General features: G+C 40.3%; 1 protein-coding gene across 1 annotated transcript; it reads right to left on the reverse strand.

The window, feature by feature from the left end:
* Positions 1-7,774: 7,774 nt before the first annotated feature.
* SYT16 (synaptotagmin 16) lies at positions 7,775-93,716 on the reverse strand. Its single transcript, XM_058655308.1, has 6 exons — positions 93,103-93,716; positions 41,239-41,448; positions 35,928-36,166; positions 28,991-29,434; positions 25,753-25,942; positions 7,775-8,275 (listed from the first exon to the last, which is right to left on the reverse strand). The coding sequence occupies exons 1-6, from the start codon at positions 93,620-93,622 to the stop codon at positions 7,962-7,964; spliced, it is 1,917 nt and encodes a 638-aa protein (XP_058511291.1). The 5' UTR covers positions 93,623-93,716; the 3' UTR covers positions 7,775-7,961.
* Between the last annotated feature and the right edge of the window lie 50,463 nt (positions 93,717-144,179).

Consider the following 144,179-nt stretch of genomic DNA (forward strand, 5'->3'; position numbering starts at 1 on the left):
TAAGTACTATCAGTTCCATCTGAAAGAGGCAAAAATGAACAAACAATTTTCTGGGCCACTGGCAAATGTAGCAAAAATTAGTAAGCCTGTTCAATATGTCAACTATAAAGAACTTGCTAAAGAGACTGTTCAGAAATGTGGCTCCAGAATGTGAGTAGGTTACACAGAATAGCTGCCACAAAGGTCGTTCTTCCATTGTACATGTTCTTCATGTAATTGGAGTGTTTTCTGGCAACCTTTTGTTATCTTTTCTCAAAAGTCAAGGTCTTTCTCATATCAAAAATGTGGACTTTTTAAATTACCAGGGCATCCATAAGATTGACTTCAGTAAGATTTTTTGGGGGCCACTAAAGTTGAACTTAACCTGTGTGGTTTAAGACATATTTAGTAGCAGATGACCTTTCATGATGTTAAGAGCCACATGCAATCATTCTCTTGCAGAAACTATTATATCTCTTGTTATAAAATCAAAGACATCAGGACTTAGACTCAGTTAAATTTTGAGAATCCAGAGCAATGACTGGTCCCACTGTCATAGGAATGCTCTTAAGGTGGCCTTATTGCTTCCTAATGCTGCCGCAACTGTGCCTGGTTTTCAGGAACTATAACTAGTTTTAATCCAAAACAAAGAGGTAAGCCGAGAATTTTGCTCACCTTTATCTGACAGTTGCAGAGGCTAGTTCATTCTTCCAAAAAGTAATGATGGCTATGTCTTTTACAGAGCACGTAAAAACTGTGTCATGCTTGTACAAAATTACCATTCCAGGGTCCAACTTGCTGCCTTGCAAAGGGCATTCAGTACTCAATCATGAAAATCAAATCCATAAATAAAGCACAAAAATACTAACCACCTAACTTCTATTTCATATTATGAGTGAATGTTGCATTTCCTCCCATTTATTTTGAAGGGAAGCACAGAATAACAAAACAAGTATATTTGTTTCTGAATTAGAGACAGAATAATAACTTTTACCTTCCATAAATCTCCTTTCCAGAAGGGGAAAGAAACCATTATAGAAATGCATGAAGCCAAAATGAAAGGATAATAAAGGGTTTTATTGTTTGCATGGAGTTTTTATCAGAACTAGGGAAAAGTGGCACATTTGGACATATTATACTTGGACATCTTTTGAATGAATATTATATAAAGAAAACAAAGTTGCAGAAGAAACTTCAAGAGGAAAATGAAGTAAATGTAATGAAACAAAATAAAGTAAAATAATGAATAAACAGGACCATACCAGTGGGAAATCATTCTTGTTTTTGTTTCATAGAATTTGTAACACTACCACTCAAAGGCATGAGGTAAAAACTCCGATGGCGATGCCATGGGGGCACCGTCAGTGAATGGTGGGAACAGTGAGCAGTTCTATCCTAAGAACATCCACAGGACATCATGACTGCCTGTGAACTTGTTCTGTAAAGCCCCAAGCTGCTCCATAGCTTCCACTGGAGCTATAAATACAGGTGACCATTGTCTGTGTCTAGGATACTACTTTGTGACCCAAGCGACACAAACCAGTGAAAGCATCACAGGAAAAGAAACTTACCGGGAGCCTGCAGATCTCCCCTGAGCCACCTGAACAAAACCCAGGCAGGAACTCCCCAGGGAAACCTTGTGTGGTTCACAGAAAAAAATCGATGTGGACCAAAATACCCACAGAGGAGGAAGACAGGCCTGGGGTGATGCTATTGTGGATTCTGCTTTGAGGTTAGCCATACTCTGCCTGACTTAGAAGGTGCTTGATAAAAGCTATCATCCTGGGTTTCTACCCATTCTTTTTGGACAGAACCAGCATTTCAAGCAGAGTTTTCCGTTTTCAAAGACTTCTAAAGATTGTGACCCTGTGACCCTCATTCCTTCTGTAAGATAACCAAGGTCCACTACTAAGTCTGAAACTCCTTAGGAGGACTCCCAATTATCCAGCTGCTTCGTTTCACCTTTTTTTTCCCCAGCAACCCATAGCAAGAACTCTGTAGTTTACAGCATGTAATTAGACCAATTTAACAACTGCATGTTGGTAAGCATTGCTGTTTTTATTGTGATGACTAATTGCTTCCATGTGTAATCCAAATAGAGTTTAAGTTCTGAGCCATCCCAAACGGCACAGTGACAGGCAAAAACAAATCCGATGAATACATTTTTAATAAGAAACAATATTTAGATAATTCTCCTTTGATCTCAGTTAAATTCCTTTGACTCAATTTAAGTAAATTCTATGGCCATATCTATGTGGTCAGGAAGAGAAAATGCATACCATCCTTTAACATTATGGAAAATGTCACTAGAAACCAATGCACAGCCTTCTCGCTTTTTGTTTGGCTCCTTTAACACACCTTGAATTATGAAAGCACTTTATACAATTCACAGGCAAATAAAATTAAGTGGATATTGACCCCAGTAGCCAAGACACCATGTTCTCAATTCCAAGTTTCAGTTTCTGATTTCAGCTTCCTGCTAAGGTCGACCCTAGAATTCAGCAGCGATGGTCCAATAACTGGCTTTCTGATACTCTCCAGGAAGAACAGGACTGAACTCCCAACTCGTGGCTTCAGCCTTAGCCCAAGCTCCATTTGTGTGGACATCTAGGCAGATCTTCCATCTGCTGATTCACTCTTCAAATGGCAGTAATGATGCTGCTCCAGAAGGAAGGCAGGATCCAGGAGCTTCCTTTGGGTCTCCCATGTGGGGGCAGGAGCCCAAACACTTGGTCCATCCTCTCTTGCTTTCCCAGGAAGATTAGTAGGGAGCTAGGTCAGGAATGTCTGAGACTCAACACTGGCATTCATATGGGACACCAGCACTGCAGACAGCAGCTTAACCCACATACTATAGTGCTGGCCCCCACTGTCATCTCTTCAGGAAATAGTGATAACTGGTTCTGAACAAAACTTTACAAACTGATACATTTTGTTACTAAACCATATACAAACTTCATTATTAGGATGTAAATAGGTACTTTAGGTTAAAAATGCATTACAAAAAAAAAAAAACTTCAGCAAAGAATAATAACATTTGCCTTACTTTCGAGATGAGAGTTGAAATAGGTAGTCAGGTTGCTCTTTTATCAACACTTTTGAAGGGGTACAAAGTGCCCTGTCCATTTGTCAATGGTAAAGTTGAGCTGGGAGTGAAGAACAATCTTATGCATGATATGTCAAGATACATACACAGACACCAAGGTTTGGCATCCTCTTCAAACTGAGGAGATAAAAATCAAAGGTTTTATCTCAATTCCAATCTGGCAACACTCACTTTCCTCCATGTGCCAGGGCTATCTCTGAATGAACTGTCCCTTTGAGTCTGACTTCTTTAACCTACTTTAAAATATCTGAAAATTATGTTTAATTTTCTGTGTACTGTTATAACCACTTTTTTTTCTGCAGAGAAATTCATCCTCAGTGTTTTTTTTAATTTTTAAAATATAATTGTGAAGAGTTAATGCTGATTATTAACTATACATCCAGCTCAATGCAAGACACATAATGTCTGTAATCTCATTAATTTCCACTAAAAACCTTTATGAGGTAGGCATGATTTTCATTTTTCCAGTTGAAGTGACTGGCAGATAGGCTGGCTAAATAACCTTCTCAAGGCTGTACAATTAGCAGTGCTCCACCGAAACCCAGTCTGAAACCACAGCCTATTCCAGCTCACTTGGTTGTGCCAACTTCACTGCAGAAGACACATTTCTCCCATCCTCAAGTAGTTTCCAGACTTTAACAAATTATGAGAAAAAGCTAATCTACAATATCTTCTACTCTGGAATATTACTCTTGAAAACGTGCCTGCGAATGTAAAACATTTCTGACACACTGATTTCTTATCGTCCAGATATATGCAATATGATCCTGTAATCTTTTAGCATTTTCTTAGAATTTTGTCTAAACAACTTTTTCTTCAGACAATAGAAACACTTTTTCCACTTCAGTATCATTTACTATTGATTTGCATTGGCTCAAACAGAACATTCTTTGACCAATTTCTTCAAACGCAAGGAGGGGGCCCAGTGCCACGGCACAGTAATTAAATCCTCGCCTTGTACATGCCTGGATACCATAATGGCACTGGTTCATGTCCCAGCTGCTCCATTTGCCAACCAGCTCCATATTTATGGCCAAGGAACACAACAGAGGACTGTCCAAAGCCTTGGGATCCCTACACCCATGTGGGAGACCCGGAAGAAGCTCCTGACCCTACGTTTCAGATCAGCTCAGCTCTGGTCGCTGTGGACACTTGGGGTATTAACTACCAGAAGGAAGATCTTTCTGTCTGTATCTCCTTCTCTCTGTAAATCTGCCTTTCAAAAAAAAATCCTGAAAAAAATAAGGATACTATATGCACTGTATGGTTCAGTTGTTTTCCCAGAAGGAACATGATTTTATACTACTTACAAATAATCTTTCCCATTCATCTCTCACATCTTATCTAAGCCCTCTGATGCAAAATGACAGCCCATGGCTGGATGTTCACATGAAATAATCAATAAAATAACATTTCATGGGCACTTGGAGAAATGCTGTCCCCTAATCTTCTTGTAGTTCCTGCTTCAATTGTGCTTTATGTGAAAAGAAGAAACTTTGGATTCTCACATAAGGCCACCATGGACTTGAAACCTAGTGATTGGCTGAGAGGAGTAAAAAAAAAAAAAAGAAAAAGAAAAAGAAACAAAACAGCATGAAATCCCCATGATGAAAAGGCAGTTGCTGTGCCCTAAGTTCACGGTGGCACCCAGTACTAGGGAGAAAAGCAAAGTCTAAGATCAGCTCACTACCATCATGCTAAGATGAACAACAAGGCAATATCATACTCTTTTTCTCTTGCAAACATGGCGTGTTTAGACTCTGTCCAGGTGGGATGCAAAGTATCACATGAGGGTAATTAACAAAATGCTCATGAAAAAACTGGAATTAAATTGTAAAAATGTCGGCATGATTTCCTTTTACATGCAGGCATCAATTTTCCCAAATTGGCATATTTCCATGAACTTGTTGAAGATTCCTTATCCATCCAAAAGAATTACATTTTCTTCAGATGTTAGAGAAGGCAGAAGCCTCTTACTGTTAGACAGCATCAGCCCAACCAGGGTCCTAAACAACTGCACATCACACTGGGAACCAGTGGAGGGAGAGAAGACGAGAGCAGGTGTTCCGCTGCCTGAATGGTCCATTCAAAAATCCAACAACAGTCAGAGGAGAGCAGAGAGCACAACAGCCACCACCGTCATTGGTAACATCAGCGTTTCTCAGTCCAGTGAAAACTCACGATCCGAAAGCAGATTTCCATAAACTTAGTGCATCACTTACTCTCAGTAATGTTATTTAAGAAGTATACCCTGGAGGAAAAATCATTGACAGAGCTACTCATGTGACAAAAACTTGGTGCTGCTTCAATGTCAAACCTCCCTCTGGGAAACTAATCATTTGCCAAGGGAAATAGGCAGAAGCAGCTGTTTTTCACTGCAGAATCAACTAGTTATCTTTCATAACTCTTTTTGAAAAGCAAATGGAGATTTAAGAACCAAGTGAAAAACATGTAAAATACATTTTGTGGCTAGGATTTGCCAGGAAAACAGCGTAAGTGCACAAAATCCAAAGATCTTACTTAAATAGAATCTGAAAGAAAAAAAAAAGCAAGCTCATATTTTAACCTATGTATCTTGTGCGTGAATGTTTGTTTCTGTCCAGTGAAGAGGTACATACATCCTTTATACTGAGTTGCACCAAAACAGGAAAATGAATTTCTCCTGAAGTGCTGCATATTCCTGTAAACAGTATCATTAGCAGCAGCATTTTGGAAGCAAATCAAGCACTCGAGGACCTCTTTACCACACCAGCAGAAAATTTTAAACATGAGTGGGTCAAGGAAGCAGGAATGAAGTGTTGGTGAATATTGGGCACTGTGAAGCCAGGAATCCAGCCACATGGAGAATAGGAAAACATAGGAGAAACACTCAAAGGCATTGCATACAATATATGCAGATTTTTATTCAAATGTAAATTTGAAAGTGAATGTTGCTATTCTGTTACTGCATAAAGAAAAGCATAACCAGGCTGCTCTACTTCCCTTTAAACACTAGGCATACAGAGAGTAGGGATGTGAAAAGCCAATTCTTTCTGCCACTATTTAATCAATTGCTCTCAGTTCTACTCAATGACATAGTCAAACTGCAAAGACCACTCAGCAGTTAATGGAGATGATGCTGGAAAAGCACTTTGAGGTCTGTCTAAGAAAGGTAGTGTAAAACCCAAGGGTGTATGGTTTTATTTCTTAATCCGAATGACTGCGCAGCCATGCTCATAAGACTCTCAGGACCTGATTAAAGGAGAATATTAATTTATTTTACAAATCCTGCCTTTTTCTGTATGGAATCATTTCTTTGCAATATTGAATCCTGAAATCATAGTAGTGTTATCCTGTGACCTCGTCTGGTCTTGTCAGGATAACCATTATACACTGTAAGGGATAAATATGTTCCTCCAGTGTTACAGCCTACACTTACAATCTGTCAAAATGTGGAGCTGAGGAGGTGTTGTGTGTTTTTTACTGTACACATCCATCACTAGCTATCACTCTTCCCACAGACAGGAAAAAGTCAACAGTGATACATGAAAGCTAAAAATAAGTGACTGAGACATTGCTCACAAGAGTTGCATGGTGGGCACAGATTTAAATGGAGGCACATTCTTCCCCTTTGTTTAGCAGCAATTTAAAGTAATTGAAATTAAGGGCTCATATCTAAAAATAAGCAAAAAGAAGCATGCATTGAATAAATACAGGAAAGTCAATTTTAACTAAAAATGTCAAGCCCATAGCCACACAACATCAATATTGTCAATGGTATGTAACCAGAATATAAGTCGTAATGCATGTTGCTACAATGGCAATGACAAAACACAGGCACTTCAAAGTTTCAACTAAAAATTTAGGGCTATTCCACATAAGATGAAAGCAATTCTTCATTCACAGGCATTCTCATGTTTATTTCCAAGAGTCCATAAAATAGACACTTACAAAGGACAATCACATACAACTTAGCAGATTCTGATCATGGAAAATAGTGCATTTTAAAAACATGGCTCTGAGAGGACATTCAAAATACACGTCTGAGTATACATAACTAAATATGGAAAAAGTGTAATCCAAAGGAACCCTCAATTGAGAAAAATAAGTCAACCCATTACTTAAATAGTTTTGTTTTGGTTTTGGTATTCTTTTCATTCTGTAAGAACTTAATATGTGGTAAATATAGCATACAAAATTTGATAGTTAAAAACTGTAAGTGCATTTATCCTAAAGGAGACAAATTGCTCAAAAACGTCAACTTCTGAACACCATTCTAGCTTCAAAATGATAAATCTAATATTATGGAAATCATAGTATAGAAATGAGATATAAAAGGTATCAATGAAATTTTTATTATATAAATGCAATTACTAAACATTTGCTTATTAGGTAAACCTTTGTTCTGATAGAGAAGATGTGAAATAAGGGGTTATGCATGACAGTGGATTTTCCTGTGACCATCAGCATTTGATTCATTTGTATCTTGGCGTTACTTGGATCACAGTAAGAAAATCCTGGTCCATACACCAAAGTGGGTGCAAATACTAACATTCAATAACTCTCTTGTGATTTCAGGCAACACAGAGGGTAAGAGAAGCTCCATTCCACAATGTGAACTAAAACTCAATAATTTTTCAGTACAAGTTAACTCATGACCAGTTGGTTCAACTAGAGTAAGTTTCCATACGGGACTCTTGGCTGTGGATGTAGATGTTTTAAATCATAATACTTAAATCTAAATCGAACCTTTGAGAAACCCAAAACCCCCACTCAGAATATTTTAGGGTGAGCAGGATTTCCATGTGAAAGCCTGAAAACCTTGCCAAGTCGCACTGACTCTGTGTCAGCAGTAAGCAAGCAGGCGGACACAGCACTCAAACACCAGTTGGCAGATCTAGGATTCCAGCAAAGTGTGCCATCTGCAGATCTGCTGGCCTTTGCTTTTCTTCATTTCCTCCCAATGGTCTTGTTCCTCCTCGCCACTGCTGTTTTGGCCCAGGGCAATCCAGCCAACCATCTCTTTACGCTTCATACTACGCCGGTTATAAATGGAAACCATCAATGTGACATCAGAGAGCTGAAAGAGGGCCACCTGGAAAACAAAGGTCTCCTTGTAGACAGGATTGGGCTGACCACGGCGAAGGGATGTCTTGCAGCGGGACATCTCTTGACCCACGGAATTGAGAAGAAAGAGTTTTCCATAGGTATCTAAGACAAAACAGAGGGAAGTGGGGTGTGAAAAAACAGTAGTGCTTTCTGCTTTGCTGCTTCTGTTCTGCTGTTTTTACAGACTGCAACTTCCTCCTTCCAAAAGATTGATTAGTATTCTTAGGCCTAGTTCTTGCTGTTGAACTAACACACCTTATATGAATGATTAAATAAGGGAGTTAGCACCTTGCAGGTCTCAAATACCATGCAGGTCATCTTCCTGCCCATTGTTGCTGTTCTAGAACCCCTACCTGTGCAGGCTGTACACAAGGGCACATCTGGGGCTGGCACTGTGGCACAGCAATTTAAATTGCCATGTGAAATGCCAGCATATTATATTGGAGTGCCTATTGGAATCCCAGTTACTCTGCCTCTGAATCAGCTCCCTGCTAATGCACCTGGAACAGCAGCAGATGATCCAACAGCTTGGGCACATTCAACTCATGTGGGAGACTCAAATGGAGTTTTGGCATCCCAGCTTTGGTCTGAACCAGTCCTGGCTATTGCCAAGATTTAGGAAGTGAACTAATGGATCATACCTCTCTCTTTCTTGCACTCTCTCTCTCTCTCACTTGCTCTTTGTGTGTTTCCATCTCTCTGTAATTCTGCATTCCAAATAAATCTTTTTTTTTAATACAAGTTCATGGAAACTGTGTGTTATGAAACTGATCACACACAGAGAAACAGAGAGGAAGATATTCCATCTGCTGGTTCACTCCCCAGATGGCTGCAATGGCCAGATTGAACTTTTCCAAAGCCAGGAACCAGGAGCTTCTTCTGGGTCTCACATGTGGGTGCAGGGTCCCAAGGCTTTGGGCAATCCTCTACTGTTTTCCCAGGCAACAAGCAGAACACTGGAAGGTAAGTGGAACAGCCAGGACATGAACCGGTGCCATTATGGGATCCCAGTGCATGAAGGGCAAGGAGTTAGTCACTAGGCCATCACGCCAGCCCAGCCAAAATCTTTAAATTCTATTTTCTACACACTTTTTCAAGTCACCTAATATATACAAGATTGGCATACATACACAATTCTTCATCTGCAGTTTATTGAATAACAATATAATACACAAAGTTTCCTGGTTTTTTTTTTCCCATAGTCAAATGGCACTTTTATGTCTGAGTTAAAGAGTCTCTTCTCATTCTCTACCTAGTCTGGATTATCTCATCCACTCCCATGGCTTCAGTAACAGATAATCCCGTATCCGTGGTCCAGACTAACTCCAAAACTCCCAAACATAGCTGAAAACAATATTTCTTTTCTTGGGCTTTCCACATAACATCTTACGCTCAAAATATTCCCAACTAGGTAAGAGCATTCACTCTTTGAATTATTCAACTCTGAAATCAGGACTTCGTCTTGGTCAAAATTGGCTTCTTTATCCAAAGTGCAACTGACCAATCCCCAAATTCTATTGACTCTTCCTCTTAAATAGCATCTAAATATTTCCACTTCTTTCCATCTCCATTGTCTCCTTAACTCATGAACCCCTTAAACTCAGTTCAGAAGTAATTTCTTGCCTATAACTACCTCCCTGGTCTCCAAGTATGATCTTTGTAAATTGCAGATATGTTCATGTCATGCTTAACATGAAAGCTAAATTTCTTGGGGTAGACCCCATTCTTTGGCCATACTTCCTTTGCACTCATGTTGCTTACTCTGTATCTATTCTATTTATTTTTATTTTTATTTGAAATGTGGAGGGACTGGAAGACACAGAGAAAGAGAAATCTTTCATCTGATGGTTCACTTTCTAAATGCCAGTTTCAGCCATAGCTAGAGCAGTAATCAGGGTGTCCACCTGGTTTCCCACAGAATGGCAAGAACCCAAGCACTTGGGCCATCATCTGTTGTTCCCAGACACATTACTAGGAAGTGGGAGTGGGCAGTGCAGGGTATGGGTGCAGGTGTCCCGAGCAGTGGCATACTTCCGTCTCGCCTATCCACCTGCTCCTTTCTCCTTCGCTCCTACACTTCTTCTTCATGTCCTCATATCTTGATTTCCACCTTCATATTACTTTATCCAGAAGTCTTTCAAGACCTGTGTTCCCCACACCCACCAACTTTTGTCCAGTTTAGCACTTACCATCTGTCAACCTCGTGGTCTGTCTAATGGAAGCGAAGACTCTCAGTTCCTCAATGGTACTGAGAATTTTTTTCATTATCCACTGTAGCTGCCCTCTTCCCAAATCCAGACCTAGAAACTACTATGATGCAGACATGCACCAAATGTATTCTGTAATGCAACTTTATGGTTAGTGAAGGAATTTAAGTTTTGCTTTTCTTTTGATCTCAAGTTCTTGAATTTATAAAATGAAGCTTAACTCTCATTTTCAACCCCTGAATATTATATGAGAATGATTAACACCACATATTATTTATATTAAATAAAGGAGGGAAACATCCAAATGTTACCAACAGAGTTCACGCTGGCAAAACTCCTGAATGGATTGTTACAAAGCACTGTTTACTAAACTGTATTTTCAGTAAAGTCACTCAATTGAGCAATTCCTTCACTTTCAATGACAACCTTTACTCCTAACTTATGTTCAGATAAATCCTTGAAACATCAAATGGTTAGGATGCTGCCCAAATTGTGTCATCCTGACCACTGTGTTCAAGGCAGGCACGGGCTTGTTAGTATTTACTGCTCACTTCCCTATGTAAGGACCAAACTTTTTAAGCTGTAAATGTGGATCTCTGTAATTTACCGTTCTCTCCAAGGGCATTGTAAGATGGGAAACAAATTACAACCTGCAGTTCTCTTTGTAATGTTGATCTTTTTTTCTATTCCAGTTTGATGTGTTATTTTATGCACTTATCTGCTGAGAAACACAAGGTGTGAAATTACACTTCAGGTGTGAAAACATCTCTCTGTCTCAGACACAGGGCTCTATCCTCTTCAAACTGTTTGATGGGAAAAGCTGTCAGAAAACCAACCACGGGGGAGTGCAATTGCGTTTCCACAGCTTTGTGGCTACACGATTCAATCCAGTCACCAAACGGCTTTGGCAATTCTGCTTCCAGTTAGCAATGGGAATTGAGTTAATCTCACAAAGACATGCTCATTTCACAAAGAAACCGTTTCAAGCTTTATCCGTGACAGGATCCCTTTCTAAATTATGAGAACTGACATGGACTACCTGTCACTAGCGAAGTGGGATTGGCTGTGTCTGACACAGCAGGAAATTATGATATAAACAACCCATGTCTGAGGACACCTAACCAAAGGAAGGCAAATGTGAGTGATTATCCCGTAATCAAAGGAGAGCTTTCATCCACAGTCATACTGTGTCTACTTTTTAATATCCAGAACAGAGCATGTGCCCAGGAAATTCTGCTCATGGGGAACAGCTGGGGATCCTGTTGTGGTGAGCTCATTTTTGTAAATATCTAATTTAAATAAACGTTGTTTTAGTTGTTTAGAAATTGAGGATAATGGCTATGGAATGACACCAAACATTGTTTTTTTCTGATGATGATTAGGAAAACTTCATGTAACTCGTAATTAGGAGACATTACCAAAAGACCAAAGGAGTCTTCGTTCCTTGGAAGGCTTGTCAGCTCCATTACTGGGCACTTTTGTCTTTCTTGCTAAAGGAAGATGCTACATGTACCAAAACGTGTGCAAGAACACAGAAAATGTTCTTCCAGAGGTACAGCATAGTATGCAGAGGTTTGTTACGCAGCCCACACAAAATGCCAGCCCATGTTTTACCAACTGGGCTACAGATTGAGGTCGGGCAGGGATTCAAAAATTCTCTGGAATGATTTTCTTTGCCCATTTAATAGTTCCTTTGCTTTGAGTTGATCAACTTATAAAATATTCTTAACATATATAACAGTAATATCACACACATCGACCTAGGATACTTAGCATTTGTCACATTTGCTCAGGATTTTTTTTATGTTTTTACTTTATCTATCCATCCATCCATCTCTTTAAGGTTTATTTATTTATTTTTATTTTAAAGACCGGTAGGGTGCGGGGCAGCACATAAACAAGAACGTCACTGGAGGTTCTCCATGCATGACGGGCAACAAATACTTGGGCCACTAACTGCTCCTCCTAGGTACACATTAACAAGATTTTGGATTTGAAGTGAATGTAGGAAACGGACCCAGACACTCTGAGATGCGATGAGAGTGTTCAAGCACTGGATTAGACATTGTGTTTGTGTTTAAGTTTCAAGCAATACATAAAACATTACAATTGCCAATTGTCCTTCACTGATCAGATCCAATTTCGCCCAAGAAAGACAATTACTACGTTGTATTTGGAGTTCATCACTTAAGTTTTTAGATTTTTACTACATAACTGAATGCAAATACATCTAAATATATTTAACAGTACTTTGCATATTAAAATAACATTTAAATGTGTACAGTTGAAATGTTTTATATCAGCACCAAAGTTTTTATATTATTTCAGTCTATATAGGCCTGTGATGCATTTATTTTATCTGCTGTGCATAAAGCTATAGTGTACTAATAATCCACAGTTCATTTATTTTCTTAATTATTGCTTAATTATTTATAATACCTAATATTTAGAAAGTTGTCAGGAAACATTTTCCTCTATTTTATATTGTGCTAATATCCAACAGTTCCTCCTAGTACATACCTAGGAGTGGATTTCTATGCTCAAACTTCAGATCCCAAATCTTTGTTTATTGCTAAAATCCCGCCCCATCCCAACCATATATGGCTTGTCACTCTGCTTTTTTACAGTAACTTTTGCAGTATATACATTTAAAATTTTCTTTAAAATTTAAAATGTGTGGAATTCCAGTGTGTGGAATCAACTTTATTAGCATGTTTCCTTACAGTTTGTGTTTTTTAAAATAAATCTTAACCGAACTCAGCAGCCTGCCACATTTCCCTTATTTTCTATGAGAGATCCTCCATCCACTGGCTCACTTCCCAAATGGCTGAAATGGCTGGAGCTGATTCAGTCTGAGACCAAAAGTCAGGAGCTTTCTCTGTGTCTGCCTATTTGGGTCTAGGGGCCCAAATTCTTGAGCCTTCCTCTGCTGCCTTCCCAGGAGACAGCATGGGGCTAGTCTGGAAGTGGAGCAGTCAAGACTCCAATAGGCATGTCCATCACCACAGCAGGAAGTTTAGTATACTGGGTCATAACACTAGGCTCTTTCTATGAATTTTAAGAATTTGTCTTTCATAATCCATCTTTAAATCAGCTAAAATTGGTATTTGTATATGGTGCAAGGTGAGAACCTCATTCTTTTTTCTATATGGAAAACATTAAATTAAGCATGGTGAATTAAGCATAATTCACTAAATTCATCAAATAAGCAATTATCTCCAGCGGTAGACACATATAACATCACATCTTTCAGACATTAAGTTTCCAGGATTACATGCCTTTCCTTCAGGGTGGTATTTATCACCACTTCATGTTTTCACATTTGCTGGCAACAATCTTTGCACTATATTTTTAAAAACTATATTTTAAGGTCTTTCTTGTTTAAGTTAATAGGGATCTGTATTTTCTCCCTGACTTTAAAGGGATTTCAGGATGAAGAATGGTTGTTAGTATAGATTTTCTTAAAAGGTCCATCACCAATTTAAGCATGTTTCCTTCTGTGTCACATATCAATTGCTGGATTTCAGCGCCATTTCTACCCTTTTAAGATCTTACCTGTGTTGAAAGAATATGAAGCCTTAAGACTACACTCTGATAAATCCCTTGCCAGTTTAGGTTCTGTTTAGTTTCCACTAATGAAAACTTCTATAGGAAAGTAGAAAGCAAGGGGGACCACAATTCTGCAAGATAGGAAACAAGCAGAAATTGAATCCTTTATCTATTGCTGCTGGGAATGGTATAATGTTGTACTTACTGCTGCAAAAAGTATAGCAAACAGTATAGCTGTTTCTTCAAAAAAAAAAAAAGCTTTTTTTTTTTAATGGGATGACCATCTGAACCAACAATTCCACTTGTGAGAATTTGCTCCCAAAGAATTAGAGGCAGGATTGAGAGAAGTATTTACAGACTTGCGTTCACAGCCTCATCATTCACAATAGGTAATACATAGAAGCAACTTACAAATTTATCCCTGGATGCCCACAGGTAAGCAAAAGGTATACACATACATAATGGGATTCCTGAAGAAGCAAAAAAATTCAAATAATTGCTACAATAGAGATAAACCCGGAGGATACTATGCTAAGTAAAATAAACCAGTCACAAAAGACACGTACTACATGAGTCCACCTACATGAGGTACTGAGAGTAGTAGAAAGTATGAAAACAGAGACAGAAGGAGGGTGGTTTCCAGGAAATGAGGGAATAGGGGTTGTTGACAATGCTGGAACTTTGCTTACAGTGTGTCAAGGATCCTTGAAACTACCCCTTCCGTGTGCTATTGGCTTAGATCATGTGGGTTTCTTTCTGGCAATGCCTGTACTTCTGGATTTCCATGAAACAGTTTTTGTGATCTTTATTTCCTAGCTTTCCAGTAGTTAAACTCCATGTTAAACAACCTCTACTCAGAATAGTTTTTATTTTCCTGACAAAATCTGACTTCCACAGAAATTGGTCACCCCAATTGCAATGTTACCATCACAAGCAAAAAGAAGAGGAGGAGGCAGCTACAATGTTGGACCCGAGATTGTTTGCCAGGTTATGATGCAACCAATATCAGAGAGCAGAGCAGTGGAGAGCCATAACCCACATTACATGATGATGAAACAGCCACCTGCTTCAACTGCAAGAAAGAACATATGCCTAATGAGTTTGTTACTCCAGGAAAACAGGCTGAAAAACAGAATGTTGTAAGTGTGTATTCAGTACCATTGCCTTTATTTGGGACAACAGGGGAGAAGATAAATATGGATTGAGACTGACCATTGTGTAAGAAAAACAAAGAAATCATGGTCCTCTTTGTGGCTGGAACAGCTGGCAGCTTCCAGGTCTCCAAAGAATGAGATGAGTTTTGCAACCAAGACCCAGGAAACTTTCTAAGTAGTGGGGTGTCTAATGCAGGTTGAGTATCAGCTTAAAGGCGTGGCTTTCCCACCAAATTGGAACTGGCTATGCCACATAATACAGTTGTGAACACTGATATACGAAAAGTGATAAATATCGCACACAATCATGGCTACAGCTGAACAGCCCCATTCAAGCAAGAAATCTCCTCTGCTGCTTCTACCTTTGTAATGGTGGTGAAGGATGCTACTTTCCACATACAATCATGTCAGGAAATGCAAAGAGCTCATCTGCTTTACTGAGAGCTTGAGGAAGAGTCACATAACTTGGACTGAGAGTCAAAGAATAAATTTCTGCTGCATTGAGCCGCTGAGATAGAAGTGTTTGTCTGCTATGGCACCACAAACTAGCCCCCCTTAACACCTCTTCTACTGCACATCTGTTAAGTTATTACTGTCACTAATTAATACTGCATTTTACTTAAAACTGCTATTTGCAACTAGTGAAATAACATTTTTTTCAAACTTAATGATCAAAAGTTTATATTTGCACCTATCACGATAATCATCTTTTCTTATAGATCAGTTAATGTGGTGAATGATACGGGCAGGTTTTCTTGATTAATATGAAATCATTCTTGCAATCGAACTGAGGACAATTTGTTGGTAATTATTACATATATTTTTTCTGATGTCTTATGATGCGAGGAGGGCCCAAACTAAGTTGCCATATCTGTATGAGAAGATGCTTGTATAATGGGGGGAAGGAAGAGACTGGGAAGCAAGAGAGATGCAAATCTAATTTGGCTTTTTTTCACAGATTCATTTTATTGGTTCATTTGATTGAGAGTGACAAAAAGATCTTATATCCACTGGTTCACTCCCAAAATGTCTGCAGCCACCAGGACTGGACCAGGCTAAAGCCAGGAGCCATGAACTCCCTGGCTTTCCAATGTTATTGTCAGGCACTCAATCACTTGGGCTATAAACCACTGCCTTTCCAGGAACATTAGCAAGAACCAGGACAGGAAGTGGAACTGCAAGGACTCAGACGAACACACCTCTATGGGGAGTGGGTGTTTCAAATGGCAACTTAATCTGCGCCACAATGCACACCCCTTTGTGGAAAGTTTTATTCTTTGTATCTACTATGACTACTGATACACTTTATTCATATTTACTGTTTTGGTTTGCATTTTCTAATTATTCTGCATTTATATTTTTTTAAAAAATTCTCTGCTTTCTACTATATTCATTGTATTCTCATTGTCATTTCCTCTAGTGATTTGAAAGTTAGGTTAAAATTGAACATATACACTGGCCTAATGTCTAAAATTAATCGGTAACTTCACCATTTTCTTTTTGTATCTCTAAATTTTTAATAGAATTCATGTTTTTGGCAAAACTGAGCAGAAGGTATAGCATTCTTCCATATCCTTCCTCCACCAACATGCAAAAGGTCTTGTATTCCCTTGATGTTAATATTTTTTGCCCCTTGAAGCATGCTATAAAACAAATCCTGCATGAGTTATTCCCATTACAATTTAACAGCATCTTCTGATGTCTCTGATATATTTTTTTTCCAATATTCAAAATCTGCGTGAAGAAACAAGTAACATAAAATTACTGTCATAACCATTTTTACATGCACAGGTCAGGGATATTAAATACATTCATAGCGTTATGTAACTGTAACCACCATCCATCTGCACAAATGTTTTTTATCTTGTAAAATCTGAAACTCTACACCCATGAAATAGTAATTCTTCATTTCCTGGAAACCACCCTCCTTCTGTCTCTGTTTTTATACTTTCTACTACTTTCAGTACCTCATGTAGGTGGACTCATGCAGTATGTGTCTTTTGTGACTGGTTTATTTTACTTAGCATAATCTCTGGGTTTATTCTAGCAATTATTTGAATTTTCTTGCTTTTTAAGGAATCCCATTATGCATGTATACCACCTTTTGCTTGTCCACCAGTAATGCATAAGGGCTCCAATGTTTCATCTTAATACTGAAAACTTGTTATTTTCTGGTTTTTGTTTTGTTTTGTTTTTTGATAGCAGCCACTGGTATATTGTGAGGTAGCATCTCCCTGCAGTTTTCATGTGTATTTCATCAATTATTAGTGGTGGTCAGAAACTTGTCATGGTCCTACTGGGAACAGTCCTTGTCCACCCTCTTGAGGAATAGTGGTTTTCCAAATTCCACTTGAAATTTTTATTCTGTAGAGGGTTAAGATTGTGATTATAAAGTAGATGGAAGGTATGTCATTGTAAAAATTAAAAATAAGAAAAGAAAGAGGGAGGCAGGAGTAAAGGTGTGAGGGTAGGATGGAGTGCATCACAATAGTATTAAAATTATGCATATGAAAAACAAAAATTGTTCCTATTGTAAATTGTAAATAGGTAAATTTTAAAAACAGAAATATGTAAGTCCTTGCCTCAGTTTAAAATCAAAATTTTTGTTTTTGAGTTTCAGTAGTTCTGTATACATATTGGATATTGATCTCTTATTAAATAAGTTATCTGTAAATATTTTCCCCTTTCTGTGAGCTATTTATACTGTTGTCTCTTGATTCAAAAAAATTTAAGTTTCATGTATGTGCCTACTTTCTTATATTGTTGCCTGTAACTCTGATGTCACTGTCAATAAATCATTACCAAATCCAACATCAAAAAGCTTTTGCCCCACGTTTTCACCAAAGGGTTTTATAGTTTTAAAGCCTTACATTTAATTTTGATCCACTGGGACTTAACTTTTCTACACAGTATTGAATATGTGTCCAATCTCATTATTTTGCCCGTGGATATCCAGCTTCTCCATGAACATTTGTTGGAAGGACTGTCTTTTTTCTCATTGAATGTACTTGGCATCTTTGTCTAAAATAATTTGCCAATATATGAGACTTTTCTTCGGCAATTTTAAGCATCTAAAATTATTTGATTTCATATCATTTCCCCATCTTTCGTATTTTTTCTGCTAGAATTTTATTCCCATTTTGATGTTGTACTTCCAGGATTATACATTTTTACTATTATCTGTTTTTGCTGTATGCAGTCCTTGTAGACACATTTATTTACATGCATATCAAATTTGTGGGTCATTATTCGTTCACACAGTTCATTACTTCCTAATTTTTTTTTTATTTCTGATATACATCATTTACTCGGTCTTTCAGTGATAATCCCTTCCCAACCTTGTGAGAAAATGTCTTTATCTTCCCTTCACTCAGAGAACAAAATATTAAATTGAATGTTTTTCTCCTAAAATTTTGATATTATCACACAATTTTGCCTCTGGCTTCTGCATTGCCATTGAAATGTCTGCTCTCCTTGTAGCTTTGTTTTGTTTTGTTTTCACACATGTTGACCGTGTTTCATGCTCTGCTTCTGTCAACTCTTCCGTTCAAATGTAATCAATATTTAAAAACATTTGTTTAGATATAACTCACATGCCATGATGCTTTTAACACTTTTTCACTTCGACCTGTTATGAGAATTCAACAAGCTAACGCAGCATTGCACCATCACATTCCTACTCAACAAGTGAGTGTTACATGTTCTTGTCAGTTGGCCACAACTAAGCAGATAGTTGCTGTAAATACACAACCATTCACTGACAAATGCACCAGGGTTTACAGAAAAGGCTGTGCAATCTGTATGTGACCATATTCATTGAGTTCTTTGCTTGCTGTATTCACTCTGTAGAACGTGTCTTCTGTGTCTCACTTATTTACACTAAGCGTGAGGTAGTTTGGTTTCTGGATTTTTTTTTCCTTTTTTTTTTGGTTTTCTTTCCTCTAGTGTCTGTTATGGTGAGTGCCTAACAAAGCTAAACGCTGCTGCTACCACGCGTTATCATTTGGGATATAAGTACCACGTGTGGCTAATCAGGCCCGTGCTGAGAAGCTGGAGAACTTGTTGTTTTTAACTACAGGTGGCATCTTCATGATAGTTTTTGACAAGACCCATTATGCATGTACGCTACGTGTACACATCGATACACAGGGCAGGAACACATCACGTAAGGAGACACAGCAAAGATAAAAATGGAGCAAAAGAACCTACAAAGAATAGCTCTTTTCTCCACGATACAGTGTGTATGTCCATAACATGAGCTTGTTAATCTCATTTAATAGGAAGGAAATGAAATTCAGAGAAGTTAAATCCAATGTTAAGGCCATGTAATAATTGGATCACAGGCCTATGATAAGAACAGAATAGAGCTGTTAAATTGCTATTGAACTGCTTTCCCATGAATCCAAATTCAAAAGATGATCACATTTTCTGATTCTTCATTCTAACTTTCCCAAGAGCACTTTAAATGCACATCAGGATTTCAGAAGTCTCACACACTGTCCATCATCTCTGCACTTGAACCCAATCAGGCACAGACCTGGAGCTGATCTGCCACCACAGATTTGTAGACTCATCTATACCGTTTTGTAAAGATCGACAGTACTACATATTTGGGCACCTCCAATTTCATAGAATATGGAACTAATAAAATATATTTTGGTGCAAAAGTATTGAAATTCATACACAATGTATACATAATGCATACTTCATTGTTTTGAAGTATGCTCTTCCTATGCATGGATTTCAAATTTTTTTCTCACTAAAATGAACATTTTTAAAATTTTACCTTCTACAAACTTTTTGAAGTATCCTTACACGTTACAGAAGGGTTAAATCTAGCTAAAGAACAAATGCATTATCTCACTTGGTAAATGTTTTCTGGTGATAGCATATAACATCCACTCTCTACTATTTTCAAGAATACAATGTATTATTAAATATAGTCACCTTGCTGTACCATAGATCTCTTAGAATTTATTTCTTCTAACTGTAATTATGTATCTTCTCATCACTCTTTTCCTTGTACCATCCCAGCTTCTGATGACTATCATTATGCTCTCCAATTCCATGAGACCAACTGTTTTTAGATCGGCATGAGTGAGACTGTGCAAAATTCATGTGTCTGTGTCTGGCTTATTTCTCTTTACATAATGTCCTCTAGTCTGTGTCATTATATTAGGCAGATTCTCATTACTGTAACAAATGACTGAGAGGAGCTACTTATAAAGAAAGGTTTATGGCGGTTCATTGTTTTAAAAGTACATAGTCCAGGCCCCAGTACAATGACTTAGCAGTTAAATCCTTGCCTTGTGTGTGCCAGGATCCATATGGGTGTCTGTTCATGTTCCACTTCCCATCCAGCTCCCAGCCTGTGGCCTGAGAAAGCAGTGGCAGATGGCCTACGGCCTTGTAATCCTGTACCCACTTTGCAGACCCAGAAGAAGCTCCTGGTTCCTGGCTATGGATGGGCTCAACTCCAGCTGTGGTGGCAGCTTGGGGAGGGAACCAGCAGACAGAAGATCTTTCTCTCTGCTTTTCTTTCTGTAAATACATCTTTCCAATAAAAATTAAAAAAAAAATCTTTAAAAAGGAACATAGTCCAATGCTGGTGGTTCATCTGTGCATGGTGAGGATGGTGGAAGGTAGAGTGTGAGCAGAGGATGGTGCGAGCAAGCAGAGAGAAGCAGCACACACACCTGGTCCAAGTGGGCTCTGTTTAGAGAGCTCTCATGGCTGCATCACCAGGTTTCACACCAGCAACCTCACGGAATCAAATCCCCTCCCAAAGCCCTCACCTTCAGATACCAGAACTGGATTCAATTCCCACTCTTTCTTCATTAACCAATTAACAAGATTTTGGGGACCTTTAGCATAATGACCTGCCAGGGAATGCACAAACTAATATCAAACCATTTTAACAAGTGCTGAGGTATATCGTTTATATAGTGTTTCTAATTATAATATTTACAATAAAAACAAACTGCAACTGTGTATGTCAGATGATTAGAAAAATAGTCACAGTTTGAAATGAAACTGTCCAGACAATATCTTCGCCCAGAGTGAATGCAGTTGATGAAGAACAATATAGAAAAATACAGGTCCAGCTGTCTGGTATCTGTCCTATGTATTCTGTCTAAAATAGGGCCAGGAAAACATGAATGGTTATTTACAAAAATTGTATTGCCAATCACAGATGTTAAAGATTGTTTTTTTTTAATTACTCATTTCACCCAGATGACCTACTACAAACTAGATTACCTTGCTTCCCTGTTTTATAATTAAAAGACTGAAATAAAGGCCCATAGAGTGACCAGCTCAATTCTTAAATTGTTTTTATTTTGCTCTATTCACTTGTTCACCTATCCATGCTATTCATCCATCTTTACTCTTCACTCCTATACATGTCAGCACGCATTTTGCCAACTAGAGTTAATTATTTTATGGCTTTTTAAAAGGTAGAATTTGCATGCAGTAAGTGTTCAATATTTAGTACCATTTAGTTATATTTGATAAACACATACATCCATTTAACCCACATTCCTTTCAACACAAACAACATTTCCACCACAGGCAGAGCAGTCCCTCCTTCCTCACCCAGTATATTTTGGCACCAATACCACTTATGGAACAATCACCCCTCTGCTTTTTTTCTTATATAGCTGAGTTATGCTAACTGCAGAACTTTCTATCATTAGAATAACGCAGTAGGTAATCAGTTTTTTAGTTTCCTTTGTATGGTTGAATGCCTGCATTTATTATTTTTGCTGAATAATATTATATTACATAAATATATCTTATTTATTCATTCTGTTACAGATGAACAGTTTTTACCCAGTTTTTACCATTATGAGTTAAGCTGATATAAATATTTTCCTGTAGGTTCAGTTTTTCTTTTAACTACGCTTAATGCCAAAGAGCAGAACAGCTGGATTCCCAGTGCATGTAGCTGTAAAAGAAGCGTTCCGGTCTTTTTCCAAAGTGGGTGCTACACTTTACACTTCCGCCAAGAATGCCTTCTCTGTATCATCACCAGCATGCAGCACAGTTTTTGAGATGGTCATGCCAGGGTTGTGCAATGGAGATGCCAGTTGGTGCCGGAGAACATTCTCATCTCTACAATTGCTCCCACTAGATCCTGTTCACCAAATTAGCCTTGCCTCGTGGACCCTATCTCCCAACAATTTCAGCACAGAATTAATTTGGGGCAGTGGGCAATTTTGGAGTAGTCCAATAAGTCTTATTGGATTACTTCATGTAAGAGCCCAAAAGAAAGGACCTCCATCTAGTATTTGTACAATTCTACATTCCTGCCTAGTAAGAAAATCTTAAGTATGAGAACCAAACACTTCTATGTCAAGTAGATGAATCCAAAATTTTATTTTATTCCACTATGAACCTGGAAGCAAAAGATTCTCACTAGTAAGATATCAAACTTTAACAATATTCTAGGGGAAACAAGTTTCCAAGATAGAGGCCCAAGGACTTGGCGTTCTGGACTTCCCAAGAACCATTCTTTGCAGGAGCACAACCACACCATAAGGCAGGAATGATATTCCCATTTTCCCAAGGAAGTTACTGCACCTGAGCTAAGAGTCTCAAGCACAGGTTATGTGACCCTTGCTTAGATAAGGGAATTCAAATTGCTTGTGAAAAATGGAATTAAAAAGATAGGCAGGTACTTGACATATTGGTTAAGATGCCAGCTTGAATGCCCACATCCTATATTAAGAGAACATGGGTTTCAGTTCGGATTTTACTTCCAATCTCAGCTTCCTGGTACTGCACACCCATGGAAGCAGCAGTTGATAGATCAAGTATTTGGGTTCCTGACACCCAGACTGAGAAATGTAGAATTAGTTTCATATTCCTGGCTTCAGCTTGGCTTAAGCTTCATGGCTGGGCATTTGGGGAGTCCAATGGACATGGAAGATAGCCCTTGTCCTAACTGTGTTTCTGTTTCTCTCTCTACCTTTCAAACACATAAAGCTAAATTTTAAAAACAGGTTATTTTTACTGAAAAACATTTTGAAATCGATGTGAATTTTTTTTTTTTTACATTGTGCATTTTCCATGAACTTTTTGACTTCTTGTGTTCAAAGTTTTCAAGCCTCTTTTTTACCAAAATAAGCTTATCCTTTACTTCTACCTTTTGTGATCCTTTGAAATACCTTCAAATTCCTTACACATGGCTTTGCCCTCACAGGCAGTTCTCCCTGGAAACTCTGATGCAGAGAGCTGCATCAACAGCTTCCATTATAAGTGTCCAATAGCGCCCTTGGCACGCTTCCACACCATAACCGACTCACAGCTCCATTCATAGCCTTCCTTCGTCCTCTCATTCTTCCACCTTGTCCAATTAATTAATAAAACTCTTGCTTTCTCGTCCCACTTCTCTTTGACTCTTCCACATGGGAACTTAAAACTGTATCTTACACTTATCAGCCAACAGTCAGAGCACTACTATTGCCATAATGAAGTAAGACATTATGAAGAATTGAAGCTGATAACATTTTAAGCCCTGAAAGTACCAAGAAGTCCCTTTCAGAATCCCCACAAAAGATCCTTCGACTTCCTTACCCCTGCTAATTAAACTGGCTTTTCCTCAAGCACCACCACAAAAAAACTTTCTGTCATCACTATTGGGCTTCTATTATAATTAAGAGCTTCACGACAGCATTGTTTTCTCCTACTTTGGTGGCAAAAATACAGTATGCAAGCTACATTTATGCTACATGCAATGCTATGTTGATGGCAAATCCTATCCTAAATGCCACACTATCAAATCTCTGGAAAAAATCATTTTGCAAATTAGCACTTGCCTTTTGCTTCCTCTTCAATTTTAAGTATTCATTATAAGAATTTCCTTTCGGGCACCTTAGATTAACAGGCAGGTATTTATGAATCTCATCCCATCCTCCCCATCATAGCTCTGTATGTATTATTTCCAACTGTGAAGTAGTTGTTGCCATGACTCCCCTCTTACACATGAGGAAATCAAAGCTTCAGAACAGTTTAGTAACTCACACCTACTAAGTAGTAGAGCCTGAATTCACACCTGGGTTTTTATGGCTGACAACATATTCTTCCCAACTATCCTGCTATACTGCTCTCTACACTGGCTGACTCCACCTAACATTCAGTGGAAAACTCCCCAGCATGAACTAGAATAGGCCATGCCTGTGTGAGTTGCATCCCCACAACTCTGATTCTTCACCACCTTTCTAAAAGTTCTTAGCTATCACCTAGTCTCAGGAAAGTAGGAAAAGAGACTAGCAGAAGCTCTGAAGAAGAAATACATTCCTACCTCTAGGAAATTCAGATCTATTTTGGAAAACAAAGCCATATGCAGCAAAGAGAATATAGTTGTGCAATTAATAATCAGTATCTATTTTGTATTCTGAATTGCTGTCACCTGGATCTTATTATTGACAGGAAATTGTTTATGCACCTGCTCCACCAGCTTTAACAAAATGTGAATAATGAGTGATGAGATAGCTCTACACAATGAAGGCTTTGTGGTATGCAGCACAATTAAGGACAAGAAAGAGAGGGGGAGGGAGAGAGAGGGAGAGAGAAATAGAGAGAAGAGAGAGATAAACCTAGATTTGATATTAATTGCAGAACCTGGCTGTTCACAGGCTGTTGAAACATGAGGCCAGATTCCATGGACTCTTTCATCTGTTACACTTGCATTGACTTTGCCTTTCTTTCCACAAGACTTTGGCGCCATGATAGACAAGATCATTTGCCCTCCATTCAACATTGTTCTGACTCTCTTGCAGCTAGATTTCCAGATACAAACAAGGTTTCTCAGATTAGATGCATATTTATGAGGTTCAGGAGTGAAAATTGAGGTACAAATCATCTTCCTGCCCCTTTTAAAGTTTTTGTGCAGGCAAGCAGAATCATTTAAGCCATGGTGAGCTAACTTTGATGGTATTATTCTAATGTTCAACCCAAGGCATGATTTTGACAATGTGTCTTGAATCCAATCTGCAGAATGTTGGGGTGCTTATTGAGTTCCTTCTCCCAGCAGTGATGGTAGAAGTGCTGACTTCTCTGGTGAGTTGGCCATTGCCTCAGATCTGCCTAGAAACAACTTCCCTATCCATATAGTAGTCACTAGCATTGCTTGTGAGTTCACCATGTGTTAGACACTAACATCATTTTGGTTAAGCCCAAAAAACAACACCATGAAGGCAGGTAATATTATCTATTGTTCTTCAGATGAGTTAATTGGGATTTAGAAAAGCTGAAAAAACTGTACAAAATCAGTTAATGGGTAAGAAACACAGCCACACTTAAATCCCACTACTGCCTCATTCCAAAGTGGAACTCTGGCCCTTTATAGTTGAGAGCCTGAGATATATTAACAGATCTTAATTGTCCATACACATTATGTTGGACAGAAGATGCCTTAATTTTTCCTTAAACAATACAGGCACATTGGCCAGTCTATTTTGTGTCAAGATGCAGCTAGATATCAAAGCAGTGTTCAATTTAATTAAACTGGAAACCATTAAGGAACCCAGAGGTGTAACTTTGTAAGCATTTGCCTAAGGCATACCAAGATCATTTTTACAGTAAGAAGTGAATAAGTAAGGTGAAAGCAGTCACAGCTTCTACTGGCTTCTGCAAGGACTTGGAGAGGGAGGGGGAAGACACTTACCAGGCGCTCGGTGAACAGCAAGGTTTCGGAAATGGCTGCCTTTGATCATTTCCACAGATAATCGCCCCGTTGTGGCACTGTAGGACAGCCCCAGTAGTAGCTCTGGCGCCCCTCCATGAGCCAGCAACTGCGTGGATGAAGCGCTATCACTGTGAGAAACAGCAGATGGGCTGAGCAGAGACGCTCGACCCTGGGAGGGAAGAACAACAAAGACCTCATTGGCCACACTGCACTACTTGATTTTAGAGAAAGCCGATATTATGTTTGTTGAAATTGTGACCCAACTTCACTGACTGCCAAGCATGACTGTGGGCGCACTCAGTGTGAATTACAATGGGCCCAGGGAGTACCGTCAGATGAGATCCCCATTTTTCCTCCTAGAGCTATCTCCAATCAGTATTTCCTCTATACAGACAAAACGCACAGAAATGTTATTACTGGTGTAAATCAAACCTTTTAAGATACATGGAGAGCTAATAATACCTTTAATAGAGACCAAGATTCCCTCCTGTGTAATTTGGGCTGGCGCATTTCTAGGAACCCAGATCACAGACTTGCCTGTTTTCTTGTTTTTGTTTTCTTCCTGATGAATGTGGCTACACAGGGGCATTTTGTTGTAACTATCAAAAGGGTGAACCACTAGGCACCCACCACCACATGGAATATTTGGCTCCTAATTTGCTGTTTAAGGTTATTTTGTCAGATCATATATTTTACCTACCCCCTGCAAAAAAAAAAAAAAAAAAAAAAGGACTGACTGAACATGAACACTTTCCACTTTTTTTTCAGCTCTTTAATAAAGAGATCAACATGGATTTTTAATCTTAGTGACTAACAGGAACCAGGTGAGAGCCCAAGCTGTCATGGGGATTCACGTGCATGCTTCCCCTAAGCACTCATCTTTATACACCAAGCAAATGGAAGGAAAATAAACGCATGGGGGACCCTGATTCTCCCTGAGAAGCCAGAGCGGGGATCAGACTACAGCAGGCCAGCCTTTGTCCCTGTAACACCATCTCCCCCATCAGCAACAACTGCACTGAACTTTGCTTAAATCTTTCTGCTTAACATCTGAAACCATTTCCTCGGATCTCTTATGAGGAACCCAATAAATCAAACCAAGGAAGGGAAGTGGATGTCCTACACTTGTGGGAAAAGGTGTTCTTTTATAAAATCCTGTGCGTCTTTAGAGAACCCTGGGATTTTATGGAATATAACTGGTAAACAGGTCTAGGAGGTTCTGAGAGGTGCCTTACAACCCCTGCAACCCAGAAGATAGAAACCCAGCAATGAGATGTTTGCTCACATCAGGGGAGGGCCACACCCAGCCCTGCACTTCCGCAGAGGTGCCTGCCACTGCATTGCCTGCCTCTCCCGTCAAGTCCACAGGTCCATCCGAGTCCACAAGAATCTCCCAGTCCCCAGGGACTGTGGTTTATAGGACCCTCCATCCATGATGCATAGCCTGATCCCTGGCATGCAGTCATGGTGAAAAAGTAACGGATGAATGAAAGCATCTTGACCTTCAAAGCTTTTTTACACTGGCTTGTTTTCCCAATTCAGTTCTTTGTATTGAGTACGTGGTAAAGGGCTTGGTGCAGAGAAATATCATTTTGATCATATGAGAGAACTTTAAAGAGTTGATGAAAAACACAAGTAAAGTTTTTTCAGAGGAAAAAATGTTGAGACCCATACAGTCTTTTTCATGATACATATTTTCATTGAACTTTTAGAAAAGCCCTCATGTGTGGTTTTCAAAACTTTTTGCACTAAAACAGATTCTTAATTACATTTTTATGATCTTTCTGAAGCAGCTTAAGCCTATTCTTGTGCTGTGTTGAGCAGGGCCCCTTATGACTTGAATTTTCTGTATTTCATGATTTCAGATTACTTGACTTAAAGTTCCAGGAAAAGATGAGTATTTGGACAGAGGTAGGGCATCATCTGGCTGATGCTTCACAGGGCTTGTTCAGGAATCCACGCTAGAAATAATATGCAAGGAGCAAACACAGAAGCAGGGAGACCACAAGCAGAAGTCACTTTAAGAAGAAATCAAGGTTCTGGTTATACCTGAAAACATAGCTAAAATGATTAAAGGTGTACAGAAGAGACGCCACCAGTGATGACTGGAAGGATGATGCTCCTTTAGACAAGACGGGAAAGTTGTAGCCAGGATGGATGAAAGCAGGCAAAACTAGGGATTTCAAGTTTGGAGAGGATAATTTTGGGAAAAGATTAGAAATTCAAGTCAATGGATCTACTGTCCTCCAACCTTTCTGGCTCCCTTGTCTTCCTCAAACGTACCCAGCCTCTTCTCACCTCCAAATACCTGTAGGTGCCAGTCCCTCTCCTGGAATCCTTGTCCATTGCTTACCACCTATCCTGTGTCCCGGCTTTCTTGGATTCTTTCACCGCCTCAAAGAAACCTTGTTTGAACCTCTACACAGACAGCAGTCTACAGCTCTCTTTTTTTTGCTGACATCGCACTGAGCTCCTCTAGTTGAATGTAAACTCCCCGTGGGCTATGAGATCACCTACTTAGTTCTTTCATTTATGTGCATCACCCACACAGTACTTGACAGTAAGTCTCTTGGATAAAATAAACAAACAAAAATACTGGCCCAATAGCTCCAGACAGATAACCTGGTTCTTGTATGGTTTCTAAAAAGGAGACTCTCACACTATGACATATAACCCACAGAACATAGTACACAGATCATCTTGCAGATGTAAAAGCTTAGTGTCTTTCTTTGAAACTGGAGCAGCCAAAAGAATGAGGTATTTGGTAAAAGTGGGAAGTTGCAGTCATATTAAAGTCTCAGAAGTGGCTGGGGTTCATGGCTGCTCTTGGAGCCTACTTTGGCCTGCTCTTAGGGACCTTGCCATGAGAATCCAATCTCAGGGATTCATCAGAATGCATAACAGGGGTGAAAGGAGTAGCACCACTTGGCAATTGAGCAGTTGTGCAGCAACCTGTCCTGGAGTTGCATGCCATCAACCAACTGCTGTCATTTTCTATAATGTACAGGGAATCCATCTATTACATTACCAGAGAGATAGGTGCGAAATACCCATTGACCATGAAGCACAAAGCATGACTTATCAAGATGAGGAGAGCCAAATGGAAAACTAAATTAAGGTCTCTGAATTCACAGGCTGAAAGTACTAAATCAAGGGTTTGACAATCTCAGGTCTTTGAACACACAGTTTCATTAGCAGTACCATTTAACATACTCACACTTATATTACTTCTTGGCTCCAGAGCCAGAGTCACTTTCATTTCCCCTTCGGCGAGGTGCAGGTGGCTGAGATGGAATAATTTCTCTCCCATCATTCTCTCTTGGGTCATCTTGCGGGCAGCGTACAGGCGGAAGCGCACAGCACAGCCAGCCACATCTTGGGGTTCTAGCTTGGAGAAAATGATCTTCTCCTCGAAGATGGGGTTGGGCCCTCGTTGTACTCGTGTCCTGCTCCTCTGTTTCTTACCAGGCAGTAGTACTACATGAACTTGCCAGGAGTTTACACCACTTCGTTCCTTACCTGGCAGACCCTGTGCTCTCACAATTGTCACTCTGAGCTTCTGTGTCACAGACCTGTACTCAAAGAGGACATCCAGGTCACCACACTTTGAGATGGGCTCTGAGATTCCAGATGGCACCTGCAGACTGATTCCATCGTGTTCCTGCTGCCAGCAAAGGAAAACGTTAGGTATGGAAATGAAGTTAATGTCCCTCCATGCTACAAGAACTACCAGGCCTTCTTTAACTTCCAGCACATTCCTTTCTTCATTGGAAAGCATTGCCTACTGGCCTATACCTGTGTTAGACTGTAAATTCTTTGTGGGCATACTGAACCCTTATGAATATATTTGCAATGAAAAAACAAAGCTTTTCAAAGTGTTTTCACGTACCATTGCCTCTCAAAAAGCACAATTGCCCACTCTCATGGAAGCCAACTGAGATGCTGTGCCTAAAACTAAGTCAACCATGAATTCATCAATAGATGCCTTTTCCAGGAGTTTCTTGGAAAAATCAGTGAGCCTGGGCCTGTTTTTCGATCAGAACCTTGTAAAGACCAGAAGCCTAATGTGGGGTTGGGAGGTTTTTCAATGTGATTGGGACAAAAGGTTTAGAAATGAGCTTCCCAAATGTGGCTCCAAATCAGCTAAGGATTGATCAGTGGGTATAGCATAAGACATGAAAGTCAGAATTTAGAGGAAGTTTGCATGGGATACAGAAGTCACTGGCCTAAGATCAGCCTTGGAGGAGCAAGGGCTTATAACAGCTTCCCAAGCAGCAGCTAACTACTAGCTGGAGCTCCTGTATTAAATTACTAACTCCACCACTGAGCACATTTTAGCTCTGGCAAAAGTGTCCAGCATATCTCACTGTGGCTGAAAAATGGGCATTCATATCCTTATGCGATAGGATAGTGTTGTGAAGTTTTGACAGATATGCAAAGACTAGGCTCAGATAAGACTCTAAAAACACCTACAAGTTCTCCCACCAGGAGTTGGTGCTACCTATGAATATTTTCAAGAACACCCGTGCCTTTGCAAAATATAGCCCATATCTGATAATTTCACTGCAAAAACTGAGCTGAACTGCATTTACTATGATGATCTGTCCCATCAAGTAACAATGGCTACATAATTTCATTTTTCCTCTGAAGGTAAGACTGACACCTATAATGCCACTACACAAATTCATGTTGTAAATCAATTCTTGTTCACATAGCTGAACTCCAGACTTTGTACATTTGTGGATCTCTTCAGATGTTTTAACAAAATGCTTCAGAACATGCATTCATCAGCAAAACTTTCCCACAGTTCCAGGTGAAAGTACATAGTTGGAAATACACATCTTAAGGTAGCTCTAGACCATGGAAAAGGTATTTTTTAAAATCCTTTCCACTTTGTTTTTCTTAGCAATAAAACAGGAATGATACCTACTGTACAGGGTTGCTATGAAAAGTAGGGAACTTGACATATAGTAGATATCTAGCAAATGCCCTTTGCTTTTGAGGTTTAAATTAGCCTGCCAAGAAAATCTAGAATTCTCATAAAGTAAGACAAGCCTCTGGTACCCCTTTTTCTGAGCATGCAATCGTGTGTATGTTTCTATTCAGATACTTAGCTTCAAGTGACAAAAGTGGTTGCTATAGAGATTTATGAATACAACGAAGTAGTGTATATGTAATATTAGAAGCAAGTCTCCAAGGAGTTAGGCCAAGTGAAAAAAAAAAAAAAACTCCCTTCTCTTTCCTTAAAATTCTATTTAAGTCTATTCTTGATCATCTCTACTGTTTGCCTGGTCATAAGTAATGACAGCTAACATTCATTAAACCATTCCATATGCCAAGTATTATACCACATTCTGTATAGATTATAAAAAACAGCACTTCTTGTTTCATCTTTCCCTGGCAGGCATAACATATCTGAGTTCTAAGTGGTTTCATCTTGGCATAACCTAATATAGTTTTACCTCCCACCCTTATGACATAATTCGCAGCTCGATTGGCCTCTGTTGATGCCAAGCAATACAAAGCTACAGAACTCTGCCTGGCATTATGTATGCAAAGTCCAGCATGTGTAGGGGTTAATGCCCCATTAAGTAAGCTTTGTCTCCTTGGACAGATTCCTGAGATTACTTTCTATAGCTTCCTGAAGTGCAGCCCCAGGAGCTCTAGCAATTAGTCATACAAATGGCGGCCAACTCGGTCACACATTTTCATATTAAATCTTCCATTCTCTCTGCTTCACTCCCCTTGTCTCTCAATCTTGTACCTTGGAATTGCCCTCGCTTTCACAGTATGGTGCAACAAGTTTGCATTGGGCTCTGCTCCTTTGGGGAACCTAAGAAACATGATCTTTTTTTTTTTTTAAGTGGACATTGTATCTTCATTTTGTAGGGGAGGAGACTAAAGCTTGGTAGAGCTGAATAATCCAACACTCTCTTTTCTGCATGTCAAGATTATATTCTCAGCCAGAATCCATAATCTGACGTCTGAGTCCACCGCCTGCCTTAAGCAGTATTAAATACTCAACATCCAAACCTTATGCTGAGCCATGGGGTCCCCTTTCTTCTCCCATAAACACTTTTACTATTGTTATGTAATATGTATATACAGTAAGTAAGATGAAGGCAGAACACAGAAATCGAGAATGGAAAACACACACTACTACTTTGAGTTTCATACCCTTTAGACTCTTGCTCTTACTAGTAGTTGATCACCCGTTTGTTATCAAGTTCAATATCCTAGAGAATGAGGAACTCTCTATTCATCTACTGAATAAATGTGCACTCCACTGGCAGGGTTCTAGGGGGAGTCGGCAGAGTTCTTCAGTAACTGCCCCAAGTACTTTAAAGGAGGTGTGGCTCCAGGCAACAGCTACACTCTGGATATGTCCATCTAAGCTGTAGCTCACGAGCACCAAGCTTTTTTATCCCTTCCTGGGGTTGATATGAGACAAAGATTTGGGAAGGCTGGTATTTTCATAGCAATTAATTATTTCAACACACATTACCTATTACCAGGCAACCAAAGGAGCTCCTCGTGTGGGTACTGTTAATCCTGTTGACCTTCCTGTGAGGTAGAAATCTCTTCATTCTTATCCCCATTTGGCAGATTTTAATTAACTTCTCAAGGCCAACCAATTAATCAGTGGAAAGTAGAGTTGAAAAGTGGGACACCTGCCTCCCAGAGTGCTCAGACTCTCTCCCCACCCTCCCATCCTCTCCCCTGCCAAGCCCTGTGCCTGCAGCCTTGAAAAACCTGTCAGCCTAACAAGTGTCTGCACTGTGCGGCCAGCTTCCTTCTGAGGCTAGGATATCCTGAGCTTCAATATCCTGGGTCTGTCTTGAAGACAGGAACACTTGCATGAAATTGTCAAAACTCACGTAGGTTTAAAGATTTTCTGTCAAATTGAAAGGCTGTTTCAGTGAGATAGTGTTGATGTCATTTGTGTGGCCCAAAGGAAACAGACCCACAATATGTACTCAGTTCCAGATAGTCAGGGGAAGACAAGGTTCTTAATACAGCCAAGAGGCAGATAAATCAATTCTTAAAAGGCAAGCTTAGCCTGCAAAGCAGGCAGTTACGGGAAATGCCTCCGAGTTGGAGCTCAAGATCTTGTGTAGGAGCACCAAATTACAGTTTTCATCTCAAAATAGATAGGAGGTTGAATGGAGCACCCGGAGATGTCTGGGTATTTTTGGAGTCTGGGAACATTCAGTACCCTCTGCAGCAAGTACTCTGTTCGAGCTCCAGGAGGCAGGTAAGTGGGAGGTTACAAAGAGATGGCAGTTCTCAGCCTCATGGCGCGATCATCAGAGAGACAGCATCAACAGGCAGGTAAATAGTGCCATTCAGTTTTTATGGTGAGGGAGCCAAAAATATTGCTTTTAAAAATGTTATGGGGAGGAATTTGATGGATGAGTGGGGAAGTCGATTATGTTTTTTTAACAAAGCTGATAAGGCTTGGTGTCTATATGAACAGCTGCTTTTCACAGACCCAGGTTTCCACTTCTGGTTCTCAACAGAAACACCCACAGAGGAACATAGATGCCCACTCATACACTGCCTTACTGACCCCAGACACAGCCAAGGGCATTAGCAGTATAGCTTTACAGTGTGACACTTTTTTTCTGATATATATTCCTTGTCCCTGAACATTTCATGTGTGTTGCAGTCCAGCCAATAAAAGAACAGTCCTCTATGGTCTTCTTTGCAGACTGATTATAACAAAGCCCATTCACTGTTCTTCCTGCATCCTTGCAATGGATTATGTAAATCCATGATTATATCCATCCATGATTTATTTCCTCAAATTTAACTTCAAGTTGAATTTTCGTCACAACAAAATCATAAAAGGTAGGATAATTTTAATGTAGAATTACCATAAATGCCTGTGAGTGAAAGCAATGTTATTATAGTGCCTGCCACACAGTCACTGCTCAACAAATGGTAAGATCTGGCATCATTATCACAAGGCCTATCTCTGGATGATTAGGAATATGGTGGGCTATGTTTTCACTGGAAAAGCAATTTAGAAAAAATTTATCAGAGTTATTCCAAAAAATCCATTATCAGTGGCCAGGGACTGATGATACATTCATGTCATCTCCATTTCAACCCAACTCAAAGGTAACAAATGTACTCACAGTACAAAATACTCATCATAACATGTTGTAAAACTTCATGTATGTGGTGGGGGCATTTGCTTTAGTTATTTCAAACTGTTGTTTTCAAAAAATTATACATATGCTCTCTGACCTAGCTGTGAAGGTACCAGTTAAGATACCTGTGACCTATATTAGAATACCTGGGTTCAATTCCTACCTTCCTACTAAATCACACTGGGAAGCGCTAATGGCTCGAATGTTTGGGTCCCTGCCACCCAGAAAGAAGAAGAAGACTGACTTCCCAGCTTCCAGTTTCAGCCAGGCTCAGGTGTGGCTGTTGTGGACATTTGAGGAGTAAATCAACGAATGGGCTTACTTTCTCCTTCTCTCTGCCTTCCTTTCCCAACCTTCTACCCCACCCTGCTTCTTCTATTCCCTTTTCTCCATTCTGTCTAGGTATACGTGCTTCTATGTATAGGTCTCTGTCTATATTTCTCAAATAACATGTTAAAAATGATTTGTAATTCATAACTCAAGATTTGTGTCAAATACAAATAAACACTTGCATGAAACTTGGAAGAAAATACATTAATTTCCCTAAAGAACCAAAGATCAATCCCTTTTTATAAAATATACCAAGTGAAAAGACTTTATATGGGGCTGGGGAATGCGGGCTCCCCTGCTGGCCAACCACTCCCACTGGAAAGCATGATTTGGGATGGGGACAGACCAGACCAGGCAGGGATATAACACCTGTGGGCCTCATGTGAGCTAGACAAGAGAAGGGCCAGGTTGGGCTGACTGTTTCGACTGGTACGAGCAAAACTTAGAATGGGTGAGGGTTGGTTGGACTTTGCCACAGCATCAGATGGCAAAAGCTGGCACTGGGGGCTAATTCTGTCAAGTTAAATGCCAGAACCACCTGGAGAGTGCATAATCCGGAAGTTGGAGTGGCCGAGTAGGGAGATAGTGGGCACCTCCCTCGTGGGTTACCATCCCACTGGAAAGCATGAAACCCAGGACAGGGGCAGGGGTGGCTAGACAGAAAGGCACCTGTTAGTATGTGTGGGCTGGATAGTAGGTTGGTTGGGTTGAACTAGGCTTCAATGCCCATTGACAAGTATGAGAGCTAAATGGGATGTCACCCCAACTAGGCTGCAGCTCCCACTGGTTTGCGTGAGTACCGAGTATGGAGTGGGTAGGATCGAGCTGGACTCCAACACCCATTTGTTCAAGTGAAAAACAGGGTTGGAAACAGAACTGACCCAGCAATTGCAACCACCAGCATGTGCATAAGCTGATTGGGACGACGGACGGTGACAGACTCTGTACTGGCAAACTCACACAAGAATCAGGTTTGGGATCATTTCAGATGAAGTTTCTTCGGAGATGCCTCAAACTGAACTGCTGATCTCAGAACCCTAACCATGAAGAGACTGTCAGCCAGTGGATTCTGACTAGGTTTCATCACGATTGGAATGGCAAGTTGGCAGCAATTCAGAACTGTTGAACTATCAAGACTGCTTTAGCAGGACCCCTGGAGCGTGCCTCATATCGGGGACCTGGGATGGGTGGGAGGCTGGGTGGGGCTTTTCCCTTTGTTTCTCCCCTGACCCCAGATACAGGGGGAAAAGGATGATATTAGTGTGGAAACAATGGTATTACCCACTTTCCAGTAGCCCTTGACTCTTTGTATCCTAATCAACTAAGTAAGATTATTAAAAAAAATTCAAATATAGAGACACACACAAAAAAAAGACTTTATATGGGAGAGAAGCCTGAGAGTTGCCGAGTCTATCCTGTCAGTATTCTTGTTTTTCTTTACCTTTTCACTTACCCATCTTTCTTTCATTCTTTCCATTTTGAGGGAACTTATCTATTTATGATTCTTTTATAGACACACAAGGGACTTTTGAACAACAACAACAAAACAACAAAAAGTATTTTAAGTAAAGTAATTTTAGGTCTTTGGTTTCCAAGGCAAAGCTTCCTTTCCAGAGGAACTGAAGGGAGAAAGAGATAAGCAGCAGAAGTGAGTGTGAGGACACTTGCCTCCGGACTCCACATGGAAGAGCTATCAGTGGCGTAAGGATCTTCCAGACCCCGGCTATTGAAGGCTGTCTCCGTCTCCAAGCTCTCCTCCGTGGAGTGGTGACTGGGGCTTTCGTTAGATGCACCATCAAGCCTGTTTTCCCCTCTTTCACAAGGGAACTGTACATTGGTAGTGATGGAGAGATCTTCACCATATGACAGGTCCTCATGATAACTTACTTGACTGGCTCCATCCAAATCTAAATTTTCAATAAGAAAACGATTTCAAGTGTGTTATTTCTTATACTTTTTAGCTGGAGAAACTGAGAAATTACAATGATTAACACCACAAAATAAAACTCTAATAACACCTGCAGAAGTAAGACTCCATCTATACGGTTTATACATTTGGTCCATATAATCAAAACGAACATTAGCTCTGTATGTGGGGTATAAGAAGATTTAATACTTTCTGATAATATGAGCACAAAGAAAGGATATTTATGTGAGAAGGAGGAAACAAAAATCTTACTATTATGCTTTAGTTAATGACCCTTAGACTTCAGGGATGGATACAGAAAGAAAAAAGCTAGTAATATAGAGATGACATAGTCTCCTGTCTTCTCCTTTTCTTTTCCTTGTCTGTTTTACCCTCTGCTCACAAGTCTTCAGTGGTTTATCCCAATTAAACAGTTCTATACATGGCCATGCATTTGACCTAATGATTAAGAGATACCTATATCCCATATTGAAGTGTTTGGGTTTGATTCATAGCTCTGCTTCTGATTGCACACCCTAGGAGGCAGCAGTGATGGTTCAAGTGAGTTGGTTCCCAGGCACCCATGTGGGAGAACTGGATTGAGTTCCCAGCTTCCCATTTCAGTACAGCACAACTCATTCTGCACTGTAGTGGGCTGGTTTGGAGTAAACCGGTGGATGCAAAGTGCTTACTTGCTTTCTACCTCTGAAATGAAAGCAAATGATCTTTACTTGGTGTCTGGGGAGAACACTGAACTTGGATTAAGATGATCTGAATTTAAATCTTACCTCTGCTTTTAATATTAACCAAGTTCTTGGAACTTTTTAGTTCTTACCTCAAATATGATAAAAGAGGGTCATTGTGTTTGCATAAATTAATACCACCTGTCTCCCAGTAAACATCCATTATTATTAGACTTGTTTGTGTCTCCAGTTTGAAATGTCCTCTTCTAACATCACATCCCATTCTCCACTGTTTCTTGTCACCTGTGGTTTCGCTTGTGTCTGAATTTTTGTTCACGGTGTACCTCTGCATTGCTGTTCAAAGTAGTATTAAACCCTCCTCCACCCCATCCATCAAAGCTTCTACAATTCTGAGCCCTTCCTGTCTCTAAACAACATTTTCTCTGACTTTCATGTTGTCTACCCCTCCTCCCTCTTCACCTTCTCCTCCTTTCCCTCCTCCTCCTCTCCCTCCTCCTCCCCCTTCACCTTTCTTTCTCTTTCTCTCTCTCTCTCTCTCCATCCCTCCCTCTCTTTTCTCCCCACCACACACACACAGTTTGTCAGTCTCCTCCTTTCCTCTCAATGTCTAAGTACTCACAAGGTAACAAAAGTTAATGGGGTCTTCCTAATCAATAACCTTCCCCTTGCTTTGGTCCCTACACTGCAAGATCAGGTAAGGGTGCCTTATCTCTCTGGCTTCCAATAGCTGATACCCCAAGATGTGAGAAAATTGGAGATACAGCCAAGATGAGTAGGATGATAAAGTCTGTCATGAGTTCAGTTTTCATGTGCATATGGTACAAAGCAATCATTTCCACTGTTAGCCTTTTATAACCTGAGCTAGAAAATAATCTCTACACACATCCACTGCCTCATCTGAGTCTGCTGATGACTTTTCACTAAGCCTGCAGGTAACTTTAACCTCTAGGCAAGTAACAAAATCGTTGAAGCAACCAGTTGTGCAGCAGCATAGAGGGATGGTGACAATGGTTCACTAGAGAATATACAACTCATCTATAACCAGCAGTCAGACTCAAAAAATGCATTATCACCCTAAGTAAGCCACATAAAAATATCTTCAGGGTGAATTGGTTCTTAGGACTCAACTACAGACTCCTGAACTGGGACTGCACAGCAGTCACTAAGAAGTCCCCATATCTGAATTGTTACAAATTGAGATGCGTTCCCTTGGAAACACTTTCATACAACACCACAACATTTTCACATTCACATTTCGAGCTATTTGGAAAACATACTACATAAAAAGGCCACAGAAAATGACAGATTAAAGGAAACTCCACATGCAGAAATCTACAACAAAAAGAAAAATTTTCTTCCAAGTCTCTAATTAGCACAGTAAAATGTCCTATTAAGCAGTGGGCCATCCATCAACATGTGTAGCACCCAGCAGGATTTCAACACAAAATCTAACTTTGCCAAGAAATTACTCCCATAAAATTGTCTCATGGCTTTAACTCCTACAGTGATAATACCTAGATCAGTAATAAGGGAATTTTCAACAGCTACATTAAGCCTTGAAAAGCTATTCATAACTGAAAAACATAAGAACTATATTAATATAACAAAGCATTTTTCGTGACAGACACACAGGGAATGAGGCAGAAATGCAGATTAAAATCCAAATCAACTTGCAAGGAGGAGAAAAAGTGATCCACCTTGACATAAAACAGTCTTCACAAGCCTTGATGTTAGAGAAGATCATGCCATCTCAAACATAAGCATAAAAGTAACTGCTTATTATCAGAGAAGTGTACTCTGAATTCTTAAGCATAGTGTGTCTTATAGACAATATTTGTGTTAGTAAAGAAATTTACCGGACTTTGATGTAACAAATCCTTTCACCCAGTGACTTCTTTTCATATTCCCAACTCTTCTTCCTCATCACCAGCAATACATTCAAAGACTTTGGCTTGTCATCTGTGATGGTTTTATACATCTTCTAGGCTAGGAGTAGGTGTCAGTCAGTCACACATTAATACAGGTATTATTGTGAAAGTACCTTATGGCTATTGGCATTGGCCACAAGCTGCTTGGGATACTCATGTCCCACACTGGAGTGCCTGAGTGGAATCACAATGTCACATCCAGTTCTGAATTCTTGCTAACATGAACCCTGGGAGGCAGTAGGTGGTGACTCACATGGTTGAGTTCCCGATACCCTTGTAAGAGACTCAAATTGAGTTCTGGCTTTGGGCTGGCCTTAGCCTGAGCCACTGCAGTAAGGCTCTTGGGAACTGAAGCAACGGATGGGGAGCTCTGTGTTTGCCAGCCCCAATCCTTGTCAATTTCAAGTAAGATTTTTTTTAAAAAAAAAAAAAGGTATTTCTGGAATTGTGATTAAAACACATAATCAGCTGACTTAAAGTAAAGCAGATCACCCATATATAATCAGTAAGTTGAAAGATCTTTAGAGAACTGAGATTTCCCTGGAGAAGGAAATCTACTGAAGAGAAGTTTCTGCTGAGACCTGAGACTCGCAGCCAGTCTAATAGCCTTCCCTATATATTATAAGCTATTCACCATCACATAAACTGGTTTTTTTGCAATAAGCCTTTTGAGACACCTATGCCTCTGCCCATATACACATACATAAATAGCCATATTTATATTCCTACTGGTTCCATTTCACTGAACGATGATTAATGCACCATTCCAAATCAAACTGACTACAGATTCTGGGGAAACTGGCTGTTTTGATATGACACCAGGGAAGTAGCATCTACCTTTTTTGGATTATTTTAGGAATAAAATCTTCTAAAGCCCAAATTAAGGCTACTGCTCAAGAAAAAATCAACCCCAGAAATGGACTGGTATTTTGCAGCTCACCTTTTACACCTATAAACCTTCTACACACCATTTAGACCACTGTTGAGACTGCTCTGACAAATATATATGCAATAACGTTAAATGTAAAATACTGGGTGGAAGAAAACCTGCTTGGACTATGCTTCTGAATTAACTATCTCACCACTGTGTCCAGAATTACGGGTCTCACCTAAGATGAAACATGACAACTTGCCAATAGTTCATTCATAGTTCACATTTTAATTAGATTTGGACACTAAATTCACTAAGACTTTTAAATGCAATGTTGAAAGGGGAATAATAGTCTATAATTATGTGATATTAAAAGGCCATGTTTACAGCACATGAAGTAACTAAATCAATAGAGGACAGGCCGAGAAAAAAAGGCCCTCTGTAGTATATGATTAATCTTTCCATTATTCTTTAATCATTAAATCAGGCCCATTGATTTAAAAATGAACAAAAAGAAGTGACACAGAAAGGAAAAATATGCAATAAAAACTCCATCAATATCACCAATGCATTTGGTAACCAAAACTTTGGAAAACACATAATCCTAAGAAAATTTTGACCTTCTAAATCTACCAGTAATTTCTGCAGCGTAATAGACATGCTCCCTCCCTTCATAGAGAAAAATTAAGCTGTTCTATCACTATCTGTCAGAAATTAAGAATTACCAGTCATGACAAGGGGTAAGTTATTGATAATTCCAGGAAGGTAGGGGTTAGCATAGTTGTCAGAACTCTCAGAACATTGGCCATTTGTGTAAATCAGAAAGTAGACATTTGGTCTTCTGGGAAATGGGGCCATTAGCTCTAGAATTAAACAAGTGGCTCCTACAGAATCAACCATTATTAACTTTCATTAGCTAACATTTGCCCTCTCAATGGAGGAAGGAATGCTGTGATGTAACAGCAGAGAAAGAAAAACCAAGAGAATTGCAGAGGAAATGACAGCGGCTCAGCAGCCATAGGCATTGTGGTTGTAGCCCAATGTGGCAATAAACATGTTAATGTTGGCCCATGTCAGTAAGTCAAACTACAGAACCAGATAGCAAGATATTCCTCATAATAAATATTGGTCCTTGTTTTTTTCTTTATCAAATTGAAATTTTCTCTCTTGTCTGTTTCTGCAACCTATTTTTTTTTCTCTGTACTATGTTGAAAACAAAGATCTATGATCAAGCCCTTATTGGTTGGGCTGACAACACGCCCATGAGGAAAGAAGGAAACTAGTGAACTTAGGTCACCGACGCCAACCCATAGAGGCAGATGGCTGATAGCCTTTACCCAAGCACGTTGCATAACTTCCCTGTTCCAATACCTGTGTCTCTTCATGCCTCTGGGCAGACACCAAGAAATATCATGCCATTATTTTTACATCCTTTCTCCAAGATAGCTTGTCTCATGTTATTCTCCTTTCTCGATGATCCAGTGCAGAGTGCTGTGGTTAAGGGACTTAAAACATTCTTAGCATTGGTTACCCCTGATTTAGATAGAAGGATATGACACACAAAAAATACCTTGAGAAGCAGACTCTCGGATGCTACCTTCTTCATGGGTAGAAAGAAAATTGCTGGATGTTGGCCTCTGCTCCAATCTTGTTTCCTTTCTTTTCTCAGAGGCCACTGCACAGAAACTCTGGGACTGGGATACAGAAATCTCAAATTGCTTGATGATCTCCTCATCACTGCCAGATGTGGACAGCTCTTCATCCTCCCCAAAGCTGTTATCTGAGACGAACAGAAAGAACGAGGAGTCTCCTGTGAGCCACATGAGTTATAACACAGAGACAATGTGGGAATATCAAAGAAAAGAACATATACGATTAGTCTGACTCAAAGCAGGCTTGAAACACAGAGAAAGAATTTAAAGTACTTTGGAACACACACTGAAATCCATAGGGATGACACGGGAAAATAAGACTCATGAAGGTAATTAGAGCTAAATGGCCAGAGTCCAGGAGAAACCACAGGGACACCCAGCATCAACATAACGAGCCCCACTGATGTGTAATGTGGCTTAAATATGCTCATAAGTGGGAACGGGAAACCCATCAGTTCAGTTGCCTCACGCGCAGAAATGTGCTTCTAGCCTCACCTCATGTGTTAAAACATACAGAGCCAAGTGCTACTTCAGAGAAGAGATGCTTACAACTACACTTTTCAGAAAGCTTCCTCCTTTTGAGGAGACTCACTGAGTGTGTGTTTTAAGTTGCTTATACCAGAAATATTCTCAATCTTCCTCTGCATGAAACAACCCAACTCAGATGTTCCTTTCCTTGTTGCTTTAATATATTTGTGTGCATTTGAGGTAGGCAAGATATGGGATACATATAAATTGTAAAATGCTTACCATCATAAAATGACACACTTATCATCTTGCCTAGTCTTTTTTTTGGTGGTAACTGCTAAAATATGCTCATCTACCAAAAACTCTAATATGATTTTATTGCCCATAGTCTTCATTCAGATGGCCAGATTTGTTCATCTCACATGTCTACTATTTTGTACTGATGGACTCTACATCTTCTTACATCCCGTCATTCTCCTCCACTTCATCTCACTGCTGGAAACCCCTGATTCATTCTTTATTTTTGTATATTTAACATTTTTTGCAGATCCAAGTATAAGTGAGATCATATAAAGCATTTCTTTCTGAGTCTGGCTTATCTCATTTAGCATAATGTTCTCCAACTCTATACAGATTAAAGCAAAGTTCAGGATTCTCTTTTTTTAAAGTATTACTGTCTGTTTCTTCGTCAGCCATTATAACTTCCACGAAAATGAACATACTCTATTTGGTGAACTTCTGTTTCCCCACTGTGCAAATTCAAGCCTATTGCACACCAAGGGTGCTCAATAAAATTCATTAAATATTGAAGGGATTGGTGAAGACAACGTTCTCCAAATCCTGAGCACTTACACCAACACTTAGACACATTTTCCTGAGCCTGAAATATTTTTCTCCAGTCCCCATTTAAACAGTCAAAGCTCCGGCTCATTACTGAAGTCTCACACTACATTACACATCTTTTTAAAATTTATTTTGTTTATTGAAAAGGCAGAGTTACAAAGAGAGAGAAGGAGGGACAGAAAGAAAGAAGAGATAGATGGGTGTATGGAGAGAGATCTTCTAAGCACTAGCTCACTTCCTAAATGTTCACAATGGCCAAGGCTGGGACAGGCTGAAGCCACAAACCAAGAGCTTCTTCCTTGGGAGCAGGGACCCAAGGACTTGAATCATCCTCCTCTGCTACTGCAGGCACATTAGAAAAGAGTTGTATTGGAATTGATGCATCCAGGATGCAAATGGGCACTCACATACGATGCCCACTTTCCTTTATCCCTTACACCACAATGCTGGTCCCCACATCATTTTCAAAGTCATTCCTTGACTCCATACATTACCCAACGCACTTCATCCATATACTGCTAGAGCATTCTGTTTCCCATGGCCAGTGTTGCCTCCTGCTCTTATCATGACATCACCGACATCAACTAACTACCAATCATTGCAGCTGCCCACCAGAGTAGACCATGAGGGAAAGGGACACATCAGAATGCTTTCTTTGGCATCCAAGCCTTCTCTATGTCACCTCACAGAGTAGGCCATAGTAACTGTTGAACATGAACTGGAAACTAAAAATAAAAGGATCCTAATTATTTTAATCATTTCTTCCTTCTATTCAGACAGTAATTCCAGAGATAAATACGACTGTTAATTCACAGGTGGGTCCTGAAGATTGTTTCTGAACCAGAAATTAAGGGGGAAATAAAAAGCCACATTTCACAAAATACTTTTAAATGCCATCTGGACAAAGTATTCACTGCCTGGCTTGGTTAATGGTTGACATTCCTATGGTTCTTTGGAAGACTAGCGATAACAAATACTCAGTGCATATGTGCTGGGCACAAGGTACTATTCTAAGTGCCTTGTGCACCATTTAATCCACACCAAATCACTATTATTATTTTCATTTTCCAAGTAGGAAATTAAAGCAGACAGAAGTATAGAACTGACTGATGATCACACCTGCAAAAATAGGGTGAGTGAAGAATGAATCAAAGCAGCTTGTCTCTGGCACTCACATTTTTACTCATAATATTACAGAACCAGACAGAGAAGACTGGAAAGGCTCTTCCTCTGAAAACTCACATTGGCCAGCTGATATAGCCAAGCCCCAGATCCTCTCTGGCTCTGTTTTCTCATTTTTAGATTACTTCTAAAACCAGGCTCACTTCCCAGGTCTTTTCTAGCACTAAAATGTTCCAACTCCAATGTTCCTGTCTGTCAGGCTTCAATACTCCATGTGTTTCTCCCTAATCTTCTCATTTATAAAGCAGTTGTCCAAGAACATGAAATCAACTTTGACATGACAATTTTCCTGGAGGGTGTCCAGCAACGCAGTAGGACCTGGAAACCTTTACACTAGAGGAAAGTAGATTTGCCACTTTCACACCAGCAAGCCACACAAATACCATCCTATGAGAAAAACATCTCAGTGAACAGCCTCTGCAATCCTCCATGTGCTGTGCATAGCTACCTGGAATGGAATGGATCACCACATATGGGACAGATCCAAAATCCAGCTGCCCTAAAAGGAAATTTTCTCCATTTTTAGAGCATTGAAACTAGCTAAGCACCTGGGAAGCAGCCAGACAGACACATGTAAGAGAGGTCTGGTTGGGTTAGAAATCTACTGGAGCTGTTTCCGACTCTGAGATTGCATTTTATTTGTATTAAGACAGTGTGTGAAACATATGTAGTCATGAGCCAACTATTTCAATGGGTGAGTCACTGCACGGTTATTTGTACATCCACAAAAATAGTGATTCAAACAATTAGTTTACTACTACAGGGCCCTTCAAAAATTTTGTGTAAAAGCAATTAAATGATGTTTACTTTGTGAGAACTTTTGAGATAACTGAATATCAGGAGGTATTTAAAAAGTTCATTAGAAAATGTTATTATAAAAGTTTCAATGTTTTACACCAAAATTAAATTCAATTTTCCATTAATGTTATGAATTGTCCTTGTGTATGGTCAATGATTTTTTCCCCATGCATCATTGATCACACAGCAAAGTTCCTTTCTACTTGATACAGTCATATAGTAATTACAACATTTGCCATATAGTGAACATATATGCAGACCTTCCTGGGACTTTGCATATATTATCCTATTTAATCATCACAGCAGCATCAGGGAGCAGGAACTATTATTATTCTCATTGTGTAGATAAAAGATAGAGACACAGAAAGGGCAAATAAGTTTCCATAAAGTCACAAAGTTAGGAAAGAAAGCTGGGAGTGGAAGGAACATATGCCAGTATGCACATCATCAGATATTACTTGTATCAGGAAATCCAAAGCATGTCAACTTACTCTTTAGAGGGAGGGAAGAGGGGGCTCTGCCACTTCCACCTTGAAATCTGTCAGGAGGCTGTTCCCTTTGTGGTGGACAGAAGAAAAGCAGTGGGAGTGGGAATACATTCTGATAGGCTGATATGCTGTAGCCTCACCGCCTTATTGTTCCCCTGGGATTGTAAATACAACTGCACCAGCTATTCTAAGTCTCCCTCCCCCAGAACCTCAGATAATTAGTTTAAATAGAAAATCTGTGATCACTCCCAAATGCCACTGAGTAGCAATGAAAGTCAACTGTAGCACTCTTGCAGAATAAACACAACCCATTCCAGGCATTTCTTTCGTGTCAGCTATGGTTTTAGAACTTAATGTGTGCAAACTTATTTCACCTTTCACTTTAACTCAACATAGTATGTGCTATTATGCCCATTCTAAGGGCACAGAAACTAAGGCATAGTGAGGTTAGTAACTTCCACAGCCCTAATGTAGTACAAGTAGTGCACTAAGATTCGAGCCCACGTTGTCTTGCTTCAAAGTTCATGTTATAAATAATCCAATAAACTTACCAAAAGAAAAAGCTGCTTGAATCCTGGCCAAAACTCAACCAAAGTGTAGACTGGGATAAGTAGGATTTCATGGATGCATATTTTTTCATACTCACATAGACAAACTTAAATCTATGAGGCAGCGTGATTTCTCTATGTATATTCATGCCAGGGTCCCAGAGTTCCAGGTTTAGTCACATAACTTTCTAGCCTCTTTCCAAATATTTTTAAAATCAAAATTTGCTCATTATCTGAAATATTTCAGCTACTTACTTTGCAGTGCATCTATGCAACAAACTAAATAGCTTATCTGGATTTTATTTTTGAAAAGCATAGAACCTCTTCCAAATTGTGATACTTATTTCAGAGTTAACAGTATTTTTTGAAGTGTCACATAAGAGCATACTTTTATTTGCAGAAAAGTAGAATCAAAGATATGGGTTTATTTTTGTGCAAATGTTGTTCTAAATTGATACACAGACTTTTTTACAAAAAGCATTTTTCCAAAAACTTTTTGAATACCTCTCTTAAATATCAAGTTCAAATGATTTATAAACTAACCTAGCTTGGAAGCATCTCTCATTCATCCAATTAATTTGCTAATATGCCCAAAAAATACAACCAAAAAATGCAAAATTGTTATAGATATGAATGCATCTTTAAGATTTATTTATTTTACTTGAAACTCACAATTACAGAGATAGAGAGGAAGGAAGCAACAGAGAGAGAGAGAGAGAGAGAGAGAGAGAGAGAGAGAGAGAGAGATTGATTGAGACTTCTTTTCTCTGGTACACTGTCCAAACGGCCATAATGGCCAGAGTTACGCTGATCCAAATCTGAGAACCAGGAGTTTCTTCTTGGCCACCCACTTGAGTGCAGGGGCTCAAGGCTTTGGACCATTCTCTGCTGCCTTCCAGGGCCACAAGGTAGCTGGATTGGAACTGGAGCAGCAAGGACTAAAACCAGTGTGCTGGTGGGATGCTGGTGCTGCAGATGAAGGGTTAGCCTGCCTGGCACTATACCAACCCCATGAACATCTTGAAGTTGAGATTTTGTTCATTTGCCTTAGTCACAGAGCTCAAATAAGTCTTATGTGCCTTCTCAGTATCCACCACAATGGAATACTCAGACTCTTCTGCAATCTTGTTGCCCATGGTCACCTAGTTTTATCCCTTAATTCATACACTATTGCCTTATTGCTCTAGCAGGAATTTCATAACTTTGGAAGTCACATAGTCTTCCAATAATGACCCATTAATATTGAGACCCTATTATATTACGCAGGTTTTGATTACTGTAACAGATACATGAGAGAACCTGCTTAGGAAAGTAGGAGGTTATTTCAGTTCACTGTCCTGGAGGTGCATGGTCCAATACCAGACAGATACATTGATCGGTTGTCTGATGAGGGCTGTGAATGATGGAATGTGTGATATGTGTAGGAGATGGATTACATTGTGGGCAAAGAAGCAAGGAGAAAGAGACTGGCAGGACACTAATCATTTATGCCTACGTGACCTTTCCTTCTAAAGGTATTTCCTTACAAATCCAAGATTCATGTGTGGGGCTCTACTTTGATGACCTAATCTAACTTATTCACATTTCAAAATCTCTTCCTTCAGACACAACAATTGGATTAAGATTTCATCCTTAATCCATTAAACATTAACATTAGTCCATTAACCATTAATATAAAGCTTCAGGATCCAAGCTTTCAACTCATGGACCCTTTGGGGACACCTGAACTTATATCCAATTCTAGCCTTAATGCAACAGAGGCAGAGTATGTCTCTGTCTCTCTCTCTCTCTCTCTCTCTCTCTCTCTCTCTCTCTCTCTCTCATCTTCAATGTCTTTTTCTAATTTAAGGGGAGCAGAGGAAATTCCAACTTCAGTTTCCACGTGTGATAGGAGGAAGGTAGGGTCCCAGTGTTAACAAAATGATCTTCTTGGATGCAACATTGAACAAAGGCAGAGTGGTTGAGGGCAGCATGTGAACCAAGCTGTTGGAATTTGAATCTAGGAACTTTCGTTTGCTAGTATGTGACCTAACCAAATTCCTTAATCTCTTCGAGCTTCTGATATATCTTACCTAAAATTTTTGGGAAGATGAAATGAGATAGGCTGCATACAAGTACTTAGCATATGCCTGGTATATGATTTAGTCAAAGCAAGAAAACTATTTCTATCACTATTATCACTATCATGATCATCATCATATCATCTTTCATCATGGTATTGCCTTGTATGAAAATTCTCTTATTGCAGCCTTGCTTTTACATGCAAAGGAAATACATGTTTTTTTTTTCCTCCCCAGGAGCTGACTTGAGAACTCTGTCACAGGTTGGGGAAGGGTAGAAGAAACAAGGTCTGGGACAGGAGGAGATTAAACTGTGGTGTGGGCTGTACTTCCCACCCTGCCTCACAGTCTGTTTTCCAGGCTGGGAGGTGGCATGCTCTGTAGGAGTTAGCAATGCTGTCTGGAAGTGGGCAGTGCCCAACACCTGCTCATTTTGTTACTTCTTTTAAGGCAATCAAAGTACCAACTGGTGATGCAAAGACAGGATTTCTTGAGCCTGTCTGCTGCTATTTTACACATGGAAAAAGATTTTTTCAATGATCAGAGAAGTTTCAAACTTATTAATTCCTTACCACCCACACAAGAGGAATTAAGTGGAGGCAAGCATTGCTCACATCTTGCTGAGGGGAAGGGGAAGCAGTGGGAGTGGGTGTGCTCAGTGGTGCAGTACCTGGCTGCTGCTCTTAACCACAAGTACCTGTGATGCACTATTTCTCAATTACCCACAGCCAGTTTCTGCCAGTGCAGTTGAACAATTATAGAAAGGACGAGAAATTTGCCTAAAGTGAAAAAGCAGAAGGTAGTTCAAAGTCTCCAACTGCCCACATCAGATACTATTTTTTAATCAATCATCCAATCTTGAGGGTTTTTAAACTACATTCTATAGAGGCCAGATTCCACTAGAATTCTAGAGGGTCAATTCTCAGGAGGAAGATTTTTTGAGAAACAGCAAGATCAGCCCATCTTAACACAGTATTAAGATACTCCACGAGATGCAGCTCAACTCACTGCATCGCAATGGCCCTTCCATGTGCTCAACTGCTCCAGTCCTCTTTTACTTCTTAAAAGATCCTTCAGAAAAACATGAAATAATTCAATGACTGCCACATCCATAACATCTAGTGCATAATCAAATATTGCTGGACATATGAGGAGCAAAGAAAAGCATGGAATAGCAGGAAATGAGCAATCAAATGAAATAATACCAGAATAATTCAGATGTTGGACCTAGAAGACAAAACCTCTAAAGTATCTAAATATCAAAGAATCCAAGTTAAAAAAAAAAACTACCACAGTGAATATACAGGAGGAGAATCTTCAAAGACAAATGTAAAAAATATGAAATAACTACACAATAGTTTTAGATCAGAACAGTATTTTGGAAATTATTTTGCAAACATTTATTTATTGGAAAGTCAGGGGTGGGGTAGAGAGAGGAACAGAGAGAGAGAGAGAGAGAGATCTTTCATCTACTGCTTCAGCCTCTAATGGTGTGGGCTGAGATGGGGCCAGGCAAAACCAAAAGTCAAGAACCCTACCTGGGTCTTCCACTTTGCTGGGCATAACTGTAAGGCAACTGAATGGAACGTAGAATGGTATGACTCTAACTGGCACTCTGATGCAGGATGCTGGTTCCCACAAGCGACAATGTAAGCCTCTGTTCCATACCACTAGTCTATGAAGTTATTTTGCTTAATTGTCACATAACTGACAGCAGATTAGGCGTTGTGATGGGCTTGGAGACATCTCAATAGAATATAACTAATCTTAACAAAATAAAAATATGGGAAATATAAACAAGTTTCATTTTAAGCAATCCAAATCACATGTATCTAGAGTAAAAAAAATAAACATGAGAAAAATTCTCAAAAGTATTGACTAAGAATCTCTGAAATTTGATGACAAAGCAACTGAATGCTTAGGTTCAAATCTTTGGTAACTTAGTTCAAAAGGTCAGCACCAAAATACATTATTGTCAACTAGCTAAAAATCAAAGAAAGATGTTCAAGAAAGGAGGAATGAAAAGCACATTGCATATAGGAGAGCAATAATACAAACTAATTGTTTTCAGAGATGCCAGAAACCAGAATACAATGTAATGACATGTGCTAAACAACATGAAATAGTCAACCCTAAATTACATATTCAGAGAAAATATTACTTAAAAATAAATAGTAAAAACATATTTTACATAAATGAGAGACTTAACTTATACATCAAGAAATAGTAAATGGAGTTTTTCATGGACTAGATAGTTTGTTATAAATTAAATCTCAGGTCTAAGGGAAGAAACAGTGGCAACAGTAAAACATCAGTAAATATAAAAAAAATGATCTTTCTTATTCTAATTTTCCCAAAAGATGATCAACTCAATGAAATACATAGTACTAGTATTGTGTTGTTGGATTGATAAAGTGGACTAGTGAAATATGAGGTAGCAATAACCCAAAGAAAAGGGTGGTAAATGACTTTAATGTTGCAGAATATAAATCACTATAAAGTAATATGCAGCACAATGTAAAATACCCAACAAGTTGTGAAGTAGGTCAGTATTAACTCAAACTAGTGATAAAAAGAAGCTATGTATGTAATTCCCTCCCACACACATATAAATCCGTAAGTATAACTAAAAATGAAAAAAATACAATAGAAAATGTACAGCAAAATGGCATATCTAAGCCCAATAATGTTCATACATTAAATGCAAATGAAATACATATCCTGTTTGAAAGAGATTGTCAAACTGAAAAAAGATCAAGACATAGATTGAAAATAAAAGAGTTAAAGATTGTTGTGCAAACTATAAGCAAAGAAAGCTACTGAAGTTCCAGTAACATCAAATAGATTAATAATAATAAAGTGATCAATTCATCAAGACTCAACATTGTAAGTATATATGCATCTACTAACAGGGCTTAAAAATATATGAAAGTAGGGCCCGGTGGTGTGGCCTAGCAGCTAAAGTCCTCGCCTTGAAAGCCCCGGGATCCCATATGGGCGCCGGTTCTAACCCCGGCAGCTCCACTTCCCATCCAGCTCCCTGCTTGTGGCCTGGGAAAGCAGTCGAGGACGGCCCAAAGCATTGGGACCCTGCACCCGCGTGGGAGACCTGGAAGAGATTCCTGGTTCCCAGCATCGGATCGGTGCGCACCGGCCCGTTGCGGCTCACTTGGGGAGTGAAACATCGGATGGAAGATCTTCCTCTCTGTCTCTCCTTCTCTCTGTATATCCAGCTTTCCAATAATAATAAATCTTTAAAACATATATATGAAAGTAAAAGTAAATTAAAAAGAGAAATAAAATTCAAAATAAAAGGCACAGTTTCAATATCTCTTAGTAGCATCTAGAGCGATTTAAACACACACACACACACACACACACACACACACACACGCGTTGGGGCACATGTGTGATATAGGAAGTAAAGCCACTGCTTGGATCACAGGGATCCCATATGGCCACTGGTTCAAGTTCCAGCTGCTCCACTTTGATCCAATAACCTGCAAATAAGCCAAAGGAAGCAGTGCAAGAATGGACAAGACCATGGTTCCCTGCATCCACATGGGAGAAAAAACAGGAGCACGTCCCTGGCTCCTGGCTTTGGTCTGGCTCAGCTTTGGCACTGCAACCATTTGGGCAGTAAACCAGCACATGGAAGATCTCTCTCTCTCTCTCTCTCTATCTCTAATGTGCTTTTCAAATAAATAAAAATACTTTTTCTGAAATCTTAGAGTTTTTTTATTTTAACTTATTTATGTAAACTGAACACATTTCACAGACTCCTAAATCTGTTGGTGAAACACTAGGAGCACAGTGACACTTTGCACCTTATCCTCTCTCCTGCCAACATCCCATCTACACTCTTCAACAGGTTTATTGAAAATGGCATTTAAGAATGTTTATTTTGGTGTCAAAAATGGAAGTCCATGCATACAAGGGTCTTCAAAAAGTTCTTGAAAAATGTGCTTATTTCTTGCAAAAGAAATAAGCACAGATTTCAAATATTTTTGTACCAACACAAACGTGTGTTAATTCATTAAGTAGAACAGCAGGAAGATAAAGAACATGAAATGCAGAGAAGTATGACATCGACTGCTTTCTCAGGCTCATGAGCAGAGAACTGGACAGGCCAAAGGCAGAGTAGCTGGGGCTTGAACTCACGCTCCCTCCTGGGAGTATCTTCAGCCTACTATGGTAAACACATCGTATTTGTCTAGTACAGCCCCCAAAGGTCCTTGTTCTCTGGACAGGAATCTGTTGCTGGTTCTCTGCCAAGGCATCATCCCAATCTCCAGTGCTCCTTTCCTCTCTTTGAAATTTATTTTACTTTCCCAAATTCATCCAAGACAAGAAAAGAGGCAGCATGAACTCACTGAAGGACAGGGATGCTTGATTCTGACAGACAGTATTCAAGACAGCTCTGTCTCTGCATTCTGACTCACTGGCCATCCTTTCTCACCACCACGACTCTCACAAAGAGCAATGTTTTCTGAACAGTTGGCTCTGACAACTACTTTAAACTGTTTTGTCAGGCTCTCCTGGGGGGCAGCAAGTGATAAACTTCAACCTCCCTGAATCTGTGAAGCTACACTTTCTAATTTGCAGGCTTCCTACAAGGGAATTTCTTGATAGAACCCAAGTGTTGCATTGTTTTCCTATTACAGTGGTATTTGCATACAAATTAATGACCAAGACTGTAATTTACTCTTCTCAGAACTGAGGTGACCTGATAATTAAATTTCTGCACATGCAGAGAAAACACAAAACAAGCAGAGTTGTTATTCCTTTCCTTTCCCCAATCCCCAATCTTTCTCCATTACCCCAGTGAATCGTTAGGAACAAATACAAGTCAACATTTTAATTTCTGAATGCTCTGATTATAGTGGTTTTTATTCCCCTCACCCCATTGCCCTGAATACTAAAATGCAGGGTCTGGGATGTGTTACCAAGGCTGAGGAAGATAATGAGTGACTCTTGCGATTTGCAGGTGTTGCAGGTCTCTGAATTTCTAGCTGCTCAATTCACTCCTTCAGCCTCTCCTCCCAAGCTGAAAATCATGGTCCAGGCAATTTCCAAACTCACTGAAAAGTTTCCCCCAGATATAGGCAATGGCCTAGTTTGCTTTGTATCTAGGCAAGTGTTACTGTGCTGGGAGAAAGGCAGCCAGTAGCTGGTGGGCACTCTGGACATGGTTAATGTCAAATTTGTGTTAACTATACCACTGTGCCAGCATAGTTGCCCATTCTATTTTTTTAAAGATTCATGTATTTCTATTGGAGAGGCAGATTACAGAGAGAAGGAGAGACAGAAAGATCTTCCACTGCTGGTCCACTCCCCAGATGGCTCAAACAGGTAGAGATGGATCTCTCCAAATCCAGGAGCTGGGAGCTTCTCCAGGATCTCCCACATGGATGCAGGGACTTGGGCCATTCTCTGCTTCCTTGCAGGCCACAAGCAGGGAGCTGGATGGAAAGTGGAGCAGCCAGGACATGAACCAATGCCCATTTGGGATCCTTATGTTTGCAAGGTGAAGATATAGCCACTGAGCCATCATGATAGCATATTTTTAAGATATGTAGGGAAGGTGGGGAAGTTGAGGAATGCTAGGTCTGGACACACCACCCCAGCCCCCAGGCTGCAGTGCTTCAGACTGCCTGAGGAAGGGGGTGTGGAGATGTATTGGAATGGCAGCAGCTGAGAACATGTTTGACAAGGGAGGAACAAATTTTGTGATCTTCCATGAATCGAGCCACTGTACTTGCAGGTAAATTGAGGCAGCTGAAATTGGGTGGTTTAAAGGGGGCAAAGTAGAAGGTATCTCACTCACATGGGACAGCTGAGGCTGGGGTGGGGGGTATGCCTGGCTGAGCTAGGTTAAACTATCCACCCTGGAGTGTCAGAGCAGGGGATGGGTCACATTAGACTGAGTCATAGCACCCACCAGCATGCAAGAGAACTGGATTTGGGATCAGATTCTGCAGGGGACTTGTGGGTTTGTCTCTCTGGCACTGCAGTACATTCCGGTTTTCATGGAAAATTGGGGGGTTGGTGACAGGCTAAGCTGGGCTACACTACAGAACTCAGCTGATACTTGCAGTAGCTGAGCTGGGAAGGGGCCAGGTTGGGCCAAGCTGCAGCACCTCCCAGGACATACAAAGGCCAGGACTGAGGGCAGACCATGCCAGCTGGACCCATGACACCTGTTGGCACAAGTAGATCTAGGGCTGGGAACAGGGCTTGGAGAACTCCCCTTCTAGGCCATAGCTCTTGCTGCAGAGTAAGAGGGGGGTTGGGGAACAGGCTAAGCCAGACAGGACTAAAGCATTCATCAGAAATTGTATGGGCCAAGCTGGGCTGGATAGGTCTCAGTACCCACTGGTACAAGAGACCTAGGACAGGGTGTGGATTTAACCCGACTGGCCTAGGCTGTAATACCTGCCGGCAAGAGCTGAGACTGTGGGTGGATCAGGTCAGGCTGGTTCAAGGTATCCACCAGCATGTGCAAGATGTTGGACTGGGAATGGGCCTGGTTAGGGGAACAGTAGGGAATCCCCTGATAGGCTTTGGCTCCTACTGGCAAGTACAAAAGCTGAAATGGGGTGCAGATGGGGCTGGACAAAGCTGTAATACCATTCACATGTTGAGTGGGCTGGGCAAGTCAGACTGAGCTAGGCTTCAGCGTCTGTTGGCACTCACTGAAACAAGAATGGGTATGGACAGGTCAGGCTAAGCCACGACACATGCCAGTTCACATTAGAGCCAGGTCTGTGGACACAGGAGAAAAAAAAACTTGAAATAATTATCGTATCTACCTTACTTCATATGTTGACACTCCCATTCTAATCATAGACACATATGAGCATGCATCCCTCTCAACTATGTAAACTGTTAAAAATAGGATGAAATGAAAATAATGATTCAATATTTAGTATGGATTTTGCCCTCTGCCAAGGTTTTATTATGTCAGTAATGTGTCTGGAGAGTTCTTTCTCCATGTTTTAAGAACAGAATATATGTTTAGATTTCAGTTTAATTCTGCCATCGTCTTTGGATAACTGCTACATAATCGTAAAGAATGTATTAATAACACATTCCTCAAAGTTACTTGCCTGTGAAAACAGATACACTTTTATTTTGGGCAATAATAATAATAATAATAGGCCAGCTCAAAGGTTCTGTTGGCTAATCCTTTCTCTTCAAGCACCAGGATCCCATATGGGATGCTCCACTTCACATCCAACTCCCTGCTTGTGGTCTGAGAAAACAGTGGAGGATGGCCCAAAGCCTTGAGACTGCACCCACATGGGAGACCCGGAGGAAGCTCCTGGCTGCTGGCTTTGGATCAGCTAAGCTCTGGCCAGTGCAGCTCGCTGGGGAGTGAACCAGTGGATGGAAGAGTTTTCTTTCCAGTAAAAATAAATAAAATTAAAAAACAAAAAGAAATCCAAAGGTGGAAGCAGTAGGGAGTCCTCTTTCTAGATAAGATTATAAATAATGATTTGAGGGGAAAAAAAGTCCAACTACAGAAGTAAATTCTACAAGGCAGCTTCAAAGTATACTCAGTATCAAATATCAAATCTGCAATCAGTATTTTCAAATATATAAAAGTGTTCATGGAGAGAGAAGGAACTGAAACATAAGGGACAGGCATCTGGTGCAGTGAATAAGTCAATCACTTGGGATACCTGCCTCTCAGAGTGCTTGGGTTCAACTCCTAGGTCATCACTTGGGATACCTGCCTCTCAGAGTGCTTGGGTTCAACTCCTAGGTCATCACTTGGGATACCTGCCTCTCAGAGTGCTTGGGTTCAACTCCTAGGTCATCACTTGGGATACCTGCCTCTCAGAGTGCTTGGGTTCAACTCCTAGGTCTACTTTTGATTCTAGCATCCTGTTAATGAGTACCCTAGCAAGCAGCAAGTGGTAAAGAGCCCATGTACTTGGGTTTCTGCCATCCGTGTGTTACCTGAACTGATTTCTTGACTCCTTGCTGTAGCCTCACCTGATCCTAGCTATGATGAGCCAGCAGATGGAAGATTTCTCTGTATTACTCTGTTTCTCTGCTTCTACCTTCTAAATAGACAAATTGATATTTTTATTATTAATTACTTTTTTTTACTTACTTGAAATACAGAGTTAGCACTGACAGAGATATTTCTTCCATTGCCAGTATCTCCAAACAGATACAGCAGCTGGGCCTAGGTGAAGTTGAATCCAGAGGCCTGGAATTTCACTGAGGTCTCCCACAGATGCTTGGAGAGGGCGAGAACAGGTGCTGCTTTTTGTAATTATTAATGTGGAGCTGCATCAGAAGTGGAACTGCTCTGACTCAACTGGCACTTCGATGGGTTGGCAGTTTCGCAGGCATGGTTTAATTTTCTCTCTCATTTTCTTTCCTGCTCTTTGCCATCTCAGTCACTCTGGTTTTCAAAACACCACCAAGATATCCCACAAACTCCAAAATGGCCACGGGTAATAAGCATTATGAAATTGCTGCAGGAATTCCAAATTTTTACATCAAAACTAGGTTTTTGAAGCACCCTCATATCACAGAATGAAAATAGAATAAAATATTCAGTAAAGTAATAGCTTTTAGGGAAGAAAAAAAAGCCATATTCCTAAGCAAGGCATGTAGTCCACCAGCCAGTGTCCCATGGTGGTATGCGTACACTAAAATAGCAATCCCCAAATGCTGCTTCTAAGAAAGCCTGATTAAAAACAAATAGACAAAAACTTTTCCTTTATAGAAAAATAAGAGGAAAAGTTATAACTGCTCTGTTCTCTAAGTGCCTCTGACTACTGTATTAATTAGGGATCTCCAGGAAATCTGAAGCAATATGACATGCAGAATTCGGTCAGCATCTGTGGGAACTGGTTCCAGGAACCCCTTGTCTTCAGGGATACCAAAATCTGCAGATATTCAAGTCCCTTATATATAATGGGACACATCTTCCCACATACCTTCAACAACTTTTAGATTGCTAATAATACATAATATAATATGAATACAAGTCATGCACCCATCAGTGAGGGTAACCTGCTTCAGAGTGTCCAACAATTCAAATATGAATCACACCCAGACACATCCTCAGAGGAACATAGGGAATGATGTTTGACCAAATACCTGCACCCACAAATATCATATAAAATCCAAATGATAAAAGGGGGGAATACCAACAAACAATCAAGTCAGGAGGGGCTCAAATATTGAGTCAGCAACATTCTTCCCTTCACAATAGCCCCCAAATTTGTAACTTGTCCCTGCCTTAACTCTGCAGTCTGAAGAGCAAAGTCACATCCAGCGGTCATCTCAATCAGACACCCATGGCATTTGAGGTTCCCTTTATCCTCAGGCAAAGTTCCTCTCTGGCTTGAGTCTGTGAATCCAGACACAAAATACAACAAACATGCTTCCATGGGACAGTGGATGGTAGCTATTCTCATTCCAACAGGAAAGGAAAGAATAACAAATCCTTAGTGATTTCAAAACTAGCAAGCAAAACTTTGTGAGATCTCAATTCTTGAGAAGAACCCTCTTGGGCTGCATTCTTGACCTCCCAGGCTCACTGGTGCACAGCAGTTCCACCTTCTGGATTCACAAAGCCACACTGATGTTTCAGGTGTCTATTCTAGCAGCACCCCACATCACTTTATGCCTTAGTTCATGCTTTCATACCAAAGCATCAGAGATTGGCTTAGAAACAAAAGAAACTTACAGTCCTCTCACAGTTCCGGAGGCAGAATTCTGAGATGAGAGTGCTGCTTCTGGCTGCACACTGGTTATTTTATCCTCATTTGGCAGAAAAAAAGAGATACCAAGCACTTTACCTCTTCTAATGAAGGTGTCATTAGCATTGATTAGGTCCACACCCATGACCTACTTACTTCCCAAAGACCTCACTTCTAAAATCTGAAGGGATGTAAATACTCAGTTCTGAGCACCCCACAAATACACAAAAAGTAATAGATGAGAGATTAAACTAGCTAGAAAATACATATAGTCAAATACACAGTCATCTCAAATTCATGTGAAAGATTTGCAAAACTTGGCCATGTGTTAGATCTCAGAGAAACTTACAATTCCACCACATTCTAATTTCAGGACCATTAGCAATAAATGCCTTGACTCCTTCAAAATTACAGAATGTATTTTTGGAAACTACTCTTTTAAGTGATTGATAGGCCAAAGAAATCCTAACTAGAATAAAGTATTCTAACTGAAAAATAATGAACACATATCACACCGTTGTAGGATATTCAGCTAAAATGGTACTTAAAAGAAATTCATGGATTAATTTAACACATATTTGAAAGCAAGAAAAAATACTGAAACATTAATATGGTTAAACAGACAACTCAAGATGTTATCAAACAACATGCCGCACTGGGTTAAACATAGAGCACTGGGTTAAACCAGTGCCTGTGACACCAGGCTCCTCTATCAGAGTGACAGTTTGAGTCCTGGCTGCTCTGCTTCTGATCCAGTGCCTTGTTAACGTGCCTGGGATGGCAACAGATGGTGGTCCCTGTACTTGGGTGCCAGACATCCATGTGGGAGACCCAGATGGAGCTCTTGGCTCCTGACTTTGGCCAGGCCCAGGTCCAGGCCTAGGCCCAGCCTTTATGCCCATTTGTGTAATACGCCAGCAGACAGAAGACCTCCTCTCTGTTTCTTCCTCTCCACTCTTTCAAATTAAAAGAAGGAAGGGAGGGAGGAAAGAATAGCGGGAAGGAAGAAGGAAGAAAAGGACGGAGGGAGGAAGGAAGGAGGAATCTGTAGGCTAAAAATTCATACTAACAAAAATATTAATCTTTTAGTACATTAAAAAGTAGAGAAGATAAAAATTGTCTTTCAAAAACAACTTCCTGGGTGCAGTATGGTAGCCTGGTGGCTAAAGTTCTTTCCTTGAATGCACAGGGATCCAATATGTGTGCTGGTTTGTGTCCCGGCTGCCCCACTTCCCATCCAGCTCCCTGCCTGTGGCCTGGGAAAGCAGTTGAGGACTTCCAAGATCTTGGGACTCTGCACCCATGTGGGAGACCTGGAAGAGGCTCCAGGCTCAGCCCCTGCCACCACTTGGGGGTGGTGGTGGGTGGCGAGAGGAGGGTGGATCAGTGGATGGAGGATCTTTGTCTTTCCTGTCTTTCCATCTCTGTGGATCTGACTTTCCAATAAAAATAAATAAATCTTTTTAAAAAGGAAAAGAAATTCCTGAGATCAATACGAAGATCTTTAAATCAGTTTTTAGAAGTAATAATAATAATAAAAAAAAACCTGTCATGCATTTTATGGGTATGGGATTAACCCAAGAAAGGTTAACATGTGATACATCAGTCACAAAATCTTAGCTCCAAGTAACTTAAACACCGGTAAACAAAATTCACAATGGATAAAAGTAAATACATTACAAATAGAAACTTATAACAGACATTGAAGAAGTTTAAATATTAAGAAAGTCTTAAATATAATTAACTACCTCATAGATTAACTCATGAAAAATATATCATTTTCATACATGTGGAAAATCATTTTTAAAATTTCAGCATGCATTCTAGCAAATGAAGACCAGAGGGGAAGTTTTTTTTTTTTAATTTTATTTTAAATTCGTTAATTACATTGCATTATGTGACACAGTTTCATAGATACTTGGATTCTCCCCAACCCTCCAGAGGGGAAGTTTTTGAGTCTGAAAGAGAAATTCTACTAAGCACTACACTTAACGATAAAGCTTTGGAATTAGACAGTTCATGATAAGCACGCTTGGTTCCATCACCTCCTTATTATGCGGTACTAGAGATCTTTTTTTTTTTTTCTTTAATATTCATTTATTCATTAATTACATTGCATTACATGACACATAGGTACTGGGATTCCCCCCTCCTTCACCCCAAGCCCTTCCCCCATCATGAATTCCTTCACCTTGATGCATAACCACAGCTCAAATTCCGTTGAGATTCCCTAATTAAAAGTTTACACCATACAGAGTCCAGCATCCCACTTGTCCAGTTCAAGTTCAACGGCCTCTTAGGGAGGCCCTCTCAGGTTTGTAGGCAGAGCCAGCAGAGCATCACCTCGATCAATTAGAAGCTCCAACATATCATCAGCAACAGTCCAGGTATGATGAGGCTGGTGCAGAGTCCACTGATTGACATAGTCCGTCTTAGGGTTTCCCCTTGTCCAGTTTTCCGCTGCAAGCATAAAGCTGAGGTGGTTGATTCATCTACTCCATTTTCCATCTTTTTTTGATTAATGCTTTGATTCCTCCATTTTGTTCAGGGGAATCCCCCTAAAAAAAACTTTGAGGCATTCCCAGTCCAGGCTCCTACATGTACTACTAGTAAGCACAGTGCCCGCCACCGTCCATCACTCCGATCAGCTGATGGTTTTAACCCCTGGGTTGGTTCTCTTCTGAGCCCCGACCTCTATTGGAACCAATGAGTATCGCATCTCTCCCCGGCTCTGCCCATCACACTCTTGTCCCTCACCTAAACCAGTGGGAGGAGTGCTGGTCGGGTGTTGCATTCCCTACTAGCACAGGCCATTTCACCTTGGCATTTTGTGTTTTGTACTTTTTTTTTTTTTTTTTTATCGCAACCAAACCCGGCCAGGCCCCCACACAGTTTCAGCACTTGGGCTTGCCAATGGATGACGTGAACCGACTCAGCCTGGTCTGCCCCAACCCGAGCCAAGTGTATTCCAGTGGGTCACATTCCAAAGCCTCTTCTGGGTTATTTACCTCCATGCTTCTTGCGTTTATTTGTAGAGTCAGTGTCCTGTCAGAGGAACTGTTCAGATTCCTCCCTCCGACTCCTTCCTGGTGTCGGGCTTCACGCATTCCAGCAGGTCCTTTGGCCAGCTCCGCTCTTCAATCCATTCTGGTTCCTGCTGTTGAGAGTTTCAGCCCAGCCACGGCTCGTCCATACCCACGCATATCTCATATATGGCTCAGATGGGGTTGAGGCCTAGCCGAGCCCGTCCAACGTCTATCCTGGTCCTCCGGAGCACCAAACTGTGCTGTGGTCTAATCCGGCATGGTGCGTCAAAGCCGAATTGATATTTGTGCCAAGGGATTACAACTGTGACCCGAACAGAACTCAGCCTCCCTCCAGTTCCTGTGCCCCTTAGTGGTAGGCTCCACGCAGCCAAGGCCTCCACCACGCTCTCCAACCAGGCCTGTTGCCAGCCAGTGTTAACTATGCCAGAGGTTGCTCTGGTCAGCCCAGAGGGCCCTATAGACTGTCATGCCTCCTGCATAGACTCCACTGGCCCTTCTAAACCGTCCAATGGGGTCAGAGTGTCAGGGGATTGGTCCACGCATGCCTCACACATTCTAGCCCCGAGTATGGTTCTTGAATGCCAGTCAGTGTTATAGTAATGCCTTCTGAGACCCCTCTGCTGATCCCTCATCCTATCAGGTAATGGGGCATCCTGCTGGAAAAGCCCGGAATTTTGCATTTTAAGTGAGCTGATGTTGGCGATCGGCACTATAAAGTGACTACAGGTTCTTCAGAGGAAGATTAAATGCCTTTGAAAAGCTTAAGGACTAATACATATTCTCAGAGTACTGTGGGTTCAGCACGGAGCGTCTCATGCAGCATATCAGAGAAACCAAATTCCAGAACTTCCTGGCCGGGCGGCCAGCAGGCGAAGCCTGGTGCCAAATGGCGCACTGGCCGCCCGAAAGCCTCGCACCCCATGTACCTGCGCAGGTGGTGGAAAGCTTGGCTGTGTTAGGCTGGAATCGTGGCAGGGACCCTCGCACCCGGGCCGCATGGCGGCCCGGGGCCAAGCTGCTTGGGCCCCCGCCTGGATCTTGCTAGCTCCTCCCCCACTCCAGCCCCTGGCATGGCGGCTCAGAGGCGTTCCCAATCCGCTTCTCAGGGTCCTAGGACAACCTTCCGGTACTAGAGATCTTTAAAGTGATACAACACTTTAACAAAACACTTTAACTAAAACAAAACAATGCAAAAAAATGAAGTACATGGATTGGTAAATCAAAATGTTAAAAATTGGACTTGCTATGTTTAAAAAAAAAAAGAACACCTCCAAGAGAAACTTGTCAACTCTTAAAAATATTAGCATTTTTTCAAGGGGACTCGTTATAATCAAGAAGAAATAATAAAGCCCAGAAAAGCTTGGTATGAACAATGTTTCTCAAATGTTAAACTGTAAGTCAACAAAAGCGGGGAGGGTTTACCTGGGGAAGAAATGTCAGTGAGGTCAGTGCTACTGCCTCCCAAGCTGACTGCCTAGAGAACACCACAAGGTCACAGGTGCAGAGAACAGCACATTGGGACAAAGCTGGGGATCGCAGACACATGACAACAAAGCAAGGTATCCAGGGAGATCGGGTTCAGAGACGGAAGACTTGGAGGGATGAACTACACCACAGAGAGAAAAACGCACTGACTGCGACTAATGGCCAAGTTGGGCAATACTGAAGAAAAGACTAGCGAACTTGGAACATAGCAATAGCCTTCCAAAACGAAATTCACAGGAAAACAACTACTATCAAAACATAACCGTACATGTGCACACCACACACATGAAAGGCTAATGATGAGGAATGGGACAAAATCACACCCTATTATATATGGATAATGGACACCCAGAAGGAGATGAAGCAGATATAATATTTGAAAAAATAGTACAAATGCTTATTATTTAAGAATTTCAACACTGCCTAAGCCAAAGAAAATGGTGAAAACAAATCAAAGTACATTATGATCAAATTCCTTAAAAATCACTTAAAAATAGCCAGGGACAAATCAAAGCATTAATCAGTAATGTAAACTTCATTATTTTTTGTAAACTTAAAATTGCTCTAAGAATAGTTTGTTTTTAAGTAGTCAAAGAAGAAAAATGTACTTCGTGTGCAGAGGAACAGAGGATGGCAACAGCTTTTTCATTGTGAAATCTCAATGAAATAATATTTTTAACTGCTAAAAGCAGAAGCTGATAGAATTCTATACCCAGAGAAGTCTTTGAAAACAAAGACTTTTCCTGAGAGAATTCATCACTGGTAAATCTATGAAATAAACAAAAATGAAAAGCAGTCCTCTTAGGCAAAAGAAAAATGTCATATATAAACCTGAATAACAAACAAGGATGTAATTTTGTCTCCTTTTTAAATGTCCCAAATTTCAGGTGCCAGTTTTGCCATCCTAGCATCTTTCTTTCAGGTAAAACAGCCTGACTTTCTAAAATAAACCGCTCCTCTCCAAATTTCACGAATTTTGAATGAGATTGACCTCACAGTTCTTAAGGCGGACAAATAACCTACAAGTAGCCAACATGTACCAGCCTCACAGGATTCTGATGTAAATACTGGAGACAGAGCTGTAGTACTCCTGAACAAAATTGTGTACATACCATGACCTGGGAAAAACCTGTAGACAAAAAAAAAAAAAAAAAAAAAAAAAAAAACAGGCCAACAGAAGCAAAGTAGAACCAAGAACTATGGATTCCTGATACCAACCCCTCTGTAAACTGGAACCAGTCATTCTTATATCCTGCACCCACTAGACTTTTTGTGCATATATAAGCCCCTTGGACTCCATTACACTAGTAGACTACAACACCTCTTATGGACAAAAATTAAAGATTTCCATTCTAGATTTACATATTGACACATAATCGTGAAGTATTGGCCAAGGAACATTGCATCACTATCTCTTCTAAAGTCTTACAATAAATGCTGTCTGCATTTTAATGCATTAAAAGTGCATTAAAGGCCTGGCATGATAGTTTAGCAGTTAACGTCCTCACCTTTAACATGCCAGGATCCCATATGGGTGCCGGTTCTAATCCCGGAAGCTCCACTTCCCATCCAGCTCCCTGCCTGTGATCTGGGAATGCAGTTGAGGATGACCCAAAGTTTTGGGACCCTGTACCCATGTGGGAGACCCAGAGCAGGCTCCTGGTTTCAGATTGGTTCAGCGCTAACCATTGTGGCCACTTGGGGAGTGAACCATCGGGTGGAAGATCTTCCTCTCTGTCTCTCCTCTCTGTATATCGCCTTTCCAATAAAAATAAGTAAATCTTTTTTTAAAAAGTACATTAAGCTCATTAATCAAAGAACATGCACGGCTATCTTTGGTAGCAATTTAAATCTTTATTGACATTCTATTGATCAAACATCTCCTTTCTCCAACCAGATTGTATATTCCTGTACCCTCACCCACAGGTGAGTACCTTCCCTAACCACACACACACACACTTACCATAAGATCATTTTAGATTCTCTTGGAAAATGTTATGATTCTAACATTGGATTCACATATTGTAACCATCCCCTGATTGCACAGCACTTTATTCTTTTTAATGATACCCCGAGTTCCTAGAAACAATTTACTCCAGACCTTCCCAATCTCAACAAGCCAAATGCACTAGAGGCAGAGCATGCATCCCACGTCTCTTTACATCTGGAAAATTCTCCCTTCAGTGAAGAAGAACAGATACGAAAAACACTGGATTTAGACCCAGAAGACCTAAGCTACTGCCCTGACTCTATTACTTGTTATCTGGGTGAGTTGCCAGCTGTTACTTAACATCTTGGAACCTTTATTTCTTCACATATAAATGACAATCAGGCTCCCAGCCTTGCATTATACATAAGGCTTTTGTGAGGAGGAGAAATCATGTGTAGGCAACAAAGAACTAGAGTCATATTTTCTAAGTATTAGGATGGACTCCCCTGTTTTATAAACAATAGTTCCTTTAAAACATACTATATTAGGACGTGGTCTCCATATTCCCTCCCCTTAGCAGCTGAATTTATTAGGCCCTGAAAAGTAACATTTAGGTTCTTTCTGACTCCCCAGCTGGCACCACTTCCATTACACCATTGCAAGGTAATAAACACAAAATATAACATTGGTAAGGATGACTCTCCCCCTCCAGAGCTGATTCCATCGGTCAGTGTCGCTCTCCCAATGTTTATCCCCATGGAAGCACTCACCAAAGACATGTGAAACTCTCCACTTACTTGTTCAGAAGGTTCATAAAAGTTCAGGTATTAAATATTATGCACATATTTCAGATTTTTGTGCTAAAATAAACTTATAATTCTATTTTTCTCAAACTCAATGAAGTTATCTCCGATGTGCCTCCAACAGACTGGCAGCCCCTGCAAAATGGGAGCAAGCTTCCTCTCTCTGCACTGTCAGGGCCAGGGCCCTCCACAAGGGCCAACGATAAGCATCTAGTGAATGAAAACAGTAATTCATTACCTCCATCCTGCTGGACTTGGACATGGAAAACTACCTGTCAGTATAACCAAGCATGGAGTGCGTGCTTATTATGGGTCTGTTCGATGAAGCAATTCTTTGTATTTTGTAACCTTTGTAGGACTCTTTATCTTGAATCCCAGTTAATAGCGGTTAAATGGGCTTTGAGGCTCTGGATTTTGGCTGTTTCACAGAAAAATACCTTTAAAATCCAAATTACTTGCAAGGCAATGCATAGAACACAATCTTTTGGTAAGTAAAACTTGTGTGTATAATAATGAAATGCTGTTATGGTGTTGGTATTTATCTCATTAATGAAATTACATACATATTCCTGATTATTTTTGCCCTCTGCTCTATCTTTCCTTTTTTATCCACGTGTTTTTCCTCATATTAAATGAATTCAGCACTATTAAGAGCTACTATCATATGACAAAGAGATGAACATGGCAGCTTGACCAAACAGTAAGAACAAGGTAAAAATCAAAGCAGTTCACAAAGAGATAATTCATAAATTCAAAAAATAAGATTCTCAACAATTGAGCTGTGTGCTCTTAGAAATATTTCAAGCTGGATTCTAGAACATATGTTAAAAATTCATCATGAGGCAAAGTGGACTAAAGACTGGCTGCAGTCTCTAGCAACAAGTCCAATAACCTTCATACAAGAACCCGGCCTGACAGTGCTCCAGAAGTGGACTGTGCTCCAAAAGTTGGCTCTCCAAATTCATAAACCAGCTCTTCCCTAATGCACCAGGAACACACACACACACACACTTGTGATCATTCCAAAAGATGGTGCATCTGCCATAGCCATTAAAACCACAAATCAAACTAAAAATCCTGTAGGTTACAGACAACATGGTCAAATCCACCCCGAGAACAATAAATTTTGTATGCCGTTTTCCAGAAAATAATCAGGTAATGCAGCTCTGGTGTTGTTTGGGAGGTGGAGTTTTCAGTGATTTTATGAAAACAACTTTATTGAGATATAATTCCATGATAACTAATTCACAAGTCTTAAGTGTACAACTCAACAGTGGACAGAACTATAGCTAATTTGAGAAAATATTCATGACTCCAGAATAAATTCCCTCTTACACTTCACTCCTACTCCTGGGATTCATTCATTTCCCCAGGCCTAAGCACTAACATACTTTTTTGCCTTCATATAAAAGAAAGCACATAATATGTGATTCTTTTCTATGGACTTCTTGCATCTTGGCATGTTTACAAGGTACATCAATGCTGTTGTTTGTATTTGATGGATACACCTCATTGTGCTTATCAGTTCATCAGCTTATGAACTTTTTAGCTGTATGAGTAATTCTTGTATAAACATTTGTATACTCTTTTTTGTGGATTAAGTTTTCATTTATTTTGGATATATGCCTAGGAGTGGCATGGTTGGGTTATATGATAACTCTCTATTTCATCTTTTGATAAACTGTTACACTGTTTTTCAAAAAGGTTTCATCGTTTTGCATGCTCGGCAAAACATAGAAGTTCCTATCTCTTCACATCCCTCCAGAGCTTGCTTGCGTCTAAGCTCAACCATGCTCAGGAGTGTGAGGTAGCATCTCACTGTGGTGACTCATGCTGCTTAGCTTCCTTTCAAGTGCTTATTGGCCGTTCACACATTTTCCCTGGACAAATATCTATTCAGATTCTCTGCTCATTTTCATTTTTAAAGATTTTTTTACTTGTTGATTTCAAAGATACCACGCAGAGAGAAGGGAGAGGGAGAAAAGCACTCCTGATTCACTCCCCAAATGCCTGCAACAGCCAGAGCTGGGCCAGGCCAAAGCCAGAAGCCTGGGACTCATGCTAGTCACCCACCTGGGTAGCAAGAACCCACTGACTGCAGTCTTCACTTCTCACCTCCCTGGCATACATCAGGATGAAGCTGGAATGCAGTGTGGAACTATGGAGCTGGTACTCAAACCTAAGCATTCCAAGACTGGATGTAGTCATCTTAACCATTGTGCCAAATGCCTATTTCCTTCTGACTCTTTTTAGCTGAATTATCATCTTTTTGCTAAGCTGTAGTTTTTTGTTTTGTGTACAAGTCATACACATTACATATAGAAACTTAAAAGTACTTTCTCCCATTATTTTCACTGTGTTGGTGATATCATTTGCAGCAGAAAAGTTTGGAATTTTAGGACTCTGCATCGTGGCATAGCAAGTAAGGCCACTGCCTAAGATGCAAGTTTGCCATGTGGATGCCAGTTTGATTTCCAGCTGCTTCACTTCCAATCCATCTCTCGGCTAGCATGCTTGGAAAAGCAGTGGAAGATGGTCCAGTGTTTGGAACCCTGCCACACACATGCAAGCTCCTTGCTTCAACCTAGGCCAGGCATGGTCATTGAGGTTATTTGGGGAACAAACCAATGAATGTAAGACCTTGCTTGATCTCTCTGTCCAACTCTTTCAAATCAATAACCAAATTTTAAAAAGTAAGTTTTGAGTTTGGGTGAAATTCAGTATAGCTGGTGTGTACTTCTCTCACTCATACTTTTACAGTTCAAAAGGTTTTGTCTAACTAAGGTCACACAGATTTAACCCCAGGAAATTTTCTTAGTTTCATAATTGTAGCTTTTACATTTATGTCTATGATACACTTGATTGTTTTTATATATGCATAAGGTTTTGTTTTAACTGAGTATTAGCCATATATTCGCAACTTGCATTGCAACTCATATCTTTTATTTGCTTTGCTTGATACTAATTTCTTCTCCACCTTGCTCGTGCTCTCATGGCGTCTTTCTCTTCACCTTGGCTCATGAACATAATCTTGCCAAATGACTCAGTTGATATATGATTGTTGAATTTCTTCCTTAACACGTGTCATTGCTTAAAAAATAAAGTCAGGTGCACCACGCCAGTTTCTATGCTATTATCTATTAGGGCAAAGAAGCTGGATACCCTGCATGCTATAACCAAGACTTATGCATAGTTTGTTTGTTTGTTGTACTGCCAGACACATTGAGCTCAGGAGGAAAAAGTCAGTTTATTTCATTCACTATCTGAAGATGTATTTCCATCTGTGATTTATAAAACATCTATAATAACTACATTTCAACGGTCCTATAGTTTTCAAGATATACCTTTGCTATAATATTTTTGAAGTCAAATTGAATACTTGATCTTCTATGTGGGATTGTTTTCTGAAATGCTATAATTTCTGAAGTATTTACAGGGCAACATATTTTCCCTAAGTTTAACATGATAACATCAGAGATGATTTGAGTTTCACTAGATGTCATAAAAGGTTGCTAACATTGTAACTTATGTAGATAATAGTTGGTATATTCCTGAAATCGTTAAATTTACTTACACTATTTTCAAAATAAGTAAATTCAAGTGAATTAATATCCCCAAATAATATCCATTAAAATGACATAGTCGATAGGTAATTGTGTTGGCATAACCATCACCCAAGGATTCTGTTTCAACCTGGATGCCCATTAACTAATTAGCGGATAAGGAAAATGTGATACATATCCAAGATGGACTAACAGTCAGACATAAAAATTGAAATCCTGACATTGCAATAAAATGGGTGGAACTAGAAATCCTTATGCTAAGTGAGATAAGCCAGACCCATAAAGATAAAGATGTTTTCTCTCATTTGTGGAATTTAATACAGAAAGAGAACATGGATTGTGTAATGTCATATCATGTGGTATATAGTTATAAATATCACTACCCTGAATCATAGTTTGCACTTGACAATGCACAGTGCTTTCTCCATGGTATGATTACCCAGGAACCTCCTGCTTCGTGATATTAACTTCTATGTTTTCAAGGAAAAATAGTTTAATTGTGTGTAGAATGTATACATATGAAGTGACTGAAAATTCAAAAGTGTGAATCACTTCTTGAACTTTTGGCTAAGAGCATGTGAAAATTCCAAAGCTCGTTAAACTTCAAACTAACCTTATAAATTTGTATATGTGTATATATAAAATAATTTGTTTACTGTAATATTCTATTCCTGAAAATATACAAGTCTGACTTTTGATAAAGTAAAATTTTAAAATTTCTTAAATTTACACCAATGGCTTTTCGTCCCCTAAATTTGTAAGTTCCACAATCTATTAATATTATTTTCAATTATAGTTCTAAAACTTCTGGATCAGAGTTTTTCTTAATAATTACTTATGCATTTGAAAATAAATGATCATCGTCATTATTAACTGTCACTACTTTATATCTATAAATGTATATATGTATATATATATATACACACACACACACATATGTATTCTTTTTTATAAGCTCAAAGAAATAATATAATTATAAATCCAAATAAGAATTTCTGCGTATTGGGTAGACAAAGCCCTCCCAAGATAATGAATATTTCAGAACAATAGATTCAAAATTGTCATAACTGGAAGGAATCTTCAAATGATATTTGATTCCTTTAGATGTTTCAGGAAAACTGACCTCTAATATAGAGTGATATCTAAATTATCTTTCATAAAATGCAAATAAAATTCAGCAAGATTAAGGTGACTTTTCCTTATGGAAAAAAAATGAAAAAAAATCACCTTAACATCTATCAACATTTCTATGGAAACTTATAATTTACTAAAATGTTCAGTGACAAGCAACACTACTAACATTAGCAGGAACCAAGAGTCAGGATCCAGACATGGGTATGGAATCCAGGCAAGACCTTGTAAGATAAGGACCCCTCAATGACTAGGCTAAATATCTTCAAATCTAAAGCCTTCCTCTTTGGACCAAACTCCAACAAAATGAACTGACCACTATCACTTTTAGTATAAGGCCTTTTTCCTTGATTTCAATGATCAATCCCTTAGAGGTCATCACTTAATCAAGATTTTTATTTACCTGGGGAGGTACATTGGCATTGAGTCATTGCATAAGTTATGATGTAACCTTTGACACCACCTCATGTGACTAAGAGCACAATCACTACGCTCCTGGTTCTCAGTTCCTTAGTTCTAAGGAAATCAAGGAAATAGGGATTCTCTTGGTTTCTAATCTACTTTCAGCCTCTCAAATACTATTGTTTTTCTCATTTCCAAGCTCACATTTGCCTATCTTGTTTTTATGATTAGTAGAAGGGAAATATGCCCAAAAGTTCAACTACCTGTCCATGTAGATTAGTAACTATTTGCCTTTCAAATGAAGTTGAACTTTTTTTACCACCTTTAAAATACACACTGTGAACATCATCTCCATTTCTGAACAACCCTCTGCAGTGTTGTTCTAACTATAGTGTTTGTGCTAAATGTGAACAGACCTGCAAATGAATTCAGTTCATCTCACTCGAAACAGAGACCAGCAAGTCTCTTTCTCTGAACTCAATCAAGCAGGGGTCACTTTGGAAAATGTGATTGTGTTTCATATAAGGGAGGAGGACCAGATTTTTATTTGCTTACTGTGAACTTCTATTTTTGTGATGCTTTCATTTTTGGGGTCTTAAAGCAAACTGGCAAGTATTAAAATAAATCTACATTAATAGTTCCATGAAAATATGTACCACATAAATGTGTGCTTTAAAAATAGCTCCTGTAACCCTCAGAACTACACCATGAGACAGATGTCATTTCTTTAATAGATAAGGAAGCCACTAATCAATGCCATAATATGTGCAAAATCACTTAAACCTCAATCCCCAGATAGGATGGTGCAATGAATACATGTCCAATTTGAAATCCAACTTGAAAACAAGTGTTATGACACTTCCAATGCTTAATAACTAAATGCCCCAGACAAATTGTGGCCCTTATTTCCTTTCTTGGCAGATTTTTAATTTATAATTGCAAAAACAACTGTTGGAAAATCCATTTTATTTCATCAGTGTTCAATTTCCTTCCAAGATAGTACATTCTTCACTAATTGAGAATAAGGTTAGTGCCAATTTTGAATGTGATTAACAAATAGCCAAATGAAAAACACCCACACTGTGTTGTAGACCAACTAAAGCTACCTTCTGCTCTTGGCAAGAAATGAAACAAACAGTTCAACCATAACTATAGGAAACAGAAAATGAGAGTAATAAACAAAAATGAAGCACATGAATAGATAGGATTTGGACTGGTACAGTGGTGGCTTCTTCATGTCTTCTATTTTCCAACAATTCAAAGTAAACCAAAGTCACTTTGGTTTCAGTACAGCTCCCTGTTCAAACAGTTCAAAATGATACCCACACAGGGATTCTCTGCTTTCTATAGGGGTTGAATTTTCAGTATCTTCTGTGCAAGTTCTATTTATACCACTGTCAAAACTGTCCCCCATCTCTGGCTGCAAAGTTACCACTCCACCGAAAAGGAATTAACCCTAAAAATGAGTCAGGGAGATATTGGCAAAAATGCTTTGACCTGAGCAGAAAGATGTATTTCAAGTTGGCCTTGAATTGCATCTTTTCAATAATGAAAACTTTCCTACTGCCATCATCCCCTTAACAAAGCTAAACATCCCAGACCTCATCTGCACTACCGAATGATGGTCACCTACCAACTGTCATTAAAATCTGTCAACTGGCAGCTGAAGACTTCTGATTTATGAGCAATTTCTGAAAGAAAAAAATCAAAACTACCATCTGGGAAGTGGGAAAGATGTTATAACTAGGCAAAAATGTTTCAGGAAACACAGGCAAACGAGGAAACACACACAGACACACAAAAATATAACAGCCTGGATGGAAAACCAACAATCTCCTACTGCTACTAAACTTTTCCCCCAAGTATTCAGGGAAAGGGAGGTCAGACAGTTAGTGACAGAACAGCTGGATTCTGTTGTTAACCCCACTGCTGACTCACTGCTTGACTTCAAGCAAACCACCTGTTAGGAATTTAGAGTGTACTTTATCAATTTGTAAAGCAGGTGTGAGTATTCTCACCTTCCACAAATCAGGCAGCTCATTTCAGTGAGGATTTCAAAGAACTGTGCTATTCTGGGAACAGAATTCCCAAAAGGAAGTGTAACATATCATTTTTAGAATCTCATGTGATCTCCAACACTCATCAAGATTCTTTACAATCAGGAGAAAAGCACCAGTGGGCACACACAGGTGTTGTGGAAGAGGTTGAAACTAGTTCCCAGGGTGAAACATGGCTGCCACCTGCACTGAAAGAATGTGATGATGCACTTTAAATCGAACTATCACTTCACATTCATCTAGGATCACGTCATGCTTGGTTGTGCTGGTCAGGCTGGCTCTCTGGAACCCTCATCTGATATATGATTATGGAAAGCTTCATAATGTGCTTCAAACCCTGGCCTCAGACTGCATTTTAACATTGAGGAATACAGATATCTGTTTTAATTTCTAAGAACTATTTCCCAGGAGGTGAACATTGAGCTTGGCAGTTGAGCAGCCCACATCCCACATGGAAGTGCTTGGATTAAATTCCTGGCTTAAGACACTGATTTCAGCTTCTTGATGATGCAGACTTTGGGAGGTATCAATGATGGCTCAAGTTACTGGATTCCCATAAGTGGCATAGAAAACTTGCACTGAGTTCTCAACTCCTGACTTTGACAAGACCCAATCTCAGACAATGTGGACATTTGAGGAATCAATCAACACATGCAAGCAAGTTCATATTAGCTCACTGTCTCATTCCCCCTCCTAAGATTAAAAAAGAAGGAAAAGAATTCCCAGAGTTTGATATTGAAATGCTGCATATTTTCTTTGGTTACACCACATAAATTCCACCTAGTTTTTCCTAGCTGTTTTTCTTGACTGCTCTTCAAGAAAAAGTACATGTGCTTATAGTGATATCAAATTCTCATTTGTAAATTAAAGTTCCCCTTCAAAATTTTTAGTCCAATTCAAATAGTGGAGTTTACAAAAAAGTATTTCAGCACTAGTTGTACCAGAGAATAATAGAAGACTTTAGCTTTTCATAATGTTAATGTCTTGATCACTTTTTCCCATTCAATCTTTAAATCCATTCTAATCAAGCCTTTCAAATAATTCTTAATCCTACTTTGACAGGTATAATTGATGTAAAAAGTCACACAAAAATCTCCAGCTTACCTAAAAGATTAAGCAAAAAGAACTATCCTATGGTTATTTATGGAGACTGCTTGACATGATGGTCCATAGCTTAACTCCCTGCACGCAAATCTTGCTCAGCCACAGATAAGCTGTGAGAAATTGGGTTGAAATGTCCTGTACCTCAGTTTTTCCCTTTTTAAGGTGGAGTTAATAATGTCATTTGCACAATCATCTGGGAAATTAAATGATTTAACAAAACATTCACCTGCTGATACACTAGTGAACAGCAAAAACTTAACTTTAAGACAGAGATACACATCTCTGTAGCTAGGGAAATGAATAGGAAAAAAAAAAAAAAAAAACTTCTGTTACCGTGGAGTGCCAGGACTATATCGCAGATTCACATCCTTAGGTGTCTCCTACATCTGGAGAAGCAATTTTGCTCAGAAAGTCATACCCAGAAAAGCTAGAGAGAAAACACCTACCCAAGACCAAACATGAGATTACACTAGCAAGCATCAAGAATAAGGAACAGTAGTCTACTGTAACATGTGTGTCAAGAGCATGAAGTGTGATGTACAGACCAAATGGAATACCACAAAGAGTGGAGCTAACATTCTCCAACAAACCAGCTCCCATCCCAAGTACTAGCTCTTAACTTATCCATCCGATTCAAGGCGTTTTAATTTCAGAAATAAGCAAGCAAGAGCAATGAAGACTCAGACACTATTAGGATATAAAGCAACCAAGATAACCAGACTCAGCTGTGCCACAGGGGCTATAACTGGAAGGCAGGGAAGCTAAAAGCACAATATGTAAAAGACTAGTAGAAATCATAGACAACATGGACTGTTAGATAAAGTAATCCAGAACTGTAAACTGTAAACATCTAAATTTAAATGTGGGAAATAAATGCATTATAAGAGGTAAAAAATGCTTCCAGTGAAATCACTTTAGACTTAATTAGCCAATGAAAGAATCTATACATTTCAAAAAATGATTAATACATACAATTCTGAAGGAAACACAGAGATAATAGAATCTGAGAATGTTTTAAAGACTGAACACTCAAGAGTTATGGCTAACATTTGAAGATAAAACATAGATACAATTAGTATTTCAGAAGAAGAGAGAAAAGCTGGGACAAAATAAGAGAGATGATTTCTAGAAGTTCCTCAAATTTATGCACAGTAAGCCACTGATCTCAGTTTAGAAAACTCAAATTCAAATAAACTAAGCATACATACACCCCATATTCAGGCTGCAGAAAAACAAAAATTTTAAAAAGTTGAAGTCTTTCAGAGGGAAAAATGATATATTATACAATAGATAACAAAGAATTATATGGTAGATGTTTTTAAAAACAAGAACTATGTAAATGAAAGACAACTGTAATGCCATTTTTTTGAATCCTTGTTTTATTTGAAAATCAGAGAGAGAATGCCCTTGCTGGACAGCTACTCCCACTGGAGAGTGTGAGCTGGGGTGGGGGCAGACCAGACTAGACAGGGCTACAACAGCTGTGCACCTCATGTGGACTGTATAAGGGAAAAGCCAGGCTGGGCTGATTATTCCTACTGGTGCAAACAAAATTAGGGTGGGTGAGGGTTGTTTGGGCTTAGCCACATCATCAGCTGGCAGAAGCTGGCACTGGGGTCTAATTCTGTCAAGTCAAACCACAGAACTAGCTGGAGACTGCATAATCCGGGAGTTGGAGAGGCCTGGGAGGCAAATAGTGGGCTCCTCCCTCTTGGGTTACCACTCCCACAGGAGGGCATGAAAACTAGGACAGGGGCTGGGGTGGCGAGACAGACACCCAACAGCATCTGTGTGGGCTCCATAGTGGAGCTGGTTAGATGAAACAAAGCTTTAATACCCATTGACATGTACAAGAGCCGAATAGGGTGTGGGACAGACTGGACTACTGCTACACATTCTGGCAAACCAGCGTAGGGTGCAGGCCTGATGGGGTTATTGTGGGTCGCTCCAACTAGGCTGCAGCTCCCACTTGTTTATGCGAGGGCCGAGTATGTGCTGGGCAGAACCAGGCTGGATTGCAACACCCATTGGTTCCAGTGGAAGTCGGGGGCTGAAAACAGAACCAACCCAGCGATTGCAACCACCAGCTGATCAGGGCAATGGACTGTGACAGGCCCTGTACTTGCTAGTACATAAAAGAATCTGGTCTGAGAACACCTCAGACAAAGTTTCTTTGGAGATCTCCCCAATCAAAATGCTGGACTCAGAACCCTAATCAAGAAAAGACAGAAGATAGACAGGTCAATCAACCATCTCAGGTATATGTTGGCAGTGAAATACGGGGCAAACGGAGACTCTATGATGGACTGTGTCAATCAGTGGTTTCTGCAAAGACCTCATCGTGCTTGGAGTGGCAAGATTGGCAGCAATTCATAACTGGTGAACTATCGAAACCACTTGAGCAAGAACCTTGGAGCATGCCCTACATCCTGGACCTGGGAATGGTGGGAAATTGGGTGGGCCTTCTCCCTTAATACTCCCCTTTAAACATGAAGAAAACAATATGGAAATAATAGTCTTACCCATTTTCCTATAGCCCTTGAACCTTTTTACCCTAATTAACTACATAAAGATTGTCAAAAATATAATTAAAAAATTAAAATTATAAAAAGATTTTTTAAAGGAAAATGATTAATATATTTGAGCATGTTGAAGTTGAGGTATATGATGCCATCCAAATGAAGGTGTTTGCATCTATGGGTTCAGAACCTAAGAGAGAAGTCCAGACTAGAAACAGACTCACAGCAGAAGTCATAAAAGAGTGTAGAAGAGAGGGTGAACTATTTAAGAGATAGGCAAGGGAAATGAATGAAAAGGAGTGACTAACTATGTCAAGGGGAAGACCAGGACCAAGTACAAACCAGAACCTTGGTAAGCAATGAGTTTCAGGGGAGGAATAATCTATAATCGTCATTGTCAAAAATAAGTGATGACAGCAATAGTGGTGATGACTGCTGCCAACCCAAGAACAGCATGCTCCATGGAATAGTAGAATAGAAGCCAATTTGCAGTGAGTGAAGTAAACAGGAGGTAAGGAAGCAGCCTGTGCTTCCATGAATTCCCGAAACATTCAGGAAGTTAGGTCTACTGTCAAAACTGTAACACAGAAATTATCACCAGTGATTGCTGTTGAGCTGGATGTCTTTTATATTTACATAATCTAATTTGTAGCATAGTCATTAATTTCATTGTTTTCTAGTTTATTTGAGAGAAAAGCAGACAGACAGAAGTTTCATCTGCTGGTTCACTCACAGAATCCCTGCAAAAAGTTGGGTTGGGCCAGGCCAAAGGTGGGAGCCAGTAACTCAGTCCAGATCTCCCATGTGGATTACAGAAACCAAACCGCTTGAGCCAGCACGTGCCATCTCCTAGGTTTCCCATTAGCAGAAAGCTGCTACTGGGATCAGAACCTAGAGATGAACCCAAGCCACACTAGTATATTATGCAAGTGCCTCACCTAGCTTCTTAATCACTACACCAATCATCTACCCTGTGCTGTACTTCAACTCACTCAGGAAATTGCTCTAAAATTATTAATCAGATAGGTGATTTGTTCCCTTACCAAGTCAGGCACATAGAACAAGTTATTTAACCTCACTAAAATTATGACTTAATGCTTGCTAAACTTAACCTTTTCTTATAAAACAAGAATAGTAATTCACCACTACCCTGGACACACCTCACAAAATTACGATGATTAAATAATAGCATTACATAACATTTCTGGCATGTAGCTCAGGTTATAATTTGCTGAATTTTTATGACTGTCGTATTAATTTACTGATATTAACAATGGAGATGTTCACCCCTGGAGTGATCCACAAAATCTGTAAGGACTCTTGGCAAGCTCTCTTGTCTTAGGCGCTTACCAATGGCACATGCGTTCTCTTGGGAAGTTTCCTGTTCTTCACACTCACAAAGTCAGCTGAGGTCTACAGATTTCACTTCTAACCAAAATTTTCCTAAGAACTCTTCCTGGATGTGCCATTTACAAAACATCTTCGATAAAGTAACAAAATTTCCTTTTAACACAAAAATATAATTTCCTCATTCAAAAAACCTGTTAGAACAAATAACTGATGTGAAGGCATGTAAGCAGCTAGCATTCACAACATTTCTTCATTTAAATGGCCAATCTGGGGACCAGAATTGTGCTGTGGTAGGTAAAGCTCCCTGTGATGTCAGCATCCATATCAGCTCTATATTCATAGACCAGATGCTCCACTTCTGATCCAGCTCCTCGCTAACGACCTGGAAAAACCAGAAGATGATCCAAGTGCTTGGGCCTCTACTACTCCCAAGAGACATCCAGGTGAATCCTCTGGTCCTGGCTTTGACCTGGCTCAGCCATGGCCACTGTGGCCATCTAGGTATTTTACCAGTGATTGGAAGATCTCTCTGATTTTCCATCTTTCTCTGTAATTCAAACTTTCAAATAAACAAGTAAATCTTTTTTGATAGCCACTTTAGAATCGTGTGGTGGATAGACTCCAAGGTGGTTCTTCTGGAATCCTTCTCTTCTAATGCTCATGCCTTTGTGTAGCCCCTCCCACTTCAATGTCCATTGGACTTGTGATTTGCTTCAAACCAATAGGATATGACAAAGGTGCTGTTACCCCTAACAATCCTCTTGCTATCACACTCTAGCTTGATGAAATAACCAGACATGTTGGATAAGCCCATACTACAAGGATGCGTGGTGGCTTGTAGGAACACCAGGAATTGAGGGTAACCTTCAGCCAACAACCAGACAAGCTGGAGCCTCAGTCCTACGACTGCAAGGAAATTAATTCTGCCAGCAAGGTGAGCGAGTTTCCAAGCGCTCATCTGACAGCATGGCTGCTACTCTGTGAGACTTTGTGAGACTCTGGGTTCCTGACCCACAAGCACTGTGTAAGAACGAATGTGTGTTGTTTCAAGCCATTGGGTTTTTGGCATATATCACGCATGAACAGCTAACACAGATTCTGTATGGTTATGGTAGCCCAAGAAAGGCAAATCGGGGGACATCCTAGCATCCAGGAGAGAAGCCATAGTCTAGAATAGCAGTCTTAGATGAAACACAGCTTCGTGAAATGTCACTTTTCCTACTTCGTAGAAAACATGCATCCATGGAATCTGAAAAAGATGTGTTAAGGTCACTGGTGGCCACGTATGAATAGATGGTGACGCCAGGTATCACAGCTTTTCCTTGGGACAGACTTATAAACAAAATACATCATAAAAGCAATGGAGATGTCCATGAAAGGAACGGACTCTTCTAATCCGGATTTTTGTGGTGTTCTATTCCTCCAACCTGTGCAATTCTTAGCTGTTTTTTTTTTTCTGAAAAACCATTTTTCCTTCACCAAAACCAAACAACATTTAATTCATGCCTCATCAATCAGAACACCAGGTTTCTCTGATTGCAATAATTTCAAACCAAGAAAATCAAATCAATTGGTGATAATTCCAGGATTTCTTCATATTGTCAGATATTTTTTTCTTTACTGGATCATAACCCAAGAGTACATAAACTTGGAGCTTTGAATGGCCATCTCAGTACACACGAGGCTTCAGAATGGTGCCAGCAAACAAGAAGGTGGAGGTTAAGACACTGGGGATGGAGCAACAGAAAGGAAGTTCCTAAGGTAATATTTGCACTTCCAGATAAAACCAACGATGAAATTAGCTTTTATTCCAGATTTGCCAATTACTTGAGCTCATGCCTTTCTTTGTCTTTGCTTGTAAGAACCTGAAAATTTTCCCAATCTGGGCTTAATTCAGTCGTATAAATAGCATTGTCCCTAGAAAGTGAACAATATTGCCTCAATGTCATTGTACAGCTGAGTGGGTCCAACTTTGCAAAGGTCAGCATCAAAAGGTAAGAAACAGTGGTTCTTGTGTTGATTTATCTAATGCAAAATCAACCATGAATAACTGCTTATTACTGGAGGACAATTCTCTAACTTAATAAGCATACTTATTAGTGGTTATTTATTTTTTTGCCAAAACAAAACATAATCAAAATTAGGTGGTCCCAGAAAACTTTGTAGGTCTTCTTTTGGCTTTGAAAAAAAGGTGTCAGAATGCTGCTTGCAGTGTCCGTATACCACATCAGAGCATCTGGATTGAATTCCCCAGTCTGTTTCTGATTGCAATTTCCTGCTATTATGCACCCTGGAAAGCAGCTGGTAATGACTTAGGTATCTGTGTCCCTACCACCCATGTTGGAGTTCCAGACTGAGTTCCAGGCTTCTGTTTCCAGCCTAGTCCAGCCCAGGTTAACACATGCTTTTGAGTAACAAGCCAGTAGATGGAAAGTAATTCCTTCTCTGCATCCTCCTATGTGTGTTTGCGTCTTTGCTATTCAAATAAAACTAAATAATTTATTAAAAGAAAATGGGCTCTGACATTACAGTGTAAGATACAATTTGACATTTCAATATCTTGGTTGTCTTTTTTCCTCGAAAATAATACCCTGGGGCCTGACACAGTCACCTAGTGGTTAAGTCCTCACCTTGCATACGCCAGGATCCCATATGGGTGCCAGCTTGTGTCCCAGCTGCTCCACTTCCCCTCCAGCTCCCTGCTTGCGGTCTGAGAAAGCAGTGGAGGATGGCCCAAAGCCTTGGGACCCTGTACCCACGTGGGAGACCCGGAAGAGGTTCCTGGCTCCTGGTTTCAGATCAGCTCAGTTCTGGCTGTGGTGGCCTCTTGGGGAATGAACCAGTAGATGGAAGATCTTTCTTTCTCATCTTATCTCTGCAAATCTGACATTCCAATAAATACAAAATAAATCTCTAAGAAGTTTAAAAACAAATAAAAACTCGATTTTGAAATTACATAAAAAGTCTTAAAGATTTACTATGCTCAAGAATAATTCCTGTGACAACCCCATATCTGACATTCTTAAGTAATGAGGGTATTATTACTTAATAAGTAATATGAAACAAGAGGAAATTTCAATGACAGTTAGAAATTCCAGGGAAACAATTGGACAGCAATACTGATGACCCAATGCTGATAAGCTTTGGCAAAGTCACAAAACACAGTATCTGTTTAACCTGCACCCAATTCATTTGTATCCTTTCACTCTTTTTTTCATGACACTTACCCTCACTTGACATATTCATTTGTGGGTGGGGCAGTTAAGACATGTGGGAGTCTTAGAAGTCTATGTCATGAATTGCCTATAATCTCCAAAAGAGCTCAGGGTACCTATGGATTTCAGTTTTTGCATAGTCTTTGGATTATTTTAAGTGCCATATAATGCCTTGATAGTACTTTAATTAGAATGTTGACCAACTTCAGTCAGGGAACCAGAAGCTACTTCAACAGGGAGTATAGGTTCCACAGGTGTTGAGTATTGAATGAGCAGAAAGAGGAATCTGGGAGTGTCAGAGATCATGACTACAGGAGGCAAATACAACCTCCAGGGCTGAACGAAACAAAGGCAAGCAGATTAAGTAATCAGAAACTGAAAGTGCAGAGGTCAGGTCCCACAGACAGAAAGGTCAGCTAGTGGAGGCAGGAGCATCACTTGACTGCTACATGTGGCTCAGGACCTCAAAAGAAGATCCAAAGAAAAAAGCTTCAGGCCTCCAAGGAGAGAAAACTGGCTGGTTATTGTTGTGATTTCTTAGTGGTCATAGTGAAGTTAGTTCTAGAAAAACTGGAAGAAGCAGGAGATTAGAATCCATATTGGTGCCATGGAGGCAGGAAGTAAAAAAAGGATTAAGTCCCCACTCTCAGTTTTCAATATCCTTGTACTGTTCTTTTTGGTACAACCTTGGAGAATGCCCTCTTGCAAGAGACAGCTATGATTAGAATACTTCTAATGGCTGCCATTCAAGCTACACACGTGATCTAAGTGATAAAATTTAAGAACCAACACAGGTCCAAACGAAGGTCTCCAACTTAATTTCTGAAAAGGAAAATCAAATTGCAAATGAAATGGTACGATGGTTGAGTCCTGACCATATTACCACTGTCTTCCTCTTCTAAACTTCTCAGGTCTTAATCTAGAGTAACACGCATGCACTTCAGGAGGTCTATGGATCCATGAAATTTCATCATAAAATCGTCCCTTCTGAATCAATGAGTTTTTAACTAGCCATAAAGTTTGAAAGGATCCTGTAATATTCCCATCTACCAAATTTCATATCACTGCTCCACATCCCTGCTCATCATTTAACATTATTAGAGAAAATTCACCCAACTTCCGGTAGTTCGGATGTCTTAGTCCCAGAATCACACCATTGGTGGTGACTCACTTTGTAGTGCAGGAAAAGAACCTGCTTGAATCCACCTCAAGAAACAAGTGAAGGGAGAAGGGGACTTATTCAAGGAATCTCAACAAATGAATTCAAAATAGGATTGTTTCTTCCTGTACACATGGACTCTACTATGTATGAGTAAAAAAAAATGTCTATATTGAAAAATTATTTGAATTATTTGTAAAGCTAAAAATCTGTAAAGTGAATGTTTATCAATAAAGTAGCAGATACATGATACATTAATTAATAAAGTCAACCATTATGCAGCATTAAAATCAATTAAGTCCGCATATAGGTCCATATATCAAAGGCATTCCACTAGTGGAAAGCAAAAACAAATTGTAAAATTGATAAAACATGCAAAATTTTGTTACATGTGGTTGATACATTTGCTAACAGCAAAAAGGTGAAAACATACTGGGAACCATATTACCACTGTAATTCAGATTTCTTTTCTCTCTGGTGGGTAGAAAAGACAAAACATTAAGTCTTCTCAGTGGAGTTCAATTACATTTGTCCCACACAGCTTCTTTAAAATAAATCCGGGGGTAGGTGTTTAGCCTATGGTGAAGACATCATTTCAGATTGTCTGGGTTCCTTCTCCAGTTCTGCTCTCAATTCCAGCTTCCTATCACGATGGCTGTGATGACTCAAGTACTTGGATCCTGGCCACCCCTGTGGGAGATCTGGATGGAGTTCCCAACTCCTGGCTTCAGCCCAGGTCCAAGCAATTCAGGCATTTGGGAAAGGAGCCAACAGTTGGGATGCCTCTCTCTCTCTCTCTCTCTGCCTCTGAAATGGATAGATATTTTAAAGTAGGTTTTTTGAACTAAATATTGCAAAATGTTAAAGTGGTACATTGTGTCTGCTGTGATCTTGCTCTATGATTTTCTTTGTTTTTGAAATGTTGCATAAACTTAAAACCTAGAAAATGTAAAGGGCACTAAAAACCCCATTAGCAATGACCTAGACTGCCCCTTCACATAACTAGGAGCTCAAAGGGGAATTTAAAATCGCATGTCAGAGAAACTTGTTCAGAAACAGCAGTTTTTCCTGGGGTCAGATAATAGGAAGAGAATTGCAGTGGTGTGAGGAGAACAGAAGAGGGGAAGAAAAGTGTAATATTTTTAAACAAAAGGGAAACACACAGGTAGAAATATCCCTCAATAAGACCAATGAGAAAATGTCTAGAAAGTCATGCAAGTTGTAGTGTCTAGCTGACTCAAGCATCTTGCTTTGCAAGCCAATAAATGAAAAACAGATATATATGGCTCTACGACTTTCTGCACAACAAAGGAATCTTTTTTCATTCTTTTTAAGGCAGATATACAGAGAGGAGGATCTTCTGTCCAATGGTTCACTTCCCAAGCAGCTGCAATGGCTGGAGCTGAGCCGATCCAAAGCCATGAGCCAGGAACCTCTTCCAGGTCTCCCACACGGGTGATGAGTCCCAAGGCTTTGGACCATCTTCTACTGCTTATCCAGGCCACAAGCAGGGAGCTGGATGGGAAGTGGGGCTGCCAGGATTAGAACCGGCACACATATGGGATCCCAGTACATTCAAGGAGAGGATTTCAGCTGCTAGGCTACTGTGCCAGGCCTGGAAATCTTTTGATTTCTTTCATTATCAAATGATTCTATTATATTAAAGACAAATTTCTGATTCTGATTCCTTGGTAATTATTAGAATTAATTATGAAGAAATTAATGACTTAATTTGTTTGCAGTATAATTTGCCTCTAATCTATTGCTGTTAATGCTAGAGGGAACAGAAAAAGGACTTTCTCATTTTAAGCCTGTCCTTAACAATGTTCCATCATTCTGTCCTATTAATATCAAAAATCAGACTAAATACTGAATACCTATTTTATATCTGTGCATTATCACATCTATAGATTTTTCTTTAAATATGATCCCAAACTGTAAAGTAATAATAACAATACCAATCTCCTAGACTACAATGCTGTGCCTCTGAAAACTCCGCATCATTTTCTAAACCTTCCACTACTTCCCAGCATTTCTAAAGCAGTCAAAGTATCAAGCACATTAATGTCATAAAGCATTTAGGCAACAGATTCTGAAGCTGGGGCAGAATATTTACTGCTTTCCTTCCACAGTTCTGGATAACCAGGGACCAAAATGGCAAATGCTATTAAATGAAGGACTAGCCAATGGAGACAGGCTGTGGTCAGGCTGATATCAAAAAAGCAATGAGAAAGTGAAGCTTCAGCTTTGCAAAGAAAGGAAAGGTACGATGAAGTAGTTAAGATGCAGCAACAGTTATGTCATGTATTACATTCCCTGCCTTTTACTCTCAACTGCCACCAGCAACCCCATGAATATTGACAGTTAAATGTTTTGAACCCACACAAGATTGAAATCAACCATCAACTGAGAACTGGAGAATTTTCTTGTCTGAATAACATGAGACTGGTAATCTGATGAAAAATCAAATTATATCATCCTGCCTTCAAAACCAGTGTTCTATTTTTTAAGTACATTCCATCTAGTCAGAGACTATAAAGTTCTATAAGCCAATGTACTTGGAACACATTAATATCATTAGCGGACTATTTCAGGAATGAGTGAGCATATTTCTTGGAAACAAATATATGTCGTTAAAACACAGACTCAAAAAAAACCCCATATGACTAAAAACAAGGACGATTTTAAAATGTAATTAGAATGCTTTCTCCTCACATATCAAAGTGTCATTGTCACTTTGTGACTGAGAAGTTGTTTGAGATTTGAGTCTTTCAACCCAAAGCCCATCGTGGGGACAGACAGCACTTTAAGCAATCTTTCTGCCTCTTAATCATGGGCAACTGCTAAATGAAGTGTATCTATTTTCTCTGTTACATTACTATTGGCAACCAGGTCTTCAGTAAGTGCCCAGAAATGTTGCCATGGTTACAAAAAGCCTTCAGTATCCCACTTGTTTTGGGACAATTTAGCTTAAAATCTATTGTGGAAAAAAATATGGCACATTAAGGAACATAAAACCAAGATGCAATGTTATAAAAAGAATTCAAGATTACAAGGCTTTTAAAAAAGTGCACGTAAAATCACTGATGAAAATACTACCTTTTCTGTGTATCTTCAAGTATATCTTTAAGTGGCCCATATACCATAGCTTGCATTGCTTCTTGGCATAAAGGGAAAAATAAGTGCATTAGGATTCTTTAAGACCGCTCACTCCCAGGTAAAGCAACCTCCCCCCACACACCCCCACACACCCCTATTAAAAAAGGAAGAAAGAAGAATGAACACAGGTGCCTGAAAACTGACATAGCACAGCCCAGTCAACTACTGATCTGAGTTTCATAGGCCCTCAGCACATTTAAATATTTTGGCAAAATATAAGAATATGAGCTTTTGTTCCATGGCTGTAAGACATGTGGAATAAATTCATAGGTAATGTCACCTAAGAGAAAGGAAAAGAGGGAAGGGAAGAGAATGTGGGGGAAAAGGGAGGGAGGGAGGGAGGGAGGGAGGGAGAGAGAGAGAGAGAGAGAGAGAGAGAGAGAGAGAGAGAGAGATGGGGTTCCCTCCCTAGAGGCAATGTTATTCCAATTAAAAAGCTGAAACTGAATTAGGCCAATGAAGACAGCCTCACCCTCAGCCTGTTGTGTTTTCCCAGTTACTACCACCACCAAAGGGCCAGGACATTCGAAAATTTTTGCATTCTCTTGAACAGATTAAGTAAATAACCAAGTGCTTTTGAAAGCCTGAGGGAGAGGCCAAGGCTTAGACTTGTGTCAATGTATTTCCCACAGTGCTTCATACATGTTGAGTGCTTAGCAAATATGAGCGTGCATCAAGAGGTTTTCAGAGGAGTAGGCTCTGCCATGCGGTAAGTTGGACAGCTCATGGTGATGTCCATAGCCCATCTCAGAGTGACCGGTTTAACTCAGAGCCTCCATTTCTGATCCAGCTCACTGTTAACACAGACCCTGGGAGGCTGCAGGCAATGACTCCTGCCACTCTTGTGGGAAACCTGGATGGAGATCTGGGCTCCTGGCTTCAGCCTCATGCAGATCTTGCTGTTGTGGATATTTGGAAAGTGAGCCAGAAAATGGAAGACCAATCTCTCTCTCTCTGTGTATCATCCTACCTTTCAAGTAGATGAAAATTTAAAAAAAAAAATTTCTAAAAGCTTGTGAAACTCTAAATAACAAGATGGCATATATTTCAAAATTTTCATTCCAAAATAAACTTATCTTTAAATTTCTTTTTTTTTTCAGGAAGTATCCTCATTTTGACTATTTTTAAAAAGTGATGGGGCTAGCTCAATAGCTCAGTAAGCTAATTCACCTGCAAGCCCCACCATGCATTTGGGTCCTGCTTTGTGTCCCAGCTGCTCCACTTCTGATTCACCTCTCTGCTTATCGCCTGGGAAAGCAGTGAAGGATGGTCCAAAGCCTAGGGGCCCTGCATCCATGTGGAAGATCTTGAGGGGTTCCTGGTTCCTGACTTAAGATTAGCTTAGCTCCAGTCATTGTAGCCTTTTGGGAAGTGGATCAGTAAAAGGAAGATTTTTGTTTCTCCTTCTCTCTGTAAATCTTCCTTTCAATTAATAATGAATAAATCATTTAAAAAGGAAGGAAGGCATGAAGGCAGGAAGGCATGAAGGAAAGAGAGGGAAGGGGAGGGAAGAGAAGGGGACGGAAGGGGAGGGGAGGTGTGGGGAGTGAAGAGGGGGAAGAAAGAAAGAAAGGCAGGCCTCAGGGAGTAGCCTAATTACTAAAGCCCTTGCCTTGCATGTGCTGGGATCCCATATAGGCGCCGGTTCATGTCCCAGTGGCACCACTTCCCATCCAGCACCCTGCTTGTGACCTGGGAAGGCAGTCAAGGACGGCCCAAAGCCTTGGGATTCTGTACTCGCATGGAAGACCCGGAAGAAACGCTAGCTCCTGGCTTTGGATCAGCTGAGCTCTGGCCATTGTGGCCACTTGCAGAATGAATCATTGGATGGAAGATCTTCCTCTCTGTCTCTCGTTCTCTCTGTATCACTGACTTTGCAATTTAATAAAAAAAGAAAAGTCATGATACAGCACCTCTCTATTTAAAGGTGTTTCTGTACCTATATTACCATTTACCATTGTTCTTATGTACCCAGTGCAGTGCAAAGAAGTGGGTGGGATTTAAAATCATAAGCTCTCAGGAAGAGATAGTAAGCACACTTTTCCCTTTGCTCCCCCTAGACTTTGTGTGTAACAGAAGACACAAGGATGGAAAGGTGCAGAGGAGAGATGGCAGTCCAGCCAGGAAAACCAACTCTTTTACAGCTGAGAATTCCCTGAATTCTTTATCTCATATATTCCAGCTTCAGGTAGTTAGTTAGTTAGGCAGGTAGGTAGGTAGGTAGTTAGGTAGTTAGGTAGGTAGGTAGGTAAGAAGGAAAGAAGGAAGGAAGGAAGGAAGGAAGGTAGGTAGGTAGGTAAGAAGGAAGGAAGGAAGGAAGGAAGGAAGGAAGGAAGGAAGAAAGGAAGGAAGGTAGGTAGGTAGCAAGGAAGGAAGGAAACAAAAACAAAAGAAATCCTACCAAGATTCCTCTCTTGTGTTTTCACTATGGAACAAAATCTTCAGCCACCAAGAAGTCAGAAAATCCAGCTGCACTCAGATCACAAAGACACATTAAGGCAGATGAATATAATAGAAGAAAAATTAACTGTTTGGGGAAGCACCAGAAAGTCCTGGGGTTAGAGCATCACAGATATGCCACATCTGTGGGAGAGGGCAGTATTCCTAGGAAGATCCTAATCCCAAGACACAGGGCACAACACCCGCTAAAGTGAAGGCACCTCTGGAACAGTAGGAAACAAACCTTCCAATGCAACTACAATGCTCCAGCAAATAATGAGGAATGAGGAATGGCAGGCTCCAAGTAAAACCCTCTCAGGCACAGGAAAAAGGGAGAGACGAACTGACAAAGCAGCCAACTTCTACAAAGCCCTACAACAAACTCCTGTCCTACATGAAATGCAGCAACACAAGAGTCTGTCTGAAGCCTTCATTGTACCACAGTGAACAACAGAATGAAAACCCAGAACAGATTTTGACCATAAACTGACACAAGACCCTCACACGCAAGGTCTAGCATTAGAAAGGGCATGCGTTATCTCAGGGAGAAATACCACAGACTCACTGTGCACATTAAGTTCTATTTTTAGCCATAAATCACAAACCAAGAAGTAAAGAAGGTAAGAAAGGAAAATAACTGATGAGAGATAAAACCATCAAGAAAGGCAAATGCAAGTATGACTAAGATACTGGAACTATCAGACAGGATATATAAAATAAACATGATTGACACACTGAAAGGAAAAGGAAAAAAAATCAATTGATGATGAATTTCAGAAGAGATACCGAAGTCATAAAATAACACCATTAGATCAAAATGGTAAAAATGAAAAATATGTCAATAGAGACAAAGTATTTTTGATGGACTGGCCCATTGGTAGACCCGACACAGTCAAATCAAAGACAAGTGAGCTTGAAGAAGATAACATCACAAACATCATCCAAAGAGGAAAAGAGAATGGTGAAAATATAATATTCAGGTGCTGTCAGATAACTTTAAATAGTCTAACATTTGTCAAACTGGAATACCAGGAAATAAAAAAGATCAAGAGATGAGGGCAGAAAAGATCTTGGCCAGGAATTTTTCAAAAGCAAGGAAAGATAAAGAAAAAATCTTGACATTCTCCAGAGGACAAAGGGTACATGCTTAGAATCAATTTTAATAATTAAAGTATATTTCTTACATGAACCTGTGAAAGCCACATGATAGTAGAGTATTAACACTGAAGTGCAAAAAGAAAATAACTCCACTCAAAATTCTATACCTAGCTGAAACATTTTTTAAACAAGTAAAAAATATTTTTCAAAAAAACACAAAACACTTCATGAGTAACATAAGACCACAAGAAGTGTTAAAACTAAGAGTGCTTCAGGGTCCAGCATGATGGCTCAATGGCTAAATCCTCACCTTGCAAGCAACAGGATCCCACATGGGTGTCCCGATTGCTCCGCTTCCCATCCAGCTCCCTGCTTGTAGCCTGGGAAAGCAGTAGAGTATGTCCCAAAGACTTGGGATCCTGCACCTATATAGGAGAGACCTGGAAGAAGTTCCGGCACCTAGCTTCAGATCAGATCAGTTCCAGCTATTGCAGCCATTTGGCAGTGAACCGGTGGATGGAAGATCTTTTCTTCTGTATCTTTTTCTCTCCATAAATCTGGTCTATCTTTCCAATAAAAAATAAGTCTTTTCTTTAAAAAGAGTGCTTCCCATTAATTAAGGTAAATAAAATAGCACAAATATTCTTGAAAAATAAGTGACAAATATTTTCCAAAGAAAAATTGAGATACACTAATACAGCATATTCTCAAGAAAATTCAAGCTTAAACATGTTTTAAATGATATAAATGTTAAAATCCTGTCATATTTAGTAGTTACAAGGGATAAATAGTCTAAATTATATTATAATCTCATAGCATACATAAAAAATACATGACATCAGTTTACACAAAAGCATAGGATGGAATAATTGTGATAGAATACTGCTTTAACATCAACATATTAAATACAAAGTAGCATAATAGAATTTCAAGATAAACCGGTCAATTAAATATATATGTTGAAATAGCATAGAACACACATGAAATGCGGTCACAAAAAAACTCATTCTTTAAAAAAAAACCAGCAAATCTAGGATTATTAAAGAAAGAAATGGAGCAAATAAAAAAGAATCTAGGATTTGGAATGATGACTCAATTGGAAAATAACCCCTCCACTCCCCAGTCACCAGGATCCCATATGAGTACAATGAAAGAAGTCCCAAAGCACTGGGACCCTAAACCCATTGGGGAGACCTGGAAGAAGCTCCTGGCTCCTAGCTTCTGACTGGCTCAGTTTTGGCCTTTACAACCATTTGGTGTATGAACCAGCAGATGGAAGAGATTCCTCTGTCTGTTCTTTTCTCTGTAAATCTGTCTTTCCAGTAAAAATAAATACATCTTTAAAAATAAAGTCTAACAAAATGAGAGATCTAAATTGAACAATGTCAGCAGTTATATTAAATGTAGATAGTTAAAACACATCAATTTGGAATGAAATGTTGTCAGACTGGATTAAAAAGACCAAATTATGCATTATGTGCAAGAGATGCAATCACAAAATAGGTGTAAAGAACAGAAAAGCCTGTATCATGCCAATACTAGTCCAAAGAAAGCTGGAGTAATTATCAAAGCATCGAAATAGAGTCTAGAATATTACCAAGATAAAAATGGTGTGTTGCATAATGACAAATAAATCAAAGCACCAAGAAGATGCATGATTCTAAAGTGTAAATGCATTTTCAACAGCATACATGGAACTTCAAACCACATCCAGTAAAAACTGATAAAAATGAAAGGAAAAAACTACCAAATCCAAGCCTAAAGGCTTCAGGGTTACTCGCTTTTATCCAAAGTGCATTATCAGTAGACAAAATTCAAGAGACGAGTAAGTATTAGTGAAATCTGAAATACAGCCTCCAGCATGTTAGAAAAATTTATAGAATATGCTTCCCAACACATGCTTCCAAGGGCACATGAACACTCAGCAAGCCAGAACAAATTCAGGGTAATGAAACCAGATTTAACTAAGCTTTTAAAACTAATGTGATACAAGCTATGTGCTCAGACCACAATAGAATGAAACAAGATATCAAGCACAGAAAAATGTTTAAAATAGCCCCATATTCATAATTTATACAATTAAATAGTCAATGCATGAAAGAAGAAACAAAAAGGATAATTAGAAACTTTTAATCTTAACAAAATAATGGTAAAACATATTAATATTTGTTGGATAGAGAGGAAAATTCAACCTTAAATGATATTAGAAAAAAGAATTAATTCGACTAAATATAAGAAGCAGGAAGGTAAAACTAAAGATATTAGCAGAATTCAACGAAATTGGAATATAACAAATACTGAAACTGCCCATTTTTCAGCTACGAACTGAGAACAGCAGCCATATCTGTCTCCAAAAGTTGATACAGCACACCCTGTTGTTGTTCCACTGTTGCTTATTATTTGATGTCCTACTATCAAATGGACACTGAGCTCACAACCTAGGGTTCAAGGATCAACTCACAGCACAGTCATTCTCCTGCAAAAGGTTACAACCTCTTGAGTAAGCAGGCTCTGAATAGACAAATGAACACGAGTGCCTCACCATCATTTGATTTCAAAACACCTGCATAACTAACAAGAGTGCCACACCTGTTGGGCCAATAGCACATTCATTTCAAATACGACATCGGCAAAAATTGTCTAACACAGTAATGGAATTCAATACAAAGGGAATAGATACAAATTTCAGTCCAAATATTTCTAGAATTATTTCTAGATTTATTTCTCTTTATTGGAAGAGAATAGATATAGACAGAAAGATCTTCCATCTACTGGTTCACTCCCCAAATGAATGCAATGGCTGGAGCTAAGCAATCCAAAGCCAGGCATTAGAAACTTCCTCTGGGTCTCCCAAACAGGTGCAAGGTCCCAAGGCTTTGGGATATCCTCTACTGCTTTCCCAGGTTACAAGCAGGGAGCTAAATGGGAAACGGAATAGTGAGGACATGAATCAGCCCCAATATGGAATTCCAGTGCTTGCAAGGTGAGGATTAACCTACTGAGTCATCATGCTGGACCCCAGAATTATTTCTATGGATAATTTCAAACACTTAAAATAACAATTATTTGTAGTTTAATAGAATAGAAAAACTATTAACCCACTTAATTTTCACCTGTATATCCTAAAATGTCAATATCACATTAGTTTAACACCAGTGAGACTGGTCTATATTCAAAATGCTACTCACAACAATTGCTGGTGTGGATGTGGAAAGAATATAATATTGTATAGAATATATTGAATACAATATTGAATATACAATATTCAATATATATAATATACAATATTGAATAGAATATTGTATACTCCTTGGCTACTGGTGGGAGTGTAGGCTAGTACAACCAGGATTGAAGTGAGTATAGAGAGTGCTAAGAGAACTGAAATTTGATCTGCAGTGTGACCCAGTTATCCCACTGCTGGAATAGACCCAAACAAAATGAAATCTGCACATGAGAAAGGGATATGTAATCCTCTATTTACAGCAACACAATAGCAAAAACATGAAAACAACCCAGACACCCATCAAAAAAGGAGTGGACAAAGAAAGTGCAGTACATTTACTCCACATAATACTCCTCAGCCATTAAAAAAGAATGACATTCTACCATTTGCAAGCAAACGGTTCCAACTGGAGACCATTATGCTCAACAAAATCAGTCAATTCAAAAGGACAAGTATCATATGTTCTCTCTGCTATAACGCAACCTACAGGTAAAATATAATATCAATAGCCTTTTTAGTACTGTTTTTGCTATATCCCATGGGTTTTGATATATTTGTTTTGATTTTCATTTCTTCAAAATATTTTTCTCATTAATTTCTCCACTGACTCATAGGTCATACAGTAGCATCATTCTCTTCAACACGGTTTTTTATTTTCTTTTTCATTTCTTCAGTGACACACTGATCATTCAGTAGCATGTTATTTATCTTCATGTTGTTGTTAATGTTCTATTCTTTCATTTCTGTTGTTGATTTTGTTTTATGGCTTTTTATTAACAGGGTGTATAGTAATTGTATAATAGAGACTATCACATTCAAATGTGAAGATACAATGCATTCTACATCTCTTTCCAAATCAACGATAGACTCCCAATTAAACTGTTAAATACATCCTGACAATAAGATGATGGACTCTCTGCCATTATCCATACCTACAATGTCACGAAAAACTTAAAGAGCAGATGATAGACTTAGTGTTGTTTATGAACGACTACTCTACTGTAATAATATGGGGAGGAATCCGTAGGGGGTGAGGTTTGGGGGGAAGGTAAGGGAAACCCCAAAGCCTTTGGAACTGTATCACGAAATAATAAAAAAAATTGTAAGGTTATCTAAGAAATCATTGTACATGGATAAAGAGGCAGAGAAAAGTCTGCTTGTTCCAATAAGAATGGAATTGATGACATCGCTTACATAAGTAATTCACTATGTATGCATTAATACTACCTAGACACACGAACCCAACTTGTTTCACTTGTATATTCCTTAATCAGGTAGAAATCCCAACATTACAGGACTACAGTATTAGAAGCAGGAAAGATTTATGCTGTAAAACACTACAGATAATTTTACCAAATTAGTAATATTTCATCCTATTTGTTTTATCCATTTACTGACAGCCCCAAATGCACTAAATTCTAACAGCATAAAGCTTTACAGGCAGTTTCTATAAAATGTGTCCTTAGTATTCAAGGCTAAAAGAAAATCAAGCTATTCTTGTTTCAGAGATTTCCTATCCACTGTCAGCTCACATCACATCTCCATGCAGCACTGAGAAGTGTTCTTGGAGTGCTATCAACTATAAATTCTGCAACCAGTATGGCTTTTTGCACAGGATTTCACACTGAATAATATAGTAACATCTAGAAATCCCTAAACTAGAGGAAAAAAAGAGAACATTTAAAAAGTTATTTTTAAAAGCATGACATGTGCACAAGAGGCCAAACCACCCACAGCCTCATTTGCCCCACTTCACTTGCTGAGAACTATTGTTTGAGAATACGAACTTCACAAACATGGTTCTTCCAAAGTTTTACAGATTGGGAAGGCTCCTAAGGATCATATCTCTTCATCACAATCCAGTATGACAGAGATATATGAGAAGGAAAGATGAAGTCGATATGATAACTAAAAGCAAGTCAAAATGAAAAATAGTCATACTTTTTGGAAAAATCCAGAGAAAGTTATTATTGGCTAGCCTACCTTGATTTTTTCCAGTCCCATTTTGTAAAGCATCAGGAAGTTGGCTGTCAAAGCCATGTTGAAGGTCGTGTTTTTGATCGTCAGGGCATTCTTCCTCAGCAATGGAGGAAAGTGTGCATGTTGACTTCTGGTCATCTAGAGTCTGATCAGATCGCTGGGATATCACAGAACATGATGAATTTGCATTTTGGCAAAGCTCGGTGCCCGAACTTTGGGCATATTCCTGCAAACCACTGTCACTACACGAGTCATGTTCCACATCAAGAAACAAGGACCTTGTGTCCTCTTGACTCCAGCCATTGTCTTGAACTTCATCTTCACAATAAGTTTCCTGAATCTGAATATCATCAAAGTCCTGGTCTGGTTGTCCACTCAGATGAGAGTCTTGTTTGCTAAAGTTAGTAAATGAAGCTGATAATGTATCTCCTGCTTGCTGGAGAGCTTCATAAACACGAGATATCCAGGAAGAGAAAGGCTGTAAGAAGTTGTGCGCATCCTGAGATGCCATGGCCAACACCATGGCCAGTTGTCTGTAGTCACAAATTCCCTTCAGCACTCTACAATTAGTGTGAACTGTGCCATTAGCATGATGAGAAACTAATTTGGAGGTCTCCTTAATGGCTATGAATATTTCACTTTCAAAAACTCTCAGCTGAAACAGAGGAAACAAATATTTTATCTATTAAACATACAATTTCAAATTCATCACCAGTTAAATACAGCGTGAGGACAAAAGATTAACACAGGCTTTTAAAAACTGTATTATTTTATGATACAGTTCCATAGGCTCTGGGATTTCCCTTACCACTTCCCCAAATCCCCACCCCTCTCCCGTCGATTTCCCCTGTATCATTACAAGTCAGTCCTTCATAAGCATCACAACATCACCCAGCTATTTAAGTGTATCCTGACATTGTAGGTATGGACAATGGCAGAGAGCCCAGCATCCTACTGTCAAGATATGTGTAACAGTTTCATTGGGAGTTCATCTTTGATTTGGAAGTAGAGATGCATACTGCTTTGTATCTTCACATCTGGATATGACAGTCTATTACACAGTTACTGTATATACTGCTAAATGAAAAGCCATAAAACAAAATCAACAGCAGGAAGGAAAAATAGAAAATTAGTAACAATAACATGAAGTCTAAATGTAGATTTTAAGATTTATTCCACTTTTATTTGAAATCTATTTTACGGTTCCCACTGGTTCCCACTCCTCAAAAGGCTATAACAGCTAGAGCTGAACTGATCCAAAGCCAGGAGTGAGGAGCTTCACTTCTTCCAGGTCTCCCCTATGGGTGCAGAGGCCCAAGTGCTTGAACAATCCTGCTCTGCTTTCCCAGGCTATAAGCTGGGAGCTGGTCCAGAAAAGGATTGGCTACATAAGACAGGAACCAACACCTACATGGGATGCTGGTGCTGCAGGAGGAGGATTAGCTGGCTATGCCATCAACCCGGCCCCTAATGTAGAGTATTTTAATACTTCTTTCTCTACATGGACATGTGCTAAGCTTCATCAGGAGAACTGAGTACTAGGCACATGTACTTAGAGAAGCTCATCCCCTATAGGCTATATTTAGTGTGAAATACATACATCTTGATTATGAGTCTGCTGGCCAGGATATTTCAAAATGCTAGAAAGGTTGGCTATTTCCTAAGAATTGCAGATCACATTCAGATTCTGCAGTCAGATGAGGCAACTAGAGAACATTGCTTTGGGACGCAAAGGCTTATCCTTTCAAAGGAAATATGTGTTTGGGATTAAAAAGCATTAAGCACGTTCTAAAATAGATCTTTATATTTTTGTGCAGTTTCTAGAAACTATATTCATTCTTGGGGAGCAATCACTGAAAGCATAAGTGTGGCAAATGGATTACCCAGCTTTCCGGAGGCAGATCTCTCACTGCCTTGGCTTCTGTTCCAAGCTCCCGGATATAGACACAGACCTCTAGAACCTGTGCGATTTGAGGTGTACTTTAATCCTCCAGAAGTCTCAGGCTGAAGGAAGCAGCTATAGGACATCATCAGAACCCTAGGACATGATGAAGACTATGAAGACCCTGAATTAAACACCTACGTTTTTATACGCATACATATGCATGAGTACAGATATTCTGGCTGCGTATATATCTTAATGCTATTCCACTTCTCATCAACATTTCAGAACGGATGTTACAAATGACTGCAATACCTAAACTTACTGCTTGAATTTTATTATCTTACTACTTTTATAGCACTATTTTCCTTCTAACTGAATCCTGCAGCAAAATCCCTTAAGTTTTAGCCCTCCTCGACGTCAGGGTGTTTTCTTTGACATGACAGCTCCCACTCTCCCAAGAATTTCTTCTTAGACATGCATAGACACATGGATTCATTCAATAAGCAAATATTGATTAAGCACATGCTGAGTTCTGGGCACAATGCCAGATATAAGATAATCCTTGGGGCTCTATCTCTGTGGATCCCGTGTGTCAGTTAAGGGGGATGAACTGCCTTTATTCCCTCCTCATCACACCCCTTGCCTCAGTCTGCTAATGAAATAATTTGTCTTTTCATCTCTTCCTTGCATTTCCATTAACTATATACAGATTCCAAAGCTTTGTGGGAAATTGAGACACTTATTTTCACCCAAAACATTTTGAAATTTGTAGCGTTATCATAACATACATTTTCCAAGGAATTTTTGAAGGCACCTCACTTACATGGATTTCATACTTTTATGCCAAAATAAGAGCATATTTTCATTAAATTTTCCAATTTTTCTTTTTAATTTTATTATTTATTTTTATTACAAAGTCAGATATACAGAGAGGAGGAGAGACAGAGAGGAAGATCTTCCATCCAATGATTCACTCCCCAAGTGGGCACAATGACCGGTGCTGTGCCGATCTGAAGCCGGGAACCAGGAACCTCTTCCGGGTCTCCCACGTGGGTGCAGGATCCCAATGCATTGGGCCGTCCTCGACTGCCTTCCCAGGCCACAAGCAGGGAGCTGGATGGGAAGTGGAGCTGCCGGGATTAGAACCGGCGCCCATATGGGATCCCGGGGCATTCAAGGCGAGGACTTTAGCTGCTAGGCCATGCCGCCAGGCCCAATTTTCCACCAATTTTTCAAAATCTCCTCTTACATGCAACTACTCATCATCCTGTGGCCTTTCTTCCTTCTTCTGTAAACACCAGCAGAGGGAATGGCCAATTCCTAAGACTGCATTTTACCTCTTTAGACCTCCAAACCACATACTTCCAACCCTTTATTCAATAATTCTTTCCAGACTAGTTAAACCAGTGATTTGCAAACTTCCATGTGTCAGTATCAACCATGAAACAATGAGAGCCATCAGGGCAGTGCAGGCATTTGATCTGATGGTTAAGGCACCGTATGGGACATCCACATCCCACAGATGAGTACTGGAAATCAAGTCCCTGCTCCACTCCCAATTCCAGCTTCCTGTTAATGTGTATCCTTGGCGGGGAGGCAGCAGTGATGGCACAAATATCTGGGTCCTGTCACCCATCTGGGAGACTTGGATTAGCTCCTGGCTACTGGCTCCAGTAGGGCTCTGCCCCAGTTGTAGGGGTTTGGGAAGTCAAGTATCAGATTTGAGTGCACTCTCTGTCACTCACTCTCCCCTCTTCCATCTCTCAAATTTATGAACAACAAAAAAATAATTTTAAATTTTTTAAATACACATATGTCCAGATTCCTTGAAGAAATAGGCCTGGCCTTGACATGTGTTCCTCGCACGTGTTATGTACTCAACAAATATTAGTGAATTAAACCTACTTAGAGTAAGTTCAAATGATACTAAGCAAAGTTATCACATGAATCCCTTTCTTGGTAACATCACAGGATTTTTCAGTTTCTGTCCCACCCATTTTGCCACACAAAGATTTTTGTGGAATTGCCTTCCTCCACAAATATTCTGTATAAACTAACATGTTTCAGATCATATAAACCCAGAATGTTCTTCAACTTTTATCAACCACAAAGTTCAGAGCCCTATTTTTCATCCTGAGCAGCCAGCAACACGATGGGAACTTGGTCATTTCTAACTACACCTTGCTGAGAGTCTTTAGTGCCGTCTCTCACTAGCATGTGAAGCTTTTAACAAAGGGGTGATGCTTTTCCCCAACTTCTTCTGCCTGCAACATCTTCTCTGCCAACCACATGGTAGGCACTAAATTTGCTTTCAGAGATGAAACCTCTACTGTTTCCTTAGTCAACTCTCCATATACAATCAAAATCTTGGCTCACAGGGATCTAAGTTCTACACAATATAGGTCTCTTCTTGGCGTGGTTTGGTATTCACAGTATTCCTCTTCCAAAGTGTCTAAAAATGCTGGAATTACATTTATGCTTCACAGCTCCAGAATACACAGGAAGCAGGGATTATTAATATGTTCACTGAATGAACTAATGAATTAACTTTCAATGAGTATGCTTAAAACACAATAAACCCAATTCTTCCATTATAAACCAGAGCAAATGAATGAGAAGATCTCTAACAGTTCCTTTCTGCTCGAAAATCCCAGTAACTTATCAGTTGGGGGAAGAAAGCATTATCATATTTTGGTTGGACACATGAACAGGGAAGTTGCCTTTTCAGGGACTGATTGCATACTTTTCATCAATAATCACTGTCAAATAATCATGGAGTAATTGAAAAGAGATTAAATATTGGGACAGGAGGTTAGCCTAGCAGTTAAGATGCTGGTGTCTCATAATAGACTATCTAGGTTTGATACTTACTCTCAGCATCTGACTCCAGCTTCCTGCTAATGCACACTCCAGGGCGTGGGGTGGTGGGGCCAGCACATAACAGCTGAAGCAATTGGGTCCTGCTACCTACATGGAGTACCTGCAGTGAGTTCCCTGAACTCCTGGCTCTGATGAAGACTAGACCAGTCATTTAGGAGTGAACCAGCAGATAGGAGTTCTGCTTCTTTGTTTCTCAAATATTTCTTTGAAAGAACTCAAACTTAGTCTCCATATAAAAGAGTGCACCACTGCTACTTCCAAAAGATACTCACAAGGGCAAAACACCCAGAGCTACAGCCTTGAAAATTAACTAGCTGACAACATTGGAGATCTCCCAAAGCCAGACGGACTCCATGCTAGCACAGTAACCATGAAGATATCTTTGTTCCATAGGCACGTTCCAAGCTCTCCAAGGGTAACGCCAGATAAGTGCCCAGGTTTCTTGTTCTTTGCATGCTTTCTTACAGCTAATGAGAAGACAAAATGGATTTTGCTGTCATTGAGATTTAAAACACACACACACAAGAAAAGAAGACAGCCCATCTCCCTGGATTAGAAGGGAAAAATGCATTTATGTCTTACAATTGAGAAGGCTCATTCTTACAATTAAAGTAATTCATCACACTTCCTTTTGAAGAGATCCTTAAAACAAGTTGTGTGCATGTGTGTTTGTGTGTAAACGTAAGATGGGAAGATTTACATCCCTTTATAGTACTCACATAGCAGCTAAGAATTAATAACAATTGATAAAAAATGAAAGGAAAGCCATAAATACATCAGGAATTTTAAAAGGTCATGAAAAATATAAATAAAAGATGAGTTTAATTTGCTAAGCCAGCACACTCTGCCCACATGTGTCCTAAAGAGAGTGGCCATGCTTCCCAGGAGCTGCCATAGAAGCTAGATCCAAGATGGCTGAACAGGGTTTAACTACACTGGCTTCAGTGATCCTGGGATACAAGAAAAACAACGGAAGGACCATATTTCCAGGGGTCTGGCTGACAGAAATATCTGCTGAAAAAATGGCATAAGAACAAAGACTTCTTGGAACAAGACAGGAGACAGACACTGCTGTATACCACTAGCTGCAGGTTGTGAGTCACCATTTTACCAAGTCAAGGTATGAAGAAAACTGCTCCACACTCCACCTCTTACAGTTTTAGATGAGAAGGGATTCCATAGTGGCCCACTAACTTCTAATGCATCCTGGGGGCTGAGTGGTGATTGAGCACCTGATGAGCATGGAGAAGGGAAGCTACATTGCCCCTACCCTTACAGAGCCCCAGACTCAGCAGGGAACAGATCTACAGATGGCTCGGATTAGCTCCGACCAGAACCAATCAATGTCAAAGTCAGAACAACTTGAGGGAAAACCTGCATACTGCAACTGTGGGAATTTGGGGACATTAGCCCCAGAACTATGCTTTTGTCCTATATGAGCCAGAGGGATTCTCCTTACCTTCTTGGGGCTAGCACCAACAGCAACCTCCCCCTGCCCAAAGCCTATTTTCAATCTAAGGGATCTGAAAAATTGACCCACTACATCCTGCAACATCAGGACTTTACCAGTTAATTCTAGATTTCTCACTCACACTGGAATCTACCTGGTAGCGCTTTGCAGGAACGAGCCTGCATTCGTATCCAGCAGAGCAGAGGCTTCAGTGGGACTGCAATAGGGTTCACCCCACATCCTTTAGTCCCAGGACTATGCTATTAGTGTTATAAACCACTACACCAGTTAGACTGTTTTTAGTATGACTGAAGCAGGGGAACATCTACATCGCACAGTCGTTGAGTCACAGTAATTGCTGCCACAAGCCCTGGTATCATTCAGGCTTACCAGTGAGACAATGGGATGGCCATGTTTGTCTTCCTCAGCACAGAAAACAAGGTCCTGGTATCAAACACGTTAGATTGACACTATATGTGGACCAAAACCACATACCATAGGAAACCCAAATTTATCACAAAGCCACAATTCAATCCCTGTGAACCACAACACATTAGACCACTGTGTCACTTAGACACAACCGACATTTATTAAGGCTAAGAAATCAACCGAAGACTATGCCCCTGGATTCACCTAGCACCAAAGCCAAAGCAACAAGCCAAGTGCTATCCTTCAACCAAGCCAAATCATAAGCCCCTTTCAAAAAAAAAAACAAACATCTAGTCCATTAAGAAGAAGGGACAATTACACCAGATGCACACACATCAATACAGGAACACAGGAGCAATGAAGAAGTTAGGTGTTATAAGGCCCCTAAAAAAAACAAATAGTCTCCAGAATTAGATACTGAGCTTGAGGAAATATTTCAACTATCCCATGTGGATTTAAAAAAATATTTCTAGTATTAAAATTCAATGCAATGCAAGAAATGCAAATGGACAGGCTAGAGAAATGAGGTAACTTATAAGCAATGTGAACGAAATCAATCAGAAGATGAAAACCAATGAGAAGTACCAAGTGAAAATTTTGGAGATGAAATCTCCAAAACAAATTCAACTGAGAGTTTGGGCAGCAGAATAGACCAAGTGGATAAAAAGATTTATGACTCAAAAGAAATAAAGAGAAAAACAATTTTAAAGAATGAATATAGTGTAATGTATGATACCAATAAATGACCAGCTATTCGTATTGTAGGTATTCCTAAAGGATAAGAAAATGGAAAAGGCACTTAGATGCTGATAAATGAAATGGCTAAAAATTTCCATAGTCTTGAAAGACATATGAACATCCAATACAGGAAACTCAAAGGACTCCAAGCAGAATCAAACAAATTTTTTTCAAGAAATTATAAATGAAATTAGCAGAAGGGCAAGCAAATAATCCTAAAAACAGGAAAGCTTCAAGTTACTTGTAAAGGAAAACTAATTAGATTGATAACAAAGTTCTCAGGATAAAATTTGTCAGTCAGAAGAGAGTGACATAAACAGTCAAGATTTCAATGCCTGGCGGCGTGGCCTAGCCGCTAAAAGTCCTCTCCTTGAACGCCCCGGGATCCCATATGAGCACCGGTTCTAATCCCGGCAGCTCCACTTCCCATCCAGCTCCCTGCTTGTGGCCTGGGAAAGCAGTCGAAGACAGCCCAGTGCATTGGGATCCTGCACCCACGTGGAAGACCTGGAAAAGGTTCCAGGTTCCCGGCTTCAGATCAGTGCGTACTGGCCGTTGCGGCTCACTTGGGGAGTGAATCATCGGACCAAAGATCTTCCTCTCTGTCTCTCTTCCTCTCTGTATATCTGACTGTAATAAAATGAATAAATCTTTAAAAAAAAAAGTCAAGATTTCAAAACTATTTGAAAACACAGAACAAATCAAACTCTACAAAACTCTCTGTATGGGACCAGCATAGCTTTGATATCAAAACTGAACAAATACACAAATAGACATCATCTTTAATAAACATAGATGCAAAGATTCTAAAAAATTCTACCAAGCTGAATCCAAAACTACACCAAAAAATCACACGTCGTGGTCAAGTGGCAGTTACCCTGGAAATGAAAGGGTGGTTCAACATTCACAAGTAAAAAAACATCATAAATCACATTGATGAATGAAGAACAAAAGTCACATGATCATCTCAGTAGATGTAGAGAAAGCATCTGGTGAGATTCAACATCCCTTCATGATAGAAGGAACATAACTCAAAATTATAAAGGTTAGGGTGGTAAATAGCCTAGTAGCTAAATTCTCTCCTATCTTGTCCTGAGATTCCATATGGATGCTGTTTCATGTCCCAACTGCTCCACTTCCCATCTGGTTCCCTGCCTGTGCCCTGGGAAAGCAGTAGAGGATGGCCTAAAGCCTGGGACCTTAGACCCAAGTGGGAAACCTGGAAGAATCTCCTGGCTTCGGATCACTCAGCTTCAGCCACTGCGGCCATATGGGGAGTGAACCAGCAGATGGAAGATCTTTCTGTCTCTGCTTCTCTCTGTAAATTTGCCTTTCCAATAAAAATAATTAAATCTTTTAAAAAGATATAAAGGCTATATATAATAAATAGCTAATATCATATTGAAGTAAAAGAAAAAAAAGCTGCACGTATTTCCCCTCCGATCCAAGATAAGCCAACTGATTTTTGACAGAAGTGCTCAGATCATAGCATGGAGTAGGGATAATTTGAACAAATGGTGCTGGCTGGTAAAACCGGATGTATATACATAGAAGAATGAAATTAGATCCGCATCTTACACTATTTATAAAAATCAACTCAAGATGGATCAAACACCTAAATTTAAGACCTGAGACCATGAAGTTGTTGAAAGACGACTGAGGGGAAATGCTCAGACATTGGTGTAGGGGACAACTAATGACCAGCAAAAAGCTGCAGAGGATGACCCAAGTACTTGGCACCCTGACACCTACATGGGCCATCCAAATGAAGCGCCTAGCTCTGAGCCCTGTGTTGGCCATTATAACCACCTAAGGAGTGAACCAGTAGATGAAAGATATCTATGCATGTGTGTTTCTGTCTCACCCTCTTTGTTTTTAACTAACATTCATAATACATACATATTTTAAAAAAATAAACTATACATGAATTGCAATTTTTTTTGCAACAAATACCTCTACCTTTTAATTTCATTTTCTGTAAAGGTTTTCAAGGTCCCAAGGGTGGTCCTCAGATAATCAAACCCCTTACCAAAAATCTTCTGCAGATTCATCAATGAAGTGTGTTGATATTTAGCATTTTTGAAGGAGAAATAACTTGGAAAATCCACTCTTTTCATTCTTTACTGAGTTACAAAGGGCAGTCCTAAGTGTAAGTCAAGAATCTGGGGTTTATTTCTTCTCATAGCCAGTTGACTTCCTTGTGTCATCTCTAAGATGCTGTTCATTATTAGTGACTTACTACAATGATCATGAAGTTAGTTAAGTCTATTCTTTTTATGACAGTTAATGCTTTTGAGAGAAAGGCACTTTTGCATTACCTTGTATAAATAAGATGGTTTAGAAATATGAATAATTCATGGAGTCAAAATAAGAAAAACAAAATGGGCTGCAGTCCATCTTCAATACGAATCAGTCTACAGGTGTTTTATGTTAAGACCAAATTTGTTGTGTGGGTAGAAGTATGTGTCATTGAGATGAAATATCTTCTGTAGTGTTTGTCCAAGATGTGTTCTAAATGTGAGCATCCTAACAAATGTAAGAACGAATTCCTGAGGATTCAATATGTGCAAAATAAATACATACTGTCATTGCTAAGACATGGACAATCCAATATAACATTTGTCTCTGGATTTCAGGGGAGCAATTAATCTACAGTAAAATATGCAATTGTTTTATCATCAAAAAGATAAGTCTAATTCATCATCAGTGAGAGAAATGAGATCACATGAAAGAAGAAATCAGCCAAGGAATATGGAATCACACACATAAGAAAAGGCTGACTTGGATTGGCTCTTCAGTTATCCCACAGCACAGATCAAATCACATCACCCAAAAAGTTTTACACATCTCATGCATAACTTACAACTCACAAAAGAAATTAAATTACATCATTTTATGATTGGAAAGGCAGATTCACAGAAAGAGGCAAAGATATTCCACGTGCTGGCTCACTCTCCAAATGGCTGCACTGACCAGAGTTGAGACGATTTGAAGCTAGATATCAGGAACTTGTGCCAAGTCTACCAGGCAGGTACAGGATCAAAAGGCTTTGGGCATCCTCTACTGCTTTCCCAGGTCACAAGCAGGGAGATGGGCAGTGGAGCAGCCAGGATACAAACCAGCACCCATATGGGATGTCAGCACTTGCAGGTGAAGGATTAGCAAATATGATCCATGACACCAGCCTTAAATCATGTCATTTTTCAAAGCCCCTGGAGCTGAGTCAAATATTTATGATGGCACTTCATAAAGTTCACAAAAAGGGAATGGAATCGTGACTGTGGAGTGGATTAGGCTGCCACATGGAATGCCCTGTTCCCATATCAGAGTATATGGCTTGAGTTCCAGCTGCTTTGCTTACTATCCAACCTCCTGCTAATGTATCTGGGAAGTTAGAAAATTGTGGCTGAAGTATTTGAGTTCTTGACACTCACATGCAAAAATCAGATGGAGTTCTAGAAATCCAATTTTGGCTAGGTCTAGTCCTGGCTACTCCAGGCATTTTGGGGGAGTGAACCAGTGTATGGAAGATCCCTCTCCCCATATTACTCTGCCTTTCCAATCTGTAAAATCACTATTTTTTTTTAAGTTGAACTTAATGCAGGAATTTTTAAAATCTATACAAATAGGAAGTTTTTGAAAAGTTAGTGGAAATATATTCATAGAGAAAACTATCCATGGCTTTCAAAAACTTTTTGCACCAAAATAAGCTCACATTTTAATTCTGTTTTTCATGAACTTGTTGAGGCACTTTTGTAATAGATACTGAATGACAGGTATTCATTATCAAGGCAAATTTATATTTTGAAATGTAAAACTACACATTAAACTTGTGTGATAATTTCCCTGATAGGCTAATACCTCAGAAAAATGTGCCAACATGTGATTTTTTTGGACAATTTATATAAATAAAACTTCTTGTAAAATACGTTAGCTTTCTCCTTCTATGGTTTAAAAAAAACAGGACCAGCACTTTAGCATAGCACATTAAACCTCCACTGTGGCTCCAGTATCCCATGGGTGCCAGTTTGAGTTCCAGCTGTTCCACTTTCAATTCAGTTCCCTGCTAATGATTTGGGAAAGCAGTGGGAGATGGTTCAAGTGCTTGGGCCCCTGCCACCCATGTAAGAGACCCAGATAAAGCTCTTAGTTCCTTGCTTCAGCCTAAACCAGCCCTGAATTTTGCAGCCATCTGGGGAGGGAGCCAGCAGAGGTAAACATCTCTGTGCCACTCTCCTTTTATCCCTGTAATTTTGCCTTCCAATTAAAAGACAAATCTTAAAAAAAGAGGCAGAGGAAAGTAAGTGATTTGCCCTGTGGTTTACGCTTATAATAGTACATCTGGTATTTCAAGTCTCCTTGGCTGAATTTCAAATTCTTGTTTTAGCCACTACTCCAAATCTTCGCAAAATGTCAAAGACAGTGACAACACTAGAAATAAAAGAGGCAGAGTGACTTTCTTAATAAACAGCAAGTGTTAGGCTCAAATTAAGGTTTGTGTGGCTCTAAAGTTTATTCTCATTCTGTTTCTACTACACCACAGCTATCTATTTTACTAACAAACTCTTAAAAAATGAAAACCATTGCAATGACTTTTCCAAAAGAAATGTAATAAAAAAAAAATCCTAGACTCCTGCATAAGTCGGTTATGCTAAAATATATAAGGGTACATCCAAAAGTTCACGGAAAATGGAACTGAAACTCAAATCAATTTTTTGCCTCACCCCCCCACAGTTGAAATTCACACATACTATATGCATCTTCAGAAAGTTCATGGGAAATCATAATACAGAAAAAATTATGTATGGATTCCAAAACTGTTAACACTCCAATAATGATTCCAGTTTCTACAACTATCCTAAAGTTCTCATATTTTTAAAACTCCACTCCTCAACAGATAGCTCTTTGTTGACCTTGATCTCAGACTAGGATTGGCTCAACAAGTTTTAAAGTAACCAAGGGTTATGCAATTATAGTAGTGACATCTTTTAACTATTTGTCAGATTTCACAGCCTGTTGAGTATCTGAGTGTCTGAGATGTATAATGCATACATTTAAATATGCTCCATATACACCTTGTGGTCACACAAACACAAAAAAATCTCAGCATTTACAGAGGGATCACTACTAATGTAGCTTTAATGACACAATTTGCTTAAAACTGCCACTGCTGTTTTACAGAAACCCATTTTCAGTCACAGTATAATAGAATTTTATGGAGAACTAAAGAATGAATTTTGCTTAATTAATACTTCCCTTTTTAAAGAGTCAACCAAAATGAAACAGAATTTCATTTTGTGTTATCTTAAGAGGGCATTTATGTTCAAGGCCATTGGCACATGTCAATGAGCTCCAAGAAAGTGAGATTCTGAGTCTCAGATAACAGTCATAATACAAATAAATATAATTAGGAGGAAATTGAGAAAGGCAAAATGCAAGCACAATTAACAGAAATTACTCCCAGAGTAGAAGATGTACTAGATTGCTGATTTTTGTCCCAAGAGATATAAACACCATTTGTATTGCTTGAAAATTCACAAGGTTCAAAAAGAGAGGAAAATTTATAAAAGTAAGGTAATTACAGCCCTCTTGAGATAGACTAAGCAACAATCTAAATACCATCAATAATTCAGTGCTTAGGCTGATTTTTTTTGCTAATTATAGAAGTATCAGCCTTATAAAAAATGCTGTGCCTGAAACCTGTCCCTCCTAATGCTTCAAAATAATGTCCCCTGAAATAGTTTTTCATAACACTTTTACTTATTAACAATATTTTATAAGTATAGTCTCATGGCTTTCAAATTTTTTTCTAACATTTGTCTCCATTACCAAACTAGAAGTTTCATGAGATCAGGGAATAGGATAATTTTGATCTTTCATGTGTTGGACTGACTCCCTAGAAAAGGCAACCAATAGCTTCAAGTGTAGCAATATATATGCAGATATTTCAAAATGTTAATGGAAGGGTGGAATTGAAAGATAAGCTGCCCCTGGTGCAAGATGTTTTGAAAGCTATAATTTTACTTTGTACTAAAAGTTTCATAAAGAAATTACACATGGATTTCAAAGACAGTTTTGCACCAAAATTAAGTTATACTTCTATTTCTCTTCTCTATGGATTTTTTAAAACAATGCTTTAATTTATTGAGTCCTTTATTCACAATGGCACAGATAACAGAGACAGAGTTTCTATCTATTGGTTCACTCTTACAATACCTGCAACAGCCTAGGTTGGACCAGATTGATGCCAGGAATCCAGAACTTAAATTAGGTCTCCCACATAAGTCACAGACATCCAAGAATTTGAACCACCCCCTTAAAACCCCCTAAGATGAGCAATATCAGGAAGCTGGAATTAGGAGCAGAACCAAAACTAGAATCCAAGCTCTCTGAAACAGAACACAGCTGTCACAAATAGTGTCTTAGCAGTTGCCCTACATGCCAGCCCCTCTACAAACTTTGTGATATATATGCACACATAACAATACATGAGTAATTTTTGCCATTTACCATTTTAATACACTGTGACAGTTTCTAGGCTTATATGTTTACCGATTTTAATGATTTAACTTTAGAAAAATATTTATTTTCATTGCAAAGTCAGATATACAGAGAAGAGGAAAGACAGAGAGAAAGATCTTCCATCTGCTGATTCACTCCACAAGTGGCCATAATGGCCAGAGCTGAGATAATCTGATGCCAGGAGCCAGGAACTTCCTCCAGGTCTCCCACAAGGGTAAAGGGTCTCAGGGCTTTGGGACATCCTTGATTTCTTTCCCAAGCCACAAGTAGGGAGCTAGATGGGAAGTGGAACAGCCAAGATTAGAACTGGTGCCCACATGGGATCCCAGCGTGTACAAGGCAAGGATTTTAGTACTAGACTACTATGCCGGGCCATGGTTTAACATTTTTAAAACTAAATTTTCAATTAGGGCCCGGATAATTTTTACCAAAATCAGATATACAAAAGTATCTATTCTTATAATATGCAGCTTTACATACCAAGAAAAAAATCTGGTATTCTGCTTACTATGAGAATGTAGTTAAGTATATTAATTGAAACATTATAGATTTGACATGTATAATTCTTGACAGGAGTTAGGTTAAAGCTTGCCTCTGTATTTTCTATAAAAATTAAAAGAGTGCAATCAACTGAAGAAAATAATAAGAAATAACGATAACATTGTAGGAACGTACTTCTCTTATAATGATTTGAGAAGCTAAAAGAGACAGTGGAATAACATCAGAATCAATTCACAGCACTGTGAGCCAGTACTTCCTCTGTGACTAGCTATGACCTGAGAAGGGTGCTTAATTCTCTGTGCTTCTATTTCCTCACCTGCTAAATTACAGGAATGAATTTGGCGAACTATCATCCTAACATCTAACATTCTGAAGAAGAAACTTGGGACGCATCTCCCTAGCCACCTCCTTCAGAATGGATATCACGGCTGACAGCCAACACACACACAAAAGGTGTAGACTACAGACACACCTAGGGTACAGCCATCACAAATCCTAGCAATAAGCAGTCAGGTCAAACACAGGAAACTAACTCATGTACATTTACTAGGTCAAGTTGAATGGAATTCACATTGCCCTCCATAAGTTAAATTTTCTTATTCAAGAAACTACAAAATTTAGGGATGCTCTTTATGCATTTTTAAACTATGGGCAAAGTGATGATGAATGAGCTTTTCCTTGGAGGTGATGCTCGTATCTTTTTCAGAATTCCAAAGGTCACTACCACGTGCCACCACTGGTTTAAATGACACAGGTTGCTGGCTTTAGTAGACGTCTGAAAAGATAGCCTATAAACAATAATCACACAACAGGGTTTAATCTGGGCACCCTCCAATTAGTCTTTAATGAAATTTTCATTAACAAGCAGCAAACCATTCCATTACCAATTACTAATCAATTGCACATGTTTCTGCTAGATCCTAGGACACAGCCTCAGTTTCTTGTTATATGAATGCTTTCTACCCATGAATTAACACACCAATACTCTTAAATGGGAACTGTCAATCTAAATCACTGCAAACAACTGGAATTTTTCCTTGTGCTTTCTTTTCCTGGGTTTACACAGGCTACAAGACAAGCCTGCGATAAAATTCTTCATTACTACAATAACTACTGCTATACATTTTATCTTCATTAATGGTTATCACAATGAGGTATCCTGGACTCCTCAATAACTAGAATTGTAGAACAGTGATGCTGATGAAAAGACAGTGTTGATGCTTCTCTGTGGGGCCAACATTAATATCAAGACGCCCTGGTATCCAATCAAAATCAGCAGCCTTAATTAGATCTTTAGGGTTCCAAACGTAAGTCAGCTAAGTGGATGATACAGACACCATGATCCCAAGAGAAAAATGTTTGAAATCACTACTCTCACATTGGCCTACCTGACACAGAATTCTATATAATAATTAAAAAGTGAGGGCCCAGCACAGTAGTCTAGCAGCTAATGTTCTCACCTTGAATATGCCCAGGATCCCATATGAACACTGGTTCCTGTCCCGGCTGCCCTGCTACCCATCCAGCTCCGTGAGGTGACCTGGGAAAGCAGTCAAGGATGGCCCAAAGTCTTGAGACCCTGCACCCTTGTGGGAGACCCAGAAGAGGATCCAGACTCCTGGCTTTAGAGCAGCTGAGCTCTGGCTGTTGTGGTCATTGGGGAGTGAATCAGCAGACAGAAAAATCTTCCTCTCTCTCCTCCTCTGTGCATATCTCACTTTCTAATAAAATAAGTAAATCTTAAAAAAAAAAAAAACCTGATGGGTCCAGGGCCCACCCACCACCCTCATTGGGCGGTGGACGGGATTGGGGTGGGGCGCAACCTTGGGCCTGCGGGTTTAAACTTCAACAGCCGGGAGGCTGCTGTGGGCTGGAGCGTCTAGCTCGGATCCCAATCCCAGCCACCATGTGCTCATGGTGAGCTGGGCCCAGGTGGCCAGTGCACCATTTGGCACCAGGCTGTGCCTGCTGGCCGCCCGGCCGGGGAGCTCTGGGGTATTGGTTGTCTGAATCATTGCTTAGGTAGCTCCAGGCTGACCGTACTGTTTCTGGGATCTGAGTCGATTCTAAAGATTCCCAATGCCAGTAACTCTTCCTTTGAAGAACTTCTAATCACTTAACAGTGCTGAGCTATGAAATTGGTAATGGAACGGAATGTACTGGGCAGGACTGAGCAAACCTTAGCCTACAAGCAAAACTAGAAATCAGCATGGAGCACAGGTCATACCGAGCTAGGCTCTTGCACCTACTGGTCCTCAGCACAACCACAGGCAGGTGCATGATTTATGGCTAGGAACAGGCCCAAATGGGGAGGTATGGGGACACCCTAACTGGGTTGAGGTTCCCACCAAGGGGTGCGTGTGCTGGAATGGGGGCTGCGTTCTATCTAGGAAACAGTCATAGTCACCCAAGGCACTAGTGTGGGCTGGGATTGGATGCACCAGGCCAGTTCAGACCCCAACACCATCTGGTGTCATGGAGAACCAGGGCAGACGTGGAACTGACTAGGCTGGGTCTCAACCCCCTACCAAGTCATGTGTGAGCTGTATGTAGGTATGGACGAGCCATGGCTGGGCTGAAACAACAACAAGAACCAGAACGGGGTGAAAGCCAGCCAGGAAAAGCCACTGTTCCTGCTAGGACAGGAGGTGAACTGAGTAGGGTTGGCTCAAGGACCCCCTGGTATGCACAAAACCTGACATTGGGAGGAGTTCTGATGGAGGAGCCTTGGCAACTGCTCTGGCAGGACACAGTCCCTGCAGGTTAGCGCAAGAAGCATGATAGGAAACAGTCCAGAATAGGCCATGGAAAGTTTCCCACTGGCACACATTCGGCATGGGTCAGGAGCAGACCAGGCTGAATCAGTTCATGTCATCCACTGGCAAATCCGATCACCAGAACAGAGTGTGGGTTGAGCCGGGTTTGGTCGCGACAAAACTAGTACACATTATGGAATGCCAGGGTGTGGTTGCCTGTACTGGATTTGACTGCAGCACCCAACCAGCACACATGAGATCCAGGAAGGGAGGGGCAGAGCTGGCAGGGGGATTAAGGGGCTGGTCCCCTCGCCGGACAGCTACTCCCACTGGAGAGCGTGGGCTGGGATGGGGACAGACCAGACTAAGCAAGGTGGCAACACCTGTGCGCTGCATGTGGACTAGATCAGGGAAAAGCCAGGCTGGGCTGATTATTCCTGCTGGTGCAAGCATAAATTAGAGTGGGTGAGGGTTGTTTGGGCTTAGCCGCAGCATCAGCTGGCACTGGGGACTAATTCTGTCAAGTCAAACCACAGAACCACCTAAAGAGTGCATAAACCGGGAGTGAGAGAGACCTGGGAGGGAAAAAGTGGGTTCCCCCTTCTTGGGTCACTACTCCCGCGGTAGGGCATGAAAACTAGGACAGGAGCTGGGGTGGTGAGACAGAGAGGCACTCAACAACATCCCTGAGGGCTGGATGGTTGAGTTGGTTAGATGGAACTAAGCTTTAATACCCATTGACAAGTACAAGAGCCAAATGGGATGGGGGACAGACTGGTCTACTGCTACACATACTGGCAAACCAGGGTAGGGGGCGGGCCTGGTGGGGGTTATTGTGGGTCGCCCCGACTAGGCTGCAGCTCCCACTGGTTGATGTAAGGGCCGAGTATGTGCTGGGCAGAACCAGACTGGACTGCAACACCCATTGGTTCCAGTGCAACTCGGGACTGAAAACAGAACCAACCCAGCAATTGCAACCACCAGCTGATCGGGGTGATGGACTGTGCCGGGCCCTGTGCTTTCTAGAACGTACAAGAATCTAGTCTGGGAATACCTCAAAGTTTCTTTGGAGATCTCCCCAATCGAACTGCTGGACTCAGAACTCTAACCAAGAAGACAGAAGACAGAACAGGTCATTCATTCATTCATCTCAGCTGTATATTGTTGGCAGCAAAATATGGGGCAAACGGAGACTTTATGATGGATCATATCAATCAGTGGACGACCTCATCAAGCGAAACTGGCAGCGATTCATAACTGGAGAACTATTAAAACCACTTGAGCAAATACCTCAGAGCATGCCCCACATCCGGGACTTGGGGTGGGCGGGAAATCGGGTGAGGCTTCTCCCTCAATATTCCCCTTTACCTCGGATACATGATGGAAACAATATGGACATAATAGTATTACCCACTTCCCTTTTTTTTTTAACCATAACTAACTATGTAACCATTGTCAACAACAATACAATAAAATAAATTAAAAAAAAAAACTGAAATGTATCCCACCACCCATGTGGGAAATCCAAATGGAGTCTCTGGCTCCTATCTTTGGCCTGAGACCTGGCTCTTAGTGTTATTTGGGACATGAACTGAGAGAGGAAACAGCCCTCTACCTCTCCCCATCTCTCTATTCCTTTGCCTTTCAAATAAATGAATCTTTTAAATATCAAATTTTAAAAAAACAAAGAACCTAGGAACAGGAGGCACACAGCTAGCCTAGTGGTTGAGACGCCTGCATCTCACACCAATGTAGTAAGATCTGAATCATGATGTGGCTCCTGTTTCCAAGTCCTAACAATACAGACCTTGAGAGGAATCAGGGGAGGGCTAAGTTGTGCAGTCTGTGCCACCTGCAGGGCTGGCTTGGGTTGGATTCCCAGACCCAGCTGCTGGTATTTGGGGAGTGAATCATCAGATGGGATCTCTCTCTCTCTCTCTCTCTCTCTCTCTGCTTTTCTCTGCCTCTCAAATACATTTTCAAAAAAGTAATGGGGAGAAAAAGTAATGAGAAGCATAGTTTTCTAAGCATAATATTGGATTCAAGCATTTCTGAACTAACACTCTGTACATGTGTGACCTATTTTACAGCACTATAAAAAGTTATACAGATTGTATCTATTCAGTTAAACCAAAATGCTACTTACATATCTATTTTTAAGCCAACAATGCCTGTCTGTTGCCTTTTCCTTCTCTCTCAATTCCTCACCGAAAGACCTGGAATCTTGGTTGCTGAAGAACAGCAAATATGTCTGCAGCCTTCTGTCGGCACAGATCAGCTCATGCTCAAGTGAGAGTTACTGTGTCAGCCAGAATGAATGAGATTTCTAATCTCTTCAGAAAGAACTCGGGTGTAAATATCAGGGCACTGTAATGCGTTCATGAAAAAAAAATGGAATTACAGTATAAGCTTGGTGAAAAACAATTTTAGAATGCATACATACTTTTTTTATACTATGCATTTTCCAGAATCTTCCTGGAGACCTAAGCAGAGCAGCTGATGGAAAGGAAAATCCTGCAGGTTACAGGAAAACGGCACTTCACAATACTTCCATTTCTAAACGCAATCTCCTAGAGAATACATTTTCAGCTAGTTTCACCTACTTTGGGGATATTCTAAAAGAATTCTTTAAAAAATCTCCTTCAATTAATGCCATTTAGGTATCTGAATATAAAGTCAAAGGAAAACTCATGATGTTCAAGGATTCTGACATTTTTTTTCAATGTAGAATGACAAGATACCAGGTGCATAGTAATAATCACTGCTTCTTGAAGGCATAAGGATGGCCGGGAGGAAGGGAAAAATCAAAGACTAGCTTGAAAAACATTTACACAATGAAAGAGCTTTCTGCCAAACAATCAAGGTAAGCCATGAGCATCTCACCAGAGTTTCTGTACTATATCCTGCAATGGGAACACTTTTGTTTTGCTTCAGGATAATTTTTAAAAATAAGAAGCATGCGGCCCTGGGGGAGCGGCCCAACCAGGCCGGACCCGAGAACGAGGACTCAGCATGCCAAGACCACCGCCGCAAGGCAGTGAGGGGGTCCCTGGCTATTTCCCAGGCCCAAGTGCTACCGCTTCCCCCACCCCCGGGGTAAGCCCGCCAGGTGGGAACCTCCAGACCCGGGCTAGAGGGCTAGCTCCACCCCTCGGCCATAGGCACCAAATGCCTATAGGGCGGCCAGTGCACCAAATGGTGCCAGGCTCTGCCTGCTGGCCGCCCGGCGGCGAGCTATGGAGTTTTATGATCAGAAAAAGCTGCCCAGGGACATTCTTGAATAAGGACAGCCTTTGTGTCGGTCAGAGATGAATTTCTGGTGATTCCCAGCAATAGTAAACATAAACGCTAGGGCAAGAGTGGGACTGAGACATGAAGGTTTGAATGAGATTACCCATAAGAACTATTAGAAGCAGATTGAATTACCAACCAAACCGAGACCCAGAAGCTCCAGTGTCCTAGTAGGGAAATAATGGACATCTTCCTCCTAGGTAACTACCCCTCTGATGAACACGAAACCAAGATAGGGATGGGAATTCTAAATGAAGCTCATATGCCAGTATTTATCTGGGATGGGTAGAGGGCTGGTCAGGTCGAGTTTGGCTTCAAAATGCATCAACAATTTCCGGAGTTTAATGAGAGGCTGGACAGACTGAACAAGACTGCGGTAATGTTTTTATGTCAGTCTGATTGCTCCCAAACAATCTCTTTCCACTAAAATTCATCACGTGCTCATGAAGCAGACGATGGCATCATTTTTCCCAAAAGACTTCTGTGTTTCCTTTTAATTAAGCATGTATAGGTTACTCAGAGGCGCATTATTTTACTAGGGTGCTATACTCTGTTGTTGATGTTGTTGTGGTGGTGGTAATTGATGTGGCTGTCATGAAATGAAGTCAATCCAGAAAACAGTAATATTGTTTCAACCCCAAACAGCCTGTGTCTCATGCAATAGGACGTTGTGAGGTGGCCAATGAACCAACAATCGATATGAGTCAGATTGCTTATGATCTGCATCAAGAATTGTAAGTCCTAATAAATTTGTAAGGCCCTATGATACTTGGAAATGGGAGGGAGGGCAGAGAGATCTTACATCACCCCAGTAGGTGTGAGGAAGACGGGGGAAGTATAACCCATCAGGATCATAACAGGTAACTCATAGACAGCAGACTGGAGTCAGCATTAGACAATAGCAAAACTACAAAGACATGTGGAGGGAATCAGGAGCAATCCTAACAACCTCTTAACAGGAGGTCATACGCATAGAGCAGGAGGGGACCCCAGAGTGGAGCAGGGGGACAGGAGGAGGCTTTTATCCCAACCCTCAGGACTCCCAAAGCCTCACCAAAGACTATCAGTACGACCACCGAGGACTACATCCCTACTGCCAAGGAGACTACGGGGGAAAAGGTGTGCCTTCAGAGGCCAAGAACTCTGAGGTCACCCACTCCCATTTGGATCTACAATGTGGGATGGAAGAAGCCCAATTCCTCCTTTGAAGGATCCAGGGTCATCGGAACGACAACCAGGATCCCTGAGCGGTCCGCAGAAACAGAAGAACAGTAAACTTCCTTCGGGACTAGGGAGGGGAGCTTTCTCTGGCCCTTGCCTGCTTCCAACTTTGGGTCCCCACCCTCTTTTGTAAGGACCATCAGGATTGCTCCAGAAACCCCTCACAACAAACAAACATGAACAAACAAATTAGAATAGATAGACAGAGAACAACTAGGAAAGTTTAGAAACAGACAGGAAGCGGCCAGCTGGGATGCACTTATAACTCACTGGGTGGGACACAAAGATCAGTTACTCCTCTCTGGGGTAATAAAGATTTCTCTGCACACCCCTCCCAAAACCGTTCACCTAAACTGTTGACATTTGTCCTGTTAAAGTTATAGAGTTAGACTACCCGAAAAACAACCAGGTTCAGCAAAATCATGCTTCAATGCTATAAAATGCTAAATACTAACATTGAAATAGACAAGAGACAGCTGAATAGCAATATATAGCCATTCTAAGGTATATAGAACATGGTTAAATATAAACCAAAATTGAAATGTCCATGAGGAAGTCACAGGTTGTGGCCGAGAACATGCGTTTCTCTAGTAACATTGGTTAATCAATACCATGTCAATTAATGCCATAATGTTGTAAATGGTTGTAAATATTATGTTGGGTTTTTTACTTGATTGGGATGATACTCTGTTGGTTCTACCTTCAGACCAGAGATGGTCTCACCAAGAAAACTTACCAAGACAATAAGATGCTGGACTTTATGATTGGTCAAAACCTCCAATGAAAGAATGTCAACTGAATTTGAACTATGGAAATGCAACAAGGTGGAGTAATCCACCGTGGGGGTGGGGGGAGGGTTTGGGGAGGGGTGGGGGGAATTCCAGTGCATAAAAACAAATGTGTCACATTATGCAATGAAATTAATAATAAAAAAATTGCACAAAAAAAAATAAGAAGCATGCAAAGGCTGAATGTACTGAAGGGAGTTCTGTCTTTTTTCCATCACCCTTTCTCCCATGCAATGTCTGTACCTCTGTGGACCAAAAACCACAGGGAACTGCTCTGTAGACCATGACACATGAGGAACAACAAAAATGGCATGCTGTTTTTAAGTAGATAAAAAGTTTATCCTTTAAAACTCACGTAAGTTATTCCTGTGTATTAAGAAGTGCTCGAAGGATTCAGACTATACTAGAAGCAAGTATGATTCAAAATGCATTTAGAATTCCTTAATTCACACACTTGAAATAGAATGTGTCACCTTGTCATCAAATCTCAATCAAAAGCCTGGAATAATGTGAACTTACCCTTATTAGGAGAGCTTTTCTGAGCAAGGCATCGCTCCATAATGGATTTGGAAGCAGTGTAAATATTTTAGCGGAATTCTACAGCCACAGGCATGCCCTTTCTTTAATCTCTCAAGCTAAGAGAACCGATGAGATTTTAATCCTGTTTGTTCAATGCCCAATGTGAAACTGACTAAAATAGCTAGTTAAATAAATGAATTCATACCTATTCTATTGCAGAAACAGCAATCAATTCTGATAACTTTGTTTTATTCAGGTAATAATCCCTTGTCCTTGCTACTCACCTCTCAATTTTTAAAAAAGATTTAATTATTTATTTATTTATTTATTTATTTATTTATTTATTTATTTATATTGGAAAGTCAGATACACGGAGAGGAAAGACAGAGAGGAAGATCTTCAGTCCGCTGATGGATCCCTCCCCAAGAGGCCACAATGGCTGGAGCTGAGCCAATCCGAAGCCAGGAGCCAGGAGCTTTTCCAGGTCTCCCACACAGGTGCAGGATCCCAAGGCTTTGGGCCATCCTTGACTGCTTTCCCAGGCCACAGGCCACAAGCAGAGCGCTGGATGGGAAGCAGGATCGCTGGGATTAGAACCTGCACCCATGTGGGTTCCAGATGCCTGCAAGGCAAGGACTTTAGCCACTAGGCTACCGCACTGGGCTCTTATTTTTTTTTTTCTTTTGAAAGGTGGAGAAAGAAAAAAGTGTGTTCCTGTCAACTGGTTCACTGCCAAATGGCCATAACATCCTGGGCTGTGCCAGGACTACAGCCAGGTGTTTGAAAACACAGGAAAACTGAACCCAGGCACTCCATTATGGGACACAGACATCTTAACTGCTAGACTAAATGCACACCTATCTCTCTTTGGAGATTTTTACTTATTTGAGAGAGAGGCAGGCAGGGACAGAAAGCGACAAATACAGAATGATTGTGTTTTTAATTCAGCTGTATCTAAATTTTGATGATTTCTCAGAAAAAAAATTATAGAAAATGAAATCAAAAGGTGTTTATTTTCAGGTTTTTATTTAGATACCCAGTTTCCTCGAATTTGTTGAAGACCCTCCGCATGCATGGATTTCAAAATTATTTACAGCCGTACAGGCATCCTTTAATTCCATTTGCCATACACTTTTTGAAGTATTCTCAGATAGTGAGCATTACCATATAGCTGAGAGACAAGCACAAGAACCTAACGTTCTGTGATAAATGTAACATCCAATGCCTATGGTATCCTCTGCACAGAATGCATTTTGTAGAGAATTCTCTAGAGGATATCAGAGAGGAAACAACTCCTGTTTACATGCCATCCTTCAGTATGTGCAAACCTACTGGCTCGAAACTTACCAGAAATCTCCTCACTCATAGTTGGAAACCACAACAAAAATTCCTGAGAATTGAGGTTGCTGTCTGGCCTAGCCATTAAGTGCTTTTAAGGTGTTGCCACAGGTTAAGCCACCATTGAAATGCCAGAATCCCATTCCAGAGTTCCAGTTCTGATCCTAGCTGCTCCACTTCTAATCCAGCTTTCCTATTAATGCCCTGGGAAAGCAGCAAAAAGATGCCCCGAGTGCTTGGGGCCATGCTATCCATCTGGGAGACCTCGATGAAATTTCAGGATCCTGGCTTCAGTCTGGACCTGCCCTGGTCATTGTAGTCTTTTGGGGAGTAAACTAGCAGATAAAAGATTTCTCTCTTCCTGTCTCTCCCTTTCTCTGACACTCTGACATTTAAATTTTGTATTAAATCTTTTTTAAAAAATGGACGCCAGCTAAGACATCTGAAAATCCCACGTAACAGTACTAAGGTTCTAAACCATGATTCAACTTCCAATTTTAGCTTTTTTGCTAATAGGTACCATTGGAGGCAGAAGATAATGGCTTACATGGATGGGTCTCTGTCAACCCCAAGTAAAACTTGAACTGAATTCCTGGTTCCTACCTTCAGCTTTGCCCAACCTACCTGTTGCAAATACTTGAGGAGCTGTTATAATCTCATTCTCTCATTCTCTCTCTCTCTCTCTCTCTCTCTCTCTCTCTCTCTCTCTCTCTCTCTGTGTGTGTGTGTGTGTGTGTGTGTGTGTGTCTCTGCCTCTCTGTCTCTCCCTCTCTCTCCCTTCCCCCCTCTCTCTCTCCCTCTCTTCATCTTCCTCTCCCCCTTCTCTTTCTCCCTCCCCCCTTCCTGCCTTTCCCCTCTCTCGGCCTTCCACCCCCTGCCCCTCTCTCTTCATCCTTCTGTCTCTCAAATACATAAGTAACTTTAAGTCCTAAAAATTATCATAAAGTAGAAGACACACTTTTCTTGCTCCAGCTAAAGATGTGTCTAAGGCCTCGCCACTTGATTCTGGGGACCCATGAAACTTCCACCAACTGAGCACTAAATATTTACGGAGTGACTGTGAACTATCAAGGCTTACCGATACTGTCCACAGTTCTCAGTCATAAAAGCCCATGCTATGACTATTTCAGTCACCACAGTATCTGCTAAAATTAAGACTCAGAACTATACATGCTAAAGATATAAACTCAAATGTTATTCTCTCTTCAGTAAAGAGAAAAATCATGAAGGAAACGGTAGCTTTTGAAATAGTAATGCATGTTTCGGGAGTTCTCAAATGTAGGTGTTAAACATTTCCATAGCATTGCATCCTCACGGAGAGCTTCAGCTTTGCTTTTATTAATATCCTACATCACAGAAGATGCTCAAATGCCACAAGAAAAATCTGTTTCTAAGGTAACTCACCACGCACACTTATGTAAATACTTCAGAAAACAGGGCTGCTCATATTCCAACTATTAAAGTGCCCAGAGCTGTTGAATGGTTTATAGTTTCCACCCAACCTTTGATCTAATCAATTCATCCCCAGCAACCAACTGATTATAAAACTTGTTGATTTGGTGAGCCAAACTCTTCAGCAAGGGACTATCAACAGTTTGAGAGAAAACAGGGGCATATATTTGGTACCACTTGGGATGCCTGCTTGTTACAGCCGAGTGCCTGGTTCTAAGTCCCCCCAGTTGCCAATGTCCAGCTTCTGTGAATGACCACCCCGGGAAGCAGCATGTGAAGGCTCAGCTACTTGGGGCCCTGTCACCCACGTGGGAGACACCTGTTGAGCTCCACTCCTGGCTTCTGCCCAATTCAGCCATGGCTACTGTTACACATGTGGGGAGTGAGCCAGCAGGTGGGAATTCTGTCTCTCTTTCTCTGTGGTTCCAGACCTGAGCTTATTCCTGAATGCTTCTGTTTCTGGGAAAGATTTTTTTTCACCTATTTCATCCTAAAGTTGATTTTTTTTTTTCATTTGAGAGGTAGGCAGAGACAGAGAAACACCAAGATCTGCCTTCTTCTGGTTCAGTTCCCACCTGCCTACAACTGGGGCAGGGCTAGGGAAAAGCCAGGACTCAGTCCTAGTCTTTCTCACAGATGGCAGGAATACAACTACTTGACCCACAATCTGCTTCCTCCAAAAGTACACCCTGGCAGGAAGCTGGGTACATCAGAAGCAGAGCCCAGCCTGGAAATCAGGCCCTCTGATATGAGGCGTGGGATAAAGCAGATTTCCCTCTATCTTGTGGTTGACCCTCACTCAACCAAAGGCCTGAACAGGACAAAGACTGACTCACCTCAAGCACCAAGGAATTCCACCAGTACATGGGGTCAGAGCAGGAACAAAATGTAAGTTCTTCCAAGAGTTTCTAGCCTACTCCATAGGAGTGGGATGTAGGAGTTTTTGAAATCATAGCCAATTCTTTCAAACGCAGCCTCCACAGCTGATTTGATTCCCTCTTCACACACATGCTCACTGTATCAGTCTGTTTTCTCTGGAAAACCCTCACTAATGACTCTCTATCACAGACTTTCCCATTATCCACCCAGCAATGGGCAAGGTGTCATCAACCCTAGCCAAAGTAAAACGTCCCATCCCATTAGTGTTCCTTTAAGGTCCTCACAGCATTTCTAACAAATTTGTAATTGCTAACTGTCATATCACTTTTGGGTTTGTCTTTGTATGTATTCACCAAAACAATGTGAAGACTAAGAAATTAGGGACAACATCTCTTTTGCACCATTTCATTTCCAGAACTTAGCACAGTGTGTGACATGACACAAATTCCCTATAAATGAAATCAAGTGGTTGAAAAGATATTTCAAATAAGAAGAGTTTCAACTGGGCATTTTGTGATTTGCGTTCAGCAAACAGGGTTCAATTAGTCATGTTATGATGAGCCCATCTGAGTCAGTACATGTGATAGATGTTTCCAAACTCCTATTTTTCTCTTTTTCAAACAAATTAATATGAATTTTAAAAGATGGGGAAGAACTAAAACCATTATGACAACACTGGAAGATACATAAATGAATCAGCCAGACCTTATTTGAATGTTGGTGCCAATGCTGTGGTGTAGCAAGTTAAGCCACTGCCTGCAACACCAGCATCTCACATGGGCAGCAGTTTGAGTCCTGATTACTCCATTTACAATCCAACTCCCAGCTAACACACCTGGGAGAGCAGCAGAAGATGCCTCAGATTGGCTGGACCCCTGAACCCCAGGGCAGACCTGACTCCTGGCTTTGGCCTGGCCTAACTATGGTCATTGTGTCAATTTAGAGGATGAATCAGCCGACCAAAGAGTCTCTCTCTCTGCGTGTAACGCTGCCCTTCAGATAAATAAATAGATCTTTTAAAAACTCAGAATCTTGAGTTGAAATTCAAGTTGATTATTTGACAACCTTGAACAATAAATTTTAAATATTTATTTGCTTTTTTATTTATTTGAAAGTCAAAGCTATACACAAAGAAGAAGAAACAGAAAGGTTTTCCTTCTGCTGGTTCACTCCCCAAATGACCATAATAACCAGATCAAAGCCAGGGGCCAAGAGCCAGAAGCTTCTTTCAGGTTTCCAACGTGGATACTGGGGTCCAACACTTGGGTCACCTTCTGATGCCTTCTAAGACCTTTAACAGGGAACTAGATCAGAAAAGAAGCTAAGAAGACATGAACAGGCACCCATCTAGGTTGCCTGTGTTGCTTTACTGCTGAGCCACCATGCCAGCCCCTTGAATAATTGTATACCTAACCACTTCTAAATACGATATATTTTTTAAATTCCTATGCAAAAGTAAACTGTAAGAGTATTATGGTATATGTATAGGTCTTCAGAAAGTTCATGGGAAATGTGTATTTTGAACAAACTATGCATGGATTCCTGAACCAAAATAAACATTTTTAATCCTATTTTTCATCACTTCTCAGCATTTTGGCTAAAGTCAAGTGTAATCCTATTTTTCTACTAACTTAAAAACAGATTTATATACATACAAAGTGGCAGAAAGAAAAAGAAAAAGAGTAATTAAGAGTATAGTCCTTCAGCAACAGTCACCAGTCCATCACTCTGCAGTCTTAGTGTATTCTGACATTGTAGGTACAGACAATGTTAGAAAGTCCAGCGTCCAATTATCAAGATACTTTTAACAATATCATTGGGAGTCCATCTTTTATTCAGAAGTAGAGATGCAGACTGCAGTGCATCTTGTATTTTCAGTATGCTAGTCTGTTATACAGTTCCTCTAGATGAATATATATACACGAATACATACATACATATATATACATACCTTCATATGTATATGTATACATACCTTCATATACCTTCATGCAAGGTTGCTTTATATCCAAGACAACATCTGAAAAAGCTGGCTCACTGATCAACATGGAACTGAAGCATGGAGACCGGGAACAGGTGCGGGCAGAGTATGTGCAGCTTGGGCTGGTGTTCACTCTGCCCCAGCATAGCAGTAGCTACTTAGAAAGAGCGGTTTAAGGAGGAACCCTTTACAGCCATCACTGGTACTCCATCTGGCCACACTTTAAGTCATTTGGCATTTTTTTAAACTGTTCATGTTGCCCTGCCACTCCCAATTCTGGGTTAGTTAACTTACACAGAACTTTAAGGTCTGCTCATTTATTGAAGTTTCCCATGACCGAGATTCAGTGTAGTTCAGCCAGGCTTAGAGTTCGTAACTGAAAGCAGATTAGGCACTTTGTCATAAATGGCTGACAAGCTTTTGTTGCGTCTCCTGCTCAGAATCATTCTAATAGAATTTCTCCTCCCATTAGAAGAGAATGGGAACTGGAGAATCCTTCAACCAATTCGTCATCAATTCGTCATCACTCTTCTAACTTGAAATGACTCCCTGGTGATGCTTCTGCTCTTCTCTCCCTGGTACTGGGCCAAATGGTGGCCCTCTCAAAAGACAGTCTGTGTCTTCATCCCCAGAATCAGTACACGTTACCTAAGGGGGTCTTTGCAGAGGTAAACACTGGATATAATAAGATCTTTTCTGGATTATCAGAGTGAGGCCTAAATCCACTAACAAATGACACACAGAGGGCAGACACATCGCACGTGGCATGAAGGCAGAGCCACACAGCAAACAGCGCCAAGGACGACTGACAGCCACCAGAAGCAGGAGGAAGGTATGGCTCAGATTCTCTCCTAATGCCTCCAAGAGCACAGCTCTGATGACTCCTTGGCTTCAGAATTGCAGGGTTGTACAGGAATAAATTAATGATGTTCTAAGATACCAAGTTTGCAGGGACTTGTAACATCAGCCACAAGCTAAGACAGCCAACAAAATCCTTTCTCCCCCAGTCTGTGTCATTCTGACAGCTCCTCCTTATTCTACAAGCATGAAGCATTAGACAGAATTCAGAAGAATGAGGGAGCCGAAAAACAGGGCAATGAAAACCTGGTCTCTGGAAGCAGGTCATCTTAATTCTCAGTTTTGCCACTTAATAACATAGGAGGGAAAATTCATCTCTATGAGCCTCAATGGCCCCTTTCCAAGTAGATATGATAGCAGCACCTACTTAGAAGTGTATTGCCAGAAAATTTTGTTTGAACATACTCCAACCAAAATGTGAAAATTAAATAAGCCTTTGACCACAGAAGCCATTTTGACCAAATCTGCAGGAATTACTAGAGCAGATATGTGTCCCCTGCTGGGATAGAAGATAATCATTTTGGCTGCAAGTAAGGAGACCGGTGGTAGTCTTGGGGAGGGATCAGTCAGCAGGACCTCTCCAGCAACTGGCTTCTGAGTGTCCGTTGACAGCCCCTTGCCACTGAACATCATGCTTGCTTAAATGTACAACAACTGCCCCTTTCATTTCCTCTTCACGTTCCCATGTTTCTTTGGACCACCTCTTCCATTTCCCATTCTGAGAAACCAGACTTGTCCTGTTAAAGTCACACAGATGACTGCAGTTTGGCTGAACGATCAGTCTGTAGGATTTCCATTACTAACCTTGGTCTCTTTACACCCTCACTGCAGGATTTTTAAACAACCTTTGTTTAACCTCAGGGTTACGCTTCTTTGTCCCAAGTGGAATCTATCCTCTCCCATGACCATTACTACCAATGAATAACGTAGCACTTTGCATAAAGAAATCAAATAATGCATATAAAACACTTACCAGGTACTTGGCAATAAGAAATGCTAAAGAAATAATAGTTACCAATTATTATTTGTATAGTATTGCCTAGATGATTATTAAAACACCATTTCACTTTCTCCCTTTAAATAAATGCAGATAGAATTATGTATGTTAATTATTCTCTGAGCTTTGGAAAAAAAAACACAGCCTAAAGGAAGGCAAGGTATTTTTGCCAAATAAATTCTTTTGTATAAGTAGGTTCAGAAAATAAATGTGCAGACCTGCCTCTCTGATGTTGCCACATAGGGAAAAAGAATCATTTTATCATCCAGGATTTCACATGCATCAGGTGACAAGGACTAATTAGGCTGCTGATATTTCATCATTTATAGTCTACAAAAGCAGCAATTTCACATGGTTCAATATAAGAGTAGGATAATCTAGGTGATTTTTAATCATTTTTATTAGGCCTCTCCCATTCATAGATTGAGAGCAAGCGACGTTGCTATGGCAATGCTGAGACTCAGACAGGATCACAGAATGAGGATGGAGAGAAACCTAGTCCAGACTCATCAATTTGCAGATGAGGGCTCCAGACCCGGGGAGAAGTGAGCTTCCCAAAATATCACGGCCAATTAGTGGCAAAACCAAACTCCAACTGTCTGCATCACGCTTCTTTCCACCACTCCCGGTCTCCCTACCTTGCTGCTGTTTCATTTGTCAAAAGACAATGAGAACATCCCAACCTGGCTAAGGAATCAATGCTCCCTGGTTGATAATTAAAGCAAATATCAAAGGTTAGATCAAACCTTGGGTAGAAGCATGTTTTTCAAAGACTCTGGATCAATGATAATTATACCTTTAAAGAGAAGAATGTCAAAATGAAGATGTTTGCTTTCTCAGGCATTATAATCTGAAGAGTCTCCTGAATCAACTATTTGTAAAGGTCCCTTCACTGGGCCCCACTCTGAGTTTGAGATGTGTATTTCTTCGGTGTTTCTTGAGCTAACAGCTTCTTGTTTCTGCTTTATTGTTATTATTCCAACATTATTGTCAAACCTCAACTTATTTGCAAGTATAATACATAATTATCTCTTAAATACTCTGATAGCATGTCAAGCAAGACAAAAAGAAGCACTTTAAATAGCTCTAACCTTAGTCTTTTGTAGTCATCATAGTTTGCAAAGGAGAACATATCACCGATTTTAATTTCCCAATTTAAGTAATGAATACAACATACTAATGGGTAATGTCAATTTTGGAAGCCATTGTTGTAGCTTATAAATCCTGCACAGCTATGGTTAAAGTTCTTCTAGGACTGTTATTGTAGGCACCATCCTGGTTTCTTTTCAGAATGACTTCATTTCATATAGAACTACCCTGGGAGAGCTGGATTAATCACTCAAATAGGAAGATGGGAAAACTAAAATTCAGAATGATCATGTAATTTGCCAATGTCATGTAACAGGTAGCCATGAGCTACAGAGAGAAGAAACACAATCCTATGGCTTCCATCTCTACACCACCCCACAACCAACCAGATGTCAGCTCAACCTGCTCATCTAGGCCTCAGCTGGAATGCTAGTGGCTACACCATTCCTAAACCCCAGATTAGACATGGCAAACCCCACTTAAAATATGCCTCTCTGTTTTCAGATAGGAGTCAAATGTCCTAAGCAGAGTTCAAAAGGCCATCCCACCAAAGCAAGGGCAGTTCTAAACCATCAGCCAGGCCTGCAATGTGCACCCCTCTCATGATCATTTCCCTTAGGAACTGTAAAGTTGGTCCACATGCTCTTTCTCTAGGAAAAGACAGCCTCATTTCCTTCCCTTGCACAAGAGCCATGCTCAGTGAATAAATATATTAGGACAAAATGGACAGTGTGTGATTTCCCAGACTTGGCTACACATAGAATTTTGGCTCCTCCTATCTCTGACCCTCACATGAAGAACTCAAGTAGTGCTGCAAAGGTTCCACATGGATAAGAATTGAGGTTTTCTGCTTTTCTGGAACTAACTTTGCCAGCCAGTCCGTGCTTCAGAAAGTAGCAGTTACAGCAGACTGCAGCTGTGGCCTCCTTACAGACCCTGATCTAAAACCACCCATACCAAGCCACTCCCAAATTTTCAACTTCAAAAACTATGTGAGATAATAAATATTTATTAAAAAAACTTAGTTTTAGGATAATGTTCCATGAAGCAATGGTTAGAATGCCCTTATTCCTAAAGTATGTCCTTTCTTGTAACAAGGGGAAAAAAAGACCTAAACAAACAATGGCTACAACAGCTGCTATAGCAACAATCCAGATGTTCTTGGTCAAGAACATACCCCAAGGATAAGATGATGAGGGGATGTTCTTTCCAAGACCATGGCCCTGCTCACAAAAGAACGTCAGTAAGTGTGGCAGAGAATGTTGAGAACCTGAGCACTAACAGAGCATGAAGCTGCCCCTTGGAATGTAAGAGAGAAGCCTTTGGAAGTCCACCTTCCACATGATTGCCATCATCACCCTGCGCAAACATCCTGTATCCCAAAGCTCTACATTGAGGCAATTAAAAATGAAAAAATGCCTATCAAGAGCAGGCTCCCTATAACATTGGAGACAGTGGGTAAAAATGGGGTACATTTAGTGGGCTTCAAAGTGAGGAGCAGTCCACAGCATGAAAACTCCAAAGAGTTAACAACTGTCCAAACTGATCCAACATCAGGAGACTAAAAGGCCATCAAGGCTCCTGTCAATCAAAATGCCTGTTTCTGTTCAAGTGTTAGTAAGAAGGAAATGCAACAGACATTTTCAATGCTGAGAAGACCGCAAATAGCTTGCTCCTGCTCTGCTCTCCAAACTCTAAAAAGAGCATTACTTTCACAAAGATAAGGTATCCTTTAGTGAGGTCCATTCATCAGGTACACTCCACCAGCTGCTAAGCAGCTCATGTATGATTCCGTAATGCAGCCCATCCTGGAAACACTGAGAGTCCTTCCCTGAACCACACCATAGGAACTGCAAGCTCAGCAGGACCGGAAGAGCAAGGCTCACTCAGCCCTGGGCAGAACATAGGCTTGTATGAGAGTGTTCTTGTTTCTCTCATTGCCCCAGGCATAGATGACCTCCTCTCCTTTCTAATCACAACTTCTTGTGGATGAAGAAGAGGTTGGACAAAAAACAATAAAGGGCCCTCACTACCCTCACCAAAAAAATAAACACAAAAACTTCAGTTTCAGGAGTGACTGGCAAGAGAACACAAAAGAAAAAAATATTACAACTGGGCATGGCAAATGGCTCAATAACTAAATCCTCATCTTGCAAGCAGTGGGATCTAATATAGACGCTGAATCCTGTCTCTGCTGCTCCAGTTTCCATCTAGCTCCCTGCTTACGGCTTGAGAAAGCAATAGCAGATGACCCAAAACCTTGGAATCCTGCACTCACATGGGAAATTCCAAAGAAGCTCCTGGCTCCTTGCTTCAGATCAGCTCAACTCTGGTCCTTGTGGCCCTTTGGGGGGTAAACCAGTGGTTGCAAGCACTTTCTGTCTGTCTCTCCTTCTCTTCATAAATCTGATTTGCCTGTCCAATAAAAGTAAGTAAATCTTTTAAAAACTATATCACTAAAATTAAAGTAACTCAATTTCTGGGTTTAACAAATGATCAAAGCTATTCATAATCTTTACTTTTCTTATTTTCTTAATTGGGAATTTTCTTTAAAATCTAAATTCTCATGGCTCAGGCTGTCACACAGCGAGCTGTGCTGCCACTTGCAACACCAGCATTCCGTATGGGTGCCAGCTAGCAATTCAGCTGCTCCTCTTGCAATGCAGCTCCCTTCTGGAATTCTAGGGAAAGAAGTGGAGTCTAGCCCAACTGCTTGGGCTCCTGCACCCACACGGGAGACCCAGAGGAAGCTCTGAGCTCCTGGCATTGGCCTGGGATAACCTTATCCTTCATGGTCTCATGGAGAGTTGAATTAGCAGATTGAGGCAATCTCTCTCATTTTATATGTCTCTCACTCTATAACTCATGCTTCAAGCAAGCATTAATTAAGGAAATCTAAATTTTCTTGATTATAATGGAAGTTTCTACAAGTCCTGCCTCTTGCCCAAGCCCATGTTGCATGGCACATCCTGCTAAGCTGGCTCTTGAGGTAACAAATTTTCATGTCTTTGCACCTGTAGGTTCTCTACCTAGAGATGAATTCTTCCTATTCCTCCTGTCAGTCTAGTATTCAACTTCAAACCCCAAAATGTAACATCACAATTCACCAAGGGGTTGAGTTGGAGATCGCAGAAGTATCATAAAAGTAAGTGTCTTGAGCTGTGGTTATGCAATAAGGTGGAGGAATCCACCATGGTGGGAGGGTTTGGGGAGGGGTGGGGAGAACCCAAGTATCTATGTAACTGTGTCACATAATACAATGTAATTACTGAAGTTAAATAATAAATAATTAAAAAAAAAAAAAAAAAAAAAAAAAAAAGTAAGTGTCTTAAAAATACAGCTGCCAGGCCTGGTGTGGTGGCCTAGCGGCTAAAGTCCTCTCCTTGAACGCACCAGGATCCCATATGGGCGCCAGTTCTAATCCGGGCAGCTCCACTTCCCATCCAGCTCCCTGCTTGTGGCCTGAGAGCAGTCGAGGATGGCCCAAAGCTTTGGGACCCTGCACCTGTGGGAGACCTGGAGGAAGTTCCTGGCTCCTGGCTTTGGATCCACACAGCACCCAGCTGTTGCGGTCACTTGGGGAGTGAATCATCGGACAGAAGATCTTCCTCTCTGTCTCTCCTCCTCTCTGTATATCTGACTTTCCAATAAAAATAAACAAATCTTTAAAAAAAATACAGCTGCCTGAAATAATTATCTGAAACAAAAACTGAGATTTGAATTCCTTTGGGTGTGTGGTTACCATAATGGTTTCCTGGGTCAAATGGTGATTGAAGGAAAAGCCACTTATCAGAAACACCTTTACATATCAAACTATTCTAACATGATGATAATTATTAATGGCAATGAAAACAATTATACATGCATGCCATCCACATAAGGAATTAGAAGTATAGTTTTGGACTACTAATATTTTTGAAGTCTAGAAGAAGAAATTCCATTTCTTATTCCTTACCATCATCAAAAATCCAAGATTTTAGGTGACCCTGGCCAGGTACTACTTGAAATACTATATATAAATATACTACTTTATACATACATAAGTCTAGTTGGAGTGGGTGTTTGGTCTTGCAGTTAAGAATTCCACTTCTAAGGTCCAGCATGATGGCCCAGTGGTTAAATCCTTGCCTTGAAACCACAGGGCTCGCAGCCTGTACCCATGTGGGAGACCTGGAGGAAGTTCTTGGCTCCTCGTTTTGGTTTGGTTCAGCTCTGGCTGTTACAGTCACATGGGGAGTAAACTAGTGAACAGAAGATCTTCCTCTCTGTATCTCCTTCTCTCTGTAAAGATGCTTTCCCAGAAACAAAAAAAAAGAATTCCACATCACCCATCAGAGTACTTCAGTTGCCTATTCCTGGATCCTGACATCCAATAATTCCTTCTGCAGATCTTGGAAGGAAGTGAAGACAGCTCAAGTGACTGACTTCTTGCCAACTATGAGAGATCCGGATTGAGTTTCTAGATTGAAACTCTGCCCGGTCTCCAACACCACAGGAATCTGGGAAGTGAATCAATAGATGGGGGCTTTCTCTGCATATTTGTCTCTCTGCATCTTAAATATTTTCATATATAAATTATATATATGTATATAGTTATTTATATATTTTCCTTGTTACAGGTTCCTATGCACAGAGGATCATCCCTCTACCAACCACTGAGTCTAGCAATGACTGCTTACAATAAAATGACCGGAGCTAACTCAGGATTTAGGAAAGATTCCACCAGGAGGTGATATCTGAGCCAAGACAACATTCAGCAAATCAATCTCAAAATTAACTTGTATGAAGGGACTGGTTATAGAACAGGCATCAGTAAGAATGATTCAGAGAATTGGGAATATGTGAAAGTTTGTGAAAATGCATCTCTTCTGCAAAGCTTTACTCTATAGCCAGTTTTATTACATAATTTAATAATATGAAAACTGAATCATATAAATGGTCCTCACAGTGCCAAGGAGATAAAGGATGAATCAAACTGGTCCCAACACCATTAAAAGATTTAAAAATAATAAATTATACTGCTTTACTGAGATTATCTAGTGGCAAGTCAGCAGAACAAAGCATAGCAAGTGAGATAATCGTCTCACAGTCAGAAAAACAACAATACGTATGTCTGCTATAAAAACCAACATCAACCATGAAAATGAAAACAAAGAGTACGCATATGTGATCACACGCTGTCGCTTCCGAGGTGAGGCACAACAGGAGCTAGAGGTGGTGGCTCAGCAGTCAGATCACCTGAGCTGAAATCATACTCCTACCACTTACTCTCCAGGTGACCTTCAGAAAATGAATTAACCTCTGGGTTTCCATTTCAAAGAAGAAAACACACATAGCCATCGCAAGGAATCCATGAGGTAACGCGTGGAAGGCACCACGTGTGGCCCTGGAAGACAGTCCTCTGGCAGGGGTCACCATCTTCCTCTTTACCGGCATCTTTCCTGAGCTATTCCACTACCTGGGAACGGTCACTCGTATGAGGGAGACACTCTTTGGGCTGCAACGCCCTTCGTTTCTCTTCCCTCCCTCCCGCATTTTCAAGTCATGTATCACTTAATGTGAGAGATTATTTGCTGAGAAATTTGTCACTGGGTGATTTTCTTGTTATGTAAAGATCATGGAGTTCCTACAAAACTCGCAGGTCACTCAGTGTGGGTCCCAGATGGAAGCAAGAGACACAGAAACGAGAGATACAGGTGATCGTGGCTGATGACACACAACAAATTGTTCGACTGTAGATTTCCTTTAGCACATTCTCTGAAACGGTGATACAAAGTATAATGAAGTAAATAAATAATAACATGGTTGTTTAATATCACTCTCAAATAGTCAACATAATTCTTTTAAAGAATTATTTCTTTTTATTGGAAAAGCAGATGGACAGAAAGAAGGCGAGACAGAAACATCTTCCATCCACTAGTTCACTCCCCAAGTGGTCGCAACAGCCAGCACTGAGTCAATACGAAGCTAGGAGCCAGGAGCCTCTTCTGGATCTCCCACATGGGTGCAGTATCCCAAGGCTTTGGGCCATCCTCAACTGCCTTTCCAGGTCACAAGCAGGGAGCTGGATGGGAAGTAGAGCAGCCAAACATGACTGGCACCCATATGGGATCCTGGTGCAAGGAAGCCTAGGACTTTAGCCACTAGGCTATCATGCCAGGCCCTTACATAACTGTATGTAGTAGTTTTATTTTGCTACAATGAACATTACAAAATCTACATCATCACTAGGGGACAGGAATTTGTTCAGCTTCTTTATAGTCTTAAGGGAGCACTCTCACAAACATGGTCTGTTGTTGATTGGAATGTCAGCACACCATTGGAGACATGTCTTTCTCTTTCACACTAAAAAGGCACCAAGTACCTCACACCCCTGAAACCCCACCCCTCCCACCAACATGCCCTCCCCAACCACAGCCTGCCATCATCATCCCTGCAATAAACCATCTTCAAAGTCACAATGTTCTTATCTCTGAGATCACTGGTGTCCTTTTCAACATTCCCACTGATCTCCCTGTCCTCAGCCTTGTCCCTCTTAAGACCATTCCCCAGGCAACAAGCAGACTTGTTCAATTGTCCTCCTAACACCCTCTGTAGTGGTCTACACTGTGGTCCGAAAAACACAACCTCACCTTGCAACTTCCTTACGGTTCTTCACATATGTGGTGAGAGAATACCCCATCCTCAACAAGAGTGGGCCCTGGATCCCACTATCAGCATCCTTATCCTATAGAAAAGCAGAAGAGGTGGAGAGATGAAGGTCACATGAAGACAGGAGCAGAGATGGGAACCATGCAGCCTCCAATCATGGGATTCCAAGAGGTGCTAGCAGTCACAGGACCCGAGGGAGGGGAAGAGGCAAAGATTCTCACTCAGGGCCTCCAAAGAAACAAGTATTACCCACATTTTAAATGTGAGCTTCCAGCCTCCAAATGTATAAGAGTTCACTGAATGTTGTCTTAAAACCATCAAGTTTATAACAATCTGATACAGTAACTAGGTAACTTACACACCTGCTCATCATCTCCAGAGCACAAATCTGAATCTGGTAACTTGGCCTACAGAGTCTTCTGTGACTTTGTGACTTCTTGCTCTCTCTCACTCATCACTGTTCAACATCAAACCCCTTCCTATCACTCCTTTCATCTATTTCTGCTTCCCCACGCAGAGTTCACCTCCAGACCTTGGCAACGGCTGCTTCAATTCCCAAGGACAATTGCCACCTCTCATCTGGCTAACTCTCCTACTGTACTTCGTCTGAAAGCCCTTCTTATTTCCCTTGATGAGGCTGGGTGCATCTATTGTGTGTTCCCACCAACTGAGCCCTTAACAGCTTCTTCAACAGTTTCCAAATGTGAATGCTATTTTTTGTCAGAAGAGGGACTGTGCCTTCATTGTTCATTGCACTCAGCATCTGGCATAAAGCAGGAGGCACTCAACATATATATCTGTTACCTGAATATATGCCAGAAATCCTTCTCTGTCCCAATACATTGATAGATGGACCTGCCAAAGAAAACCCATGGAAAGAAAAGATATGCCAGGAGAGGGTTTGTAAAATAACCATCACAGGATATTATTTAAATAACATAGGTCCTATGAAACAGAGGATTCAGCTATTATTCATAGATGCATCTGTGCCTTACAAGATCATTCACTAAATAAATTTTTTGTTCTTGAATAAATAGTAATTTATTCATTAAAAAGCAGCATGAGCTGCCAAATGTAGGGAATATGAAGACTGACTGCAACTGGGACTTCACGTATTTCTTTCCAGCCACCTTGACCATTGGTTAAACACAATAGTTCTTTAAAATCTCATAGAGCAGTAGGCATTTGGCCTAACAGTCAATACCTTCCTTGGGATTCCTACATTTCAGAGTGTTTGGGTTCAAATCCCAGTTCTCCAGCTCTTCTTATAAACCAGAAGACCCCCCCCCCTCTCTCCTTCCCTCATCTCTCCCTCTTTTCATCTTGCATATAAATGTGAATAAATTATAAAAAAAAAATTCCCCAAGTAACTGGATGCCTTCTACCCAAGTGAGAGACTCAAAGCTCCTAGTTTCAATTTTGCCCACTTCAGCCATTTGGGGAATGAAGCAGCAGATGGAAGATATCTCTCTCACTCTCTCTCTCTCTGTCTCTCTAAACATACCTTTAAAGTAAATAATTAAGTATTTTTTAAAGATTTTTACTTTATTATATTGAAGGGCTCTAAAAGATAAGTTTTTATGGTATAAAAACTTTCAGATCCTGGCAGCCAGTTTTGTGGCATGGTAGGTAAAAACACCATCTGCAGCCCCAGCATCTCATTTGGGTGCTGATTCTCATCTTGGTTGCTCTACTTCTCATCCAGCTCCCTGCTAATGGGCTAGAAAAATGCAGTGGAAGGCGGCCCAGCTGCTTGAGCCTCTGCTGCCCATACTGGAGACCCAGAGGAAACACGTAATCCTAGCTTCAGCCTAACCCAGCCCCCAGCCACTGCAGCCATCTGCGAAGTGAACCATCGCATGAACAATCTTCTAACGTTCCCTTCTCCTCTGTTTCTGTAGCACATTACAATAAATAAATCTTTTTAAAAATCGAAATTGAAAAAATTTAAAATATTTCTCCTGACATAGTTCCACAGGCTCAGGGATTTCCCTTTACCCTTCATCCTCAGGTGTTTTCCCCCATTTACAATAGCAACATCCTTTGGCAACAGTCAGAAGTCCATCATTCTGCTATTTAAGTGTATTGTGCCACTGTAGGTACAGAGAATGACAGATAGTCCAGCATCCTATTGTCAAGATCTATTTAATAGTTTCATGGAGAGTCCATCTTTTATTCTGGAATAGAGATGCATACTGCAACCTGTACTAACCTTCCAGTATGTTAGTCTCCATTATAGAGTTCCTCTAGGTGAATATATGTATATACATTCTTTTTCATAATGCACATTCATTTTCCAAGAATGCTCTGAAAGTCTTTCATATGGATGAACTTCAAAAGCTTTTGTCCAGAAATACTTTTAATTTCACTTCATAAAAACTTTTCGAAGTACTCTCCTATAAAATTGCCTATAACAATTTTATTCGATTTATAAAATATTTGTATTAGATCTATATAGCTTTAAATATTTTTAGAGGCTGAAGAAAAATTATTCATGCAGATAGCCGGAAAATATTAGCAAATATCTTAAATGACCATGTTGAATATTACCATCTGCCACTGATACTATTTTCTCTTTTATAATGCTTTAATTTTCATCATTATTAAGATAATATTATGAGGCCCAGTGCAGTAGTCTAGCAGCTGAAGTCCCACTTTTCATGTGCCAGGATCCCATATGGGCGCCGGTTCATGTCCCGGCAGCCCCACTTTCTTTCCAGCTCTCTGCTTGTGGCCTGGAAAAGCAGTCGAGGATGTCCCAAAGCCTTGGGACCCTGTACCCATGTGGGAGACCCAGAGGAAGCTCCTGGCTCCTGGCTTTGAATTGACTGCACTACCACCATTGCAGCCACTTGGGGATTGAACCAGCAGATGGAAGATCTTTCTCTCTGTTTCTCCTTCTCTGTAAAATGACCTTTCCAGTAAAAATAAATTTAACAAGTAAAAATGATAATATTACATATTGTGAATTTAATACAAATACATTTACAGATCTCATATTGGAGATAATATGAAGAAATTATTCAGTATTGGTTCTGAAGGCACAAGAAAAATATGGCAAATAGGCCTTTGTGGTTAAAAATAACTCTGCTATTTTGGAGAAAAAATGCTTTCCTAATAATTACTCTCACAGCAGTGACTTAACCATATTAATGGATGTAACATTCGTAAGGAGTTCATAATATTTTTTATCCTCAAAACTGTTCATACATTGCTCCATTGTCTTTTAGCCTTTACTGCTTCATACATAAGTGATGCTCCAGCTTATTTATGGCTTCTGTATATGGAACAGAATTTTTTATTCTGGATACTTCTTAGAATCTATTCTTACAAACACAAATATTTTACCAAAAATGGGTATTTCTGTGGGTAGCTTTTACTTATATTTTTGAAGCCTGTATTTTTCCAGTATATTTGTATTTTTTTATTTGTTTTGTTAAGGTTGGTAACATTTTCTTCAGTTAAACCCTGGATAATTTCTCTTACTGTTATTTCTAAAAATGAACCACTATTCTTCAGCTAATAATTTTATTTTTTTTTTCATTTTCTGTTGAGAGATCTTATTTAACCGTCTTTTATGCTTTGTCACTCAACTAAATAAATGAAAATCTGTTCTCAATCACTATACCACACTTCCTATTGGAGTCACTGGCAGGTAGTGAAGGTATTATTCCTTTCATCTTCACTTGTGGAGAACACAAGCAAGGAGCCTAAACCCAAGCGTGGCAAGAATGTTTAGTTGGGCAGGTTTGGTTGTTCCTAAGAGAGTATGCTGGTCTTGGAATCGAACACTACAATTCATCAGTGGGAGGGAGTGGGATGTCTGAAGAACTTCATCAGTAGTTGTGCTGAGCTGCAGGTTAGTTTGCACATTCTCTCAATGAGTAGAGTATACGAGAATTCAAACACTAGGGAACATGTAATAAGAAGATCAGATGATTTGGAGGCAAAAAAAAACCTGAAATCCATTCGTAAGAGGCATCTTTTAAACATTCATAGAAATGTGAGTATGAAAAAAAAACATGCGTGGGTTTCAGGTTTTTTGCATAAAAATAAACTTTATCTCTTAATTCCATTTTACCACAAAATTTCCTCTTTTTGCAGAAATGGCTCAGAAGATGACAGCAGCAATCCCACACTTGAAGGTACTGATTGACCAAGGATGCAAATTTCCCTTTTCTAAAGTATTTAAAATTCCAAATATAATAGAGCAATTTTGCTCCTAGATATGTATTCAAGACAACTAAAAACATGTGCATACAAAAACATGTGTATAAATGTTCATAACAGGGTTATTCATTGTGGCAAAATATGAAAATAGCCCAAATCCCTACTAATTGAAAAAATGAACAAAATGCATTATGTCCATATAGTGAAATATTACACAGCCATAAAAATATGAAGGGGAAATGATGTAAATGGCTGTCAGGATGCCTCCAGTCCTCCTTATTCTCTTCACAGAATTTGGTAACTATCTGTGGGGACATTAGCACCAAGTGAGACGCTGTGACATGATGGTGGAGATTACAAACAGAAAGCCACTTTCACTAGACAGGCCCATGTCAGCAGCACTCCTGCCTCCACAGACTCCAAGTTCCACACCCACATGCAGCTCCATCCCAAGGTGAACCGGACTCCCATCCTATGTATCCATGATATGTAAGAAGTCCTATCTGTCTAGGAACATGGTAGGAGCCATAGCACCTACACTTCCGGTAACCAAACTGCTCATTATAGATGCAAATGTAGAAATGGAAGTAGCCCAACTACAAAATTCCAGCCTTCTCCAACCACAGTCCCAAGGAAACTGTCATTCGTTGGTCCTGGGACTAGGAAGGAGTCGGTATGCACCTGACAAAATCTACCTATAAAAAGCAGAAGAGGCAACGTTTTCCTTTAAAGCTAGGCACATATGCAAGAACCAAGGAACACAAACAAGCAAACATGAACCTCTGGAAGGAAACTGATCAGTCTCTAGAAGCTGACTCGGAACAGAGATCTGGGAACAGCTTCATGAGGAATTCCGAACGATCCTTGTAGAGGAACTGTGTAAGGGAGACCAGCACATCAGGAAGTGAAGGTAGGCTGCAGTGCCTCTACCCCTGAATAAGAGAAGGATCCCCAAAGAAACTGTTTTTTTTTTTTTTTGAAAGATTTATTTATTTTATTACAAAGTCAGATATACAGAGAGAAGGAGAGACAGAGAGGAAGATCTTCCGTCCGATGATTCACTCCCCAAGTGAGCCGCAATGGCCGGTGCGCACTGATCCGAAGCCGGGAATCAGGAACCTCTTCCACGTCTCCCACACAGGTGCAGGGTCCCAGTGCTCTGGGCCGTCCTCAACTGCTTTCCCAGGCCACAAGCAGGGAGCTGGATGGGAAGTGGAGCTGCCGGGATAGGAACCGGCACCCATATGGGATCCTGGCGCGTTCAAGGCGAGGACTTTTAGCTGCTAGGCCACGCCGCCGGGGCCAAGAAACTGTTTTAAATATATCTTGACAATAGCATGCTGGACTTTCCACCACTGTCTGCAGCTACAGTGTCACGATGTACTTAAAGAGCACAATGGCGGACTTGTAACTGCTGTTAAAATATTATACTATTGTATTAATTATGAGGAAAAACAGTAGGAAGGGGATAGAGGTGGAATGGGAAATCCCTGTGCCTATGAAACAATATCATGAAAAAAAATTTTAAATAAGTAAAATAAAAAAAGAATCTCAATGAGCCACAGAAGATGCAAATCAAGACAATAATACATAACAAACAAGCAAAATAAGGAAATGCAAACCACATAGCAGAACCAAGAAGAAATTCTTAAAATTGAATATAATATGGGCTTGGCATGATAGCCTAGTGGTTAAACCTTTGCCTTTCATCCACCAGGATCCCATACGGGCACTGTTCACTGTCTTGACTGTTCATTGCCATCCAGCTCTCTGCCTGTGGCCTGGGAAAGCAGTCAAGGACGGCCCAAGGCAGTGGGACCCTGCACCCATGTGGGAGGCCTGAAAGAAGCTCCTGGCTTCTGGCTTTGGATCAGCTCAGCTACGGCTATTGTGGCCACTTAGGGAATGAACCAGTGGACACACCTTTCTGTCTGTATCTCTTTCTCTCCATATATCTACCTTTCCAATTAAAAAAAATAAATCTTTTAAAAAAGTTAATATACTAACACTGAAATGAATTCAGGTCAAAAGAAAATCTAACGGTGTGCTATGTAAAAAGATTCTACATTAGAGGACACATACAGGGATAAGAACATTCCATGCAACTGATAACCTATATGTCACATCATACAAACTAGAATAAGTCAAAGCAAACCCATTTGTGCATAATGAAAAAAGGATCAACCTAACAGAAATATAGAACAATTATAAATATATATGTACTCAGTATCAAAGCACTTAAACTATAAAACAAATATTGACAAAGCTAAAATGGGAAGCTGGCAGCAACACAACTATAATAGACTTTCATGCCACCCCCACATCTGTATAAAGGATTGCTCATCCAGACAGGAAATCAATAAGGAAACAGCAGAACTGAACAACACTCTAAGCCAAACGCACCTAGCAAATACACACAGCACATTTCTTTTTTTAAGGGCACACTGAAAAGTTTCCAGGATAAATAACATGCTAAGGCACAAAACAAGCCTTAAAATTAGAGGAGCCTAAGATTATTAGAAATGTTATATCTGGGGTCACACTGAAAAACGGAAATTAATAGAAAATTTAACAAATTAAATAACAAACTCTTAAACTGCTATTAGACCAAAGAATAAATCAAAAAGAAAATTGGGGGCCTGGCGGCGTGGCCTAGCAGCTAAGGTCCTCACCATGAATGCGCCAGGATCCCATATGGGCACCGGTTCTAATCCCGGCAGCTCCACTTCCCATCCAGCTCCCTGCTTGTGGCCTGGGAAAGCAGTTGAGGATGGCCCAAAGCCTTGGGACCCTGCACCCACATGGGAGACCTAGAAGAGGCTCCTGGCTCCTGGCTCCTGGCTTCGGATCAGCACAGCACCAGCCGTTGCGCTCACTTGGGGAGTGAATTATCGGACAGAAGATCTTCCTCTCTGTCTCTCCTCCTCTCTGTATATCTGACTTTCCAATAAAAGTAAATCTTTTTTTAAAAATTGAAATTGTTTTGAAAATAAAATATAACATATCTTCAAATTTATAAAATGTTGGAAAAGCAGTACAAAGAGAGAAAGCTTTTTATTAAAGAATAGTTTTAAATTTGGGCCCGGCAAAGTAGCCTAGGGCTAAACTCCTCACCTTACACACACTGGGGTCTCATATAGGCACCAGGTCTAATCCTGGCAGCCCCACTTCCCATGCAGCTCCCTGCTCGTGGTCTGGGAAAGCACATGAGTTTGGCCCTGGGACCCTACACCTATGTGGGAGACCTGGAAGAGGCTCTGGGCTCCTGGTTTAGAATTGGCTTATCTTCAACCGTTGCGGCTGCTTGAGGAGTGAATCAGCAGATGGAAGATTGTCCTCTCTGTTTATCTAACTGTCCAATAAAAATAGATCTTTAAAAAATCGTTTTAAATGAATGAAACAAAATGTGGGATGCAATAAATTCCTATATACCTTTCCCTCCATTTATCCTTTTCATTTTTGTCATAATTAATGAACCATGCCCAGTTTCTTCTATTTCTTTAATTCAAACTCTTATCATTCCTACTATTCTCGGCTTCTGGTAATCAACATTCTATATTTATACTGAGCTCTTTTCTTTTAGTTCCCATATGTGAGGGAGAATATATGATATTCCTGTATGTCTGAAATATCTCACTCAACACGTCCTTCGGTTCCAACCATTTTGCTACAAATAACAGGATTTTATTCTTTTAATAGCAGACCACTCTTCCACTGCGAATATGTACCATTTTCTTTTCCCATTCATAGGATGACGGACACCTTGGTTGTTTTCATATTTCAGTTATTGTGAATGGTGCTGCCATAAATATGGTGGGTCAAGTACCTGTTTGATACAATGAGTTAGCATCTTCTGGATATGCATCCAATAGTGGGATTTTTGGATCGTACCACAGTTCCAATCCTAGTTTAAGACATCACCATATTGTTTTTTTGGTAGCAATACTAATTTACATTACCACTAACAGTGTTTAAGATTTCCCCTTTGTTCACATTCTCACCAGCATCTGTTACTTTTTTTGATAACACCACTTTTGACTAGAGTGTAGTCAGACATTTAATTGTGATTTTGGTTTGACGTTCCCTGATAGCTAGTGAAATTGAGTTGTGTTTTTTTTTCACATGGTTCCTGGCCATTTGTATTTTTTCTTTTTGAGAAATTCCTATCTGTGTGTTTGGCTTAACTAGACATTTTTTTAACAGGATCAATTCGGAAAACTGATAACAATAAATGGCTACATGAAAGTTGGGTAATTGACCTAGCAGTTACGGTACCGATTAGGATGTCATATCCTATATTAGAATTTGTGGGTTCAACTCATGGATCCAGATTCCAATCCAATCTTCCTGCCATTGCAACTCCTGAGGGGGCATAAGTGGCAGCTCAGGGAGCTGGATTCCTGTCACCCATAAAGGAGACCTAGATTGAGTTTCAAGGTCCCGGATCCAGCTGTAGTCCAGAAGCCAGGATGGACATTTAGGGAATAAAAACCTGTATCATAGCTGTGTGTTTTTCTCTCTCTCCCTCCCTCCATCTTCCTCCGTTAACAGGGAGCTGAATCCGAAGTGGAGTATCTAGGTCTTAAGCCAACACTCAAGGGATACCTGTGTCATTGACAGTGGCTTAACACACTATTCCACAACACCAGCCCCAAACAGTGTATTAAAGGTATCATGTACCACAGCCAAGTGGGCTTTCTCCCTGGTTTGCAAGGGGAATATATACTAATCAATCAATCAGACATGTTACAATACAGAATGAAGGATTAAAAAGTCACATGAACCCCCTAAATGATACAAAAAGCCATCATTTTACAAAATTAGATTTCATTTCATAGCAAAAGCTGAGACTGTGGGTGATCATGTCAAGGCTGGGTCTAAACATGTGGTAGTATATGGAAGATTCAGGGCTGAGTAAAGGCCTGATAGGGGAAGCCTAGGGACTCTTACTAAGCCACAGCTCCTGCTGGTCAGTACAAAAGCTGGAGTTGGGGGCAGAATGGGCTGGAAAGGGCTACAGCATCCTTCGACATGTGGACTGGGTTTGAGGACAAATCAGACTGGGATGGGACCCAGCACCCACCGGCACTCAGAAGAGCCAAAATGGGCATGGACAGGCAAGGTACACCACAGTACCTTCCAGTTCATGTAAGAGCTGGGTCTTGGTGGCCCAGCATGGGCTAGGCTGTAACATCCACTTTTAAGAGCCAGAATGGGTGCAGGCCAGTTACGCAAGGCTGCAGTACCCACTGGTGAGAGCCACGGCTGGAGCAGGCATGCAAGCTGAGCTGCAGCACCTCCCACCACACATTAAATGCAAGACTGGAAATAGTCCTTGTAGGGAACTTGGTGGACTTCCTGCTTGGTTGCAGTACCCACTGGTGAGCACACAAGCCAGGGATGGGATAGGCCAGGTCCAACTTGGCTGGAACACTGATAGGTATATGTGTGTCAGGGTTTGGGAGGCCACAGAAAACACTAGCATGAGTGAGTGCCAGGATGGGGTGCAGACCAAGTTGAGTTGGAATGCCAGTTGAGTTGGTCTGCCAGTTCGCAAGAGGGGTGGAGGTGGGCCAGAGTGGGCGAGGCTGTGGCACCTGCCAGCAAGAACTGGGACTAGGGGTGGGCCAGGCCAAGCCAGTCTTTACTATATGCTGGCAAATGCTGAGGCTGGGGGCAGGCCATCTCAGATTAGGCTGCAGCACCTGCTGATACACACAGGGCTGGGAGTGGCCCTGGTAGGGGAACTTCGGTGACCCTCTTGCCAGTGTTCTGCTTCTACTGATGAGCGTGAGAGCTGGGACTTGTGGCAGGCCTGTCTGAGAACAGTTCAGGCCGGGTTAGGCTCCTGAATCTGTTGGCATACACAAGAGTCAGAATGGGTATTGGCCAGCTGGGCTACGGTATAGCATTCACTAGCAAGTGCCTGGAATAGATGCAAGTAATGTTAGGCTGGACCACAACAGCCTTTGCTAGGTCCAAGATCCTGGGCTTGGAGCAAGTCTGGCAGGGAACTGTAGGTACTTCCCTGCTGAGCTGTAGGTACTGTTGGTGATCAAGAGAATCATGGCTGGATGTAGGTCAAACTGGTCAGCACAGAAGTACCCGTCAGGTTATGTATGGGCCAGGTCTGGGGGTGAGTCAGGCTGAGATAAGCTGCAGTACCCATGGGGTGAACAAGAGCCAGATGGGATGTAAGACAAACCAGGTTATGTTACAGCACATGCCATCACACAGAAAAACCAGAGCTGGGGCAGGACTTGTGGGGATTATTGGGGGAGGGGTCACCTTTACTAGACCATGACACCCTCTCATGTGTGTGAAGACTTAGCTTGTGGCAAGCTGGACTGGGCTGTACTGGGCTAGGCTGGACTAGTTTGCAGAACCCATCAGTTCATGTGAGAGATGTGGCTGAACTCAGAAATGACCAGACAGTTGCATTCAGCAGTATTTGCATTGGGTGGTGCAGGTGATGGACCAAACCGGACCCAACACTGGCTGGAACATGTAAGAATCAAGTTTGAGATCACCCCAGGTGAGGTTTTTTGGGTCACTACCCAACTAGATGGCTGGACTCAAACCCTGGCCACAGAGAAAATCACAAGGTAGGTTGTCTGATCTTGGAGTGCATGTATTGGGACGGGGTTTCCTCAGTTGCTGGTGTCTGTGTAGTGGACAACATACTCAGATGCACGCGGGGACATGACTACCAGCTCGTCTAGGCAAGCAGAGGACATCAAGTGCCTCATCAGAGAATGGAAAGCAGAGCAGGTTGGGCCATTCTCCTGGCCAGTTATGCAACATATTCTTGAGCCTGGGGATGTACTAAGGTAGACCTGGTCAGCCAACAGATCTTGGAAAGACTTTTTTCAATCATAGTGCAATTAAGTTGATGATGTCTGAAAACTATTGTAACACTCTCAAATGACTATTCTCCACATTGGGGTCTTTAAGACATCATCAAATGACTGTCCCTCATTCCTGAGCATTGATGTAATTTGACAGCAAAGAGTCACCCCTTCCCACTGTGAACACATGAAACATTTTTCACATCCACCTTCTTCATTACCTTGCCCCTCTCCACCCCTATCTAAAACCAATACGGGTGTATATTTTCTCATCTATGTAAAAAAATAATAAATTTTTAAAATATGTATTGATGCATACGGTTTGACATGATTCAACGGCTAATCCTCCCCCCTTCAAGAACCAGAATCCTATATGGGCGCTGGTTCATGTCCTGACTGATCCTATGGACTATCTGGAAAATAGTCCAAAGCCTTGGGCCCCTGCACCCACTGGTAGACCTGGAGAAAGTTCAGATGGCTTTGGATCAGCTCAGCTCCAGCCATTGCAGCCACTTGGGGAGTGAACCAGCAGATGGAGGATTTTTTCCCATGTCTCTCCTTCTCTTTAAGTCTGCCTTTCCAATAAATTTTTTAAAAGAACAAATCTTTTAAAAAATACTGCTATATGCCATAATATTATACTACTATGTTATCATGCATTTTAATTTTACAGTATATGAATTTCATCTCAAAAGAGTTTAAATTACTGGGACTGGCATTATGGCATAGCAGGCTAAGGTTCTATCACACCGAGTCCCAGTTTCTCTGCTTTTGATACAGTTCCCTAATAATGCATCTGAAAAAGCAGCCAAAGATGGTTCAAGCACTGGACCCTGCATCACATAAGAAGACCTGGAAGCAGCTCTTGGCTCCTGGTTTCACAACCAGACCCAAGCCCAGCCACTGCAGTCATTTTGAAAGTGAACCAGCAGATGAGATCAATTCATTCATTCATTCATTCATTCATTCTCTCTCCCTTTCCCTCCCTCCTTCTCTTCCTCCCCACCTCCTTCCCTCTCTCTTTCTCTACCCGTCAGATAAATAAAGTCTTTGTAAAAATCATTTAGGGGCTGGCATTGTAGTCCATCAGGTTAGGCTGCCAGCCGCAATGCCAGCATACTACATGGGATCCTATTGAGTACAGCTGCTCTACCTTCAATCTAGCTCCTGCTAACATACCTAGAAAAGCAGTACAAAATGTCCCAAGTCTGTAGCTACCTGCAACCACATGGGAGACTCAGATGGAGTCCCTGGCTCCTGGCCTCAGCCTGACCTATCCCAGATGTTGTGACTATTTGGTAAGTGAACCAGAATATGGAAGACATCTCTTCCTCCTTGTCTTTCTTTCTCTCCCCCTGCTCCCTCTCTTTCTCTTTTCCTCCCTCTGTTAACTCTGCCTTTCAAGTAAAATAAATCTTTCCCCCCCAAAAAAGATAGTTTAAATTCTAAAGATATCATTTTAATAAAAATTAGGAAGAAATACATTAAAACTATTTGATTAATCATAATAGTTTTCTTAGCATTGGAAAATTATTTTCTTTATATTCAAATATCCTAAAATTTTGTTATTCAACATTTAGAATTCAAAACATAGTTTAACTATGATGGGCCTGAACTTTGCAGTCAGTGCCATGTTATAATTACTGTGTAATAATGAGCACAAGAAACCAACAGCACTTTGGTATAAGCCAATGCACGGTTGATGTTGCACTTAAGTCTAAACAAAATCAGATTTTGACAGTAACATTTTAAGGGCATTTGCATCCCATATAGTCAAATGGTTTGATGAAGAACAAGTATCACATATATCATCTGCTATAGATGACAAGCACACATA

This window comes from Ochotona princeps, chromosome 26 (assembly GCF_030435755.1).
Source record: "Ochotona princeps isolate mOchPri1 chromosome 26, mOchPri1.hap1, whole genome shotgun sequence".
NCBI lineage: Eukaryota > Metazoa > Chordata > Mammalia > Lagomorpha > Ochotonidae > Ochotona > Ochotona princeps.

What these genes read in the sequence shown, in the direction of transcription:
- SYT16 (XM_058655308.1), bottom strand. Translation starts at nt 93,622, where the DNA reads ATGGTGTTGGCCATGGCATCTCAGGATGCGCACAACTTCTTACAGCCT. An exon ending in TGGGACTGGAAAAAATCAAG is followed by an intron (nt 41,449 to 93,102) that starts GTAGGCTAGCCA and finishes TGTTCGTCTCAG; the next exon opens with ATAACAGCTTTGGGGAGGAT. An exon ending in TGCTGTTCACCGAGCGCCTG is followed by an intron (nt 8,276 to 25,752) that starts GTAAGTGTCTTC and finishes GTTTTGTCTTAG; the next exon opens with ATACCTATGGAAAACTCTTT.